We start from the raw sequence: 121896 nt of genomic DNA, 5'->3' as shown, positions 1-121896 counted from the left end.
GTGAGCTCACTGAGATTTTTAACGAGTTAGTATCAGAATGGGTGATTTTAATAATAAACTGGTCTTAAATACATTTTAAAACTAAAAGCATGGAGTTGGACATGAAGGATGTGACCGTTTGAGGAATGGATGGTCAAGTCACATTGGCAAAGTTGTGAAGACGGGGAAGGGGAATGTCTGATTTTTGACACAAATCAATTGTACTAGTTGTTCAGGCTCTGGTCTTGTCCCAACTTGATTACTGTCCGGTAATATGGTCAAGAGTAGCGAAGAAAGGCTTAAAACGGAGCAACATGCCTTGCCCTTAAATGCACGTAACTAACATAAACATGCATGCCAGTCTGTCCTGTGTGTGCGTAAATAAATATATATATAAATATATATATAAATAAATATATACATAAATATATATATAAATACATATATATATATATTTATATAAATATATATTTATATAAATATATAAATAACCCATAAGACATGCCACCAGAGGTCTCTTCAGTCTCCAAGTCTCTCAAATTCACGGCAACGCACAATTTTATACAGAGCCAAGATCGTATGGAACTCCCTTCCATCTCCAAATCCTCAAGCGAACAGACAAATGACCTTTAAGAAAATGATTATACAACTCATGGAATGGTGGGGACTGTGAGGACACGCACACAATTTTTGTTGTATTGTTTGTATGTTGAAGTGTGTGATGGTCCTTGTCCATTAGTTTATTAGTGTTTTGTTAATTGTTATTGTTTGTGTTTTGTGTGGCTACTTCTTCTGTAAAACGAGTAAATAAGCAAATAAACAAACACTCTCTCTACCTCTGTTCATCTCTCTCACTCTCACTCTGTGCTCTTACCTTGATGTCAGTGTACAGGCAATTCACACTGCAGTAAATAAACCCTTTACAACCACACCAATACTAACACAGACTTTTTCTAGGTTCCCGGTAATTAATTACAGTACTGTATCTAGCATCTTTCCATGGCTCTCATTACATTACCCTGGTCTCCTCCATCTGAAAGCAACTCGTCAAAAGTAGTGCACTATATAGGGAATATGGTGCCATTTGGGACAAACCCTGGAAGATGCTGCATTGCCTCATTTCATCTGCGGTTGTAATGGCGGGCAGGTCTGTTCATTAGGGCAAACTGTTGCAACACGTTTTAAACAGAACTAGAAACAACCATTCTTATTGGGCCAGTATAGATAGTACTTCCCCGTTTCACTCCATGTCTTAACGTCTTCCGTTTGTACCTACTGAACACAAGTCTGTTTGATTTGGAGGCAGCACTAGATAGAAGCAGGAGCATCAATGTGTCTGATGGTCGTAAAACGCAGAGTGAAGGCTGCCTTTGACTCTTCCTCTGTCTCTGCGTGGGCGGCAGACCTTGGAAATGCTCTGATAAGAAAGAGGCAGAGCGTGTTAACACCTCTCACTCCAAAACCGTGAAGTTGAACCTATGAGCGCAAGACATTGAACAGCTGTCTTTTTGGTTGAAAATATGTATTTTCAACATGTGTTCACTGGGATATTTGATAATAGTATGAACATCTACTGAATGACCTGATTTAATGGGTGTTTTATGCAGTTGGTTTTTACCCTTACGAAAAATATTGCAGTCAGAGTGCAGTAGAACTGCAGTATGCTGCAAATACTGTATCCAAAATACCACAGTCGACTGAAGTTACTGCATTTTTAAAACTGCAATCTTTTTTTGTAAGGGTAGTTCTCGTTAGGGCTGATGTGAGCTCAATTCTGATTGTGCCTGTGGAAAGATTTTGTTAGCGCTGTGGTACTGCGCACACAAGCACACAAAAAAAAAACAGAAGATTGACTATTCTCTCTCTTTCAGCAGGTATCTCAGTTTCCAGCTCCTCTGCAGCACAGCCCACTAAAGTAAAAGTAGACCATATTCCCTCTGAAACTATGCTATGCCTATGAGCAGAAGACCTTGAAAAGACATGAAAAAAAATACTTATTTTTGGTTGCATCCTGCAAATGAGTCCCCTGTCCCCTGCCTTGCCCGTGGCTCTCTCCCCCCCAATCCCCAGTCAGACCTCACGGTGATGTAATTGACCCTTCGCTAAGCCCCGCCCCCCTTGGGTACTGTTGCAAGCTTGGACAACATTTTCACGGGAAGCTTAATTCCCCCCATTCTAACCACTGGTGAAATCCCCTCACAATGATCTCAAACTGTTTTATTTTTTTATTTTTATACTAAATTAAATTAAGCACAGACCACCCCTTACTCATCAGGAGACTCTCGGGCATGTTGTGGTGTACTGTCATTACAGTTGCTTTAAGGGAACCTGGTCAAATGAAGGTTGTAGCCACTGGATGGCTCTGAATGCACTGTCATCATGCAGCCAAAGTTACTAACCACTTTAAGAGCCAACTAGTGTTCTCTCCAATTATAATTTGAAAAATACTCCCAAAACTCTGCATTTCAGGATTTGCAGTAGCAAGTTTTCTTGGTGCACATAAATTATTGAGCCATTAAAAAAAAAAAATAATAAGTGTTTCAAACGTGAGCTTGTCCCGAGATGTTGGACTCGACGACGGTTGCTATCCATTGGAACGCTGCGATTGGTTGCCCAAAATTCTGTGCAGGGGTCAATTCCCTTTATCCAGCAACTGACACATCACTCCCTCCCCCTAGCACAAACATAACATAGGCAGAGGAGATGAAACTAATCTGGGACAGAGGGTCTGTATACACACGGAGGGAGGGAGGAAAGGGTATATGGAGGGATGGTTATTTTCACAAGGGATTGAGGACAGGCTTTCTGTGTTTTAGTGGGGCGGAGGGAGGGAGGGAGGGGGAGAGATGATGTCTGAGATGGGAGAGAAACCCTGTAATACTGTAATGCATCCTGAACGATCGTATCAGGAGCCTTGTTTTGCGTGTGCGCGAGAGCGTGTGCCAGTCTTTCATGAGAGGACAGGGTTTGCATCACGTGTCCCTCTGGCTTACTTGGCTCACAAGTCACGGATGGACACAGTTGTTGTTAGCAGTGTGTCTGTGTGTGCGTGCTTTTGGCAACCTGTCTGTGGGTTATATGAGGAACCCTTCTTGGAACTATGTTGTGCGATCAAACAGTGGCAGCATCCCAAACACTAAACTAGCTACAGCACGTTGGGGTAAGGAAAGTTGCAGTTGACCCCAACCCTGCAGCATGCACACTGCAAAACCCCACCAATCTCTTGCACTCTCTCATATATACGTATAGTACCCGTCAAGTTTGTGGAAGCCAGGTAATCTGATACATCACTCTTCTTCTTGGTCAAATAGCTCTTACACAGCCTGGAGCTGTGTTGGGCCATTGTCCTCTTGAAAAACAAATGATAGTCCCACTAAGCGCAAACCAGATGGGATGGCATATTGCTGCAGAATGCTGTGGTGGTTAAGCGTGCCTTGAATTCTAAATAAATCACAGACAGTGTCACCAGCAAAGCACCCCCACACCATCACACCTCCTCCTCCATGCTTCACATTAGGAAACACGCATGCAGAGATCATCCATTCACCTACTCTGCGTCTCACAAAGACACAGCGGTTGGAACCAAAAATCTCAAATTTGTACTCATCAGACCAAAAGGCAGATTTCCAACGGTTAAATGTCCATTACTTGTTTTTCTTGGCCTAAGCAAGTTTCTTACCAAATAGAGCTATTTTCTGTATACTACCCCTACCTTGTCACAACAACTGATTGGCAAATTAACACAAATTAACTTAACAAGGCACACCTGTTAATTGAGATGCATTCCAGGTGACTACCTCATGAAGCTAGTTGAGAGAATGCTAAGAGTGTGCAAAGTTGTCAAGGCAAAGGGTTGGCTACTTAGAATCTCAAATGAAAAATATTTGTATAACACTTTTTAGGTTACATGATTCCATATGTGTTATTTCATAGTTGATGTCTTCACTAATTATTATACAATCTAGAAAATATTTTTGAAAAGGAAAACACTGGAATGAGAAGGTGTGTCCAAACATATATAAATGAGAGAGAGAGAGAAAATAGTTCAACCTTGGGTTAGAGCAGCTGGCTCGATCAGCTAGCTAGCAGGGGAATGAACCAAACAGATGGTACAAGGGTGTCTGATCATTCCAGGTGTGTGTGTGTGTGTGTGTGTGTGTGTGTGTGTGTGTGTGTGTGTGTGTGTGTGTGTGTGTGTGTGTGTGTGTGTGTGTGTGTGTGTGTGTGTGTGTGTGTGTGTAGGGGGGGACAAATTACCATTGGATAAGGGTCTGACATGCACTGAGTGAAGTTTCATCTTGGAAGAGCTAGTTCAAAAAGAAAAATTCAATTTCAGCGACAAGCGATGAAGGATAGGACGGGGGAGGAGGAATAGTGGGAAAGAGTGATGAATGAGTTCGGGAAGGAGAGGGTGAGGGAGAGAGAAACTAAAATGTGAACAACACCCCGCCCTTCTCCACTTGCCATCTGATGCTGAGACTGTGTTGCTATGGGCAACAAGCCGAGCGGTATAGAGGAGGATGAATAGAGCCCAGCTGGAGTGAGGGAGGGAGGGAGGGAGGGCAGTGAGGAGAGGAGAGAACGACTCATACAACACACACACACACACTAAGCCAACCACAGACAGGAGAGGAGCTAGGATAGAATCGCTGAATGTGTTATCCCTCTCTTAATTTTCCTGTTGAAGTCGGCGAAGAGCACCGGAGATGGCAACACAAAGGACATCGAGGGGGCAGAGCCAGCAGAGGGGCAAGCAGCCAATCGGCATTCAACATGAAGCAAGCAACCAATGAGGGGCGAGTGGACTCCTCCCCATGAAACGCTTTACTGAGCTCCGATCTCTTATTAATGAATGAAGCGGCTCTGAGGCAGCACGCCACTCACTGTGCTCCCACAGAATACTAGAAACAACAACAACAGCAGCACAGACTGACGCCCGCACCCAGCCTTGAAGAAAAACCTCAGACAAGCGCCTACCACGGACGACATGGATTCCCACCTTCACCCTGAGGCCTCAGCACCCCCTCTATCCGTCCCTTCCCTCCATTTCTCAGCCCTGTCCCCTTCCCCCCCCGGCACGCTGGCCCTCCCTCTTCCATCGCCCACCACACGACGCTCCATCTCCATGGGCGACTTCCGGCGGGTGACGATGGCCTTGTACGGCTCGGAGCCCCCCTCGACAGCCACCACGGCCCCCTCCTCCAAGATGGTGACCCCCAGCTCCAGCATGGAGTTCGAGGCAGCCCGCCGGCGCCTGCTGGAGATGGAGGAGCGCCAGCGTGTCATCCAGGAGATGGAGCGGCGCCTGGAGGAGCTCCGGGAGGTGTTCGTGCGCTCGGAGCAGGAGGCAGTGGAGCATGGCGAGGTGGTTACCCGCATCGCCTGCGCTGCCCAGCAGGGGGAGATGTACACGGCTGAAAACAGCAAGCGGTTCAAGAAGCACCGGCCCACTATCGTTTTCTCATCCATGCTAGGACTCCGCACGTGCCTGCCCTGGTCCGTCAAGCTCAAATGACCCCCATCAACTACAGAGCACCACCTCTTCAGACCATTACCCCTTATTGATGTACAATCCCAGCTTGAGCTCTTGTTTGTTCCTGGAGGCTGGCCCTCTATGGACTAAAGACCGCCTACTGAACATATTAGTTAGTTTGGCAGCCATTGGACTCACATGGTACGTCCGTAAACCCAAAGGGTTATTGTACAAATGCAAAGATGTCATTGCTTGATGTGGTTGGTAGATTCTTATTTTCTATGCTTTGTGTGTTGGAAGAAATGGGAAGAACATTCAAGGTGCAAGTCTCTGAAGAGGCTACGAGCAGTCATTGGACTGTGAGGTAACATGGAAACAATTCATTTTCTCTGTGCCTCTTATGATATGCAAAGAGAGAACAGGCTTATATAACAAAGCTGGGCTTATGGGATGGGGGAGAGCGTTGAACAATATCCCTTTCCAACCCACTGAATTGAGAAAAGGGGAGCGAAGGGCAGTTGAGGATCGACAGAGAAAGGGGGAGTCGGAAAGCGTGGGTGGTAAGAGGGCCATGCTCGCGAAGGGAAACGTGCCTTGGCATTCCCCTGCAAACTCTATCTCTCAGCCCAGTAATCTTTTGAGCTTTGAAAGCCAAGTCCCCAGTGGAGTTATCGTCGGCTCTCTCAGGGCGAGAGAGAAAGTAGTTCCTCCTCAGAAGCTTCCACCTGTGGCCTCTTCTTTGTCGCCTGGCAACCCCAGGCCAAGCTCTCTCTCTCCTTAAAACCTTCCAGAATGTATTCAACAAACATTGTGTCCTCGGAGACCGAGGATTCAAGAACAACTTGCTTTTTTGCTGCATTTATTTCAGTCGGACCTGAGCCATGGACAATGGCGCTGACGCAAAACTATGTTAATTTTGATAACGGTAGAGCTGGGCTCTCAATGCTTTAGAGGTTGACGGAATGTTTTAGGGTTGCAATAGCCATGCCATGGCCAGAGAGACGAGCAAAGGTAGGTTATACAGACTAGCTGAGCCAGGGGGTGGATGTTTGTGCTGACGTCTAATGTTTCTAGCTCTCTGTGTTGTTGTCATGGTAAAAGGATGGCCGAGTCCGTTCTGTGAAAGATGGAGGGTTGAAAGAGGCAGCCAACGAGGAGACAAATGAGCAAATATAGCAATTTAATGTTATTGACGTAAGCGCATTGGTACCCACTGCAATTAATGCCCCTTTTGATTGGAAAATAAACTGAGGATGGGTTTGTTGAGGATGGTTCAAGGATGGGTTTGTTGAGGATGGTTCAAGGATGGGTTTGTGTGACGGTGTCTTTGAAAGTACATGGTGTTCTCTTTTTGAAAGTGTTAGCCGTTTCTCGTTTCTCACTTTATCTGGGTCCCATGCAGGTGACCTGATTACACAGAGAGAGGCCTAGAACAGAACACACTCGCACGGATTATTTGTCCTATTTCTTCTCCTTCCTCTCCTCGTTCCATTCGTCTTGGGATACCGTTTCCCCCACCCCTTTGCTTTAGCGCCAGTGTGTGTGCGTCGAAAGAACAGCTAATTCACTAGGGGGGGGGGTCTATTTATGGCAATCGTAGGTTATGGCAGACAGACAATCTCTCTGCTACATAAATTGGAAGTGTGTGTGCACATGAGTGCAGTATCTACGACAGCTACTACTTTCCAGGTATTGTTGAAACTGATGATACAGAGCAAATATTACATCAAATTCAAGGGTAAGGTAAAGTTGTAGCTGATACTGTTTCAATGCTCAGTCATTTGGTGTGTGACATGTTGGCTGGAAACAGGAAATGGTGAGGACCCTTTTAGCTAATCATATTTCATAAGAACTAACCTGTCATAGGTGGGCAGAGGAAACACTTCAAGGTAATTGGCTTTTTCACAGCACGGTAATTGTTTCCCATTATCATTCTGTTCAAAAGCTCCATCAAGGTTCGTAGTAGACAAGAAGGCAAGTGTTTCTGGTACAATTCGATAGGCTAGTTTAAATTGTTTGGACATTTGGCAACAAACTCTTGCTCCTGTTGGAGCATCATTTGTTGATGTTTTAAATCACTCTCTTGCTTTGATGGTATTAGGATTTCTGCTGCTTCCAGGTTGCTGTTTAATGTTAGAATAGCTTGGGATTGCTTGAGCAGCCTGGTCTCCGTGCCAGGGGAAACATACTTTATGTATTTCTGAGCACCTCCAAGATGTACACTGCATGACCAAAGGTATGTGGACACCTGCTCATCAAACATCTCATTCCAAAATCATGGGCATTAATATGGAGTTGGTCCCATCTTTGCTGCTAAGGCTTTCCACTAGATGTTGGAACATTGCTGGGGGGACTTGCTTCCAATCAGTCACAAGAGCATTACTGAGGTTGGCCACTGATGTTGGGCGATTAGGCCAGGCTCGCAGTCGGCGATCCAATTCATCCCAAAGGCACTCAAGGGGGTTGAGGTCAGGGCTCTGTGCAGGTCAGTCAAGTTCTTCCACACCGCTCTCGACAAACCATTTCTATTTGGACCTCGCTTTGTGCACGGGGGCATTGTCATGCTGAAACAGGAAAGGGGCTTCCCCACATTGTTGTCACAAAGTTAAGATTTCCCTTCACTGGAACTAAGGGGCCTAATCCGAACCATGAAAAACAGCCCCAGGCCTTTATTCCCCCCTCCACCAAACTTTACAGTTGGCACTATGCATTAGGGCAGGTAGCGTTCTCCTTGATTCCGTCAAACCCAGATTTGTCTGTCAGACTGCCAGATGGTAAAGCGTCATTCATCAATTCAGAAAACGCGTTTCCACTGCTCCAGAGTCCAATGGCGGCAAGCTTTACACCACACCAGCCGAAGCTTGGCATTGCGCATGGTCATCTTAGGCTTGTGTGAGGCTGCTCGGCCATGGAAACTCATTTCATAAAGCTTCTGACAAACAGTTATTGTGCTGACGTTGCTTCCAGAGGCAGTTTTGAACTCGGTAGTGAGTGTTGCAACTGAGGACAGCCGATTTTTACACGCTACAGTAGTCCTGTTCTGTGGGCATATGGCCTACCACATCACAATAACAGCACAGTTGACTGGGGCAGCTCTAGCAGGGCAGATATTTGACAAACTGACTTGTTGGAAAGGTGGCATTCTATGACGATGAGTTTTTTAAGTACGGGCCATTCTACTGCCAATATTTGTCTATGGCGATTGCATAGCTGGGTGCTCGATTTTATACACCTGTCAGCAACGGGTGTGGCTGAAATAGCCAAATCCACTAATATCAAGGGGTGTCCACATATTTTTGCATAGACAGTGTATTGTACCTACTAATGGTTTAGTTACTTTATACAGAAAGGAGGTTGGTCAGGGAGGATGGGTAGGCGTAATCCGCGACCGTTTAAGAATCCAAAGGTTGATTGTTCGAGTCTGGTCGGTGACAACTGTAGCATTTTAGCTAAATCTAAACTTAACCCAATTCACCAAACCTGGTATGTAAATTCACCTAACCTTTGTCTTTATAGTTCCCCTAACCATTTACATAAATGATTCACCAACATTAGTTCTCCCAGTAATTCTCCTTTCTTGTTATGGTGACCCAAAAAGCAATCTGGTCTCAGAACAATATGTATAATAAGTTACGTCACCCAATTCGTATGCGAATGTACAACTGGGTAATGCGTATGAAACTATATGTCTCTCAATTCTTATATTGTACGACCATTCTTCCATTCATAATGTAACCTAAAAGGACATAAATGGAGTGTTGGGGACATCTCGCAGAGGCACATTTTCTATCATGTTTTCAGATGAGTCGACCTAGTGCACGAAATATGATCAAATGTACACCTCGACATTGTAGTTTACAGAACACAATACCTCACTTTCAGGTGATATAGGTTGAATTGACATATGATACTTGCTTAGCCTATTGGTCCTTTCTGTCCTCCTCACAGCGTTGGTGGTATATGTGACTGAATGGGTCTAGCAACCCAAAGATTGTGTTTGAATCTCATCACGGACAACTTTAGCATTTTAGCTAACCTCAACCCTTTAACCTAAATCCTAAGCCTAACCTAGCTAACATTGACCACAACAAATTGGAATTCGTCAAATATAAGTTTGGCAAATTCCTAATAATAATACAAATTGTAACTCGTAACATCATACAAAATGGAGGATGGACGTTACATTTCGCATTGGTATATAATTCAGTTCTGGATTTACATTTGCTATGTTACGTCTACCCCTGAGTCCAGGTCGAGGCAAAGGTGGCAAGGTGCACAGGTGATGGTGATTGGAAAGTATTTATCGCTTTATTTACAAATATTTCTTAGTCTGTCGATTACAAGGGCTATTTAGCTACTTTTTTTTTAAAGCTAGGGTGTTGAACTACAACAGACAATGATCGATGGAGCCGTCTACATGCATTCTTTACTTCTGAGGATCGCCCTACGCATAGGACACATTTGCTTAGTTCGTGAATCACAGGCCATAGCATAGGCATAGCATAGCATTGACACAGGGTCAGCTACTGCCTACGTATCTATCATGGCCCGAGACGAGCAAAATACCTGCATATATTGCATATATTGTGTTTTATGTACAAATTAGGCTATTACATTATACTGAATATACTGGAAGCCTAAAAAGGGTTCTTCACAAATGCCTTATGCAATGTATGCGTGTATATAACAGTGTGCTGATGAATTCATGACCCTTGTTCTATCGATGACGACCTCAAGCAGATCGGATCCAGGTTGGATCACTTTAAACCTAAATGTCCTCTTTTTGGCATAGCACCTTGTTGTTGTTGTTCTGCTATGAAAAACAAAGTTTCCCAAAGAGCTCTTGGGCCCACTTGCAGAATGAATGTAATGTTAAAATGTCCCCCCCCTCCCCTCACTAAATATTGTTCCCTTAACCTGTTTAATGCCTGTGGTTGAAAATAACCTTCTCTGTCTATCTTCTCAATAGACTTTTTCAAACAGTCTTCCTTCAGGATTATCAAAATGTTCTTCCCTCGTCTTGCTTCACAAGTGAGTTGCAGGGACAAACAACTTAATGACAAAAGATTTGGAGAACTGAAGACTTGTACAAGCTTCCGAGCATATGACTAATCTTCAGCTCAGTGGATTATTTGGCACGGCCAGCGCTCCAACCCCGGTCCTTCTAAGCCAACCAACATTGTCCTAACTTGTTAAAGATAATTAACAAGTACTGAATCAACCACAGGTCCAAAACAAGCTTCCAACAATGTTAGCTACTTTACTACATGAATGTACTTCTCTATTGTGTTTAATAATTCATTTGTGATGTTAGTGTTTTGTTAGTGTAAAATAAGCTACGTTTTTTTCAAAATGTATTTTTTTTCCGAACAGTGTTTAATCTGTTTATTTACAATTATATAGATCGATATCCTTTACTATTAAATTACCAAATGTTGACCTTGAAAATAAGTTTATATATATTTGAAGTTCTACTGATAAAATGTGTTCTTGCATTGATTTGAAATAATGCAAACTGCTCATCGCTTTGTATAAGGGTTTTGCATTACATAACGGGATTAATGAATTTTGCGTAGTGTGAGTGGAGAATTGCTTGCATTCACATCAAATTTGACAAATTCCCTAGTGCAGAGCTAACATTGTTCAGGATGTTTTGCATGTACTCTGTACTGACAGAGAGAATGGGACTTGCAAACAGCTGGTTTGGAGAGAAAAAAACATCAATTGAGGCCGAGTCTGAAATGTGGTAGAATATAGTACATTTTCCTGGAGAAAGTGGGAGAATGCTTATTGCTTACCCATGCACACATTACACATGTTCTCTTCTGCTGGGAATAACCACAGTAACGGTTGATTAAAAAATATAAAAAAATAAGAGAGAAACTATAAAGTTTAAGTCAGCTTTTACATCTGTTGGTTAATGTGTCGAACGCCAGGGCACATTTCTCTAGCTCATTCTCTCTGGAGAAGTGACGCGGTTGTCCTGTCATGACTGGGAAAGAGAGTGGGTAGTCATGCGAGTCACCCACGCCTGCTCAGCGTAATTGTAATGGCTCTTGATGTAATGAGACACTGCAACTAGCAGTGAGGAAGGGTAACTGATAACATGAGACACCACAACCGCCAGAACACCCGCTGGGACCGTCAGCAGAATGTGAGGTGTAATAAGCAAACGTAACGTGATATAACATGTGCGCCATATTGGACATGAGTAGTGAGTTGAGTGACCACATTGAACAATTGGATGTAAGATCTTCACTTGTGTATTCAATAGATAGGCTTCTCCTTGGAATGTCTGATATCTTGTGTCCTGGTTCTTAAATCTGTCCTAAAGGGAAGGTTTCTAGTTCTTTGGTACGCCTCACTTTGCCTGTACTGTTCACGCTGAAGAATGTTTCTATTGGTTATGAGCTGAATGAGTGATCCGTACCTTCTCTAATTGGTCTGAATGTACAGAGAGCCTATGATGTACTGTACAATAAACTTTGACATTAAATGATGTCATCACTGTGTTGGGCCCTCATTGCCCACCAATGACAGTCAGACACTAATACATGGTGTAGAATTATAGTGATTTAGTATTTATTAGGATTCCCGTTGGCTAGTGCCAAGACTCTTTCTTGGGTTCAAAGAGGAATAAAACACTTGCATCACAACAAAACAGCCTCCGTCATAAATAAAACAATTACATCCCTCACACTCAACTCTGGACCTTGAAGCCAGGCAGCGCGCAGTGCACGCTGACACCGTTGTGGCTCTCGACCTTCGCCTCTCCCGAGTCCGTACGGGAGTTGCACCGATGAGACAAGACTAACTACCAATTGGATACCATGAAAATGGGGTAAAGGAATAAAAATAAGACCGACTTTACTCAAGGCGAGTGGAATATAATAATATATAAATACTTTGAAGTATGCCTAACTCTACCTGGTTTACTTTACTAAAAGAACACCCTCTGTGTAACTCTCGATCCACGATAAGACAGAGGATGTAAAGCAATAACACGTTTAAACTGCAGATTATGATCGATAATGTCTAAAGATGCATTGAAGTCTAACAAAACGGCTTCCACAATCTTCAATTTATTTCTGCCTCTTATCGTTAATTTGTGTCAATGTTGAGTGCCCTTTCAGCTTGCTGAACGTTAGTTAATTGAATGAACACTCCAAGGGAAAATATTGGCCAGCAAGTGGGAAGGTTTTCAGCATTTGAATGAAATGTATTCAGAGCGCGCAAGGTAGCCAGATCTGTAGAGCATGTTGGCGACTGAATAAGTTAAGTCTGAATACCAAATACTGAGAAGCGGGTAGGAAAAGCATACATTCCTAAGATGGAATCCAACTAAAAGGTACTCAAAGCCTGTACACAGTAGGGGGGATCTCAACTCGTCCACCACCCACCTGGCTGATGCACGGGAGCCATGTTGTGCCAGAACACCCACCAGCTCGAGAGGTACATGCCAATTAGGAATGAGGTTGATGATTTGGTGGGCATGATGGAGTTTGGCCAGTTTGGGAATTTAGCCATGACACCAGGGTTATACACACAGTATATGTATATTTACTTATTTTTAATGAAAAACTAGACTTACCTGTTCTAATACTGATCTGAGTAATATAAGAGCCTGTGCTGGATTTTATTATGAGCTGGTACTGTATATATTACATCATGTTTAATGTCCTATATGATTTTATGATACAGGATACCATTTATGAATGTACAATATTACATACAGTATATCAGGTTAGCGGCTTAACTGTCATTCTGTATCTAATAACACTGTACAGCACATCCAAGGCTAAGCCATGTGGCTAATGTCTGTTGCTGTCATGGGTCCTGTGTGTGGTTCACCCAGTTAAACGCACACACTTACTGGTCCAGGATCAGTTTAGCCTTCTAGAGCATAATTAAAAAGAGTACATGGACAGGGAGGGACCGGATCCTAGATCAGCACCATAATGGGCACTGGCCTAATTCCTGACTCAACACAACCCGGACCCTATTTTCCTGTCTGTCCCCTGAGCCAGTAGTGATCTAATACCTGGCCTAGATTCAGACCTTTAGGTCTACTTTCCTGGAGCCGCTTGTGGATTTGAAAGTTCTTGCACAGTTCCAGCTCCGATTACGCCAAAATAACCGCTATGTGGATGTTGGCTAAAGCGGATCTGATTGAATAGAGCCCTTAGACAAATCCCAAAAAATCTCATCGGTGCAACTCCCGTACGGACTCAGGAGAGGCGAAGGTCGAGAGCCATAATGGTGTCAGCGTGCACTGTGCCCTGCCTGTCATAGGAGTCACTTGTGTGCGATGGGACAAGGACATCCCTGCCAGCCAAACCCGGATGACGCTGGACCAATTGTGAGCTGTCCCATGGGCCTGGACTCAAACTCTATAGTGGCACAGCGCCTTAGACCACTATGCCACTCGGGAGGCCAAAGCCAGTGTGTCTATGTACACTGATGTCTCAACATTATACACAGCAGCTACCACTAAGGGAAATCATTGAGAATTTTATTTTACCTTTATTTAACTAGGCAAGGCAAATTCTTATGTACAATGACAGCCTAGGTTCACTGCCTTGTTCAGGGGCAGATCGACAGATTTTTATATTTTCGGCCCAAAGCTTTAAATCACTAGGCTACCTGCTGCCCCGGGAGCCACTTGTGGATTTTAAAGCTCTTACACAGTCCCAGCTTCGCTGCCACAAAAACGGCTGAAGCGGATCTGATGTGAATAGAGCCCTTAGACAAATCAAATTGTATTGGTCACATACACATGGTTAGCAGATGTTAATGCTAGTTCTGACTATGCAGTTCAATCTAACAAATTCACAACAACTACCTTATACACAACAAATGTAAAGGGATGAATAAGAATATGTACATATAAATATATGGATGAGCGATTGAGTGCGGCATAGGTAAGATGCAGGAGATGGTGTAGAATACAGTATATACACATGAGATGAGTCATGTAGGATATGTAAACATAAAGTGGCTTTATTTAAAGTGACTAGTGATGGCTTTATTAAGTCTGTTTATTTAAGTGGGCAGAGATTTGAGTCTGTTGGCAGCAGCCACTCTATATTAGGGATGGCTGTTTAATAGTATGACAGCCTTGAGATAAACAGCTTTTTACAGCCTCTCGGGCTCCCAGCTTTGATGCACCTGTACTGACCTCGCCTTCTGGATGATAGCAGGGTGAACAGGCAGTGGCTTGGGTGGTTATTGTCCTTGATCTTTTTTTGCCTTCCTGTGACATCGGGTGTTGTAGGTGTCCTGGAGGGCAGGTAGTTTGCCACCGGTGATGCGTTGTGCAGACCGCACTACTCTCTGGAGTGCCTTGCGGTTGAGGGCGGTGCAATTGCCGTACCAGGTGGGGATACAACCCAACAGGATGCTCTCGATTGTGCAGCTGTGAAAAAGGTTGCGAGTGTTTTAGATGACAAGCCAAATTTCTTCAAACTCCTGAGGTTGAAGAGGTGCTGTTGCGCCTTCTTCACGACGCTGTCTGTGTGGGTGGACCAATTGTTTGTCCGTGATGTGTACCCCGAGGAACTTAACTTTCCACCTTCTCCACTACTGTCCCATCGATGTGGATAGGGGGGGAGCTCCCTCTGCTGTTTCCTGAAGTCCACGATCATCTCCTTTGTTTTGTTGACGTTGAGTGAGAGGTTATTTTCATGACACTCCGAGGGCCCTCACCTCCTCCCTGTATGCAGTCTCGTCGTTGTTGGTAACCAGGCCTACCACTGTAGTGTCATCTGCAAACTTGATGATTGAATTGGAGGCATGCATGGCCACGCAGTCATGGGTGAACAGGGAGTACAGGAGAGGGCTGAGAATGCACCCTTGTGGGGGGCCCCAGTGTTGAGGATTTTTATTTGATTTAACAAGGCAAGTTAGTTAAAAGAACAAATTTGTATTTACAATGACGGCCTAGGAACAGTGGGTGAACTGCCTTGTTCATGGGCAGAACGACAGATTTTTACCTTGTCAGCTCAGAGATTTGATCTAGCTGGGTGGATCAGTAGAGTGGACATGTTTCGCCACCCAGGTTGCGGCCCGGTCCGTCAGGCAGGGCGGGGTAGAGACCCAGGGTCTCAAGTTTAATGACGAGTTTGGAGGGTACTATGTTGTTAAATGCTGAGCTGTAGTCGATGAAGAGGATTCTTACATTAGGTTTTCCTCTTGTCCAGATGGGATAGGGAAGTGTGCAGTGTGACAGCGATTGCATTGTCAGTGGACCTATGGGGGAGGGTAAACAAATTGGAGTGGGTCTAGGGTATCAGGTAGGGTGGAGGTGATGTGGTCCTAGTCTCAAAGCACTTCATGATGACAGTGAGTGCGTCGGGCGATAGTTTTTTTTAGGTCAGTTACCTTAGATTTCTTGGGAACAGAAACCATGGTGGCCATCTTGAAGGATGTGGGGACAACAAACTGGGATAGAGATTGGTTGAAAATGTCCATAAACACACCAGCCAGTTGGTCTGCGCATGCGCTGAGGACGTGGCTAGGGATGCCGCCTGGCCGGGCAGCATTGAGATGGTTAACACGTTTAACGCACCTTGGCCACGGAGAAGGAGAGCCCACAGGCTTTGGTAGCGGGCCGTGTCAGTGGCACTGTGCCACTGAGCAAAGAAGTTGTTTAATTTGTCTGGGAGCAAGACTGTGTCTGCGACAGGGCTCGTTGTCGTTTTGTAATCCGTGATAGACCCTGCCACATATGTCGTGTCGGAGCCGTTGAATTGCGACTACTTTGTCTCTATACCGACGCTTAGCTTGTTCGTTTGCCTTGCGGAGGGAATAGCTGCACTCTTTTTATTCAGTTGTGTTTCCGGTCGCCTTGCCATGATTAAAAGCGGTGGTTTGCGCTTTCAGTTTCACGTGAATGCTTCCATCAATCCACGGTGTCTGGTTAGGGAAGGTTTTTAATGGTCAGAGGGTACGACATCGCCGATGCACTTGCTAATAAAAACTTGCTCACAGAGTCAGCGTATACATCAATGTTGTTGTCTGAGGCTATCCGGAACATATCCCAGTCCACGTGATCGAAGCAATCTTGAAGCGTGGAATCAGATTTGTCAGACCAGCGTTGTATTGACCTGAGCACGGGCGTTTCCTGTTTAGGTTTCTGTCTATAGGCTGGGAGCAAACAAATGGAGTCGTGGTCAGATCTTCCAAAGGCAGGGCGGGGGAGGGCTTTGTATGCGTCGTGGAAGTTCGAGCAGCAACGATCCAGAAAGCTACCAGCTCGTCGCACATTGCTGATGGAATTTAGGAAGTATGGCTCTTCAGTTAGCTTTGTTAAAATCCCCAGCTACAATAAATGCAGCCTCAGGATGTATGGTTCCCAGTTTACATAGAGTTCAGTGAAGTTATATCAGGGCCGAAGAGGGATCTGCTTGGCTGTGACTATAAGATAATGCGGTGGGCATTCGATTGTAAGGAATTCTAGGTCGCGTGAACAAAAATACTTGAGTTCCTGTATGTTGTTATGATTAACAACTCATGGTGTAATCACAAGGTATACAGCCCCGCCCTTCTTCTTACCAGAGATGCTTGTTTCTGCCGGCACGATGCATGAAGAAACCGGGTGGCTGTACCGACTGACAACACATCCGGAGTGAGCCATGTCTCCGTGAAACAGAGAATGTTACCATCTCTGATTTCTCTCTGGAAGGCAACTCGTGCCCTAATTACATCCACCTTGTCATCTAGGGATTGGACATTGGCGAGTAATATGCTCGGAAGCGGTGGATGGTGTGCTCGCCTTCCGAGTCTGACCAGTAGGCCGCTCCGTCTGCCTCTCCTGCGGCGACCGCATTGTCTTGGGACAGCCTTTGGGATAAGATCGCATGTCCAGGGTGGAGGTCCGAACAAAGGATCCACTTCGGGAAAGACGTATTTCTGGTCATAATGAAGGTAAGTTGACATCGCTTTTATATCCAATAGTTCTTCTCAGCTGTATGTAAGAACAGTTTAGATTTTATAGGCTAACAATGTAAGAAACAATACATCTAAAAAAAATAACTGCATAGTTTAAGGACCTGAAGCGAGGCGACCATCTGTCGGTGCCATCTTGCAACCAGCCGCCTCACTGACGCCCACCCGGGCTAATGATCCAAACAGTTCTGCTACTGCCCACTCGGAGGACCAGTCCATCCCATATGCCTGCTCTTTGGTCCCATTACGCCTGTGTGTTTGTGTGCACATACGAACCCATGCACATGCAGTTAGAGCACTCAATAAAAGGTTGTATCCCTCACACAGGCTGTGTATAATGGTAATCCCTGTACTAGGTGACCGGAGATGTACTCTATTAATCCTAGGGGTTTTGGCTGATGTTTGAGGTGGATGACAGAGTGGGTGGCGGACATTTGTTTTTGTTAGGGGTAGGTTGAGGAATGTTATACAAATGTGTTCCGTTTAAATTCCATTTGTAATAAGCTCCCATTTCACAAATGTAACAAGAGTAGTTATTTTTGGTGAGTAACCAAACATCAGATTAACTGGCATGAATATTTATAGATTTTAAATACATTTTTAGTGATTGTAATGGTCAACATGTTTCAGTGGGAGCTTTACGAATACATGCAATCTATTATTAGCTTGTTACTCTCATCTAACGTCTAGTTTACAAAACTGTCTTATTGGATGTTTTCCATAAAATTAGTCTTATACCGTCAGTATTTCGATCTATACGAGTGTGTGTCATGAGGATGAGATTTCTAAGCTAAATCAGAAAAATAATTTAACTAGTTTTAGTTCCAGTATCTATCACATGCAATCCATCTCAGGCATTCTGCTCTACACCACCTTTTTGGATACTGAAGGCCATTAATATTTTACATAATTACATCATTCTTGTTATTTATGACAAAAGTTTCATGTATATAATGTAAATCCATTCTGAAAGTGACCAAACTCTCCATAATACAAAGATGGAATACAGCATAAAAATATCAGATGTTAACAGTCTTCTTTAATGATCGCTAGTGGAGCGTAAAAATCACATGTGGAAAAGGACAAAGAGTGCAAACCATACTATATTACAAATAGCTGCTAATCAATGAAATGACAGAAATATTCCAGTATATTGTTAATGTAAGAGAACTTCACAGAAACCACGTGATAATGTCTCAACCGTCGAGATCGATTCAGGATCTGTGTATGGTCAACGATACGAAGACGTGGAAGAACAACAAGTGCCTTCACTTAGCTCGCCATAAGTCCAGTAATGTCAAAGATCTTTCTTCCCGTGCTTCCTCTCCCTCACGACCCTTGATCCGATAGTACCTATAAAAAGAAAAATGAGTATTGAGACGCAGCTCTACTCAAGCTCACGGTCCAAATTAAAGTGAAGTGTATGTAGGGCCCCGGGGGGGGGCAGAACACCTCTCATTCCTCTGTCTCAGTCGGGTTGAGTCAATAGAGTGTACTGTGGACTGACTGAGCCCTTAGGGCCACCGTCTAGTCCAAACCCCATGCCTCGTTGCTCCACTGGCACAGATAAGAGTTTCGAATTGATGTTCACAACTAACAAGTATCATTCACATGAGAGCGCGTGAGTAGCGGAAGATGAGAAAGTTTGGTACAGTTATGTAAAGAGAGTGCAATCGAACCTGATGCTCGGCAATTTTACAACACTGGGTGATATAAATGTTGTATATAAAATGTTTCCAACAACAAGCAACAGATGTGGTTTAAAAAACAACAACATTTGTACAACAGAGTGCAACATGCACTCAATGGTTTGCCCTCATTTTACAGTCCGTCCCTGGATCCATGCACATTGAAGCGATCATGCAGTTCTCTGCTTGTATATTTATTGGCGGCGACTCGAGCTATAGAACGCCAAACAAACCTTCAATAACCCCCTGTCGAACGACAGGAATGCAAACAGGCGTAGAAACACCTGCACAGCCAAAAAGCTACAGATCCTTGTCTCTAAAAAGGGTTGTATTGTGGTCTGTCCTACGAGAGCCCATCATGCCCATAGCAGGCATAGTTTCACTTGTGGACAGATAAACCAGTTGTACAAGACACTTAACAGTTTGCTCCCTATTAGTGGCATTAAAAGCGCTTATGAAATTGTATCGAGAAGGTATTCTGCTGGATTCCTGGTGCATTAGAGTAAGTAACAGACAACATTTTGCAACGCATACGAACATGAACAGTTCTCCTTCGATCAGTTCATTTTTTTCTTCTCCTGTTTCTATCCATTTGGTACCTACTGAATATCCAGCTTTGTGTATTTCACTGCAGCGACAGTCTCTTCCTGTCCCCTGCCAAACCATATATAGTGTGTAGACACTCCACTGCATCTGGAGACTGGAGGAAACTGAATCACACAGGCTCTAGCCAGACCTCCAGCTGGTGATGGAGTCTGGCCCAAAACCAGCTTAGGGGCTGGGGTTCCATTTCAGAGCGGCAGCCTGAGAGCCCCAGAGGCTCAGGGAGACAGGCTGGCAGCCACAAAGGCACTTTGTCTGGCTTTCAGTTCCAGGTCGTTCCAGCCCCAGACGTCAACGCCACCAGTCACTGAGCAGGTATTCATTGCATCTGGCTCCGAGTCCCGACAACTGTGAATGACATGGCATGAATCTCCTAGTCTCTTTAGGTTTCCAGGAAAGCAGTGGACAACGTAGGCTATTCATCCTCTCTTACAGAGCACATGTTCTCTCTCCTCCAGACTCCAGTATAGTACAGTATACGTATGCCATTGACAGGTAATCCAACAGTTGCGCGCACACGCATAGGCTGACGCACGAACACATGCAGAAACACTCGCTCCTCCAACTTTTCCAACAGTTTTGTGGCTGGGACTATAGTCATGTTCCCCGAGCAGCGAGTTGTGGTAAATACCATTTAACTCTTGTATGTTTTACAACTGGAGCGGTCGAAGGTGGAGGGAGTCTTTTCTCATCCCGCTTTTCTTTTAGGGTGGCATTCCTCCACGTGCTTTGATCAGTTAAAGCCTAGATTACACTCTTTCATTCTATAGTGACTTCCTTCAGTGCACGGTCTGTATATACAGTCGAGTGTATGCAGATTATATAGCCCTTGGATCACAACACAACACAAAGTTCAGAATATCGTCAGAGCCTTTTGGGTTTCCCAGGTAAGTGGCGTGGTAAGCGTTAGGGTATGGCGTAGGGACTTAGGTTGTAGGCCATGGCTATGACTAGTCAGTCCCCTAGTTTATGGACATAGTTCACAGGGAATGTCCCACTTCTGGATGGATAGCCCTCGATGTGGCCGACCTGTAGGTATAGAAACAATCGAGATCAATGACCAGATAGACTGAGAACACGGAGGGACATATTTAAGATATTAATGTAAGGGCTTTCTCTATGCCTGTGTATTTTTTGTCTTTATGCAGAACGTGATACAAAAGAAAAAAAACATTTTTGTGATAAGATAAATCTTTTGCTATATCTCAATGAGACTAAGTAAAAAAATTATTTCAAAAAGAGCTCGGTTGGAAGACAATTAACCAGCTGCTTGAACTTTGTGTTAAACCCTCTTATTAAAAATGAATAAAAAAAAAAAGAAAACAAATACATAAAAGGTAAATAAGAGGTTTATTTCTACTCACCCACCAGTGGGGGTCCTCGGTGGCTGTGACTACGATGACCTCATCCTTGAAGAAGGCCAGCTGGTCCGAGCTGACAGCTCTGCAGTCCACCAGCGCCTTTACCTTCTTCTGTGTCGGCCGGCTCTTAGATACCTCACACACACACACACACAGATGCACTTTACAGACACAATCTTATACAGGCATACAGTATGTACCAAACAAAATGCCTACTTGCTGAATGTGGAGTATAAGCAGCCAATGAGATCCATGCCAGTCTTTTTCAGTTATATTCTATTGCTCATATTTTCACATTGTGTTATAGTGATGCGCGGGTCAGCGGTTTGTTTACTCGCACCCACCCACCCACCCACCCACCCACTCGCAATTGCTAATAAGCCGTCCTCAACAGCCTGGTAATATGTGATAGAAATCTGAGGGCAGCACCCAACCTTAAACCGCAAATGTAGAAAATGCACTGTACAGTTCCCCTTTAACCTCTTGAAGATTTGCTGAATGACGTTTTCTTCCAACATTTATTTGAAGCGCGTGCATTTAGGCCCCGATGGCCTAAGAAATACCTTTATGTAACCTATAGATCTGAACTTGACCAGAATGATACATTTATGGATTTTTTTTTTTTGGGGGGTTCTCTTTATCCAACCTGCTCACCACCCACCCACCCTTCATCCACACAATATTTAGTGACCATAATAAAGCCGCCCGCCCCGCAGATATAACGGCGGGGACTGCGGGTCATGAGTCAACCCGCGCGTCACTGTATAAGCACTTTATGACATCTGCTGATGTAAAAAGCTTTACAAAAATCAATTAATTTGATTGATTACCATTTTCTTATACAAAAATACTGCACAGTAGTTATACGATGTTAGAACACATACTTATACGAACCGTATTAGATACACACAGATTAGACAGTAATGTCAAAGGGATAGTGTGAGATTCTGGAAGTTAAGCAGTTTTTCTACATATCCAGGGGACGCAAAAAAAAAAGCATATTATATGTACCATGGCATTTCTGCGAGGGCGCGGGGCGGGTACAGTGATGGGCGAGGTGGTGGGTGTGGCGCCGGGGGCGGAGTCATTAGTCACGAAGCTGCAGTACAGCTCCTCCTGACTGCCAAGTGCCACACAGCTGGGAGAGGTCACGGCTGTAGAACCCTTCCCTTGTCCTCCACTATTGGTCCTCCTGTACGACGTCGTCTTCTCTGAGCTAGGTGTGGAAGAGCGGACGCGTTGGTAAAACACTCACAAGGACTTCACCCACTCACAGATTCATCCCTATGAGCAAAAATACGTCGGTTGAAAATAAGTATTTGTGGTTGACTGCTTTTCAACGTCTTGTGCTCACTGGGATAGGACATACGGTATACATGAAATGTCAAGTGTACTGCACATATATGCATGTTACGCAAAATGCTATGTTATTTTTTTTATCATCAATCACATTCCTTAGCATTTGACATTGGGAAAGCAGGGGTTCATTGGGGACATTACTGTTAGAGAGTAGGCTGAATTTGAATCGTTTACTGACTACCTCGAGGAAATTCACTTAGGTGCCAATAGAGGGCGCTGTAAGATAAAAGTAACTGTGCCCTGTGGCGTGCTGTCCAAAAGCACACAGCAAAACAAAAGCTGTGTTCCCCAAAACAGTTCTTAGGATGGGAATTAACTTTCTTAAATGGGTGTTGTGAAAAAACAAATGTTTGATGCTTCTATCAGGAAAAGAGCTTTTGAAGTAAAAAAATAAAACGTCTGGCTATTTATTACCTGACGGGTCCTATGTGGTTCTGAGGGGAGCTGGACTTGGTGCTGCTGTCTAAGGCCCCAGACCATGAGCCACTATTAGCCTGACCCTCCCATGCTGCGGTCGGTCTCTGTCCCCTCACCTGACCCCCCAGGCCGTGGGGTGATCTGGGTGGCCGCCCCCCCTGGGTCTGACCCTCCAACATGGGGGAGGGAGGGCTGGACTGGGGGGCAGGGTTAGAGCAGCAGCGCCGGGGGGATTTGCGGCCCCCCTCCTGGGTGGACACGGATATCTGGGGGTCCGAGCGGCCTGGAGGTGGGGGGAGACGGTAGCAGGTGAGCAAGACAGGCACAGGAACCGACTGTTTTGTATGGCAGTTTCTCAATTAGTTCTTCCTTGATTCCTCGCATCCTTGCCTACTTTTCAAAAGGTGAGGAAGATACGAAGGAAGCTCCTCAAATACAGTTGAGAAGTAGATGCGAGGAATCATGGAAAGTAGAAATTGCAATCGAGCCCTCATTTCAGTGTTTGGAAATGGAAACAGATTAGGTGTGTGTGTGTGTGTGTGTGTGTGTGTGTGTTTGAGGCTCACCTCTCATGATGGCTTTAGCGGGCAGCGGCGGTGGGGGCTTGAGGACGCCAGATGGGGCACTGTTGGCGGGGGGGTTACGGTACAAGAAGTCCACATTTTCGTAGGTCTTACACGCCACAGGGGCGTTGGCGAAGCTCCAGCGGGAGGGCGAGGCGCCCACGCCCCCGTTATAGGGCAGAGACAAGCGCAGGTTCCTGGGTAAGAGGCTCACCTTGGGGGAAGAGGGGGAGACATTCAATGTTTAATGACCATAGAAGCCTAGTGCCCAGCCCTTACCCCTAGACACTTGGATCTGAAAGAATTGGAAAGGTGTAAGCAATATGGTGAAAAATCCACGTAGCCTACCTGAGGCTTCCTTTATGGCAAAGTATCTGGCCCTGTTCAAATACTTAAAAGACACAACCTTCCGTTAGTGTTTCCTTGAGGTAAGAACAGATCTATACGTGATTGGATAGGTGAAAGCAAAGTGACCACCAATCCAACCACTTTAGATGAATAATTACTTCAGGGAAACTATGACGGAAGGATGCATTTCTAAAGTAACCCAACAGGGCATCTGGCTATTACTCACCTGCTCTTGCATTTCCCCATGACTAAGTCCAACGTAATAGTGAGCGATACGAGCAGAGTGACTCAGAGGGAAATGCTAAACCCTAGTGCGGGGGGGTAGGCAACACTGTTTCCTGGAATGCTGCAGGTACTGCAGGGTTTTGGTCCAACTAGGCACCACACCTGACCAACTGAGCTCATAAATCAGTTCAGTAACTGCCTAAAATTCAACACACCTGGTCCTCCAGGTCAGTAATCCAGGACCAGGGTTTCCTACCCCAGTGTATTGGTTGTAGTGGTTAGTGGTACAGTGTGTGTACCCACTCGTCCAGGTGTGGGTGTGTGTTCACGTGTGTGTGTGTGTGTGTGTGTGTGTGTGTGTGTACCCTCTCATCCAGTTCATCTTCGCTGTCGTACAGGTCCTGGCTCTGCGTCTCCCACATGTACTCCACATGGATCTGACTGTTGAACTTCCCACTCTGGGCCAGCTCCAGCTAAAATACACACGCACAGACACACGTCAATCACGCAGCTACAAATCCATATTTCACCCAGAGTACAAACATACAAATCATTGTATGCTCCTATCAGTAGTGATTAATTGCATTAAATACTTGAATATCATCCAGAAATTGAATTAACATATTCAAGCTTTGGGGCAACTGTTAAAACCACTGAAACTGTAGTCTCAGAACCAATCTCACGTGTGCTGGCCACCTACTTAAATCTGTCACAAAAGAGGGTCAAGTTCAATAAATTCCAACTATATAAATTCCAACTCTTTTCACTTTGGAAAATGTGTATTTGGAATTGTAACTTGGCTGCAACTTCAGTATCAGGTAACTTGGCTTATCCCTTTTTCAACAGGAAATTATGGATACAGTTGTCCAGATACACACCCAAGGATAAGAGGACAGGAACTGAAAACGGACAACACACACTGTCCATTTTGTTCATTATGGACTTTACTACGAGGATTAAGCAACGAGCAAATAATCTGAGCATGTTATTTATTGTTCCATAATGATAGAAAGGTAGACAGGAAATTGAACCGGGTCTGAGCAGGTTTAGCAGGGCGAGATGGGAGCTAGTAGGAAAATAAAGCCTGTATTAGCACTGGGAGTTGACTGTAAACTAAGGGTCAGTGTATGCGTCCCAAATTACACCCATTTCCCGATGTCATGCACTAATTTTGATACATTTTGGTACAGGACTTTTGACCTGCGTCCTATGTAGAATAGGGTGCCATTTCAGTCACGTCTTACCAGTTCTACACACTGGGAGTGCTGCAGTCTCCTGGCGATGTCCAGGGCCGTCTCTCCTGATGAGTTCACTGGGTAACGAGAGAGAGAGAGAGAGCAGATAGACTAAACAAGCTGTGGTATCTCACACACACACACACAAATATAAATAGCAAGCTGAAACGAAAGATCCCAAAAACGTTCCAGACGCGCACACACACAGCTTATTTCTCTCAAATTTGGTGAACAAATTTGTCTACATCCCTGTTAGTGAGCATTTCTCCTTTGCCAAGATAATCCATCCACCGGACAGGTGTGACATTCCAAGAAGCTGATTAAACAGCATGATAATTACAGAGGTGCACCTTGTGCTGGGGACAAAAGGCCATTAAAATGTGCAGTTTTGTCACAGCACAATGCCACAGACGTCTCAAGTTGAGGGATCGTGTAATTGGCATGCTGACTGCAGGAATGTCTACCAGAGCGGTTGCCAGAGAACGTCATGTTTATTTATCTGCCACATGCTGCCTCCGTCGTTTTCGACATACTGGCAAATTCTCTAACCGACCTACACATCCGGCTTATTCACAAGCGGGATTGTCCGAGACCAGCTACCTGGACAGCTGATAAAACTGTGGGATTGCACAACTGAAGAATTTCAGTACAAACTAAGACACCGTCTCAGGGAAGTTAATCTGCGTGCTCTTCACGGATTCATCTGTTTCAACTGTACCGGCATGTATGACGTTGTGTGGGCAAGTGGTTTGCTGATATCCAGGAACTTTGCACAGCCATTGGGGAGGAGTGGAACAACATTCCACAGGCCACAATCAACAGCCTGATCAACTCTATGAAGGAGATGTCACCCTGCATGAGGCAAATGGTCACACCAGAAACAGACTGATTTTCTGATTCACGATAGCAGATTCATAAATCATGATATTTTTTGTCCACAAATGGTAGTAACAATCTTATCTCATCGTTGCAACTCCCGTACGGACTCGGGAGCAGTGAAGGCCGAGAGCTTGTGTCCAAAACACGACCCTGCCAAGCCACACTGATTCTTGACACTATGATTGCTTAACCCAGAAGCCAGCCGTACCAATGTGTCAGAGGAAACACAGTATACCTGGCGACCATGTCAGCATTCATGAGCCACAGGAGTCGCTAGAGCGCGATGGGACAAGGACATCCCCGGGCCGGCCAAACCCTCCCCTAAACCCGTATGACGCTGGGCCAATTGTGCACCGCCTCATGGGTCTCCCGGTCGACTGCGACACAGCCCGGTATCGAACCAGGATCTGTGGTGACAGAGCTAGCATTGGATTGCAATGCCTTAGACCGCTGCATCACTCAAGAGGATTAATTTATATATTTCAATTGACTGATTTCCTCATATGAACTGTAAGTCAGTAAAAAGGCAAAGGTTACTACATGATTCCATGTGTTATTTCATAGTTTTGTTGTCTTCCCTATGATTCTACAATGTAAAAAGTAGTAAAAATATATATATTAAAAAATCCCTGCGCTGTCAAGTGAGGGACTTTATATATACACACACACACACACACACACACAGGTGTGTGCCTTTCTAAATGATGTCCAAATCAACTGAATATACCACAGGTGAACTTCAATCAAGGATGATAAATGGAAACAGGATGCAGGAGCTCAATTTTGAGTCTCATACAAATGGTCTGCTGAATACTTATGTAAATGAAGGTACATTTTTGTTTGTTTTACTTTTAAAACATTTGCAAACAAACATTAAAAAACAGTTTGTTTCGTCATTATGTGTGTAGATTGACGTGATTTTAGAATAAGGCTGTAACAAAATGTGGAAAAAGTCAAGGGGTCTGAATACTTTCTGAATACACTGTTTATATGAGCTAATATAAAACGCAACATCCAACCATTTCACAGTGTTATGTGACTTGTTAAGCAAATTCTTACTCCTGAACTTATTTAGGTTTGCATACTTGACGCGAGACATTTCAGCTTTTCGTTTAGAATTCATTTGTAAACAAAAAAAAACAAAAATCCACTTTGACAATGGGGTATTTTGTGTAGGCCAGTGACAAATACATACAGTTGAAGTCACACGTTTACATACACCTTAGCCAAATACATTTAAACTCAAGTTTCAAAATTCCTGACATTTAATCCTAGTAAAATTCCCCATCTTAGGTCAGTTAGGATCACCACTTTATTTTAAGAAATGTGAAATGTCAGAATAATAGCAGAGAAAATGATTTCAGCTTTTATTTATTTCAGCACAATCCCAGTGGGTCAGAAACTTACTTAGTATTTGGTAGCATAGCCTTTAAATTGTTTAACTTGGGTCAAACGTTTCGGGATCCCACAATAAGTTGGGTGAATTTTGGCCCATTCCTCCTGACAGAGCTGGTGTAACTGAGTCAGGTTTGTAGGCCTCTTTGCTCGCACACGCTTTTTCAGTTCTGCCCACAAAACTTTCTATAGGATTGAGGTCAGGACTTTGTGATGGCCACTCCAATACCTTGACATTGTTGTCCTTAAGCCATTTTTCCACCCTCATGATGCTATCTATTTTGTGAAGTGCACCAGTCCCTCCTGCAGCAAAGCACCTCCACAACATGATACTGCCACCCCAGTGTTTCACAGTTGGGATGGTGTTCTTCGGTTTGCAAGCCTCCCCCTTTTTCATCCCAAAAAAACAATGGTTATTATGGCCAAACAGTTCTATATTTGTTTCATCAGACCACAGGACATTTCTCCAAAAAACATTATCTTTGTCCCCATGTGCAGTTGCAAACCATAGTCAGGGTTTTTTATGGCGGTTTTGGAGCAGTGGCTTCTTCCTTGCTGAGCGGCGTTTCAGGTTATGTCGATATTGGACTCATTTTACTGTGGATATAGATACTTTTGTACCCGTTTCCTCCAACATCTTCACAGGGGCCTTTGCTGTTGTTCTGGGATTGATTTGCACTTTTCGCACAAAAGTACATTCATCTCTAGGAGACCGAACGCATCTCCTTCTTGAGCGGTATAAAGGCTGCGTGGTCCCATGGTGTTTATACTTGCGTACTATTATTTGTACAGATGAACATGCTATCTTCAGGCATTTGGAAATTTCTCCCAAGGATGAACCAGACTTGTAGAAGTCTACAGTTTTTTTTTTCTCAGGTTTTGGCTTATTTCTTTTGATTTTCCCATGATGTCAAGCAAAGAGGCACTGAGTTTGAAGCTACACCTCCAATTGACTCAAATGTCATCAATTAGCCTATCAGAAGCTTCTAAAGCCATGAAATCATATTCTGGAATTTTCCAAGCTGTTTAAAGGCACAGTCAACGTAGTGTACGTAAACTTCTGACCCACTGGAATTGTGATACAGTGAATGATAAGTGAAATAATCTGTCTAAACAATTGTTGGAACGATTACTTAGGATGTCTACTTTGTGCACGACACCCTAACAGCCTTGCCAAAACTATAGTTTGTTGACAAGAAATGTGTGGTTGAAAATCAGGTTTTAATGACTCCAACCTAAGTGTATGTAAACTTCTGACTTCAACTGTGTGTGTGTGTGTGTGTAATATATATATTTGCAAGTTGCATGGACTTGATTTTTTAATGACTACCTTTTCTGTATCCCACACATACTATTATCTGTAAGGTCCCTCAGTCGAGCAGTGAACTTCAAACACAGATTTCAACAAAGACCAGGGAGGTTTTCCAATGCCTGACAAAGAAGGGCACCTATTGGTAGATGGGTAAAAATTCTAAAAGCAGACATTGAATGTCCTTTTGAGCATGGTGAAGTTATTAACAACACTTTGGATGTATCAATACACCCAGTCACTAGAAAAGATGCAGGCGTCCTTCCTAACTCAGTTGCCGGAGAGGAAGGAAACCGCTCAGGGATTTCACCATGAGGCCAATGGTGACTTTAAAACAGTTAGAGTTTAATGGCTGTGACAGGAGAAAACCAATGGATCAAAAACAATGTAGTTACTCCACAATACTAACCTAATTGACAGGGTGAAAAGGAAGCATGTACAGAATAAAAATATTATAAAACATGGATCCTAAAGTAATACTGAACAAGCCACTAAAGTAATACTAAAAATATGGCAAAGCAATTCACTTTTTGACCTGAATACAGAATGTTGTGTGTTTGGGGCAAATCCAATACATTACTGAATACCACTCTCCATGATTTCAAGCATATTGGTGGCTGCATCATGTTATGGGTCTGCTTGTAATCATTAAGGACTGGGGAGTTCTTCAGGATAAAAAAATATCTACAGTATGGCAAAAATCCTTGAGGAAAACCTGGTTCAGTCTGCTTTCCACCAGACACCGGGAGATTAATTCACCTTTCAGCAGGACAATAACCTAAAATACAAGGCCAAATTTACTCTGGAGTTGCGTAGTGAGAAGACATTGAATCTTCCTGAGAGGCAGAGTTACAGTTTTGACTGAAATCTGCTTGAAAATCTATGGAAAGACCTGAAAATGGTTGTCTGGCAATGAGCAACAACCAATTTGAAATTTTTGAAATTAACAACAAAAAAATGGGCAAATGTTGCACCATACAGGTGTGGAAAGCTCGTCGAGGCCTTACCCAGAAAGACTCACAGCTGTAATCACTGCCAAAGGTGCCTACAAAGTATTGCCTCAGGGATGTGAATACTTATGTAAATGAGAGATTTATGCATTTCATTTTCAATAAAATGTGCAAAAATTTATTTAAACACGTTTTCACTGTCATTATGGGGTATTGTTGGGGGTAGTTGAGTGAGAAAAAAATTATATTGAATCAATTTTGAATTTAGGCTATAACACAACAAAATGCGGAATAAGTCAAGGGGTATGAATACTTTGAAGGAACTGACAGAGTGTGTGTGTGTGTACCAGGTACCTGTGTGGAGGACAGCCTTTCCTTTGAGCAGCAGTTTGAGGCACTCTGTTTTGTGGTGCTGGGCGCTGTAGTGTAGAGCAGTGTTCCCCTCTCGAGTCCTCTTCTCTAGACAGCCACTGTTGTGCGGGGATAGTTGGGAGTCAATGACATGCAGGTTGGCCTATGGCTTTGGTGGCTAGTGTAGGTAAGACACTACTAATGGTCAGTGCTGGTGACTAGGGGTTGCAACATTTTTCAAGACATTCCCAGGTTTTCTAGAAATCCTGGTTGTAAAAATCTCAGTAATCAGGCGGGAATAAGCAGGAAATCCAGAATCCGCCAACCAGGTTCTGTTCAGGAGGGTGCAATGTTACAGAATATTCAGGTAGAAATGTGACCAGATCTGCTCTATATCTGAATTTCTATCTGCAACGTTCTAAACATTTCACCGTACTGAACACAACCCTGGGTTGTTTCTGAGCATGTTATTAGCCGTCAAAATACTTGCTTCCCCCTTCCTTGTTCCCCAAACTCCTTTAAAAGCTGTTGGAGGTCTGAAGGAGTGACCTTGGATCCTCTCCTCCAAACCAATGCACTTTGAGAGGAGAAAACGGACGAAGCACAGATTTGACGGCAGGTAACGTTTTCCGATACAGCCCTTGTGCTACTATGGCGCTTTCGAATTGGATCCTTTTCTATAGCTCAATTGGTTTGTGCGTTGTCAAGTGGGCAATCACGCGTGTTAACAAGGCAGAGCCCCCCCCCGGGTTGGAGCTGTGGTGCGGACAGGTTCCCTTGAGGGGGAGGAAACTGAGACTGCTACGCTTAGCACACTGACATCAGTTCCATATGTATTGAGAGCCCTGGGAGCTCACCTGTTCTGAATGAGGAAGTCCACCAGGGCTAGAGAACTCCTGTCCTCCAGCCTGACAGCCAAGTGAAGAGCGGTCTCTCTCAGATCCTAGAAGAGACAAACTCATTAGGCACCGTACACCCACTGTGCTCCGCTCAGCACTCTGAACCAAAAAAAAAAGCAGAAATAATAAATTAGACCCTGCCAACACACACACAATGTGTGGATGTCAGTGCAACTTGCAGACCTTTTCCTGAGTGGGAAACAGCAGACGGGCATATTTGATTAAAGAAAGGAGAGGGAACGTAACATTTTAACAAGAGAAGAGAGGAGATGACAGGAGGAAGGGGTGAAAAAGAATCCGAGAGCGATAGATTGATTGCAGAGAGCGAGAGAGAAGGGAGCGGGAGACCAACTATCCACTCAAGATGCTTCATACAAAAACATAGGGACTTTAATGTCATTACGTGTAGAATAATTGGGAGTCTATTTTGGGACATTGCATCCACAGCAGTCTTCTGAGAAAACCAGCCAGCCATAGAATACCGGAAGAGTCAACTGGATGAATCAAGCCCATAGAGGAATGTTGTTAAATGGAGCCTTCCAGCGTAAGCCAGTCGTTTAAATCATAGGGGGGGGGGGGACCAGCTGCCTTTTGAATTATTTCACAGCTCTTTACATTAGAAACAGCATCTGAACGATGCCCGCAGGACACACACTTCAAAGCATCCACTGGGAAGTCATCTTCAGAACTTCGTACTTGATCCTACATGTTACATGCAGTGTTTATGTTTATACTCTGCGTGTCTACCCGTCTATCCAACTTCCTATCCTCCTACCGGTCTGCGTCTCCTATAACAGTACCTGTCCTTCAGGCTGTGCTAGCGGTTTGGCCAGGTCCTCTCCCTGGGCGTATAACTGCAGCAGGGCGGTGAGGTCCCGGCTCCTCACGGCATCATACACACGCCACGGCTCACCCTCCTCCCTGTCCCTGCGCAGCACGTAGCGCCGCTCGGCATACTTAGCCACAATGTACTCCTTCCTGGCATTCCTAGTTTCACCACGGGACACACACACACACAGAACCATAGGTATTGAGAAACCGGCAAACTCTCCAATGAGAACATGACTGCAGCACAAGGCCTTATAATGAACTCACATGTCACTCTGGGGTAGAGGTTTGATGGAATCATTGGGAAGACTGGCCTCCATGATGTCATTGAACCGTGTGTTGCCTATACTGACCGCCAGCTGTGGACAGAGACAGAAGCAGACAGACCCAAGAAGGGAGGAGTTAGAGGTATGCATACGTGTCATTTATACACATGACAGGTTCAGAACGTCAACGGACCAGCTAACGAACCTGGGTTGTCATCACAACTTAAGACGGTGTTAGCCGGCTGAGCTTAGATGATCTCTCTAGAGGTCACAGAACTACCTCCACGACAGAAGCGCTCGTAGAAGTCTAGAACTTGTGTGTGTGTGTGTGTGTGTGTGTGTGTGTGTGTGTGTGTGTGTGTGTGTTTGTGTTACCAGTAGTTCTGAGGTGCTTAGCATGTCCAGTGTGAGGGACTGGATCCTGGAGTAATGGACTCCCAACTCCCTGTGGATCCCAGAACACTCTATGCACGTCAGGATGCCCAGGTTAGTGGAGAGCCAGGTAGGATCTGTGAACACGAGGAATGGAGTCTGTGCATTAAAATACTGGGATTGTCATGTTACTCAATACACACAGAAACTGTGATGCTACGAGCAAAACTGTGTTTCAAATGGCCCCCACATTTAGTAAAGCTTCACATTTTTGTCAGGGACGGCATAGGCATTAGCGTGCACAAATTTGTCTCTGTATTAAAAGTAGGAGAAGATAAAATACAGTGGACTGTATACTATTTAGGGCCAGGAGGTTTTCCTGATCATGAGACCTGACCAGAAAATAACTCTTGGCCCTTGGTATAGTCTCTATTTGGACCCAAAACCTCTGGCACTACACACTCTTTTTAAGTCTCTCTCTGGCCATGGCCTCTACCCTGGCCTTTCTTCCCCTCCAGTCTCACCGTGGGCTCCACAGTCGGCGCAGGCCTCATTGCCGGGCATGCGTCTGAGTTCGGTGATGACGGCCCTGGCCAGCTCTTGCAGCCCGGAGTCCGGGAACTGCAGCTGGTCGCCGCCCAACGCCGTGTTCAGGGCTTCCTCCTTACTGTTCTGCAACACTGACACCCAACTGTAGGGGGCGAGGGGAAGACCAAACACACACAGATGCACAGAGACACACACACAGATGCACAGAGACACACACACAGATGCACAGAGACACACACACAGATGCACAGAGACACACACACACAGATGCACAGAGACACACACGCACAGATGCACAGAGACACACACACAGATGCACAGAGACACACACACAGATGCACAGAGACACACACACAGATGCACAGAGACACACACAGATGCACAGAGACACACACAGACAGAGGGAGACACACACAGACAGAGGGAGACACACACAGACAGAGGGAGACAGACGGAAGGGCTTAAACAATGCAATGTAGATTTATACAATATGTATTGTCGTACAAGTTGTTATTTTTGGATACATCTTTTTCATTTTTAATGGAACTACATCTACATTTGAAATGTTTATTTTATAGAAGTACTTTAATGTAACCAAATGCACTTCAAAAACACCCACCTGCCCACATCAGCTGTGTGTCTAACCACAAGTATAGAATTATACTGTGCCACCGCTATAAGCTTGGCACGTTTACACCGCAGTAAACCTAATTCGGGGCTCTTCTTTCTCATCCCCCCCTCCTTTTTGTTGCTTTCGTTTTAGCCAACCCCCCTCCCTCCAGATGAAAGGCAGAATCTGAAGCCCACACAGAGGAGTGGAGAGAAACCCCCCTACTCGGCTCTGCGGGCTCCAGAGAGGTCCCCACCCCAAACCAGCTGGGCTCCCTCTTTTTTCATCCTTCTCTTTTTAAATCGCTCTCCGACAGCCCTATTCTCTCAATACATTGCCCCTCCCTCTCACTTGGAGTCTCTGTGTCTCAAATTACACTCGCACTGTCTGAAGGTTTCGGTCATCCGCTTTCTGTAACTTCACTATGCGTTTCTTTGCCCCTCTCAATTTAACTCTTTCAACTCTCTGAAAGAAACATTATATCCGTTTCTCTCAATGTCCCTTTAATGTAACTGTTGTATCTGTCTCTCTCTGAAATAAATGATAGAGATCGAGAGATAGAGATAAATACATATATATATTTAACTCTTTATTCGTTTGTTGAATGGCTCAATCATGGAACAAGTCCTGACTGGCACCTCAGTGTATTTGGAACAATGCCCGTCTAGAATATGAGGGACTCCAGTGCTGTGCTTACATCATGCATTCCTGCTCGTCCTCGGCTTGGAAATGGTAGGTCCGATTGTCTGGAGAGGAGAGGCAGAAGAAAGATGGGTGTGAATGTAGAGGGAGAGGAGAGATGAAAGGAGAAGGAAAGGAGAGCTAGAGAGAGAGAGCAGGAGGCTACATACCAAGGGATATATTACAGTGGGAAAACCTGAACCACACACACACAGCGCGAGAGAAACCGTGGAGGGAGACCCGCCTCTCTGCACCTGCTTTCCATTACATACACACCGGTTAAGACAAAGAAACGCATGCATATGGACATCTATATGCGAACACACACAGGCATATATGCACACGCACAAACTGCAACATTACAGATTAATCCCATTAGGCATTACTGCAATTCGTTCCAAGGTATAAAACATAACTGGTGATAAACATTGGTTTAATGTCCATCCAGTTGCATGGACTTTGAAAAAATACAAATAAAAAAGAGCAACTTCAGCAAAAAAAAATTAATGTTTTACATGTGTACAGCTCAGCCCATACGTATGTGGACAGAGGTGAGGGGTCAGGGGTGAAAGGTCAGGGAGGGGTGAACCTACGTGTGACCAGGTCAAAGGTCCTCCTCTCCTCGGGGTTGGGGCGCACCAGACAGGTCAGAAGGTTGAGCTTAGCCGGTGGTCGGTTTATCTGCGGAACCAACGACACTGGGGTCAATTTCTCACTCTGGGGTCAAACAGAACCGCACCAGCCCAGATATGGCATTTTCCACGTGATCTTTTCCAGCATGCTTCCAACACATACGGTACATGCAGGGAAGCCCACATACAGCTTGGCTTAACTCAGCTTGGACCTCCACTTAAAAATGCCATCGAGATAGAATTCCTGAGAGAAATCCACAAGAAAGGGGATGTGAAAAAGTCCAGAGAAGAGTCCTACTTGATATCAGACTGAAAAGCTATTGAGGGGTACATTTCGAGGGCATCAGAAATCTGTTGACGGATTTAGAAAGTTACATGTAGTCCGGTATACACTAGTTGGAGAATTCATTTTGGCAGTGAGCTTTACTGTTTGGTTTATGGGGCACAGGAAATGAGACGGTGAGAGATGTTGGTACCCTGGTCAAATGGTACCCTGGTCAAAAAGTAGTGCATCATATAGGGATTATGGTGCCATTTGAGACGTAGCCATTGTCGAGTCTCACCGTGCTGTGGGAGATGGTCAGACAGCCGTACTTGACTCCGCACTTCCTCTTCTGCCACACCTTCCTAATCCTGGAGGAGACGCAGAGAAGGAGAGCAAGGAGGAGGGAGAGAGCGAGAGACACAGACCACAGTCTTAGTCAGGCATAACTTACTGTATATCTGCCATCAAGCTCACTAGTCATTTGTTTGAATACAAGTTTGTTTCCCAACTGACTCACCCCCCATGTTATCACACTAATCTAATGCTCTGAGAACAGGGGAGAGAGGGGCTAGAATAGAGACATAGGCCTGCTTTTGGACTTCCAGACTTCCTTGCTCTCTCCCTCCTCTATCGCCCCCCCCCCCTTTTCTCTCTCTGCATGACATGGCTTAGCTAGAGGAGCTGGATCCACTCATCCAGCCAGGCCTCTCAGCCTAGATCCAAACCCCAGAATAATGGAAACCAGCTGAGGCTGACATGGCGGTTCCCAGCCTCTCCATCTCAATGTCGCTCCACCAAGCTACATACCCCTTATTAATGACAGCTTAGCACACTCTTGGCATCCTCTCAACCAGCTTCATCAGGTAGTCACCTGGAATGCATCTCAATTAACAACTGTGCCTAAAAGTTAATTTGTGGAATGTCTTTCCTTCTTAATGCCAATCAGAAGACAGCCCTTTTTGGTAAAAGACCAAGTAAGAGAGCAAAAATAAGCAAAGAGAAAGGACAGTCCATTTCTTTAAGACATGGTATGTGGACTTGGAGCCTCGTGTTGTCAGTGTATTTATCAGTAACTTGACCAGACTCACCCGTCACTCCTCTTCTGTAGGAAGCCTGACTTCTCCGTGCCGTACTTCTTGTTGCCTTGAGGTTGGTGTATGCTGTATCCGTTACCAGAGTTCTTTCTGTTCAAGTATTCCTATCACAAAACAGAGTGACTTAGTCCGAGAAAATAGTTTTTAGAACAACATTAAAAGAAAGCTAGATTACTGTTTATTGAATGACACTGGAACAAATAGGTAGCACATTCCTATTGAACAAGCAGAGGTAGTCCCTCTCCGTTTCATTCCATTTTCTTCCGTTTGGTGCCTAATGAACATGACCCAGCACAGAATGTGTAGATGTGTTTCAGTTCTGTAGAAGTGTAAAACCATACTTCTTTTCCCTCCACCTGTAGCAGCAGCCTAAGGGAATCTCGTAGCTGAGAGAGCTGTCTCACTTCCTCATCCTGGTCCTGTCGCACCTACAGCACACAGAGGACAGATCAGAGTGTTAGCTAAATACAATCTACTGTATCGAATACAAATACATTGATTTGGGTTTAGAGGAAGATTCTGCCGTTGATTGCAGCTTTGGACACAAAACCAACTTTTTCCCAGAAAATAGTGGCTGTGGGATGGGATGCTTTGTTGATATGGCCTCAAGCAATGGGTATGGACAGCTATAAAACCAAGTTTTGCATAACGTTGCAAAATAAAGTGTAACGGAGCTAGAACACTCTTTGGTTTCTGGTACACCAGCTTAGTCTGATCCCAGATGTATTTGTGCCGTCTTCCCAACTTCTAGACCGCACAAACCACCAGTCTAGCTTAGTACCACCCCTATCTGCCTGCCGCATTAATGAATCATGAAAAAGGCCGAACCAGTATATTTCCCTAATACTTCCTGGAACATGAGAAATAGCAAACCGGAGCTTGGCCCCTTTCAGACCAAGCAGAACAAGAATAATCGCCGACATTCATTAAAGTCAAGTGTCCGTTACTAATACTGTGCCTGATTCCAGAGCAGGATTTTATGGAATCACAAATATATCTAGTGGCCCTTTTGAGTACTTCAGATTATCACAGGTGTCTGTAATCTGGCCCTCTGTGTGAGTTTATCGCGTGTAAAATATATGACAATAAAATAAGAGATTTTAGTGAATACAATGTGTTTAATATGAGTGTTTCAGCAAGAAATATCCTTAATATTTACATACCAATGTATTTTACTATGTCAATATGTATTAGTTGTCAATGTTTTGGCATCAATGGTCAATGGTGGCAGTTGTGAAAAAAGCCAAAAGTTGGAAGAGTTGCAGAGCTGCAATATGTAACTTTTTGGGCGCCTTGACCAAATTCACTTAGAAATGTGTGTTATAGATCTGTCATTATCATTGAAAGCAAGTCTAAGAAGCGTCAGATCTGTTCTACGTGCGCCATTTCTATGATTCCCGTTCTTAAGTTTAAGTGTCGGTTTTGAACACCAGCTGAAAATACAATATTTCTGGTTATGGAAAATAGATTTCACAGCGATTTGACGGTACAATGATTATCTACAATATATTTGCTTGTCTTGTCAAACTGAAATTTGGCAAACTATTATCATTTTAGCAACCAGGAAATGGCGGCGCGATTTCTGCATAGTGCATATTTAATTGAAAATAATGTAATTGTTAAATAGATGTTTTTTCATTAATTAGGCCATTTTCTCTTGAACCATATGGTCTATCTACTAGACATGGAAATAAGAACACAGATGAATGAATACTATATGAAAACCCTTTTAAAACGTTATTACTATATGAACACATTTTTTAAAAAGTTATTCAAGTATAAATTACCAGAGTTATGATAGATTTACTGTTAATTATTAAAATAATTGAGGATTCCGGTAACTAGCAGCCTGTAGGTTGGGAAAGTCTTGGAGGAGAGAGGAGATCGAGGGTTAAGAGGGTTGGTTGTTAAAAGAGGAATTTGACTGTAGCTTACTCAACTGTTGTCCGACTATGAGATTTACAGTTGCCTGCTAGCGATGTGTTCGGTTATTGTGTCTGGGCTTCCATAGGCAGTTGGAAGTCTGTGGGGGGTTGTTTGTGAATGTGCTTGCGTGAGCGACAGACAGCCTGCTAGACACACACTGAGATTATCACTAAAACCTACCTTCCACTAATCAGTGGTTAGATGCAGTTCCATGGCTAGGACTAAGTTTAAAATATTTCAAACTTCCGACAGCATAACTGCCAAAACAACCGCCTGTACAAGCAGTAGTATAATGGCAGTCACCATAGAAATGTAATCTAGATTATATTTCTAAGGTAGTCACATGGTAGAGAAGACATGGTTCTCGTATCATAGTTCCAGAACACTATTTACTAAACTTAGCTTCAGAAAGCAGGGCAGCAGTTAGAATAGAATCTGACCTTTGACCCAGACAGTAAATCTGTGGTGACTGACTTACATTCGAGATAAGATGGCACATTCAAAACAAAAGGTGAGGGGAAACGCATAGAAACAGAATTACTAGTCAACATACTGGGAAATGTGTCAGTAGTCATTTTTTTAATGACTGGCCCTCGATAGGCTTGTGGACATTCCAGTTAAATCCTCTCTTGTGGATGGAGAGACTGACTGAAGTAGACAAAAAGGTAGTAACATTCCACTTAAATCCTCTCATACAGGAAGGCGAAACTGACTGACAAACAGATCGACAGACAAGTAGACAAAACACAAATTACCGTGTGGACAGATGACGCCAGCTTCTCCACAAAAGGACTAAGGTTCTCTGCAGCTTTCAAGCCGTCCTGGAAGAAACTGAGACAACACCTTAACACTCAGGTACATGATCCCAAACACGCAGGTTATAAAGAGCTCCCTAGCATACCCGAGTCGAGCAAACACTACATTTGCAACAAATAGTTAAGTACCGTGGCAACAGCTCGTAAAAGGAAGACAAAAACTGAACAGCCACAACATTTTACACCAGAAGCTACAGTAACATTCCTGGCGTAAACCCTTTGCGGTGGTGCTACTCTGTGTAGAAGCTGAGATACTCAACAGTAGGATGCATATAAAAGCCATATGCTTTACCATAAGTCCCTTTGATACTTCCATGCCAAACTGGCTCTGATATTTTCATTTACACATTTTATCCTCTCAAGCACAGTTCCACGAACTAACTAATACTTATTTTCCACCATAATTTGCAAATTAATTCATTAAAAAAATCCTACAATGTGATTTTCTGGATTTTTTTCCTCTCATTTTGTCTGTCATAGTTGAAGTGTAACTATGATGAAACTTACAGGCCTCTCTCATCTTTTTAAGTGGGAGAACTTACACAATTGGTGGATGACTAAATACTTTTTTGCCCCACTGTATAATCGACTATAACCGGGCCAAAATGCAGTCCAGATCAACTTGGTTTGGCTCAAAAGTGTGAAAAGGGCATGAATGCAGCATAGAAGGAGAACTTACTTGAGCTGGGCCTGGAAGTACTTGATGAGACTCTGGAGCAGGTCTGGACCCTGGCGCACCTTCAGTTCCTGGATCTTTAGCAAGTACTGGACAAACCAGAGGATGTAGCGTTGGTAACCATGGTTACAGAGCTTAGGTTTCGGTTCCGAAACCGTCAGTGGTTATAGACCACAATTAAGTTGTGCGTCATTTCACAGATTCAAATCAGTCATTCTTTAATCCTGGTTTAGTGTATATTTGAATAGGGCCTGGAGTTTTTCCTGACCCGTTGTGACCTGACTAGGAAAAAGTCCAGGCCTTCATTGTCACGTCATGGTCAGCAAAAATGCTGGACCTTAATATAAATAAGTATTTTGTCGAAGACTGTATGGTTTTCAGGACTTAGCCCAAACATGAAATAACAGAACCATTTCAGGGTGTGTTTTTTCCCCTGATCCATTTTAACTGTTTGAAGTCTGTTGCTTTAAAAAATTAAAAAAAGGTCGGAAAAAGCCTTTGGAGCCAGTTGTAGGAACTCGCTGCTGCTTGTGGAAGGAATGACTTCAGTCTGCTTCGTCTCTGCTCCATAAAGACTTGTTTAAAGCCATCTGTCTGCGGCTGTGCTGGATCATGTTCATTAAGCAACAAACAAGAAAAAAAAGGGGGGGGAAAGGACTGAAACAGCGACGTACAACCTCGATTTATCCTATAAGAAATATTTTTCTGTTGCGTGCCCTGATGAATAGGACCCAGGCGAGAGCCTTGGAGGAAGGGGAATAATTTCCCTCTTCTTCTCCTCCATCCATCTCAGCAGCTGACCTGACAGAGAGTGTGCAACAAATTCCCCTACGCTCGTAAAGTGTAACTGTGAGCTACAACCTTAACTGAGCTTAGCTTTGGAGTCCGATTCCAATGGTACTGATTCCAATCTGTGCTCCCTATTTTACATGGTTTTGCCACCCCCACCTTGATCGAAGCTGTGCTGTTCGGGGGAGAATTTGTCCTTATGCACAGATCTAGGGCCCTAATCAACTAAAAATAAGTCCTTTTCTCCATGATAAAACTGATTCTGATACAAATGCAAAAAAGTTCTGGTGAGTGTTTTGCATTGGTCTGTGTCAGGTATTGTGAAAGTCCGTTAGGTGCGCGCCTGTAATTGGTATTTGAAGTGGACAAAATTTAAGTATTTCAAAAGCCATGGTTTATCCTTGTAGGTAACTTTTTTAAATGGTCAAAATAGGCCTACAAAAAAAATGCGCACACAAACACACAAGTGATTGAGTACTAAGGTCCGTTCGGCTATCTGATTAGCCGTGCCCATCCCTAGTGTGTGTGTGTGTGTGTGTGTGTGTGTGTGTGTGTGTTTCCCGTCTAGTCTCAGCTCCAAGCCCCCACCTCACACATCTGCAGCTGGAAGGTCCTCCTCTCTCGCTCCATGTCCTCCGTCACGTTGTGTCCCTCAGTCTTGACCAGGCCCAGCTGCCGACTCTTCTCCCTCCTCTCCTTCTCCAGTTTCCCACTGAGAGAGAGAGAGAGTTTGAGAGACATGTATGGATAGCCTTAATGAAAACAAAATAGCGTTAGAAAATGCAGCAGGGCAGACAACACAGCTGCTGAGGAGACCAGAGACAGCGCATGAGAAAGTGTGTGCGTGTTTGTGAGAGAATGAAAGAAATATGGGGTGGATTTACATGATACAGTCAGCAGGTATTTATGGTCCTAATCTTTGCCCTTTTACACATCCTATTTCTGTAACACACTCCCTTTTTTTGTGGAGGTGAAGCCCCCTTCACATATTTTTAGCCAACATGCAATTTTAGACCAATGCTGTAATGTCTGAGCTCAAAATGTAGATTGGAAAGTGCCATGCCTCAGCAATTGAACATTATTGGATGTGTATAAATACCACTCACACAAGTTTGGACACACCTACTCATTCCAGGGTTTCTTTATTTTTACTATTTTCCACATTGTAGAATAATAGTGAAGACATCAACTATGAAGTAACACATGGAATCATATAGAAACAAAAATGTTTAAAAAATCCAAATATATTTTATATTCTTCAAAGTAGCCATCCTTTGCCTTAGCTTTGCACACTCTTGGTGTGCCTTGTTAAAAGTTACTTTGTGGAATTTCTTTCTTTCTTGTGACAAGGTAGGGGTGGTAGACAGAAGATTATTTGGTAAAAGACCATGTCCAAATTATGTCAAGAACAGCTCAAATGAGCAAAGAGAAACAGTCCATCATTACTTTAGGACATGATAGTCAGTCAATATGGAAAATTTAAAGAACTTTAAAAAAGTTTCTTCAAGTGAAGTCGCAAAAACCGTCAAGTGCTATGATGAAACTGGCTCTCATGAGGACCGCCACAGGAAAGGAAGACCCGGAGTTACCTCTGCTGCAGAGGATAAGTTCATTAGAGTTACCAGGCTCAGAAATTACAGCCCAAATAAATGCTTCAGAGGTCAAGTAACAGACACATCTCAACATCAACTGTTCAGAGGAGACTGTGTGAGTCAGGCCTTCATGGCCAAATTGCTGCAAAGAAACCACTACTAAAAAGGACACCAAGACGAAGAGACTTGCTTGGGCCAAGAAACACGAGCAATGGACATTAGACTAGTGGAAATCTGTCCTTTGGTCTGATGAGTGCAAATTTGAGATTTTTGTTTCCAACCGCCATGTCTTTGTGAGACGCAGAGTAGGTGTGGTCCTTCTGTGGCTCAGTTGGTAGAGCATGGCGCTTGTAACGCCAGGGTAGTGGGTTCGATTCCCGGGACCACCCATACGTAGAATGTATGCACACATGACTGTAAGTCGCTTTGGATAAAAGCGTCAGCTAAATGGCATATATTATTATTATTATTATTAGGTGAACGGATGATCTCCGCATGTGTGGTTCCCACTGTGAAAAATAGAAGTGGTGTTACTGTGTGGGGGTGCTTTGCTGGCGACCCTGATTTATTTAGAATTCAGGGCACACCTAACCAGCATGGCTACCACAGCATTCCGCAGCGATACACCATCTGGTTTGCGCTTAGTGGGACTATCATTTGTTTTTCAACAGGACAATGACCCAAAACACACCTTCAGGCTGTGTTAGGGCTATTTGACCAAGAAGGAGCGTGATGGAGTGCTGCATCAGACGACCTGGCCTCCACAATCATCCAACCTCAACCCAATTGAGATGGTTTGGGATGAGTTGGACCGCAGCGTGAAGGAAAAGCAGCCAACAAGTGTGCAGCGCCTCCCGGGTGGCGCAGTGGTCTAAGGCACTGCATCGTGCCACCAGAGATTCTGGGTTTGAGCCCAGGCTTTGTCGCAGCCGGCCGCGACCCGGGATGCCCATGGGGCTGCGCACAATTGGCCCAGCGTCGTCCGGGTTAGGGAGTGTTTGGCCGGCAGGGATATCCTTGTCTCATCGCGTACTAGCGACTCCTGTGTCGGGCCGGGCGCAGTACACACTGACCAGGTCGGCAGGTGTACGGTGTTTCCTCTGACACATTGGTGCGGCTGGCTTCCGGGTTGGATGTGCATTGTGTCAAGAAGCTGTTGGGTCGTGTTGTGTTTCGGAGGACTCTCCTGAGTCTATGCGGGAGTTGCAGTGATGAGACAAGACTGTAACTACTACCAATTGGATACCACGAAAATGGGGAGAAAAAAGGGTTTAAAATAAAATTTAAAAGTGCTCAGCATATGCGGGAACTCCTTCAAGACTGTTGAGAAAGCATTCCTCATGAAGCTTGGTTGAGAGAATGCCAAGATTGTGCAAAGCTGGCATCTAGCAATGGGTGGCTACTGAAGAATCTAAAATATATGTTGATTTGTTTAACACTTTTTGGTTACTACATGATTCCATGTTTTATTTCAGTTGATGTCGTCACTATTATTCTACAATAACACAAATAAAGGAAAACCCTTGAATGAGTAGGTGTGTCCAAACCTCTGACTGGTACTGCATATAACCTTCTGAGAGATGAACCATAAAAATAATAGGCTAAAATCCTTATAATCACCATCAACTTACACTTTGATGTCATAGTCCTTCCAGCTCTTCTCCAACTGTTTCTTCAGCTCCTAACGAAGACGAAAAAGATGGTTATGACCAGCTTGCCATCCGCTCCAGACATATCAAATAAACATGGCCTCTAGTCTACTGTATATCATCTAAACTGTGGACATTCACAGGACACTGCACAGGAGGCCCCAGTCACTCCCTTTATAACTCTTCAACAAAGGGGTTTTACAATAATATCTCCTGCCGGTGAAGGATTCAATATGTAGGGCCAGGGGTTTTCCTGACCAAGTGACCTGACCAGGTAAATCTCCAGGTCCTATTTGTAATAGTCTAAGCCTATATAAAACAGTGGCCCAGTTTCTTCCGGTGGAGTCACATGGTCAGGAAAAACTCCCGACCATATCTATGAATGTGTTTTTTATTTTATTTTTTAATGGTACAGATCAGACTGACATATTGAATGAAGAATTGCTCATCCGATGGGATGCAACAGTTTTAAAAAGCTGTCACTAATTTGTGACACCCAACACAATATGGGTGTTGGTCATAAAATAGCACAAGGCAGTAGTAAGTATGTTTTGCAGGGTTGTGGTTTACTCTTAGGCGAGGTGCATCTCTCGCTGACTTTACAGACACAGACTGTGGGGAGGCAGGAGAGTTAGTGCACAGTAGGTTACACAGAAGTCTTACAGTTTGTGCACGACAGTAGAGCTACCGTAATTTCCAGACTATAAACCGCTACTTTATTCCCACACTTTGAACCTCGCGGTTTATACAATGACGCGGCTAATTTATGGATTTTTCCCGCTTTCACAAGATTCATGCCGCCAAAAAACTGAGCACCGTCACATGATGTGACGTAAATCGAGCGCGCTCAAACTTCCCATCATTCTGATTACGGTATTAATTTTGTCACCCTCATCATGGCAAAGACACGGATATATGCATATGATGCAGCTTTCAAGTTGAAGGCGATAAATCTGGCTGTTGGAAAAGGAAATAGAGCTGCTGCATGGGAGCTTGGCCTTAATGAGTCGATGATAAGACGTTGGAAACAGCAGCGTGAGGAACTGACTCAGTGCAGAAAGACAACAAAAGCTTTCAGAGGGAAGAAAAGCAGATGGCCCAAAGTATTTGCAGCCACTCGACATCAGTGTAAATCGTGCATTTAAGGTGGTGCTCCTTGTTCAGTGGGAGGCTTGGATGACAAGTGGGGAGAAATCCTTCACTAAAACGGGCCGCAGGCGAAGAGCATCTTATGGTCAAGTCTGCCAGTGGGTCCTGACAGCGTGGAGCATTGTCAAAAAATCCACTATCATCAACAGGTTTCGAAAGGCTGGACTGCTGCGTGTTGAAGGGGCAGCATGAGCTCAGCGGGGTAGTTGCCTCCAGATGAAAGTGACGAGAGCGACAATGAAAACGATCCAACATCGGATGAAGCAATTCTGAGGCTATTCAACTCCGACACCGAAGGAGATGACTTCAGTGGTTTCAGTGCACAGGAGGAGGAAGATAGTGACCAATGACTTTCTTGGTAGGCTACTGTTTTAATTTTTGTTACAAGCCGTGTTTCGTTAAAGCCTATTTATTTTTGTTACACAAGCCGTGTTTCGTTTAAAGGCTGTGTAAAGTTAATTTGTTTCAATGTACCGGTAGGCATCTGCGGCTTATAGACATGTGCGGCTTATTTATGTACAAAATACATATTTTTTAATAATTCAGTGGGTGCGGTTTATATTCAGGTGCGCTTAATAGTCCAGCAATTACGGTAAATCGCAGGGTGGCAAAATTCCAGAAACTTTCCCAAAATTCCCAATTGGAAGATTCCTGGAATAAGGAGGGGATATGCAGGAAATTCGGGGACCCTACCAACCGGGCTTTCTGGAAACCAAAGGCAATATTGGGAAAGTTACTGGAATCTTACAACCCTAGATACTCACCAGTCTGCTGTCTCTGAGCTCACTCTTCAGGATGTTCTCCAGGGGGAAGGAGATGATGTTGTTCAGGTTCTGGACCTGGAAGACAGAAACAAATGAGTCACATAGCTACACAGACACCCATTTTTGATTTACAATGATGAAATAACAAAAACCTGTATTGGTTCATATGTTGTTCCAGTTTTTTTTTTATTGAGTCACATTTTCAAGGGATGGGATGGCTCCGGGTGCACCACAACAACCAAATCAAATGAGACTCAGACGGAATAAGTGTATTGCATACTGTGTTCTGGTTACTTGTGCCGAGATCCTTCCCGTCGTGCATCGAATTGGACTACAGATTAACGGTGCACATGTTAGGACATCCACAACAGATGAATGTCCGAAAACATACACCGTACAGATAAAAGTTGTCGTAAAGTCAGTCAGTCCGGTCCTCCTCCACCTCTGCTCTTTTACAGGCCGATACATGCTACACCGCCACCTGAACCCTAACCCAGGAACAAGGACGTGTCCTAAAATGTACACCATACACATGAAAGCTCTGCTCTTTAAGGGGTTGAAACATAATATAAAACACCACCACCCAGGAAGGACATGGCGCCCTGCAATCCCCTCCCTCACTCTTATCATGGTGCAGACTTGGCTTGGGACCAACGCAGGGTCTATTCCTGTTCGCACACACAACTTCCTACCCCATCCACTTCTGGCATCACAGTACATACAGTACCTCTATAGAGTAGAGAGTATTACTTTATTAATTCCAATTTGGGAAATTGTTTTATCCACAGTATGCATCAATGACTTACAAGGGCAGGACACACAACGATGACCAACACGCGATAAAAAAAATGTAAAACGATGCATATTAATAAGACAAGGGCAACTGCACCATAGTGTCCCTAAAATAGAGCGATTCAAAACGCCGTTTTCTACTCTGCCGGAAAACAAGCAACATTGTTTTAATAGGAAGACCTCAAAACAGTTTAGCAATGTAGAGGTCTGTATCCATTTAAGCTCTTCTTGCAAATCTATATTGAACAAAATAGAAAGGCGACATGTAAAGTGTTGGTCCCATGTTTCATGAGCTGAAACAAGAGATCAATGTTGTGCACAAATACATTTACATCCATGTTAGTGAGCATTTCTCCTTTGCCAAGGTAATCCATCCACCACGTGTGGCATATCAAGAAGCCGATTAAACAGCGTGATCATAAAAACAGGTGCACCTTGTGCTGGGGACAAAATGGCACAAAAAGAAATTGCTGTTTTGTCACAACACAATGCCACAGATGTCTCAAGTTGAGGGATCGTGCAATTGGCTTGCTTAACTACAGGAATGTCCACCAGAGCTGTTGCCAGAGAATCTAATGTTAATTTCTCTTGAATGTTAATTCCGTCCAACTGGCCTGGCAACCACATGTAACGACCCCCCACAAGCCCAGGACCACATCCGGCTTCTTCACCTGCGGGATTGTCTGAGATACGCCACCCAGACAGCTGATGAAACTGTGGGTTTGCACAACCATAGAATTTCTGTCACAAACCGTCTCAGGGAAGCTTATCTGCGTGCTTGTTGTCCTCACCAGGGTCTTGACCTGACTGCAGTTCGGCATCGTAACTGACTTCAGTGGGCAAATGCTCAACTTCTATGGCCACTGGCACGCCGAAGTGTGCTCTTAACGGATCAATACCGGTTTCAACTAGCAGACAGTGTTTATGACATTGTGTGGGCAAGCGGTTTGCTGATGTCAATGCATGCCCCATGGTGGCGGGGTTATGGTATGGGCAGGCATACGCTGCGGACAATGAACACAATTTTATTTGATCCAATTGCAATTTGAATACACAGAAATACTGTGACAAGATCCTGAGGCCCATGGGACGTGAATTAAACAGGTGTCCTGACTCTGTGGTCACTAAAGATCCCATGGCATCGTAATCGTAGGAGTGTTAACCACGATGTCCGGGCTAAATTCCCATTCTGGCCTTCATATCATCCCCAGCTTACAATTGGCTCATTCATCCCCTGTAACTATTCCCAAGGTTGTTTCTGTAAATGAGAAGGTTCTCAGTCAACGTACCTGGTAAAACACGGGACAAATAAAATACAAATATGACCGTAACTCGTTGCAGTTATATTCCTGTTCAGTGTAATACATGCTGATGACACGCAAATGGAGAACCAAAACATCTGACCCATTTTGTAGATCCTACTGTACTGAAGCAGCTCTGTAGGTAAATAAAAAAGACAACCATTTCCCCCTTCTGAGTTCACACTTTGGTTCACCTTGAAAAATTGATGCAAACTTGAACTTTTTAAAAAGTTGTCTTTGTTTTGATTTCCTTCCGAGAATTGAAGAAATGGAAAGAAGGCCCTGTGTTCTGTGTAACAGTGAAACAACCCTCGCCCTCAGACACACAGCCAGCCCCCCACACACAGTTTTCTGTTAAAGCCCCTAAATCAAGCAGTGGTCGTGTTTTAGATTAGTTTCCTCAGTTTCCTCTAGCACTTCATCAAGGTCCTGAGGGGGACTTTGACAGCTGGGAGGGGGGAGAAAGGAGGAGTTGCCTTGTCCACTCCCAACACACAAAGGTCTGGGATGAATTAACACGACTATCAGTAGGGGTGGGGTTCCAGTTCTTGGAGGGGGGAAGAGGTGCTCTCCTGCAGCTGTTGTATCCCACCCAACACAATGCATGCACACACAACTCACTCCTTCAAGCACACTGCTGCGACAAGAACGGGGTCTTTCCTCATCCCTCTCCCTCAACAGGGGCCCTTTGACCCTCCAGCTGTAACCACACTGCAACTCATTCATAAATAACCCCTCGGACCACGTACGAGAGCGGGCACACGATTAATGAGCTCATGGCTTGGTTAAGTCACAGCTTAGTGATGGCGCTAGGACCACTCAGCACCATTCATGTGTAGAGCTGCAGACATGAAGTCCTATCGGTTGTGTGATGGAGAAGATTTACGCCAGAAATAGATTGAGTTCACAATGACAGATTAGGATTATTCTACACAAGAGTGTACAAAACACCTCTTCTTTCCATGACAGACTGACCAGGTGAATCCAGTTGAGAGCTAAGATCCCTTATTGATGTCACCTGTTAAATCCACTTCAAAATCAGTGTTGATGAAGGGGAGGAGACAGGTTAAAAAGAAGGAGTTTTAAGCCGTGAGACATTGATTGTGTATGAATTGCCATTCAGAGGGTGAATGGGCAAGACAAAATGTTTAAGTGCCTTTGAACAGGGTATGGTAGCGGATGCCAGACGCGCCAGTTTGGCTGTGTCAAGAACTACAACGCTGATGGGCTTTTGACGCTCAACAGTCCGTGTGTATCAAGAACAGTCCACACACACAAAGGAGTCAACATGGGACAGCATCCGTGTGGAATGCTTTTGTACACTGCCTTAGATCATTGATGGCGCTCGACTCCAAACGTTTACGGAATCACTGGCCACTTTATTAAAGTGACAAGTGTTCGATTATTCATGTTTACATACTGCTTTACTGATCTCATATCTATATACTGTATTCTACTATACTTTATTTTAGTCAATACCACTCCGACATTGTTCGTCCAAATATTTCCTAATTACATTCTTTTACTTTTAGATGAGTGTGTTGTTAGATCCTACTACACTGTTGGAGCTAGGAACACAAGCATTTCGCTACACCCGCAATAACATCTGCTAAATATGTGTATTGTGACCAATAAAATTGTGATTTGACTCCTTGTAGAGCGCCCCATGCCCTGGTGAATTGAGGCTGTTCTGAGGGCAAAAGGGGGTACAACTCAATATTAGGAAGGTGTTCCTAATGTTTTGTACACTCAGTGAATATTTGTACATCTACCTTAGGTCATTGGCGCTAAACTTCAAATGTTTATGATCTGACTGAATACTGCAATGGAGTTAGCAACACCCTATTGTCACCTCTAGAACGTCACCCAGGGGTGTACTCACTAGGAACCAAACCGTAGAAACGGTGAGGTACATACCTGAATTTGTCCAATAGAAACTCCCGTTTTCGTTGTAACATGTTTTCCGTTTGGAATAATAGTTTTGCAACAGTGGCCAACTAATGACTACAGCCCAACTTTACCACATCTGTTCTGTCAACACCCACATCCAATAAAATAAAATCAATAAAATCTGTCTCTTCTCAAAAGCATCGTTTCCTCTTTTAACTATACACTCCTCTTCCCCCTCTCAACACCATTAACACCCATCACTCCAAACTCTGCAGCCATTGCCCCTCCCCCAGATACAAAAAAGGTTATTTCCGCATCCTCTCCCTACCCATTTCCTACCCCTTCCCAAAGTTTCTCTCATCCGTTTCCAAAGTGCCTTACCTCTCCCAGACTCTTAGCCCCATCCCCTAAAAATGTTTCCCCTCCATCACTCAAAACTCTTGATGTTTTGCACCCATTTCTTCTCTCCTCCACCTCCCAAAAGTCTTCCCTCAAACGTGCACCCTATCCCTCCCCCCTACTCTCACCAGGTTCTTGAAGAGTGCGGTGACCTCCCTGGTGAAGACAGCCAGGTTCAGGAACCCAGTAGACACCTCGTTGTTGTCCTGGGTCAGGTGACTGTTCCCCAGGTTCTCCAGCACGTCGATGTACTGCTCCTTGTTCTCTGCGTGACCTAGAACCACAAACACACTTAATTGTTGTTTCCATCCTATGCTGCCTTTGGAGTCATTCCATGTCATTTTAGCAAGCCATGACACCCACCATCTCAGATTGTTCTGAAATCTTTTCGGTAGTTAGAAACTGACACGATTAGCATTCCTGTAACTGATTTATTCATATTTTTTTTAATAAATAAAAAATACATACATACATATGTATATGTATGTATGTATGCATGCATGTCCATCATAGCTAAATTGGTAGTTACAGTCTCGTTCCATCGCTGCAACTCCCGTACAGACTCGGGAGAGGTGAAGGTCAAGAGCCATACTTCCTCCGAAACACAACCCTGCCAAGCCACACTGCTTCTTCACACAATGCACGCTTAACCCGGAAGCCAGCCGCACCAGTGTGTCAGAGGAAACACCGTAAACCTGCCGGCCGTGTCAGCGTGCATGCGCCCAGCCCGCCAAAGTTGCTAGCGTGCGATGGGATAAGGACATCCCGGCCGGCCAAACCCTTCCCGAGTGGCACAGTGGTCTAAGGCACTGCTGCTCAGTGCTAGAGGTGTCACTACAGACCCTGGTTCGATTCCAGGCTGCATCACAACCGGCCGTGATTGGGAGTCCCATAGGACGGTGCACAATTGGCCCACGGCCAACCGGGTTAGGGTTTGGCCGGTGTCGGCAGTCATTGTAAATAAGAATTTGTTCTTAACTGACTCGCCTAGTTAAATAAATGGTTCAATAAATAATACAATCTGGACAACGCTGGGCAATTGTGCGTTGCCTCATGGTTCTCCCGGTCGCGACACAGCCCGGTATCGCACCAGGATCTTTGGTAACATGGGCCAGCTGCGCCACTCGGGAGGCCCTGAAACTTTATTTTGTTGAAATGTAATTAGAGCTGAGAAATTAAGCTAATTGATTGCACCCAAATTGACCCTGTTAATTACCCAGAATCCAAATTGGACTAAATTTCTTCCTACGATTGAGTAAGACATGAGGATTCCCCCCCGTTCAGAGAAATTAGACATTTTTCTACAAGCCCAAAACTTTGATGGAGAAATGGGCCAGACAATTCTAATAAAATACAATTATGAACCATTGCAATCCAGTTGTATGTTTCACAATACATTTTTTTTTTTTATTGTTAAGTTAGTCTAGTCAGCTATCAAGGCCCGAATTCCAACCAGGCATGCAGGGCACCTCCAGGGCACCCCCATTGATTGATTAGAAGCTCTCACTCGGATATATTAACATTTCTCTACTAGTCGAACTAAAATTGGAGAAAAATGCCCCCCCCGGCAAAATAAGTAGAATTCCAGGAAATGTACATTTCTCTACACCGTCAAAAGGTTTAAGAAACCCTGATCTAACTAATCCATACCCTTTAAGGGAATATAAACCACAGAGGGGCCATTTCCTGGACACTAATTAAAAGCCTTTGCAGACTATGATATTAGCCGTCATATGCCACGATATTACTGCCCAGGACAAAATTTCCACGTCGTAGGCAAAATCCTAGGTCGGAAATGATTGTCAGACGTCTTGGCTCTTCCAATGTGACAGGGTCTAGGTCTGCTGCTACGTATGGTCATAGGCTCTGACGAAAATCTGTCAGTGTCAGATTTTCTTTGCCTTTATCGTATAGCGTGGCTGGTGTTACAAGCCGACCCGGTAACTGACCAATAGGAACGCGGCTGGCACGGAGTAATGCACACAATTATATGATTATTGTGACTAGCCAGATTAATACAATAGGTTAGATTTAAACATTTACATGCTGTGTAAGAACAATTTCCTTAAATCGTGTTTAGGCTACATACACCAAATCAGGCTGATGGGATTATGATAAATGCACAAAAATCGGCAATTAAAATTTAACGTTCTACCTAAGCCAACATGTTATTTTGGGGAAGCCTATTTAATTGTAAGTTCAGGCATATAAAAAAAAGATGTGGAAAAAATTTGAGCTCACTTCACTCACACATAAGCATCTGTGCTGGCACATGCACAGATCGAATACACCGCTGCACAGACGTAGCCTGTGTCAGTTGACGTAGCCCGAGTCAGTTGACGTAGCCCGAGTCAGTTGACGTAGCCCGAGTCAGTTGACGTAGCCCGAGTCAGTTGACGTAGCCCGAGTCAGTTGACGTAGCCCGAGTCAGTTGACGTAGCCCGAGTCAGTTGACGTAGCCCGAGTCAGTTGACGTAGCCCGAGTCAGTTGACGTAGCCCGAGTCAGTTGACGTAGCCCGAGTCAGTTGACGTAGCCTCTTAAGCCAAACGCAGAATGTCACTACAGAACTGAAGTAAATCCTACAATCTGGCCAGGTTGATATCAAGACTAAAAAAAATTGGTAACACTGTGACAATCATAAAAAAGACAATGTGACATACAATCTGCAAAGGCCTCAAGCCTAAGAGAAGGACAAACTGAATGTATTTAAAAATGGAGGACTGGTTTGAATTGTAAGGATGACCACATGCAAAATATTTTCTTCAGGAGCAAAAGACCAGCAAAATAGATAAAAGGGTGAGGTGGCAGTAGCAGCAACAGACCCGGACGACGTTGGGCCAAATGTGCGCCGCCTTACGGGACTCCCAATCACGGCCGGATGTGATGGAGCCTGGATTTGAATCAGGTACTGCAGTGACGCCTCTTGCACCGAGATGGCGTCTTAGACCACTGTGCCACTCGGGAGCCAAGGGTGGCTACTTTGAAGAACCTAAAATATATATGTTGATTTGTTTAACACTTTTTTACGACATGATACAATGTGTTATTTCATAGTTGATGTCTTCACCATTATTCTACAATGTAGAAAATAGTCTAAATAAATAAAAACCCTTGAATGAGTAGGTGTCCAAACCTTTTACTGGTACTGTATATTATTTAGTATGTGTGAGAAATTTGTTTTGATTTAGAATGGGCCATTATCATGCACCTGTTGGACCAGGGACGGGGGCAGGATACGTAATCTGTATGCCCTTGAATAGCGAATGGAGGACATTTTTCCCACAGTTAATTTTCATATCAGCCAGGTAGGCTACTATGGTTGTAAAGTGAAGCAATGTGCTTAATATTTTGGAAAGTTGAAAAATAAATAGTAGGCCTAGCCTATAAAAAGCTGATGAGACCCTTTTTAATAGAGGCCATTTAAAAAAATTAAAAAAACTTTCTTACGCAATAACATAGCATATAGAAATGTTGCGCAACATGGGCTTATAGGAACACTTACTTCATTCCATGCATCAACAAGCTATGTATGAGGAGCAGTCTCTCGCTGTGCAATAGGGGATCTTCTTTCGAAAAAACTCTGAATACCAGGGCTCTCGTGAAGTGTTTGATTTGATTTTCAATTTGATTTGCATTGATGTCAGAGTGATTAGAGGGCTGAAAAAAATGTGCCGACAGAGGGCTGCCTCACTTCTAGCTCTTAAGAAACTATTTTTTTATGTATTATATCTTATCTTGTTCGCCCACAAAATGTTGTGTGTTATTACATGCGGCCCGGGGAGAACGATTGGATATCAGAGCGGCGGTAACGCACCAGCACTATGACTTTCCTGAAGCGAATCCTTTGTTTGCACCCCCCAGAGTGATTGAACTGATTCCAGAAGCCGTCCAAAAACAACTCCGGAGGAGGACAGGTACTCAGAGTGGTCTTGTAGTCCGACTTAGGAGGCGCGCAAACCACCCACCGCTTCAGGGTATAGTACTCGCAAATGTTCAGTCTCTGGAAAACAAAGTTGACGAGCTCAGGGCGAGGGCCTCTTTCCAGCAATACATCAGGGATTATTATAACATACTGTTTCTCGTAAACATGGCTCTCTCGTGATATACTGTCTGAGTCGGTCCAGCCAATAACGTTCTCAGTTCATCGCGCAGACAGGAATAAATATCTCTCCGGGAAGGGTGGGGGTGTATGTTTCATGATTAATGACTCATGGTGTAATTGTAACAACATACAGGAATTCAAGTCCTTTTGTTCACCTGACCTAGAATTTGAAGTTGTACCCACTACGACTATTAAAACCTAACTTAACCAGAAACCGTGGATAGATGGCAGCACTCGCGCAAAACTGAAAGTGCGAACCACCGCATTTAACCATGGCAAGGTGACTGGGAATATTGCAGAAAACAAACAATGTAGTCGTTCCCTCCGCAAGGCAATCAAACAGGCAAAATGTCAGTAGAAACAAAGTGGAGTCGCAATTCAATGGCTCAGACACGAGGCGTTTGTAGCTGGGTCTACAGACAACCACAGACTACAAAAGGAAAACCAGCCAGATCGTGAACACCGACATCTAGCTTCCGGATAAGCTAAACACCTTAACCCGCTTTGAGGATAACAAAGTGCCACCGACACAGCCCACGACCAAGGGAATGCGGGCTCTCCTTCGCCGTGGCTTGCGTGAGTAAGCCATTTAAGCGCGTTAACCCTCGCAAGGCTGCCAACTCTGACAGAATCCTTAGACACATCCTTAGAGCATTGCCTAGTTAAATAAAGGTTAAATCAAATTTTAAAAAGTAAAATGCACAGACCAGCTAGCTGGTGTGTTTACGGACATATTCAATCTCTCCCCATCCCAGTCCGCTGTCCCCACATGCTTCAAGATGGCCCCCACTGTTCCTGTACCCAAGAAAGCAAAGGTAACTGAACTAAATTACTATCGACCCGTAACACTCACTTCATGAAGTGCTTGGAGAGACTAGTCAAGGATTATGTCACCTTACCGGTCACCCTAGACTCACCTAAATTTGCTTACCGTCCCAATGGATCCACAGATGATGCAATCGCCATCACACTGTCCTATCCCATCTGGACAAGAGGAATTCCTATGTAAGAATTATGTTAATTGACAACAGCTCAGCATTCAACACCATAGTACCCTGCAAGTTCATTATTAAGCTCGAGGCCCTAGGTCTGAACACCGCCCTGCGCAACTGGGTCGTGGACTTCCAGACAGTCCTCCAAGTGGTGAAGGTAGGAATCATCACCTCCACTTTGCAGATCCTCAACACTGGAGCCCCACAAGGGTGCGTGCTCAGCCCCCTCCTGTACTCCCTGTTCACCCATGGCCGAGCACACCTCCAACTCAATCACCAAGTTTGCAGACGACAACAGTAGTGGGCTTGATTACCAACAATGACGAGACAGCCTACAAGGAGGAGGGGATGGCTCTGAGAGTGTGGTGCCAGGAAAATAACCTCGATCTCAAAGGTGATCGTGGACTTCAGAAAACAGCAGAGGGACCACCCCCCTAGCCACGTCAACGGGACCGCAGTGGAGAAGAGGAAAGCTTCAAGTTCCTCACCTGATGTCACAGGAAGGCCAAAAAGATCAAAAGGACAACAACCACCCAAGCCACTGCCTGTTCACCCACTATCATCCAGAAGGCTAGGTCAGTACAGGTTCATCAAAGCTGGGACGGAGAGACTGAAAAACAGCTTCTATCTCAAGGCCATCTGACCGTTAAATAGCCATCACTATCACATTAGAGGCTGCTGCATATATACAGACTTGAAATCACCAGCCACTAATTAATGGAACACTAGTCACGTTAATAATGTTTACATATCTTGCATTCCTCGTCTCATCTGTTTATACCGTATTCTATGCCTGACATTGCTCATCCATACATTTATATATTCGTAATTAAATTCCTGTACTTAGATTTGTGTGTATTGGGTACATGTTGTGCAATTGTTAGATATTACTGCACTGTCGGAGCTAGAAAGACAAGCATTTTGCCACACCCACAATAACATCTGCTGAACATGCATATGTGACCACTAAAATGTTACTAGAGCACTGAGTACCAGGCCATTATCGATTAGCCGTTAGCAAGTTTGGTAGGCTACTAACCATCAACAGCATCAGAGCACAGTTTTGGAGGAGCCTAGTTACCGTGACTCAATGGTCACATGGAATATGACTGCGATCAAGACTCATTACTGCCGGTGTGGCGGTAAGGTCACCGTAACAGCCCTAGTCAGGACACTAATTCTACACTAAGCAAAAGGACCAAAGTGAGAGAACGGAGTGGAAAAGCTTGGAGTTGGAAAGTCTGATTATTTATAACTGCGTCTGTTTAGTCTTCAGGGTCACTTCGTCCAGTGTAGGGTCTAGCCTAACCCAGTGGTGCCAGGGCTCATAAAGAGATGTTATTAGGTCATGACCCAAAAGAAAGTGACCCCATATGCCCTTTCATACTACGGAGCCAAGCACAGCTATACTAGCTGCTGGAACAGTATTGATCAAAGCCAGCATAGTGTAGTTTGACAGCACAATAGTCTGAAATGGGTAATAGAAAACGTGTGCATGGGAGTTTGTGTCCCTGTGTGTGTGTGAGCCAATAACAAACATCTAACAAGCAACAGAATGCTGACTAATGTCCCTGGGGAAGATAATTAATGAGCTTTAAAACTCCAGCAACCCCATCTCTTCCCAACATACACAAACCACTGCATCCTGGCAAGAGCTGAGAGGAATAGGCCATTCTTGGTGGATGGGGTAAAGGGGGGGTGAGAGAGAGGAAAAATAGATAGGAGAGAAAAAAAAGGAATGGAAAGAGGATGGAGAGTCCGCCTAACCAACCACAAACTCAGCAAAAAAAGAAAACGTCCCTTTTTCAGAACCCTGTCTTTCAAAGAATTCGTAAAAATCCAAATAACTTCACAGATCCTCATTGTCAAGGGTTTAAACACCATTTCCCATGCTTGTTCAATGAACCATAAACAATTAATGAACATGCACCTGTGGAACAGTTGTTAAACTTCTTTGGGGTACTTCTTCTCAATTTCCACCTAAAGACATACCCTAATCTAACTGCCTGTAGCTCAGGCCCAGAAGCAAGAATATGCATATTCTTGGTATCATTTGAAAGGAAACACTCTGAATTTTGTGGAAATGTGAATTGAATGTAGGAGAATATAACAATAGATCTGGTAGAAGAAAATACAAGGAAATAAACATACATTTTCTGTTTTGTATTGTTGCTGCATCATATTTCAAATGACCAAGAACGGCCAAACATTCAGATAGGATGCTGTGGATGATTTGAATGAAGAACATAAGATGGAAACAATAGCTGAGCAAGGTTTTGGACAGATAACTTCAAAAATGAGCACGCTACATGACATTGAGCATGAAGTCACCCAGGGTCCCACACAAATGTAACCAAATGTACCCGTGGCCGAATTGGTAGTGATACATTTTGAAGAACTATATACAAAATACATAAATGCTATTCTAACGCACACCAAAAAATATATAACAAACAAAAACAAAAAAACAAGGGGTTACTATTTACTCGGTCTCGCTTTATCAATTTCCTCTATAATTTGGGTTAAATCTGTATACCTAGACTGTTTTTAGCTTTTCCTGATTTATTCGCCATAATTTAAAATATATAAACTTGCTGAAAATGCTATTGACTATGTACTGCTATGCGTAACATGGCTCCGTCAAGTAGGATTTGCAATGGCGAATGAACCTCTCTTACGCCAGAGTTCACGACAAAGGCTGGTCTTCGAACGTATAACCATTACATATTGCCATTTACCTCAGCTCATTGGCTATCTTACAAACTAGATTTCAAGATGACCCATGGTCATTGGGCCAAAATACAGTCAATCAATGATACACCGGTCCGGTCTCTTCAAATCGGTTTGTTTCGGTCAATACGTCCCGGGAAAAGAACCATCACGTATGGTTGTGTTAGTAACAACCAGAGGATTGTAATGTTTATCCAGTCATGGTTGTTTTCGTTTGTTTAGTGTGTGTAATTACCACGAACGCGTTGTCCAAAGTTAAATGAGACAGAAATCACAACACAAGCAGTTTACAAATGTTTCGTGTTAGGCTATAAAAATAGATGTTATCAAACAAAATGAACATTCACTGTGTAGTTAGGACAGTTGGCATTGCCACCAGAGGAAGATCTTCAATGGTAAGCAATTTATTTTATTGTTATTTCTGACTTTTGTGACACTAATGCTTGGTTGGAAAATGCTAGTAATACTTGTGTGTGCGGGGAGCTGTCCTCAGAAAATCGCATTGTTTGCTTTCGCAGTAAAGCCTTTTTGAAATCTGACATAGAGGCTGGATTAATAAGATGTTCATCTTTTAAATGATGTAAGATATATGTATTTACAAGAATGTTTACTATAACAAATGGTGTATTTAGAATGTTAGCGCTCTGCAGTTTCACCGGATGTTTGTGCTGGTGGGACGTTGGCGTCTCACCTACGCTAGAGGTTAAGGCACTAACAGCTTACAGACGGTAGGCAATTAAAGTCACAGTTGTAGAAAACTTAGGATACGAAGAGAGGCCTTCGACTGACTGGGAAAAAAACACCAAAAGAAAAATGCCCAGGGTCCCTGCTCATCTGCGTGAACGTGCCTTAGGCATGCTGCAAGGAGGCATGAGGACTGCAGATGTGGCCAGGGCAATAAATTGCAATGTCCGTACTGCGAGGCGCCTAAGACAGCGCTACAGGGAGACAGGACGGACAGGTGATCGTCCTCGTAGTGGCAGACCACGTATAACAACACCTGCACAGGATTGGCACATCCGAACATCACACCTGCGGGATGGCAACAACAGCTGCCCGAGTTACATCAGGAACACACCAGGAACGCACAATCCCTCCATCAGTGCTCAGACTGTCCGCAATAATCCGAGAGAGGCTGGACTGAGGGCTTGTAGGCCTGTTGTAAGGCAGGTCCTCACCAGACATCACCAGCAACAACGTCACCTACGGGCACAAACCCACCGTCGCTGGACCAGACAGAACTGGCAAGAAGTGCTCTTCGCTGACGAGTCACGGTTTTGTCTCACCAGGGGTGATGGTCGGATTCACATTTATCGTTGAAGGAATGAGCGTTACACCGAGGCCTGTACTCTGGAGCGGGATCAATTTGGAGGTGGAGGGTCCGTTATGGTCTGGGGGGCGGTGTGTCACAGCATCATCAGACTGAGCTTGTTGTCATTGCAGGCAATCTCAACGCTGTGCCTTACAGGGAAGACATCCTCCTCCCTCATGTGGTACCCTTCCTGCAGGCTCATCCTGACATGACCCTCCAGCATGACCACCAGACATCCTGTCTTGCAGGAAATCACGCACAGAACGAGCAGTAATGTCAGTGTTCTGCCATGTCCAGCGAAGAGCCCGGATCTCATTCCTATTGAGCACGTCTGGGACCTGTTGGATCGGAGGGTGAGGGCTAGGGTCATTCCCCCCCAGAAATGTCTGGGAACTTGCAGGTGCTTGGTGGAAGAATGGGGTAACATCTCACAGCAAGAACTGGCAAATCTGGTGCAGTCCATGAGGAGGAGATGCACAGCATTACTTAATGCAGCTGGTGGCCACACCAAATACTGAGTGTTACTTTTGATTTTGATTCCCCCACTTTGTTCAGGGACACATTATTCCATTTGTTAGTCACATGTCTGTGGAACTTGTTCAGTTTGTGTCTCAGTTGATGAATCTTGTTATGTTCATACAAATATTTACAAATGTTAAGTTTGCGGAAAATAAACACAGTTGACAGCGAGAGGACGTTTCTTTTTTTGCTGAGTTAATCAACACATCACACGTGAACATCATGGCTGATTGAGCAGTTCTGAATCAGCCAGCCACTAACAACGAAAAGGAAGAGGGGGACCTCCCTTAGCCTTAGTGGTATGGAACATCCCCATAAGTATCCAGTTAATGAAGTCCTCCACCGATGTTTGAACTTTTACTGTTGAAAAGAGATATCCCAAGTATAAATATATTAAAGTACACACACTGAAGCTGTGGCATTCCAAGTCGGAAACTCTGGCATCTTTCTAGAGCTCAGACATTCAGACCTGAAGATCAAGTCATGACTTGACCAGGCGCGCGAGGTTGAGCAAAATTTCACACATTCAAAGAGTAAGGCCTTCACGGAGTTGGTCTGATTGGAAGTTGTGATGTCGTCAGCCTCCACCTTTGCTTGAGGAACAATAGAAGAGCCAGAGAAAAAGAGGAAAGTCCCCCCCACTTGTGCCATGTCATGACATACCTAGACCACCTATTGAGATGAGCCTTTGATTGAGTAAATTAGGTGAAAATGAGACTGGAGTGCCACATTAAAGAGGGGGAGAGAAAGTGGGTGTTGAGATGGGGTGGGGGAGAAAAGTGGAGTTGGGGGTCTCAACTGCTGAACTGACAAACATCTCCCAACTTTGGCTCACTGACTCACATCTGTCAGTTAAACCCCCAAAATGGAAACCAGAATATTTCAGAGTTTAGAAAAGTTGAAAAACAAGTAATTTTTTAGATTGGCATCCAAGACTCATTTTGAAATCGAAACTCCATCCAAGTTTACTGATTCTGCTGTTCAACTTCATGTTAGCATTGCGAAACTGGTGAGTAATTGTTTGGTCACATCAAAGTATGAGGCAAAGTTTCTTCAAAAAGGTGCCAGAATCGGACATAGAAGCTTCTACAGTATTCTTCATAGCTGGACTTAGACAATATCAGCATGCCAAACTGGTGGGCGACTTGATCATTATAACCATCCTGCCAACAAAGCAACTATATTATAAGCCAAAGTGTGTGGTAGGTGGACAGTGGGGCACACACACTTGTGTGCACACAAACACACACACGGGGGCGCCCTACTTGACCTCTGGAGTCTGGTGTCTGAACTAAACGGTGTCAGTCAAACAGCTAACATTGAGCCCATTGTCAAACACACACTGTCATTAGTCTCAGACCACAGGAGGCTGCTGATAATAATGGCTGGAATGGCATCAAACACTTGGAAACCAAGCGTTGGACGTAATCGTTACCATTCCATAAATTCCGCTCCAGTTATAAGCACAAGCCCGTTCGCCCCAATTAAGGTGCCACCAACCTCCTGTGTCTCAGACAGACAGGAGTGGCTCAGCTAACACGTCCCATACAATGTCAGCCTCGGGTTTCATCAACAAACATGTGAACCATAATGAGACCTCATCCCACACCCAAGTCTCTTATTAAAGCCTGCAGTTATGTTTTAATATGCATTGGGTGTTTGTAATACAGTGTGTGTGTGTGTGTGTGTGTGTGTGTGTGGCGAGGAGCCACTTACTGATTCCAGAGCTGTGAATAGCCTTGACCATCTTCTTCATCCTCTGTAAGGTGTTCTGGTCCATCTCCATTGACTGCAACACAGAGAGAGAAGAAGAGAGTTAATGAAACACACTTTCCATGACAGACTGACCAGGTGAAAGATATGATCCCTTAATGTCACTTGCTAAATCCACTTCAATCAGCGTAGATGACAGGTTAAAGAAGGATTTTTAAATCCTCTAGACAATTGAGACATGGATTGTGTATGTATTGCCATTCAGAGCGTGAATGGGAAGACTAAATATTTAAGTGCATTTGAACGGGATATGGTAGGTGCCAGGTGCACCGGTTTGTATCAAGAACTGCAACGCTCCTGGGTTTTTCCACACTCAACGGTTTCCTGTGTGTATCAAGAATAGTCCACAATAGAGGTCGACCGATTATGATTTTTCAACGCCGATACCGATTATTGGAGGATCAAAAAAAAGAGCCGATACCGATTAATCGGCCGATTTGTATTTATTTATTTGTGATAATGACAATTACAACAATACTGAATGAACACTTTTTAACTTAATATAATACATCAATAAATATCAATTTAGCCTCAAATAAATAATGAAACATGTTCAATTTGGTTTAAATAATGCAAAAACAAAGTGTTGGAGAAGTAAAAGTACAATATGTGTCATGTAAAAAAGCTAATGTTTGAGTTCCTTGCTCAGAACATGAGAACATATGAAAGTTGGTGGTTCCTTTTAACATGAGACTTCAATATTCCAAGGTAAGAGGTTTTAGGTTGTAGTTAATATAGTATTTTTAGGACTATTTCTCTCTACCATTTGTAATTAATATACCTTTGACTATTGGATGTTCATATAGGCACTATAGTATTGCCAGTGTAACAGTATTTCTTCCATCCCTCTCCTCTCTCCTACCTGGGCTCGAACCAGGAACACATCGACAACAGCCACACTCGAAGCAGTGTTACCCATGCAGAGCAAGGGGAACAACTACTCCAAGTCTGAGAGTGAGTGACGTTTGAAACGCTATTAGCGAGCACCCCGCTAATTAGCTAGCAATTTCACATCAGGTACACCAGCCATTAGGCTTGAAGTCATAAACAGCCCTGTGCTGCGAAGAGCTGCTGGCAAAACGCACGAAAGTGCTGTTTCAATGAATGCTTACGAGCCTGCTGCTGCCTACCATCGCTCAGTCAGACTGCTCTATCAAAACATAGACTTAATTATGTTATGTCATAATTACGTAAAATTCTGGCAAATTAGTTTGCAATGAGCCAGGCTGCCTAAACTATACCCCGACTCTGCATGGAAAATAATTTACAATTTAACCTGGTTAATATTGCCTGCTAACCTGGATTTATTTTAGCTAAATATGCAGGTTTAAAAATATATACTTCTGTGTATTGATTTTAAGAAAGGCATTGGTGGTTATGGTTAGGTACAGTCGTCCAATGATAACAAATGTGCTTTTTTCAAAAATGCGCTAAATCATCCCCCTGCGTTGCATCGATTATATGCAACGCAGGACACGCTAGATATAAACTAGTAATATCAACCATGTGTAGTTAGAACTAGTGATTATGATTGATTGATTGATTTTTAAAAGATAAGTTTAATGCTAGCTTGCAACTTACCTTGGCTTACTGCATTCGCATAACAGGCAGTCTCCTCGTGGAGTGCAACGAGAGGCAGGTGGTTATAGCGTTGGACTAGTTAACCTGTTAAGTCGACCCTCTACTTTTTCGAACATTCTGTTAAAAATCGCGCAACATTTCAGCGCCCTGCTACTCAGGCCAGGAATATAGTATATGCATATGATTAGTATGTGTGGATAGAAAACACTCAGACGTTTATAAAACTGGTTAAATCACAGCTGTGACTATAACAGAATGTGCGTTTCATCAAAAAGTGCAGGAAAATCTGATCACTGAAAATGGAAATAAATATCCTTGCGCTATTTCCAGGAATTATTCAAAGTGAACCGAATTAAATGAGGCCGAGGTTGCAGTGCCTACAGCTTCCACACGTTGTCTAGAGTCTTGTCATTTGATTCAGCTTTGATTCTTGGTCAAACCGAATCAAGGGAACCGATTCCCTCCGGTCTCTGACCGGATGTTTTGGTCGAGCTCTCTCCAGACATTTTTTCGAGACGGACACCTATAGAATTGACATCGCCTCCTGATGAATTTTATCGCTTACTAACGTGTACTAATACCTAAAGTTGCATTACAAAAGTATTTCGAAGTGTTTTGTGAAAGTTTATCGTCGACTTTTTGAATTTTAAAAAATGACGTTACGTTATGAAACGCTATTTTTTTCCCGTTTATCACACAGTCTTCATAGATCGATATCTAGGCTATATATGGACCGATTTAATCGAAAAAAAGACCCAATAGTGATTATGGGACATCTAGGAGTGCCAACAAAGAAGATGGTCAAAGGTAATGAATGTTTTATTTGTGTGGTTTGTGTAGCGACAACTATGCTAATTATTTTGTTTACGTCCCCTGCGGGTCTTTTGGGGTGTTACATGCTATCAGATAATAGCTTCTCATGCTTTCGCCGAAAAGCATTTTAAAAATCTGACTTGTTGACTGGATTCACAACGAGTGTAGCTTTAATTCAATACCCTGCATGTGTATTTTAATGAACGTTTGAGTTTTAACTAATACTATTAGCATTTAGCGTAGCGCATTTGCATTTCCAGAGCTCTAGATGGGACACCTGCGTGCCAGGTAGGAGCAAGAGGTTAACTGTAAGGTTGCAAGATTGGATCCCCCGAGCTGACAAGGTGAAAATCTGTCATTCTGCCCCTGAACAAGGCAGTTAACCCACCGTTCCTAGGCCGTCAATGAAAATAAGAATGTGTTCTTAACTGACTTGCCTAGTTAAATAAGGTATAAATAAATCAACTTGAAATCGGCCATTCCGATTAATCGGTCGACCTCTAGTCCAAAACTCAAAGGACATCCAGCCAACTTGACACAACTGTGGGAAGCATTGGAGTTAACATGGGCCAGCATCCCTGTGGAACACTTTCCACACCCATATGAATGGAGGCTGCGCTGAGGGCAAAAGGGGGTGCAAAGTCAATGTTTTGCACAGTGTATAGTGTCATATTGACTCCCGTCCATTAGTAGCAGAAGGTTTTAGGAAGACAAAGGCAGATCCTTCCCTATGGGGTAAATCCTAACTTGAGATCTGCCTATGCATGCCAATCTGGCTTTGACATAGTTACATGGGCAGACAGATGCATTGATGTCAATGGGAGATCGGAGCAAAAATGTCAACATTACGCCACAGACTTCAAGTTGGAATTTCACCTAGTAGAACTGACAAAGGGTAACAGTGAAAGAAATGTAACCTGTTGGACCGTCTATAGAAAAACCACAATTCTTTGACTGTCTAGCAGCGGTCATGGTGACCCAGAAGTTCCCACGCCGTGACTAACTTTGCATTAACAGGTGAATCAGTGGTTAATCCGTCTAGCACCACCACGCTTGTCATCATTGGGCTGATGATGTCTCTCAGGCACCAACCACACCTGTCGTTTTTCAGGTTCACCACCCCGACGTGCGTCAACATGTAGCTTCACTCTACTCTGTTTGCTTAAGAACAGGGGGTATTCAAATCTTACCCTACGAGGTCTGGAGTACTGCTGATGACCGGTTCTACCTGATCGTTGATTATACCCACCTGGTGGCCCAGGTCTAAATCAGTCCCTGAGGGGGAAGAGTGGGGGGGGCAGTTGAACTGGCTTTGACTTACAGACGTGAATTTTGAAGAACCTAGCTAGCTACATGACACTCCTTTGACACCAAAATAGTTTATATATTACAGCTGACTGGACCAGTCGTGGTTAGTGTTTATATAGCCTAACAACAGCCCTTCTCTTGTCTTATTTGTCTAATGAAAAAAGTGCATGGGACTGTAAACATGTATGGAAATGCATGGAGAGGCTTAGAAAATGGAGTGACTCCTCCCGTACTTTCCAACGTTTCACAGTCAACTTCCGAGCAAGTGGGCGGGGCCAAGCTGGAGTCAGGGCAAGACTGTGGTCAAAGTGAAAAATTAATGTCAACCTATTACACGTCGATGTCAAATCTGTTGACTTAAATGTAAAAGGGTTAAGGTGATGGCTCCATTCCAATGAGGTCATGTCACCATCTAACAAAAGGAATAACCTTATTGAAACCTCTCCTTGTACACAGTGTCCATGTCCAGGTCAGACCACCGCGGTGCAGTTCCAGCACACCCTGTTTAGGCTCAATCAAAGGCTTGTTACGCTGCCTAACCCCCAGTGCAGTGTTTTCCGACCCTGGTCCTAGAGTACCCCCCCCCCCAACAACAGTACACATTTTAATTGTAGCCCTAGACAAAAGCACACCTGATTCAACTTTGTTCTATTAATCTTCAAGTCCTCAATGAGTTGAATGAGGTGTGTTTGTCCAGGGCTACAACGTGTACTGTTGGGGTTACTCGAGGACCAGGGTTGGGAAACACTGCCCTAGTGTGCATATAGCATAAAACCTGAGATCCTGAAGATCAGACCCTGTCATTCACCCCTGCTGTGGCCTGTCTGCAGCATTGAATACACACACACACACATTCACAACATTTCCCTATACTCTTTGAGAAGAGCAAAACGGTTACACCCATAAATAAAACGGTTACCATTGACACTGACTGGGTGTATGCTCAGCAAACAATGCCATCTTTCCTCTATTCTATTGTATGTTTCGCAAACCTTGGACACGTCACGATCATTATAGCAGTTCCCGGCTTTGGTGTGTGTGTGTGCACTAAGTGCCTTTATGGGTGTGTGACTGTGTGCATCCGTACTCCATGTCTGTATGCGCGTGTGTGTGTGTGTGTGTGTCAGCCTAGCAACATTTTAGAGAGGCCCCAATCTTGGCGGTGTAGAGGAAATCGAAGCCTATGCAGCCTGAATGTATAAAGTTTTAGGTACGAACCGTTTAACGAGGCATGCAAATGTATTGCCAGCTGCATATAATTCATTTGGACGGGAAATGATGAGTCAATTTCGCCATCTGCTGGCCTTTGGGCTAAGGTTATACCCAATGGTTTTGAATGAATTTGTGTTACTTAACCTTCAACTACGCAAGTCAGTCAGTTAAGAACAAATTCTTATTTACAATGACGACCTACACCGACCAAACCTCGGACGACGCTGGGCCAATTGTGCGCCGCCCTATGGGACTCCAAATTACGGCCGGTTGCGATACAGCCTGGATTCGAACCAGGGTGTCTGTAGCGAACGCCTCTAGCACTGAGATGCAGTGCCTTAGATGGCTGCGCCACTCGGGAGCTTAGTTCAGGGTTCCCAAACGTTGGTCCTGCCCCCGATTCAAATAATACAAGTTAAAGTGAGTTGGTTATTTGAATCAGCGGTGTTGCGTACGGGTAAAATATATTTATACAGTCTACTTTTATAAATGACAAAGTGAACTTGGCAAAACTGTTTCGCTTGGCTAGTTTACTCACTGGAGGTTCGTCTACCTATCGGTTCACCTCCCACCACTAACTGTCAACAACAAGTTACCTGTGGACAGGTAAACAATAGTGCGCACTGAAACCCCCAGCTCACCTCTTCGACTGCCGAAACAGTGTTCCGACATTCACTCATTTTGGACTGAAAAATCGAGGTAGTCGGTGATACCAAGTCCTCGTTTGTCAGAGCAACAAAGTCCGAAATGCTGATATGCTCCGGCATGTTGCTCTCCAAGTAAAAAGGTCCAACTGAAGACATTTAAAAGGTCGTTAAAGTTTCAAACACGCATGTTTCCGCGGGAAATGCACTGGTTCTCCTTTGTGGAAAAGGTCAAATTTACCCTCGACAGCATTCCCACGCTCACAACTATATGAGTGAAAGTTGATGGTTGTCCGATTTTTCTCACACTGCGGTGCAATTCGAGTGAGGTCCACTGCTGACTACAGTATGATAGCAGCACTAAAGATGACGTCACTTTCAAATGGCTTTAAGAAAAACCTTCCAAATAAAAAGCCCGCATTTCAAAACATTGCAAAGTGGATAACTGTTTCAAAAGATATTACATTTTTATCAATGTCGATTTAGTTGTGAATGCAAAAAATGTACATAATTTAAAAAAATACAATGTCGAGACTGGTATTGACAATATTGGGTTTATAGCGAAAAAAACGTTTATTTGTGCAGATGTAAATGCGGGGTTGGGAGCAGTCGGTAGGGTCTGTAGAATCTACATATGGTGTCATGTCATGGGGACGCTGAAGAATACGCAGTGTTGCTAGTCTACACCCATTCCATAGGCCACAACGCAAATCACTTTTAATATGAAATACATATTGGCTTATAATGAAAAATATATTATTTCTGTCGATGTAAAAGTGGGGTTGGGAGTTCAGAATACAGTGATCTGCATCATGGCCTATGGAATGGGTGTCGTAAAAGGCCAGCAACACTCCGTATTATTCAGAGCCCCATGAAACGACACCATATATACATTCTACAGACCTACTGAGTAATCCAAACCCCACTTTTACATCGGCACATAGTCGTTTTTTTCTCTCTCTATAAACCAATATGTAATTCATATGCAGTGTATTGCATTGCAGTGAATGAAGTGGGTGGAGTAAGGACTCACCAGCACTCTGTATTAAACCCATTGCCCAACAGAATAGACCAATTACATTTTTGTATACTTTGAGTAATTCCAATTACATATATTTGTATTTTATTAAAAGTGCATTTCTTTACATAGCCTTAGCTTTCAACATTGGTGTAAACTTTCAAAATAAATGCTGGTGTATGTAATACAATATTAAATATAACAGTACGTTAAATTATATATATAGCAATGCTGTGAAAAATTGTTGTACTGCACTGAAGTGAGAAAAAATGTAGCATGTCTGTCGGGCGACTCTTGTTTTGAAGGAGAAACAAATCTGCGTTTTGTGCTGCCAGCATAATATCCTGCTGCCAGAAGAACGGTAATCCACTGCTGGCTCTGTGCGTGCTATTAGGGAGGGAGTAATTCCATCATCACGTGGAAATGTTTGTGCTTTCTGGCATTCTGAATGAGACTCGTAAAGAATGGACCTGCAGTCTTCTGCCATCTCATTTCCTCTCAACTCCATGCAAACGCTAGTGTGCAGTGAAAACAGTGGACGACACAGATTAATAGGGCGTCACACTCAATAAATTCCAATGAAAGCGTGCTGGGTGTTATGCTAAAAGTGAATGGGGCAGGGTCAGGATTTAATAAGAAAGTTGATGCTCATTTACTGCATTTCATTACAATTTAAAAACTCTAAAATGCTATTTGGAGAGCAAGAAAATACAAGCAAAAATGACCCAGTTGTTGTAGCGTCATTCACCTCAATCAATCTACAAACACATAGCCTATTAGCTATACAATTAGCCGCTACACATTAGCTCAAATTAACTCAGCTCCGAGATCAAACTATAATTTAATACGTACAGAGTGATCTATTAACAGAACAAGTATTTTATTAACAAAAGGTAAACAAATACCTTTACATTTGTTTACCTTTACATAACTTTTTTGTTGCAGTTTTACAGTTAATTTCCTGCAATTCTACAAATTATGCCATGTTAAAGGAACATTTAAAAAAAAATGTCAACTTCATATTCATCATCTCCAGCACTACCTCAACATCAACATATGTGAAAAATAGCACGTTTCTATGTTCTGTAGTAAATAAGATAGAGGAAGATAAGTGTTTCCACTGTCATCAACCAATTAGTAGACAGTAGGTAATTCCTACACATAATTGGTTAAAATCCCACCGATGCACACCAATTTCATTGGAAACACTTTATCTTCCTCTATTTTTTCCCCACAAAACATAGAAATGTGCCATTTTTACATATGTTGATGTTGGGGTGGTGCTGGAGATGATGAATATGAAGTAAAACAAATATATATTTACCTTTAATATGATATCTGAGTGAGAGTGACTACCAAAATCAATGGGAGCCCCCTGGAGGTCAGGGCCCCTGATCACATGCCCCGAGTGTGCCCAGTCAGTAATTTGTTCAAGATTACTACAAATTTCGATAGCTTGCTAGACTAACTAGAATAATTTTCCAATCTATTTTTTAAAACTATTTGAGTGACTGTCAGTGAGAGACACATAACAAAAGAACTGCTGATGTACAACCAAGTTTCGAAAATGCACTTTGTTCATTCTACTATTCTAACTCAACAGTAAATTGAAACTCAGAGTTCTCCCACAAAAAAAAATGTTTTGTTTTGTTTTTTGCTTTTTAAAAGTGAAAAAATGACAGCGGTGTCCTCATATGTCGCTATGGCCCTGTGTGAAAGCAAAGCAACATTTTACTTTTAAAGGTCAAACTAACTTTTAGCCTATATACCTATTAAGCACCTATTTCAATGCTTTCATTGGTGTATTTCACCAAATAAGTCTAATTATAGCTGTCATATTATATGGTAAACCTTGTCTCTTCACTGGAAAACCCTTTATCTCTGCCCCTCCAATTCCCTGCCGGGTATAGTTATAGTATAACTATGTTGGGCCCCAGTGCAGGTTATACACTAGTAGTAAACCCCTATATAGCTGCCCTTGACATGAATGTTTCATCTTACATGTGTGTTTTGGAATATCCGACTCCTAGTTCCAGCCATTATACAATCTGCCAACATTTGAAAGGAATGATATCAAAGCACTTTTCCAGAAGGAAGCTACGTTTCAGATGGAAAACCTTTGGGTGCAATATACTCCAGGTTTGCCTGTTTCCCAAGCCCATTGCAACCATATTGAGTATGGTTTGACCTCAAAATCACATATGTTCATGTCCCCCCCCCATCCCCAGTGAATGTTGCACCCCTGCCTAACATCCAATTTGGACCTAACTTTTATTTAGCTATGAGTAAGACAAAGAAATGGGCAAAAGCCACCCACAACACCCCACATCAATCCCACCCCAACAACAAGTATACAGTATCAGTTCTCTATGTCTGACAAGTAATATGGAACTGCGGCTCGAAGTATTGTTTCTTCACCCTATATAATCTCTTCTCAGTGAATTTGGTGATGTTTTTTGTTTGTTTGGTTTATGTCCCAGTATACATCCTGATATTTCCAGGTTCTGACCACTAGATGGTGCTGGGGTGTGGAGGGGGTTCATGGGGGGCTTTTAACCATTTCTTTTGGATTCCTCATGTCTTACTCATTGTTAGAAAAAGTTTGGTCCAAATTATTTGAATATTAGATGAATCCTATAAATTCAAAATGACCAATTTGGGTGCAATCAATTATCTTAATATCTCAGGGATCAACTTATATTTAAACAAAATAATGTTGCAGGAATGCTAATCTTATCGGTTTCTGACCATAGAAACAATATGTGATGGCGGGTGTCGAAAACCTCTTTCTTGTGCTTTTTGAGGTGGAACGGCTCTTTTGAAGTTGGCATCTAATCTCTCTCTCTCTCTCCTTCAGGCGCCCTTTGGTGTCTGCTGTCGCTGCGCTCCACTTTCTGTAGTGTTATTCATCATCTTTGACTTTCTCCACAGAAATCTAGTCACCTGTTCTCTCACTTTGGTCCACTAGCTTTCACCAAGGCTTTGTCCTTAGCAAACTCAGTCAGGACAATAGGTCTCCACTAAGCAAAGTGAGAGAATGGAATAGGAAGGCTCGGAGTTGGAAAGTCTGTGATTATTTATAACTGTGTCTGTTTAGTCTTCAAAGTGAAGGCAATTCCCTTGCAGACAAAGTTCTGCAATCAGGAGTTAAATTAACACCGTAAAAATTAACAACCAGTAACGTAAAATAACCAACTTTTGGTGTAAATAACCAGAGGTGAACCAAAACCATGCCCATTAATATCATATTTTCCCAATCTGTTATGGCATATGCAGTGCCTTCAGAAAGCATTCGTACTTTTATTCCACATTTTGTTGTGTTTCAGCCTGAATTCAAAAGGGATTGAATACATTTTTTTCTCACCCATCTACACACAATACCTCATAATGAAAAAGTGAAAACATGTTTTAAGAAATGTTAGCAAATTTATTGAAAATTAAATACAGAATTATCTGATTTACATAAGTATTCACATCTCTGAGTCAGTACATTGTAGAAGCAACTTTTGCAGCGATTACAGCTGTTAGAATTTATGGGTAAGTCTAAAAGATTTCCACACCTGGATTGTGCAACATTTGGCAGTTATTCTTATAAAAATTATTCAAGCTCTGTCAAATTCGTTGTTGAAAAAAATGCTAGAGCCATTTTCAGGTCTTGCCATGGATGTTCAAGTACAGTTGAAGTCGGAAGTTTCCACACACTTAGTTTGGAGTCATTAAAACCTGTTTTTCCAACCACTCCACAAATGTCTTGTTAACAAACTATAGTTCTGGCAAGTCGGTTAGGAAATCTACTTTGTGCACGACACAAGTAATCTTTCCAACAATTGTTCACAGACAGATTATTTCAATTATAATTCACTGTATCACAATTCCAGTGGGTCAGAAATGTACATACACTTAGTTGACGGTGCCTTTAAACAGCTTGGAAAATTCCAGAAAATTATGTCATGGCTTTAGAAACTTCTGATATGCTAATTGACATCATTTGAGTTCATTGGAGGTGTACCTCTGGATGTATTTCAAGGCCTACCTTCAAACTCACTGCCTCTTTGCTTGACATCATGGGGGGAGAGAAAGAAAAAAAAAAATCAACCAAGACCTCAGAAGAAAAAAATTCTGGTTCATCCTTGGGAGCAATTTCCAAACGTCTGAAGGTACCACGTTCATCTGTACAAACAATAGTACGCAAGTATAAACACCATGGGACCACGCAGCCGTCATACCGCTCAGGAAGGAGATGCGTACTGTCTCCTAGAGATTAACGTACTTTGGTTTGAAAAGTGCAAATCAATCCCAGAACAACAGCAAAGGACCTTGTGAAGATGCTGAAGGAAACAGGTACAAAAGTATCTATATCCACAGTAAAAGGAGTCCTATATCGACATAACCTGAAACGCCGCTCAGCAAGGAAGAAGCCACTGCTCCAAAACCGCCATAAAAAAGCCTGACTACGGTTTGCAACTGCACATGGGGACAAAGATCGTACTTTTTGGAGAAATGTCCTGTGGTCTGACGAAACAAAAATATAACTGTTTGGCCATAATGACCATTGTTATGTTTGGAGGAAAAAAGGGAGGCTTGCAAGCCAAAGAACACCATCCCAACCGTGAAGCACAGGGTTGGCAGCATCATGTTGTGGGGGTGCTTTGCTGCAGGAGGGACTGGTGCACTTCAGAAAATAGATAGCATCATGAGGAGGGGAAATTATGTGGATATATTGAAGCAACATCTCAAGACATCAGTCAGGAAGTTAAAGCTTGTTCACAAATGGGTCTTCCATTCCAATGACCCTAAGCATACTTCCAAAGTTGTGGCAAAATGACAAAGTCAAGGTATTGGAGTGGCCATCACAAAGCCCTGACCTCCATCCTATAGAACATTTGTGGGCATAACTGAGAAAGTGTGTGCAAGCAAGGAGGCCTACAAACTAGACTCAGTTACACCAGCTCTGCCAGGAGAAATGGGACAAAATTGGTCCTTCTGTAGCTCAGTTGGTAGAGCATGGCGCTTGTAACGCCAGGGTAGTGGGTTCGATCCCCGGGACCACCCATACGTAGAATGTATGCACACATGACTGTAAGTCGCTTTGGATAAAAGCGTCTGCTAAATGGCATATATTATTATTATTATAAAATTCACCCAACTTATTGTGGGAAGCTTGTGGAAGGCTACCCAAAACATTTGACCCAAGTTAAACAATTTAAAGGCAATGCTACCAAATACTAATTGAGTGTATGTCAACTTCTAACCCACTGAGAATGTGATGAAAGAAATGAAAGCTGAAATAAATCACTCTACTATTATTCTGACATTTCACATTCTTACAATAAAGGTGTGATCCTAACTGACCCAAAACAGGGAATTTTTACTTGGATTAAATGTCAGGAATTGTGAAACTTGAGTTTAAATGGATTTGGCTAAGGTGTATGGAAAATTTCCAACTTCAACTTTACACAGTACCAGTCAAACAACATTTTGGACACACTAACTAATTTAAGGGTTTTTCTTTATTCTTACTATTTTCTGCATTGTAAAATAATAGTGAAGCTGTGAAATACCACATATGGAGTAATGTAGTAACCAAAAAAGTGTTAAAATCAAAATATATTTTATATTGGGGTTCTTCAAAGTAGCCTTTGCCTTGATGACAGCTTTGCACACTCTTGTCATTCTCTCAACCAGCTTCACCTGGAATGTTTTTCCAACAGTCTTGAATGAGTTCCCACATATGCTGAGCACTCGTCTGCTTTTCCTTCACTCTGCGGTCCAACTCATCCCGAACCACACAATTGGGTTGAGGTAAAGTGATTGTGGAGGCCAGGTCATCTGATGCAGTACTCTGTCACTCACCTTCTTGGTCAAATAGCCTTTACACAGCCTTGTGTTGTGTTGGGTTATTGTCCTGTTGAAAAACAAATGATAGTCCCATTAAGCGCATGGGGCGGCAGGTAGCCTAGTGGTTAGAGCCCTGGGCCAGTAACCGAAAGGTTGCTAGATTGAATCCCCGAGCTGACAAGGTAAACATCTGTCGTTCTTCCCCTGAACATGGTAGTTAACCCAATGTTCCTAGGCTGTCATTGTAAATATTAATTTGTTCTTAACTGGCTTGCCTAGTTAAAAATAAAAAATGTAAAAAGGTGCAAACCAGATGGTTGCATATTGCTGTGGTAGCCATGCTGCTTTAGTGTGCATTGAATTCTAAATAAATCACAGACAGTGTCACCGGCAAAGCATCATCACATCTCCTCCTCCATGCATCACGGTGGTTAACACACGTGGAGGTCATCCGTTCACCTACTCTGCGTCTCTGAAATATATATATACAGTGGGGCAAAAAAGTATTTAGTCAGCCACCAATTGTGCAAGTTCTCCCACTTAAAAAGATGAGAGGCCTGTAATTGTCATCATAGGTACACTTCAACTATGACAGACAAAATGCATGGCTCTAAATCACATTGTAGGATTTGTAATGAATTTATTTTCAAATTATGGTGGAAAATAAGTATTTGGTCAATAACAAAAGTTTCTCAATAGTTTGTTATATACCCTTTGTTGGCAATGACAGAGGTCAAATGTTTTCTGTAAGTCTTCACAAGGTTTTCACACACTGTTGCTGGTATTTTGGCCCATTCCTCCATGCAGATCTCCTCTAGAGCAGTGATGTTTTGGGGCTGCTGCTGGGCAACACAGACTTTCAACTCCCTCCAAAGATTTTCTATGGGGTTGAGATCTGGAGACTGGCTAGGCCACTCCAGGACCTTGAAATTCTTCTTACAAAGCCACTCCTTCGTTGGCCCAGGCAGTGTGTTTGGGATCATTGTCATGCTGAAAGACCCAGCCACGTTTCATCTTCAAAGCCCTTGCTGATGGAAGGAGGTTTTCACTCAAAATCTCACGATACATGGCCCCATTCATTCATTCCTTTACACGGATCAGTCCTGGCCCCTTTGCAGAAAAACAGCCCCAAAGCATGATGTTTCCACCCCCATGCTTCACAGTAGGTATGGTGTTCTTTGGATGCAACTCAGCATTCTTTGTCCTCAACACGACGAGTTGAGTTTTTAACAAAAAGTTATATTTTGGTTTCATCTGACCATATGCCATTCTCCCAATCTTGTTCTGGATCATCCAAATGCTCTCTAGCAAACTTCAGACGGGCCTGGACATGTACTGGCTTAAGCAGGGGGACACGTCTGGCACTGCAGGATTTGAGTCCCTGGCGGCGTAGTGTGTTACTGATGGTAGGCTTTGTTACTTTGGTCCCAGCTCTCTGCAGGTCATTCACTAGGTCCCCCCGTGTGGTTCTGGGATTTTTTCTCACCGTTCTTGTGAAAATTTTGACCCCACGGAGTGAGATCTTGCGTGGAGATCCACATCGATATAATATCAGTGGTCTTGTATGTCTTCCATTTCCTAATAATTGCTCCCACAGTTGATTTCTTCAAACCAAGCTGCTTACCTATTGCAGATTCAGTCTTCCCAGCCTGGTGCAGGTCTACAATTATGTTTCTGGTGTCCTTTGACAGCTCTTTGGTCTTGGCCATAGTGGAGTGGAGTGTGACTGTTTGAGGTTGTGGACAGGTGTCTTTTATACTGATAACAAATTCAAACAGGTGCCATTAACACAGGTAACGAGTGGAGGACAGAGGAGCCTCTTAAAGAAGAAGTTACAGGTCTGCGAGAGACAGAAATCTTGCTTGTTTGTAGGTGACCAACTACTTATTTTCCACCATAATTTGCAAATAAATTAATTTAAAAATCCTACAATGTGATTTTCTGGATTTTTTTCTCTCATTTTGTCTGTCATAGTTGAAGTGTACCTATGATGAAAATTACAGGCCTCTCATCTTTTTAAGTGGGAGAACTTGCACAATTGTTGGCTGACTAAATATTTTTTGCCCCACTGTATATAATGTCGTCTTTGAATCTCAAAATCATTGTAATGTGGTTAACCTTTAAAATTAGGAAATACAAATGATTATAATCTAAAAGATAAAATGGAACCAGAGAGTGCCCTTGGATATGGGGAAAGGCCACACTTGCACTTGAATCATTCCCATGGTGAACGGCTAGGCCTGCTATGCTCTGAAACACCACACTATTGCAGAGACTTTGATATTACCGGCCGCAATTGATATGGTGAAAACAATGTGTGGGGAGGCAGAGGCACAGCAACACACATCAATACCTTTGTCAGATAACACTTTTAAACAAAGAATGTATGCTATTGCTAGCAATCAAGAGGAAACTCTGACTGAATGACTCAATAACTCCCCAGTTTATGCTCTCCAAATGGATGTTAGCTGTGAGGGCCAAGATGCCCATGCATTGACTTTTGTTCGCTATACATGTTTGGGGATGCTATTCACGAGTACACATTGTTCTGTTTCACGATTCCCGAGCATGAAACGGCACAGAGGATTTTCCGTGGGATCGAATGGTGGGCTTTTGCATAGATGGGGCTCCATCTACGGTGGGAAGGCGGGCAGGCCTCTGCACTCTCGTTATGAATGGGCAAAAGAGCTGAGCACAGAACTCCGATATACTGCAGCAGGTAACTTCGATTGTAAACTACACCAATCCACATCCACTGTGCGCGTGCCTTTTTCGCAAAACTATGTGGACATCATGAGATCAGAGCGTGACCATGTTCTATTTCACACTGAGGCTTGGTGGTTGAGGGGAGTGTTGATTTTTTTTTTTTTTTTTGCATTGAGAGGAGACTTGGTTGACTTTCTGTGTAATTAAAAGTAAATGTAAACAGACATATTTGGGAAACTGAATGAACTCAAGCATGCAAGGGAAATACAAAAACATTATACAGCTGAGTGACTGATTCAGAGGAAAGAATTCTTATTGGAGTCTTTCAAAAGCGAACCGTGCCCCCTTCCCTAGGCTGACAGAAAACAGCATCTAACAGAAAAAAATAGCATCAGTAAGTGTCCCACACGAGTGATGACTGCTCACCTCCAATGCTTGGAAGAGGACTTTGGGGCCTTACTTCCCAATCCGTTTGACTGTGATCCTGGCTCAGTTGACACGCCGGTGAGTAAAATTGAACAGCTGATCGAGCTGTCATGTGACCAAATGCATCAACAGCTCAATACGGATGAGTTTTGGTTCCTGATTCAAAGGGAATAAGTACCTTGCCGTGTCCCTGTGAGCATTAATGCCGCATTCAAAACAACTGAGGACTCGGGAACTCGGGAATCTCCATCTTCCGAATTCATTGCGTTCAAGACAACTGGGAACTCTGAAAAAAAACTGGCTCCGGGAAAACTTGTTTTGAACGGTCATCCATCTTGGAATTCCAACTAGGGAACTCTGGCCTCTTTCTAGAGCGCTAACTTGCCGACCTGAAGATGATTTGTACGAGTTTCCAGTTGTCTTGAAAGCACCATAAAACTTTGCCAGATCTTACCTGTGTGAAGCTGGATTCAGTGCTCTTGTCTGCATTAAAACCAAATACCGATACAGGTTGGATGTGTTAGCAGATTGTCGACCACGCCCCCTGACTTTGAGAAGCTCTGACGCGACATGCACCAAGCACACCCACCTCATTAGCGGTGGTGAGATAAAATACATGAAGTCAGACTAAATTGAAATGGACTGTCATAGCCCCACTTTAAAAGTATGTGATGGTGAGTTGTATTCGTTTTGAATTGTTACATTTATATGCATTTTGTTTATATACGTTAAAAAGTTACACTTTAAATGCAAATGTTTAATAGCATTCTTTTTCATAACAAACCAATGCGGACCGCTCACAGAAGGGGAGCGCCAAGTGCTGGAGCACGTAGCACGGCCAAAAATCGTCTGTCCTCGGTTGCAGCACTCACTACCGAGTTCCAGACTGCCTCTGGAAGCAATGTCAGCACAATAAATGTTCGTCTGGAGCTTCGTGAAATGGGTTTCCATGGCAGAGAAGCCGCACACAAGCCTAAAATCACCATGGAGCAGTGGAAACTGGAGTTCTCTGGAGTGATGAATCACACTTAACCGTCTGGTAGTCTGACGGACTAATCTGGTTTTGGCTGATGCCAGAAGAACGCTACCTGCCCGAATGCACAGTGCCAACTGTAAAGTTTGGTCGAGAAGGAATAATGGTCTGGGGCTGTTTTTCATGGTTCGGGCCAGGCCCCTTAGTTCCAGTGAAGGGAAATCGTAGCGCTACTGCATACAATGACATTGAAGACTATTCTGTGCTTCCAACTTTGTGGCAACAGTTTGGCGAAGGCCCTTTCCTGTTTCAGCATGACAATGCCCCTGTGCACAAAGCGAGGTCCATGCAGAATCAGTTTGTCGAGATTGTTGTGGAAGAACTTGACTGGCCTGCATAGAACCATGACTTCAACCCCATCGAACACCTTTGGGAGGAATTGGAACATCGACTGCGAGCCAGGCCTAATCGCCCAACATCAGTGCCTGACCTCACTCATGCTCTTGTGACTGAATGGAAGCAAGTTCCCCGCGGCAATATTACAACATCTAGAGGAAAGCCTTCCCAGAAAAGTGGAGGCTGTTATGGCAGCAAACGGGGGACCAACTCCATATTGATGTCCATAATTTTGAAATGAGAAGTTTGACGAGCAGGTGTCCACATACTTTTGGTCATTTAGTGTGTGTTCTTACACCTGGACAACATGGGCCTGGTAGGCTCACAGGGATATTGTTATCCACAGTGCTCTACCAATAATCCATTTTTTTCAACTCCATACTTCTTGTCATTTCAACTTTAAAACTGCAACGTTTTCTCTGCTGCAACAATAACAAAAATCTCTCTGCACCATGACGAAATGTGTAGAATTGCAGGACATTAGATTGAAAACTGCAAAATGATCTCTCCGATGCCAAGAGATGGGCCTTTTAAAATGTTCCTTCCCAAGGTGCCAGACTTGGTTCGTCCCGATGGCATATGTTTTATCTATTTCGAGTTGTGTCCTGATTTTGAGGCGGTCCCTGATTAATTCTTTTATCATAAAAAAAAGGGGCCCCGACCTCAAGAAATCTAAGAACCCCTGGCCTAAATAACATGCCCCATGTACTGGTGAGCATAACAAATTGGTTCGGTGACCCAATTAGCTACACTCTTGTTTTCCAAAATTGTTTTCTGTGGCCTGTGTTGGCTCTGTGCGTTAGGGTTGATGTAATGCAGACATTTCAGAGACTCCCTGCCTGCCTATAACAATACCCTCCTTCAGTTACCAAGCAGGGCTACTGGATGAAGCAGGGCCTTTGTGTGCCTGCTGCTATGTTTGTTGGGGTCCTTTTTTTGAGACTAGGACTGAGCAAGCTGGTCTGTTCAGCCACACACACACACACACACACACACACACACACACACACACACACACACACACACACACACACAACAGCCATATAGGACTATAGGAGAGAGAGAACACAGAGAGAGAGGGGGAGGGATTGGGTGAGAAAGGAGAGAGAAAAGTTTGTGTGCATGAGATAGAGAGAGTAAGTGAGTGTGTGTGAGAGTGATCGAGTTAGAGACTAGAAGAGAGAAAGGAGACCATTTAGAAAACACTTACAGAAGTTCATAGTCTTCTTTTGTGTTCATATCCAAACTGCCTCTATCTTTACCCTTTCTCTTTCTCCCTCTCCTCCTTATTAAGGTTACTTCCAAGACAGAACCCCCCCCCCCATATTCCCAGGTTTACCATATACGAGAGCGAGAGACGAGAGAGATAGAGAGAGGAGAGGAGAGGGTGCAGCAATATTTAAGACACTGTTACTTCAGGGAAAATTTCATGTGGACTCATTTCATGTGGACTCTTTTCTTGAGAGAACAAAAAAAAATGGCTGAGAATCAACTGAACTGGTGTCCATTTCAAGTATTTGTTTTAAAGCACTTACTGAGAATAGCTTCTAATATGGCACGGTACCAATAATAAGGTCTTAGTTTGATGTGAGTGTCTACCACTGTTTTGGTCTTAACGTGTAAACCGTCTATGAGTATGACTCACTGTGTGCAGCATTCCTCTCCTGTTGGTGGTGTCACACTCAAACTTTTTTTTGTTGTCTCCCCACCCTCCCAAATACTGTGACAGACATGACATCACGTGACTTGTCTTTCGCTCATGTTAGCATGGCAACACCTGCATGTTATGAATGGCGCTTAGAAGTTAAACTTATTAATGGACGTAGTAATAATCCGATTAAGTCGTGTCACTGTCAGTCACTGTCAGTCACTGTCTCAAGGAAATCAACACCCAACCTGAGTGAGTCTCGATCCTCACACACCTGACACTTTCAACGATGGCTGCCAATGTCATTTTAAACCAGACAATGTTGATGTTTATAAATTAAATTACGTCTAGATATGCCCTAGTAGCAGTCTGAAAGAAAGTCCCTTTTGGGTTGCGGCTAAAGTCTGGCTTGTGACAAAAAAAACATGTTTTGTTTTTTAAAATCACATTTTATTGGTCACATCCACATATTTCACATGAAAATTCAAGGCTTTCGTTTAGGTTCAGAATTCAAAAAAAGTATGTCCATATTTGAGGACCCATCTTTCCGAGCATGTAGCAGAATTAAAGGCACATTCCTCAATTTACGGCTGTGAGTATCACATCTGGCCGGGATTGGGAGTCCCATAGGGCGGAGTACAATTGGCCCAGCATCGTCTGGGTTCGGCCGGGGTAGGCCGTCATTGCAAATAAGAACTTGTTCTTAACTGACTTGCCTAGTTAAATAAAGGTTAAATTAAAAACACAAAAAAATCAGACTCAGCCTTTAAAGTGTGACCTGTGACAGGCCTGCGGGAAACCCTGTTTATTTTAACGGCTTACAGAGCAGGTTACCAGGGGCATAGGGAGAACAGAGGCATGTTGTATGTCAGACGAGCCTGTGGGTTTTGCGGTGTCTTGACAACCTGTTAAACACGTAGAGTTACACTCAGTATTCACCAGCCACAACCTAATCATAGACACCAAGGCTGCGGGCGAATACTTGTCTGGTTGGGATTCAACTATTAATAATGATACATACAGTACTTGTGGGAAACTGTGTGATATTCCCATTCTTCCAGTTACTCTGATCCGTCTTCATGTCAAAATAGAGCCGTTGAATCCAAGATTCTATCTACACACGCTTGAAGGGCACTTTCCCCCGAGTTATCTGGCCTCCGATGCCAGCCTAGCTTTCTAGCCTCTCCTACTAATCCTCTCATACTCACAAAGGCCCAGAAGACACGACTGGTGAATGAAACCACCAGAAATAAGTTTCCTTCCAGAATCACTGTTTATTTCTGGGGGCTTTTCCTTCTCCCTTCATCCTCTTCATTGCACACCAATGGGACAGACACGCCAGGACTTGTTTCGTTAGCTGGCCGACTAGCTGCCAGCCATGCAATTGGGCAGGTGGCTCAGGCTAGATTGTGCTTCCCTTTCAAGAGAAACAAAGCATTTAAGTTGAACTTCTATCCTTTGACGCTTTTCATCATCTTCGGAGAGAGAACGACAGCGGTTAGGTCTCTGCCCACTTAGAACGACACCAATCAAATACACACGACGTCTTAGCGCTTTCTTTTGCCGTGAAAGAAAGGTTTATTGGCCTGAGGTTTACTTGGCTACCGTGGCTGGAGAATTCCATTGTGTCCAGTTCCATCGTGACCCCTAACCCCTGACCTTTAGCTTCATCCACTACCTATTGTCTGCAGGTCGCCCCTGACAACCGTCAAAGTCCAAAGAAGGACCGTGGCTTTTTGTGTTTGTTTTTTTGTCCACCTGTCGGGGTGGTGTAAGTTTATAGCTGCAGTCGGTGTGATTGTCATTGCTCACGTTGCTTTGTTCAGTCAAGCCATGGGAATGTCACAATTCATTGCATCAATGTGCCTCGACATGTCCCCAGTCCTTGTGCCAGATTCTAAACACAGGTCGGATTGGATAGGGATTCCCAACTAGAATCTAGCTAAGAAAGCTATACTGTATATGTTGCAGAATTATTGTGGTACATTTGTATTCAAGTCTGACACAGAGGTTTGTGTTTGAATCTGTTACCATATTAGCCAGAATTCTCTGCTTTGAGGATTAATTTGAAGCAAGTCTGAACAGGATTATTTGTTCATAAACCCGAATTGTTTTTTTAAATTTTTATAAGTGGTTCTAATAAATTCACTCTTAAGAAAACAGTTTGGTTTACGATCGGACTTGACCAAGCACACCCTGGCACGGGGTTTGCCGATTTCCAGACAGAAGAGAACAATGGAGGTATCTACCATTGACCTACATTGGAGAACTGCTGCTTGCCATGAGGAATCAACGAATGATGTCATAGGAAATGGACAGAATTGCAAGTTTAAACCATGGCTTTAATACTTTACTCTTTTCAAACCAACCACAATAATACAAAATATTAAGTGCCGCATGTCAAACAGAGACGTTTGCTCTTTTACAATGGTCAGTATTAAAAACAAATTATTTCAGGAATTATAAATACAAATTCAATTCTGTACAGTTACAAAAAAATTATGCACAATAAAACATTAAAAAAATAAAAAAATTGTCTACAAATCTACAACTTTTAAAAAAAACACCCATTTCGCAACCTTCCACACACACACAAACAAATAAAACCACACCCACACAAAATATTCAAGTTTGTTAGGACAGGACAATTGACTTAACCCGCATTGGGGAAGAGGCAGAAAATGCACCAACACGGAATTCATGCTCAAAAAACATCTTGAGATGTGTTTTGTTCAGTTCGGTGCGAACACAGCCCAGTCTAAAAGACAGAGAAATTTGACCTTGGCGTGTAATTTCAGCTCTTTCTCCCAGGTTTAAAGTACCACACACACGTGGGGCCGAGCCTTCATTTAAAAATATATATATAAAAACAGGAAAAGACACAAAGTGCTCTTTGTTCCCTATTATGGGTGCATGGCGAGCGTTTCAACACACAATCCACCATTTAAATCAAAGACTTCATCTAGTTCATTTTTATTACTGCCTAAGTCAAAACACCCAGATGTTGTGGCGTATTATCATCATCATCATCATCCTTACTAGATTATTATTTCCTTGGAAATATAAGGTCATTTGTTACTACGAATTCTAGATACTACAGAAACACTATCAAATGCATCTTGATATAGAGAAGCTTCCCGATGTGAAACCTAGCTGCCGATTCACAAGAGCAAAGCGTGATACTCTAGCCAGTCACATATAGACTAGGGATCAATATGTCGATCGATAATCAGGTCACCAAAAAAAAAGACACTTGACTACGTCCCAAAAATTGCACACTATCCCCTATGACCTCTGGTCAAAAGCAGTGCGCTGTATAGGGCACAATTTGGGATGTAACTTCTGTGTCTTTTGGCTATGGGTCCAGAACTGCTTCTAACTAACCTCTATGACAGGGGTGTCAAACTCGTTTCATGGAGGCCCCGAGTGTCTGTTGGTTTCAGTTGTTGCCTTTCAATTTGTGTCCAATTAAGACCTAGACAACCAGGTGAGGGGAGTTCCTAACTAATGACCTTAACTCATCAATCAAGTACAAGGGAGGAGCAAAAACCTGCAGATTTGCCAGGGAATGAGTTTGACACCTGTGCTCTATGATTATATGTGGACACATTCTGGCATGGGAGACAGAATACTTCACCACCTGACCTTCCATAAAGCTTGAGGCTAGATGTAGTGACCAGGTCAGGTCGCCAATGTAAAACAGATGTCTTGGGAATACCCGGACAAACTACACTCTAACCATACTTCCTAACACCTCGTTGAAACGGCACGTTACGTTAGCGCCACAGACTCCATGTTTGGTACCTGGGTCGTGATCAGTAAGGGCATAATATTTGAATACGTTTTGCAGCGGACAAATGAAATCTGTGTTCTTTATTGGCGACATTCAGTAGTACCTCCCCGTTTCACTTCGGTTTTTAAAACGTACAGTGAGTGATTCAACCTTCTAAAGCTGGCACGTTTACAGCTGACATAATACAATGCTGCCCCCTAATGGCCAAAGATGCGCACTATAAACATTTTGACTGTTGGAAGTCACAAAGAAATCCTGAGAGTTATTAATAATAACACCCCCAACCCAAAATGCCCGAGTCGATTTTTTTGCTGGTCATCAGATATGCATTTTTAAAAAAAGTGCTGTGTCTATATTTTCAAACAGCACATAGCATTTTTCACACAGCACACGGAATAGAAACGAGACGGACAACAAACTGTCCACTATACCAATAAAACAAACCGCAACGCTGAGAGCTTCATAAGCTGGACACACACAGCGCACACAAAACACACAGACCAGTGTCAATCCAGGCACTAACCTAAATCCAAACTCAAAAACTATACACATGTATATACAAATAAACAGACACAAAAGGGCCCGTTTTTTTTTAGACAAATCATTAACGCCGAACAGACATGGCTAAAGCAAAGTTGATGGCTTCATAGTGTAGCATTTCCCCTTCACCCCATCCCTCTACAGAGGACACTACTCCTTCATGAATAGGGACAGGAGTTTTCCCCTCGACCAGTTATAGCCTATATTATATATATATTCTGAGCCCTAGCTATTATAACTAGGGCTCAGAGTTGCTTAAGGTCAAGCAACGTGGTCGTAACTAGGCTATAATCCCATCAGCTCTCTCCCTCCCTCAGCTCTGGAGCAGGTCTCCCAGGTCGTAGGTGTCGAAGAAGTCGGATACGCCCTCGCCATCCTCCAGCCCCCAGAGGTAGTCGTCGTGGTCGAGGTGCGGCGAGAAGCTGACGAAGGGGGTGTTGGGGTCGGGGGTGAACCCGGGGCCCGGGAGCTGGTCCTCGGTCATCTGGAGCAAGCTGGGGTGCAGGCCCAGGAGGCCCTCTACGTCCAGGAGGGTGGTGGGGTTGGTGGTGTTGGGGAGGGATACTGGTGCAGGTCTGGAGAGTTCAGCTGTAGGGAGGGCGGAGAGGGAGAGAGGGTGTGTTAGTGACTGGACACCCCTTACAACACACAGGACTGTTTAGAGGAGGCTGCAACGGTACAGGACGCTCAGATAGAAAGGTATTGTGCAGAACAGCTACGACTGTCTGTCATGTAGAATTGGAAATCGTATCAGGTCTATTCAATTCTGTTGCTATCTGCAACATTCAGAACTTTTCACATCATTGAATAGACCTCAGCTGTATCAGACAAGACAGTCCCCCCCCAGTTCAGATTACCTTCCATGGGCTCCTGCTTGACGTCAGTGTATTGGGGCTCCTGTTTGATAGTGGTGTACTGTGGTGGTGCCATGGCGAGGGAGGGGGAGACAATGTGACCCAGGGGGTGATGAGGGTCGTCTTTCCTGGGGGTGGTGGTGTTCTTGATGGGGCTGGCATCCTCCAGGCCCTCCTCGGAACAGAGGTACACCTCAATGGGCCCGTTCTTACTTTTCAGGTAGATCTGTTGGGAGCCCTGTGGGTACAGGACAACAGGGAGCTGTAACAATGACGCACTACAGGGAAGCGAGGGATAGTGGGCAGGATTGGTAAATGAATGGGCTCGGTTTCAAAATGTCAGAAGGGTAAAGAGTCTGTCTTTTGTTATACAAGAGGATTGGCTGAAAGGCTCTCGCCCATTGGGCAGGTCAGGAGTTTTTTGGGTTATGATGACCTGCCCAGAAATGTAAAGACTACTGGAATTCTTTGTAATTTTGGTGGTTATCACCAATGGAATATCACTTGTCCACAGAGCAGGCACAACGTGCACACCCATGTCACTTGCTCCAAGTAATAGGGGTGGCGGGTAGCCTAGTGGTCAGAGCGTCGGGCCACTGTTCCCCGGTAGGCAGTCAACCACAAAGGTCGCTGGATCGAATCCCCGAGCTGACAAGGTAAAATAATCTGTCGTTCTGCCCCTGAACAACGCAGTTAACCCGCTGTTCCCCGGTAGGCCGTCAGACTAAGTAAGAATTTGATCTCCTCTGACTTGCCTAGTTAAATAAAGGTTACACATAAGGCAATCCTTGGAACGGTCACTGTGTCCTTTTTCCATGTCTGTTTAAGCTGTACTTCAGCTGTATAGTTTTTTTCCCAAACGGTCAGGTACTAACTGAACTTGTCCAGTACGGTGTGCCCAAATGAACACTACCCAGCTCTCCATCTATGACGACTAGATGACCACTCACCTCCGAGGACTCGGGCACCTCCAGCTTGGTTTCTGACGGGGCCTTGACGGCGATGACCGTCTGGTCCTGCAGGCTGGCTATAGACCTGATGTCCTGGTAGGTGACGTAACCTAGTTGTCCCTGGTTGTCCCCGTGCTCGGTCAACTCCTTGAGCTGGGTGCTGCTGGACGTGATCAGGTCTTCCAGGGCCTTCTCTGCACTCTCCAGCTCTCCCAGCTCCTTCCTCAGGGCGCGAGACTTCTCCCCGCTGCTGGCCGAGCCCTCGAACACGCCACCCACCCTAATAAAATGGTTTTGATTTTTATGATGAGCCACCACAGAGTACATACATTGTACATCATGGTATAGATAGATAGATCATGGTCAGGTGAAGTTGGAACTATCAACACGTAAAAAATATTTTAAAAAAACTTTAAAAAACGATTGTCTTTAGATTACAGAGCAAGGTGGACCTATCAATATTGCGCTAAGGAGTTGACAATGGAATTGGGCCCACCTCCTACGGCCGAAGAATGAGAAGTTACTTGTCCTAAGTGTGGACTTGTCCTTAAATGTACTTGTCCTAAGTGTCCTACTCACATCCACTGGATGTTGTTCTTGGACTTCTTGCGGATCAGCTGCACGCCCTCCAGCACGTTAGTGATGTCATAGATGCGTCTCTTCTGCACCTCGAGGACCTCGGTGGCCCAGTTGAGGTCCAGCACGCCGTCAGGTGACTCGCTCAGCAGGCCAACAAACTTCTTGGTCAGCAGACCCAGGGAGGTGTCGTAGCGCGTCCGCTCACCGGGGGACTTGGGCGCTGAGGGTCAAGGGTCATACAAGGGATGGGGTAAGAGAGTGGATTTGTGCACGGTCTACGTATTCAATAATATGTGGAATAGACATATGTGAACTCAATATTATGGATTGGAAAAGATCTACATGTAGCTTGTGTGTTTTAAGTATAAAGGATGGATGATTATGTTGTCTGGCTTTATGCACTAATTTGGTAATGGAGACAGGGGGGGGTCTTTTTTCCCACTGATGCAGACACTCACTTTTGGGACTAGGGATTCTGGCTGTGGGGGTCCTGAAGTCTGGGAGGTAGAGAGGGTCCTCCAGGTCCAGCTTCCTCTTGGCCTGGGGGGAGGCACAAAGAAGAGGGGGAAAAAGGGGTTAAAGACACTCCTTCTCAAGCTACGTGTCCCAATAATATCTTCTTTCTCCTGAAGTTTGCACTCGTTCACTACTCCCCACACATTTCAAATCACTGGATTCGACAACGTAGGCATGGGCTAGAGAGTCTTGCACTATACATCTCCAACCCCCCCCCCCCCTCACCCCTCCTCCCTTCCCCCCCATGACCCCCTCACTCCTCCCTTTTCCCCCCCCCACCCCTCACATGACCCCCTCACTCCTCCCTTTCCCCCCACCCCCCCTCACATGACCCCCTTCCCCCTCCCTTTCCCCCCATGACCCCCTCACTCCTCCCTTCCCCCCCATGACCCCTCACTCCTCCCTTTTCCCCCTCACCCCCCCCATGACCCCCTCACCCTCCCTTCCCCCCACATGACCCCCTCCCTCCTCCCCCCACATGACCCCCTCACTCCTCCCTTTTCCCCCTCACCCCATGACCCCCTCACTCCTCCCTTTTCCCCCTCACCCCCCCCCCATGACCCCCTCACTCCTCCTTCCCCCCATGACCCCTAACTCCCCCCCCATGACCCCTCACTCCTCCCTTTCCTCCCCTTACTCCCCCCTTTCCTCCCTCCCTTTCCTCCCCCTCCCTCCCCCTTTCCCTCACTCCTCCTTTGCCCCCCTTATAATCAGCTCAGTGGCAGTGGGGGAAACCAAGCAGAACATTTAACATCTGCCCTGGGGTACCGCATGTACTGCTGGTTGAAGACAGAGAGGGAAGTGGTGTTACCCCCCCCACAGATGTGTGTACGCACACATACACACCTCCATATCCCCATAATCTCTTGTTTTACAAATCACACACACGCCAGATCACAGTTGGAGAGAGGGCCTGTCAAATCAGACTCTGCTCTGCTTCAGTGTGGCTACAGACACAACCCAGCATGTGCCGCGAAGGCCACATGTCCACAAGCTTCAAATCAAACCACGGCATAACCTGTGACGCATGTCATGATCTGACGCTGCAATGGACCTGATGTACTAAGTAAAGTCATTACAGTACAACTCGACACACAGACTACAGGGTAGAATTAAACAAATGTGTAGTTTTAACTACTGTCGTTTTAACTATCACCTATGGTTTTAATTGCACTGGTTCTCTTTTTTTCTAAGGGGGGGGGTACACAATTGGCCCAGCGTCGTCCGGGTTTGTTCTTAACGGACTTGCCTGGTTAAATAAATAAAAATTAAACTCCTATCCCTTAGTAAAACATACTTTACTAGAGTAGATTTGAGAGAGAGAGAGTAGATTTGAGAGAGAGAGAGTAGATTTGAGAGAGAGAGAGAGAGCGAGAGAGAGCGAGAGAGAGAGAGAGAGCGAGAGAGAGAGAGAGAGCGAGAGAGAGCGAGAGAGAGAGAGAGAGAGAGAGAGAATGACATTGTCCCTCTGTCCTCCACCACATGTCCACCTGTCTGTCAGTGACATATGGCACAGCCACACACAGCAGGTGGCAGGGAATGACAACAAGAGAACCTGTCTAACCCGTCACACACACACACACGCGCGCACACGTTCATTTCAGGGGCTACTATATATTGCTATTACTAGGCCTAGGCTAGATTATAGTCTAATTACTGTACTTGTCTTTCACACACAATCGCATCGGTTAAGATTTTCGTTACGCCAACTTGGAGGTAAAGCAGACAGTAGTTTACTAGTAAGCCTACTACCTATGGTAAATACAAAACAATACATTTGTAATAAAAATATAAAATGTTTACCTCTAACGTGTTCAACCTGCATTAAGGCATGACTTCTCCTTTTGACCAATAAAGAGGAAGGAAATGCCTCAGTGGCAAACCAGAGGAGCGATTGAGGAAAAGATAGCACCGATCACACCCTTAAAATCTCCCCCCACCACCACCACCTCAGGGATTAAAATGTAACCCGTGTCATCTTCTGGAGACGAGTCTAAATGCAAGCTGTCATGTGGTGGTTAAAATGGCCGCCTTGCATTGTATCTGACTCAAATGGGCCTCCCCTTGAACATTTTACCACAGTTTTGCAGGGGCTCGGCTTAGGCCTGTGAATTTGTGTTTGTAGTGAGGTTTTGACCGGGGAGTCAGTGCTTTGCCTTTTGGCGTGTGAAAATACAAGGCCTATGTCAGCTAGCATACCACAGGCGAGAGAAAAAGGAAGGGAAAAAAAACATTCACTCAACCACCAAATTCCAACGCAAAGTTATGTACAGAGAGATACAGAACATAACGTCACACACACACACACACACACACACGCAATACATCAAGCTAAAACAATGTCACGCTCAAACATAGTGAGTGAACATCTAACTACAGCAATTTTCAAAACATTAGCATTGCTGGCGCTCTACTTAAGTACATTTACATGGTCCCCCGTGTGGCTCAGTTGGTAGAGCATGGCGTTTGCACGGGTGGCGGGTTTGATTCCCACAGGGGACCGGTACGAGAAATATGTATGAAAATGTATGCACTTACATTGACAAGAGTGTCTGCCAAATTACATAAACATATTTAAAATACACAGTTCCTCCTTCACAACCCTGTTCTTTATCTCCATGACACATTGCGTCACAATGTCGCAACCCACAGCCGTTATTGCCTCATTCTAAGACGGCGACTAAGCGTCCTCACCCTAGACGTGCATGCAAGTTCGGCTGTCCTTCCACCCCTCTAACTCACGCCATTTCAACAGATATGACTGGATTTTCCCCTCCAGAGGCATTTCACAAATCTGTGTCACATGAACCAAATGCTTTCAACAGACTCACTTCTAGCTACTGGTGTGTGTGCTGGCGTTGGCGTGTGTATGTGTGTGTGTGTGTGTGTAAACCTTCTCGCTCTTCAAACACCGGTTCAGTTAAGTAGAACCTACCTTCCAAGACAGGGAAGAGTTTCAATATGTGTGACAAAAAGACCCATTCAACACAAAGCTAGCCTATGTCCCTCACACATAAAAAAAAAAAGACAGTCCCATTCCCCATGCTACTGGGGAAGGGAGCAGACCGAAAAGAGAAGAGGGAACTCAAGATAACAGAGAAAGAGAGCTTTTGGCCTGAGTGTAAACAAGGGGCAAAGTGGGCAATCTCACAGCCCAGCACCCTGAGCCCTAGCCTGAATAGAAGCTCACCATGGGAGTCCCAGAGAGAGGTGAGGGCATAGGCAATGATGACATGAGGTAGTGATGTGTGGGGGTGAGAGAGATCAGGGGGTAAATAGCACGTCACCGAAACCTACAGTACTTTATTTTTTACTATTTTCTACATTGTAGAATAATAGTGAAGACATCAAAACTATGAAATAACAAATATGGAATCATGTAGTAACCAAAAAAAGTGCTAAACAAATCTAAATAGATTTTATATTTGTGAATCTACAGAGATTGTTCAACCTCTCTTTCATATCGTCTGAGATCCCCAAGGATTGGAAAGCTGCCCCAGTCATCCCCCTCTTCAAAGGGGGAGAAACCCTGGACCCAAACTGTTACAGACCTATATCCATCCTGCCCTGCCTATCTAAGGTCTTCGAAAGCCAAGTCAACAAACAGGTCACTGACCATCTCGAATACCACCGTACCTTCTCCGCTGTGCAATCTGGTTTCCGAGCCGGTCACGGGTGCACCTCAGCCACACTCAAGGTACTAAACGATATCATAACCGCCATCGATAAAATACAGTACTGTGCAGCAGTCTTCATCGACCTTGCCAAGGCCTTCGACTCTGTCAATCACCATATTCTTATCGGCAGACTCAACAGCCTCGGTTTTTCGGATGACTGCCTTGCCTGGTTCACCAATTACTTTGCAGACAGGTCCTCTGGCAGTCTCTATGGGGGTGCCACAGGGTTCAATTCTCAGGCCGACTCTTTTCTCTGTATATATCAATGATGTTGCTCTTGCTGCGGGCGATTCCCTGATCCACCTCTACGCAGACGACACCATTCTATATACTTTCGGCCCGTCATTGGACACTGTGCTATCTAACCTCCAAACGAGCTTCAATGCCATACAACACTCCTTCCGTGGCCTCCAACCGCATGCCCGACTAGCATCACCACCCTGGATGGTTCCGACCTTGAATATGTGGACATCTATAAGTACCTAGGTGTCTGGCTAGACTGCAAACTCTCCTTCCAGACTCATATCAAACATCTCCAATCGAAAATCAAATCAAGAGTCGGCTTTCTATTCCGCAACAAAGCCTCCTTCACTCACGCCGCCAAGCTTACCCTAGTAAAACTGACTATCCTACCGATCCTCGACTTCGGCGATGTCATCTACAAAATGGCTTCCAACACTCTACTCAGCAAACTGGATGCAGTTTATCACAGTGCCATCCGTTTTGTCACTAAAGCACCTTATACCACCCACCACTGCGACCTGTATGCTCTAGTCGGCTGGCCCTCGCTACATATTCGTCGCCAGACCCACTGGCTCCAGGTCATCTACAAGTCCATGCTAGGTAAAGCTCCGGCTTATCTCAGTTCACTGGTCACGATGGCAAGACCCATCCGTAGCACGCGCTCCAGCAGGTGTATCTCACTGATCATCCCTAAAGCAAACACCTCATTTGGCCGCCTTTCATTCCAGTACTCTGCTGCGTGTGACTGGAACGAACTGCAAAAATCACTGAAGTTGGAGACTTTTATCTCCCTCACCAACTTCAAACATCAGCTATCTGAGCAGATAACCGATCGCTGCAGCTGTACATAGTCTATTGGTAAATAGCCCACCCATTTTCACCTACCTCATTCACATACTGTATTTATTTACTTTTCTGCTCTTTTGCACACCAATATCTCTACCTGTACATGACCATCTGATCATTTATCACTCCAGTGCTAATCTGCAAAATTGTAATTATTCGCCTACCTCATGCCTTTTGCACACATTGTATATAGACTCCCCCTTTTTTCTACTGTGTTATTGACTTGTTAATTGTTTACTCCATGTGTAACTCTGTGTTGTCTGTTCACACTGCTATGCTTTATCTTGGCCAGGTCGCAGTTGCAAATGAGACCTTGTTCTCAACTAGCCTACCTGGTTAAATAATGGTGAAATAAAAAAATAAAAAAATAAAAAATGTTGTGGGGGTGCTTTGTTGCAGGAGGGACTGGTGCTCTTCACAAAATAGATGGCATAAGAAGAATGGAAATTGTGGATATATTGAAGCAACATCTCAAGACATCAGTCAGGAAGTTAAAGCTTGTTTGCAAATGGGTCTTCCAAATGGAAAATGACCCCCAAGCATCTTCCAAAGTTGTGGCAAAATGGCTTAACCTCTTGCTCCTACCTGACACGCAGGCGTCCCATCTAGACATCTGCAAATGCAAATGCGCTACGCTAAATGCTAATAGCACTCGTTAAAACTCAAACGTTCATTAAAATACACATGCAGGGTATTGAATTAAAGCTACACTCGTTGTGAATCCAGGCAACAAGTCAGATTTTTAAAATGCTTTTCGGCGAAAGCATGAGAAGCTATTATCTGATAGCATGTAACACCCCAAAAGACCCGCAGGGGACGTAAACAAAATAATTAGCATAGACGGCGTTACACAAAACGCAAAATAAAATATAAAACATTCATTACCTTTGACCATCTTCTTTGTTGGCACTCCTAGATGTCCCATAAACACTATTGGGTCTTTTTTTTTATTAAATCGGTCCATATATAGCCTAGATATCGATCTATGAAGACTGTGTGATCAACAAAAAAAATTGCGTTTTATAACGTAACGTCATTTTTTTTTATTAAAAAAGTTGACGATAAACTTTCACAAGACACTTCGAAATACTTTTGTAATGCAACTTTAGGTATTAGTAAACGTTAATAAGCGATCAAATTGATCACGAGGCGATGTATATTCTATAGCTGTACGTCTGGAAATAATGCCCGGGTAAATCTCAACCAAAATATCCGGTCGGAGACCTGAAGAAATGGGCTGTCTCTTGTTCGTTTGACCAAGAAACAAAGCCTAGGCAAATGACAAGACTGTTGACATTGTGTGGAAGCTGTAGGTATTGCAACCTCGGCCCCATTTAATGTGGTTCACCTTTATCAATCGGTTGAAGTGGTGCATGGATATATTTGTCCATTTTCAGTCATCAGATTTTCCTGCACTTTTCGATGAAACGCACGTTCTGTTATAGTCACAGCCGTGATTTAACCAGTTTTATAAACGTCTGAGTGTTTTCTATCCACACATACTAATCACATGCATATACTATATTCCTGGCATGAGTAGCAGGGTGCTGAAATGTTGCGCGATTTTTAACAGAATGTTTGAAAAGGTAGGGGGTAGGAGTAACAGGTTAAGGAGAACAAAGTCAAGGTATTGGAGTGGCCATCAAAAAGCCCTGACCTCAATCCTATAGAACATTTTTGGGCAGAACTGAAAAAGCTGGTGCAAGCAAGGAGGCCTACAAACCTGACTCAGTTACACCAGCTCTGTCAGGAAGAATGGGACAATTCACGCAACTTATTGTAGGAAGCTTGTGGAAGGCTACCCGAAACATTTGACCCAAGTTAAACAATTAAAGGCAATGCTACCAAATACTAATTGAGTGTATTTAAACTTCTGACCCACTGGAAATGTGATGAAAGAAATAAAAGCTGAAATATATCACTCTACTATTATTCTGACATTTCACATTCTTACAATAAAAGTGGTGATCCTGACTGAGTTGCTGCGTGGGGTGCAGAGCGGTTGGTAGGGGTAGCTAGGTGGAAAGCATGGCCAGCAGTAGAAAAATGCTTATTGAAATTCTCGATTATCGTAGATTTATCGGTGCTGACAGTATTTCCGAGCCTCAGTGTAGTGGGCAGCTGGGAGGAGGTGCTCTTATTCTCCATAGACTTTACAGTGTCTCAACTTTTTGGAATTAGTGCTACTGGATGCAAATTTGTTTGAAAAAGCTAGCCTTTGCTTTCCTAACTGACTGTGTATATTGGTTCCTGACTTCCCTGAAAAGTTGCATATTGCGTGGGCTATTCAATGCTAATGCTGTACGCCACAGGATGTTTTTGTGCTGGTCAAGGGCAGTGAAGTCTGGAGTGAACCAAGGGCTATATCTGTTCTTAGTTCTAAAATATTTTGAATGGGGCATGCTTATTTAAGATGGTGAGGAAAGCACTTTTAAAGAACAACCAGGCATTCTCTACTGACGGGATGAGGTCAATATCCTTCTAGGATACACGGGCCAGGTCGATTAGAAAGGCCTGCTCGCTGAAGTGTTTTAGGGAGCGTTTAACAGTAATGAGGGGCGGTCATTTGACTGCGGGCCCCTTACGGATGCAGGCAATGAGGCAGTAAGCGCTGAGATCCTGGTTGAAGACAGCAGAGGTGCATATAGAGGGCAATTTGGTCAGGATGATATCGATGAGGGTGCCCATGTTTACAGATTTAGGGTTGTACCTGGTAGGTTCCTTGATAATTTGTGTGAGATTGAGGGCATCTAGTTTAGTTTGTTGTACGGCCGGGGTGCTAAACATATGCCAGTTTAGGTCACCTAACAGTACGAACTCTGAAGATAGATGCGTTTCAGCCAATCAGTTGTGTTGTTTTAATTTTTTTATTTGACCTTTATTTTACTAGGCAAGTCAGTTAAGAACAAATTCTTATTTTCAATGACAGCCTAAGAACAGTGGGTTAACTGCCTGTTCAGGGGCAGAACGACAAATTTGTACCTTGTCAGCTCAGGGATTCGAACTTGCAACCTTTCGTTTACTAGTCCAACGCTCTAACCACTAGGCCAGAAGATGGTCTTTTACCAAATAGGGCTAAGTCCTTATTATGGCAAGAACAGCTCAAATAAGCAAAGAGGAACAACAGTCCATCATTACTTTAAGACATAAAGGTCAGTCAATCTGGAAAATTTCAAGAACTTTGAAAGTTTCTTCAATTGCAGTCACAAAAACCATCAAGCGCTATGATGAAACTGGCTCTAATGAGGACCGCCAAAGGAAAGGAAGAACCAGAGTTACCTCTGCTGCAGAGGATAAGTTCATTAGAGTTACCAGCCTCAGAAATTACAGCCCAAATAAATGATTTACAGTGTCAACTGTTCAGAAGAGACTGCATGAATCTGGCCTTCATGGTCGTATTGCTGCAAAGAAACCACTACTAAAGGACACCAATAAGAAGAAGAGACTTGCTTGGGCCAAGAAACACAAGCAATAGACAGACTGGTGGAAATCTGTCCTTTGGTCTGATGAGTCCAAATTTCAGATTTTTGGTTCCAACCGCCATGACGCAGAGTACATGAACGGATGATCTCCGCATGTGTAGTTCCCACCGTGAAGCATGGAGGAGGAGGTGTGATGCTGTTTTACTGGTGATACTGTCAGTGATTTATTTAGAATTCAAGGGACACTTAACCAGCATGGCTACCACAGCATTCTGCAACGATATGCCATCTCATCTGGTTTGCGCTTAGTCCGACTATAATTTGTTTTTCCAACAGGACAATGACCCAACACACCTCCAGGCTGTGTAAGAGCTATGTGACCAAGAGGGAGAGTGACAGAGTGCTGCATCGGATGACCTGGCCTCCACAAAAAAATCTATATGTTTTTGTTTTAATTATTTCACCTTTATTTAACCAGGTAGGCCAGTTGAGAACAAGTTCTCATTTACAACTGCGACCTGGTCAAGATAAAGCAAAGCAGTGATACAAAAACAACACAGAGTTACACAAGGGAGAAACAGAAGTACAAACAAAAGTACAGTACAATTACCCGACCTTAACCCAATTGGGATGGTTTGGGATGAGTTGGACCGCAGAGTGATGGAAAAGCAGCCAACAAGTGCTCAGCATATGTGGGAACTCCTTCAAGACTGTTAGAAAATCATTACAGCTGAAGCTGGTTGAGAGAATGCCAAGAGTGTGCAAAGCTGTCATCAAGGCAAAGGGTGGCTACTTTGAAGATTTGTTTAACACTTTTTTGGTTACTACATGATTCCATGTGTAATTTCACAACTTTGATGTCTTCACTATATTCTACAATGCAGAAAATAGTGAAAATAAAGAAAAACCCTTGAATGAGTAAGTGTGTCCAAACTTTTGACTGGTACTGTATGTGTCAAACTGAAACCAGAGAGCACACCTTGACCTTCTGTCTTGTTTTTCCAAATCGGGAGTAAAACTCTGTCAAACATTTACGAGTTAGTTGTAGCATCATCCTCACAGAAAACACAGTATTTCACAGCTCGCCAATCATTCAAACATCATAGCAGCAACCACTATAAATATGACACAGTGGGGATATATCATCTCAGGTTATCTATAATGAACTATTAATTAACTCTAGATTTTTCTTCCACTTGAGTGCCCTAATACAATAGGAGTAGGAGTGCCCTAATACAATATCAAGGTGAATATGACTAGTATGCCATTTGACCAGTTGTTAGTCTCTGCCAAGTTGTAAGTATCCATGACAATCTGTGAAGTGGTCCTGTATGGCACAGTTGATCGAGCATGCTGCTTGTACTGCCAGGGTTGTGGGTTCAATTCCCGGGGCCACCCATATATAAAGTGTATGCAAGCATGACTGTAAGTTGCTTTAGATAAAAGTGTCTGCTAAATGACATATATTATATAAGTATCTGTGCGTGACCCAAATTTGAGATTAATTCTACTCCCATTTTCTCAATGGGAATGACTTCAGCAGGGAGAAGAATAATGGCTCATTCAGTGTAACTCAAAGTGTTTACAAGTAACAGGGCATGGCAAGAGGATGTCCTGCTCTACCACTTCTTCTGACACAATTATCATTACCATGTCTCCAGGGCAAGTATAGCCTCTCTGCCCACTGTGCTTTACGGACAATATAAGGAAAGTATTGCCTGCTGAGGCTGACATTCTGTTGTTAATCATAACTAGTGTCAGGATAGTTATTGTTTACCATAACCCCGTGACCCTAGTTCTGACCACTAATTGACCCAACAAGGAAAAACTCTGGGCCCCAGTTATAGGCTATAACTAGTTGTAATCTAGCAGTAACTCGTTTTATAACAAAATGTTCCTGGTCATTAAAAGCTCATGGTCCTAATCCTAACAGTAGGATAGAGAGGGCGATGAATACCCTGATCGCCTGACCTAGCATCTTGGTCAGACTTGGCCTAGAATGGGAAGTAGACATTAGGACAATGGCGAGTAATACACAATGGAAATTGCAGTAGCTCAGACATGTGACGAGCCAAGTTAATGCCATTGTATTAACGCAAAGCACAGGAGTAGTGCTCCCCTCAATATTTAGTCCTGAAGACAATATCAGCCTGGACACACACACTGAACCCTGTCTGTGTGTGTGTGTGTGTGTGTGTGTGTGTGTGTGTGTGTGTGTGTGTGTGTGTGTGTGTGTGTGTGTGTGTGTGTGTGTGTGTGTGTGTGTGTGTGTGTGTATGTGTGAACATACAAATTATGTCAACTCCCAAGAAAAGTGAGTGGTTGTCCAGCTGTGACCTGTGACCTTTGTGGATGGACACAAACAGGTTGAACCGGGTGTGTATATGACCTGGCTTGGTTGGTTAGTGACAGCTGGGGGCTATGGCTAAACAATGTGTTAAGCTAAATCGCATTTTTCAGCAAATGACTTGCATTGGCTGATTGGGCATTATGAAACAAGTTCCCTGTCCAGATGGTGCATCTCCCCATTCATGTAAGGTTTAACAAACATGGTCCAAGTACACCAAGACAGTCGTGAAGAGGGCCCGACAAAACCTATTCCCCCTCAGGAGACCGAAAAGATTTGGCATGGGTCCTCAGATCCTCAAATCTGACCGCAAGGTGCTACAGAGGGTAGGGTGTACGGCCCAGTACATCACCGGGGCCAAGCTTCCTGCCATCCAGGCGGTGTCAGAGGAAGGCCCTAAAAATGGTCAAAGACTCCTGCCATCCTAGTCATGGAATGTTCTCTCTGCTACCACACTGGAAGCGGTACCGGAGCATCAAGTCTAGGTCCAAGAGGCTCCTAAAAAGCTTTTACCCCCCTACACTGCTGCTACTCTCTTAACTAATAACTCTACCTACATGTACATAATTACCTGGACACAAGCTCCCCTGCACATTGACTCTGTACCGGTACCTCCTCCTCCTCCTCCTCCCCGCTATTGTTATTTACTGCTGCATTTAATTATTTGTTATTCTTCTCTTACTTTTTGAACCATAAATTGACATTTAGAATAAGAAATCACCCTGTGCTTGACAGTTTTTAAATGTTAAGCACAACTCCGACAAAAATATATTCATACCGGTGGAATTTAAGAATATTTTGCCCATAACTTGAGGTATTGTATAGTCAGTAACGTCAATTATCAAGTAGATAACAGTAATATCGATTGTTGGTACGTTTCTTAACTTTTTAAAAGTCTTACCGGGAGTCTGCCGGAGGATGATCTGATGGGTTTAGCTTCAGGTCCATGGGGAGTTGCATAGAGGCAGTTCACCCTTTGTTCGGCCGCTGTCGTGTTGCAGATTTGGGTGAAGTATCCTGCCGGTACCGAGTTCATCGGTGAACTGCATAACCCGGTGCTGAAGAATTCTGTTTTCACTCCAGACAAAACTTTATTCTGTGAACACGACAGTCCTCCTCCTACAGCACCTCGGCCAGACGCAGGAGAAACGCCTTTGGGCAGCCGCATCATTTTAGTAAATTTAAATAACGACTGTGTTCAAATTAAAATACGTTTAGCTACTAGCAAAACTCAAATATTCCAGAAAACTGTATTCACGACAGTGAATGAAAGGAGTTGGAGTTTCCGATACGACGTGGAAGCGATGTCTCACAATTCGTAGCTAGTTTGACAAATGTCCGAAGAATTTCATAAAAATACTATTTAGTTAATGATGTGCAAAATGCTTAAGTTGAAATAGGTAATCACCAGAGATATCCTTTGCTTGAGTAGTTTCTGAAATTAAACGACTTGCATTGCAACCGATATTATCCGTGATGTGTCCAGTTGAGAGAAAACGTAGACTTTGCCGAGCTAGCTAATGATTTAATAGCTAAATAAATAAACAACAAGTATATTTGCAAGTCCAGAATGGGCAAACTTCGACGTTTACGTCTTGAGAAGCAGAATCCTTCAGAAATACAAGGTTAAGGAGTATTCTTCAGATGTTCCGTAGAGAGGTTACTGCCACGGTCGGGTTCTCTGTCCAGCTCAAAAGCTTAGCTCTTGACACAAGGGAATTGGAGTTCGGAAGAACAGCTTTTTAGCGCCAAATTTCGTCCCGCGAAATTTGGATCTCCCGCGGTTAGAGCGCATCTTTGATTGGTCCACAGCGAATTCAATTGTTACATTACGTAGATATTTGCATAAAACAGTTGGCGCGGGGCGTACCCAGCCTTAAAGGAATAGTAAGTATGTCTATGTGAGGTCATTTTAGGGACAAATTTAGCCATTTCGAATCAAAAATGTTAAATAATAACTTTTTTGCTTTTATAACCTGATAAGCAGTACGACATGAGGAGCAAATGCATCTAAATATTATTTTATTTCTTCTCTATAGAGTACAATTATGTAGGCCTAGTCAACCCTGATGTTATTATAGACCCCTCTCATAATATCTCATTGTAAGAAAAACTCATCTGAATCAAATCAGCCTTCCTTTTAGTAAACAGTGTATAAATCAATAAAACAATCAAGTGAAGTTCTATGTGAGCAATTTGAGGATAAAGATGTTAATTTCAAATGACATCTGCTGCTCACTAGTTCACAAAGAGAAAAGGAATCATTCCTTGAAGACATGCCCACCCCCCACTCCCGATTGACCCCCTCAAGCCTCCAGATATGACACAGGAATACCCCTCTTCATTATACTGCAAATTTCACATGAAGTCCTATTGCTAGTCTAGTCTGATCCCAGATCTTTGTTCTGTCCTGACATCTCCTATACTCATTGTCATGATGAACATGGCAAAGTCCATAGGAGTTGGCTTTACAGCGCTCAATAAATACAGTGAGACAAATGTGTTGAGAAATGGGCAACTCACATCAACGAGTTGATAATGGCCTTGGCGATGTGTTTGTATAATTAGCTAATTGTGCATACATCTAGCCTGCTGTAGTTGGCAGACACACTGCAGTGATTTTCCCATGCATGTGGTGAAACTCCTCCAGTGCATTTGGAAAGTACTCAGACCGATTTACTTTTTCTACATTTTGTTACATTACAGCTCATCAATTTACACGCAATACCACACCATAATGAAAAAGCAAAAACAGGTTTTTCTACATTTTTATAAAACTGAAATATTACATTTGCATAAGTATTCAGACCCTTTACTCAGTACTTTGTTGAAGCACCTCTGGCAGCGATTACAGCCTTGAGTCTTCTTGGGTATGACGCTACAAGTTTGCCACACCTGTGTTTGGAGAGTTTCTCCCATTCTTCTCTGCAAATTCTCTCAAGCTCTGTCAGGTTGGATGGGGAGCATTGCTGCACAGATATTTTCAGGTTTCTCCGGGGTCTAGTTGGGCCACTCAAGGACATTCAGAGTCTTTTCCCGAAGCCACGCCTGCGTTGTCTTGGCGGTGTGCTTAGTGTCGTTGTCCTGTTGGAAGGAAAACCTTCACCTCAGTCTGAGGCCCTGAGCGCTCTGGAGCAGGTTTTCATCAAGGTTCGCTCTGTACTTTGCTCCATTCATCTTTCCCTCGATCCTGACTAGTCTCCCATTCCCTGCTGCTGAAAAACATCCCCACAGCATGATGCTGCCACCACCATGCGTCACTGTATGGATGGTGCCAGGTTTCCTGGTTTAATCAGACCAGAGATTCTTGTTTCTCATCGTCTGATAGTCCTTAAGGTGGCTTTTGGCAAACTCCAAGCGGCCTTTCGTGAGCCTTTTACTGAGGAGTGGCTTCCGCCTGGCCACTCTACCATAAAGGCCTAATTTGTGGCGTACTGCAGAGATGGGAGAACCTTCCAGAAGGACAACCATCTCCACAGAGGAACTCTGGAGCTCTGTCAGAGTAACCATCAGGATCTTGGTTAACTCCCTGACCAAGGCCCTTCTCCCCCGATTGCTCAGTTTGGCTCTAGGAGTAGTCTTGGTGGTTCCAAACTTCTTCCATTTAAGAATGATGGAGACCACTGTGTTCTTGGGGACCTTCAATGCTGCAGACATTTTTTGGTACCCTTCTCCATATCTTATATAAGAAGGTGTGTGCCTTTCCAAATTATGTCCAATCAATTGAATGTACCACAGGTGGACTCCAATCAAGTTGTAGAAACATCTCAAGAATGATCAATGGAAACAGGATGCACCTGAACTCAATTTCGAGTGTCATAGCAATGGGTCTGAGTACTTATATAAATAAGGTATTTCTGTTTTTTAATTTTTAATACATTTGCAAACGTTTCTAAAAACCTATTTTCGCTTTGTCATTATGGGGTATTGTGTCTAGATTGAGGAGGGAAAAAAATGTATTTCATACATTTTAGAATAAGGTTGTAATGTAACAAAATGTGTAAAAAAAGAATCAAGGGGTCTGAATACCTTCCGAATGCTCTGTATATAGGCTGTTGTAAACAGGAGCAAAACTACAGCCAAATGGTTCAAGAGGAAACTACTACATTATAAACAGCGGCAGGTTCTGTATTGAAACTGTGTGTGTGTGTGTGTGTGTGTGTGTGTGTGTGTGTGTCTGAGTGTCTCTGTGTGCATGCATGCATGTGTTTGTGTGTGTGCCTGTGATCCAGTCAGCATGCTGGGTTGCTTGCTCCCTGCAAAGTGAGGGTCTGGTAATCTGCTTCTGTGTTTGTTCCCATTTGCTTTTGGCCCTATAATGATAGTGTGAAATACCTCACAATATGGGGTCCAAATTAATAGACACAAACAGGTGCTGTCAAGCTATATTATATGCAGTTGGCCTGATGAATTCCATAATAAAAAATAATTGATTTTTTTTTATTTTTTAAATCACCTTTATTTAACCAGGTAGGCAAGTTGAGATCAAGTTCTCATTTAGAAGTCTTCAAAAGAGAGCACCTGGGGAATAGGAGTGGAGCTTGGCACTGCAGGATTTGAATCCACCTCTACATCACCAGAGGAACAGAGGAGGAGTAGGATAAGGGTACGGCTAAAAGCAATAAGAATTGGTCGTCTAGAACGTCTGGAACAGAGAGTAAAAGGAGGTTTCTGGGGGCGAAAAAAATAGCTTCCAAGGTATAATGTACAGACAAAAGGTATGGTAGGATGTGAATAAAGTGGAGGTAAACCTAGGTATTGAGTGATGATGAGAGAGATATTGTCTCTAGAAACATAATTGAAACCAGGTTATGTCATCGCATGTGTGGGTGGTGGAACTGAAAGGTTGGATAAGGTTTTGTGAGCAGGGCTAGAGGCTCTACAGTGAAATAAGCCAATAAACAATAACCAGAACAGCAATGGACAAGGCATATTGACATTAATTAAGGAGAGGCATGCTTAGTCGAGTGATCATAAGGGTCCAGTGAGTAGTGAGGTTGGTTGGGGTCACGGCGATTCTGAAATGTGTTACAAAGCCAACAAAGCAGCAGGTCTCTCATGTCTCTCAGGCTTACATCAATTCATGCTCAATTATATTACAAAAATGTATGTATAGCACCTGGCGTTACACCCCCCGCTCTGTTTATCTAGCTAAAGCTAGTCGCATTCACTATTAGTATTTATGTCTCGTTCATTCACTAGCAGTGTGTATATCTGAGAACACTTTTAGTTATCAGATCATCTACAAGTCTACAGCATACACCGAAATGCCATGGAAATACAGTACCACCACCTGGTGGTTCAGTGAGGCATTTCATATACACATAACGCATAAAGAGTGATACTATCTACAGAACTGTTTCAACACGTTTAAGCTAGTTCAATTGTGTCTCATTTACTGAGCGTTACACTTCTTCTCTTGTCGTTCTTCTGCATTCAAGTTCATGACTGAGTGTGGGCAGGGGAAGGGAGGGGATGACAGATGGTTAGTGTGACTCATTATTGTCTTTCTGTACTCCTCTGTCAATGGAAATTAAATCAAATTGTGATCACAAAAAAATGTAAAAGATTGTCTAGGTTTGGCTGTTAAGTTAATAAATCAACTAATTGTATGTTTTTTATTACTAGATCCCCATGCTGGCCATAAACTGCTGGATGTAAGTGCTCCTGGGGGCTGGAGAGCTAAGTGACAAGAGACTATAATCTGGACACATCATTTGGCCTACCATTCCACCTGCTGGCCAAATATGGCATCTAGCACAGCCATTAGCACCATCATAGGCAGCAACACACACAATGGCTGTGTTACACAGGCAGCGACATTCTGATCTTTTTCCACTAATTGGTATTTTAACCAATCAGATCATCATTTGCCAATAATTGGGAAAAAGATCAGAACTGGGCTACCTGTGTAAATGCAAGCTAATGGGCCTGAGACAATAGTGTCCATAGGGATCTACTTCAAAGCAAGATCAATGACTTATCCTGAAATAACATAATTTTTTTTAGAAAGATATGCATGAAATGGACATGGTCTACTTGACTCAAACCAAAAACACATATAAGTTTAGGTTTCTTAATGAACCAGAAAAATCAAGTTATTTGAACCTTTATTTAACTAGACAAGCCAGTTAATAATACATTCTTATTTACAATACCGGGCTACCAGGGAACAGTGGGTTGTTCAGGGGCAGAACAGATATTTTTACATTGTCAGGTTGGGGATTCGATCCAGCAACCTTTCGGTTACTGAACCAACGCTCAAACCACCGGGGTGGGAAAAATTATATATATATATATATATATATATATATACATATACATCTATACTGGGCCTCATGCAGTGGTTCAGCGTACTACTGTGTAAGGGGTCGAAAAGGACCAGATACGATATAATATAACAGCAAGTGCCAGCTTAACTGACCTGTTCTCTTAAAACAAAAATAAATACATTTCATGTTACTTTTTTTTTAACCAATGTGTCATTCTCAATCGATCTATTGGGGTGCTCGTCAAACTGTATTCAATTACTTTGCATATGCCGTTTGCCCTGCAAGAAATACTATGTTCATGAGATATCATCAGGCATTAGATAAAGAGTTCCTAAAACACTTAATTAAGTTGTGGGAGCATTGTGGGGATATGACAAGAAACAGGTTCTCGAAACAATTAAAGCTGTCCAGTTGTGCTTGACAGTCAGATAAGGTTTGTATCAGCGTGCACAAAACATTCCTTTGATGTTGCAAGAATGTTGACTGAACAGCCTTTCTGAGCTCTTTAAAAAAGGTTCCCAGGACATTTAATTAGGTTGTGGGAATAGTGTGGGTACATTACAAACGATAGGTTCTCAAAACATTCTCAATTGTGATGACATTCATACATTGTTTAATAAGTTAGGTTGCACAGGATTCCCTTAATGTTGTAAGAAAGAAATAAGTGTTATTACATTCATAGCATATTTGTTTTAGGTTTAACATCAGTCAATTTATGTTCCAATATACAGTTTACCTCATCTTGGAGTTCCTAAGAACATTAAAAAAAAATTAAAAAAAAAAGGTATATTTAAGCTTTACCTAACAGTACAACATTCTCAGCATGCAAATGTGTAGCTCCTTAAAACATGAGTATATTGGAACACATCCCCATGAAGTTTCCCACAGATTTAATGGCCAGCATTGTAGGTGATAGAGACAAGGCATTTTAACTTTGTTCATAGGACAGCTTTTAACAACCTGCAAATGTTGGGTTTGAACACACAATGTTTGGTTTCATAGCCAGCTCTTTTAACCCTCTGTGCCACCAGGGGTTCTGTGGTTTCCTCTTTCCTTTTCAATCAGAACACAATTTCTAAATTATTGAAACGCTCCCATCTTCATATGCTGTTTACTTGTGACACTATTTAGATTTCTTTTGTCATCACTTTCGTTGAAAGTCTTATGAAATGTGGTTTTGAAAATAAGAAAAGGTTATTTAGTTTGAAGGTTCTATGTATTTAAGAAGCATATGAATACAGGTTATAATCTTTTACTGCAAGTGGGCTAAATCAGGGTCACAGAGCGGTAGTCTTAAATCTACTTTGTAGTCTTAAACCAATTTACTTTGAAACAAAAGTGTACACCTCACACACATTGTCATGGGCTTTAAAAGACACCTGTACCATGTCAGATATGTATTACATTTTCAGTTTGCATCCCAATATTACTTTATATCCATCACAGAAGACTGAAATATAATGAAACCACTTGACATAGAAAGACCGGATTTTCTCTGTAATGTTTAAACATTTTTTTAAATTGTGAAAAATATGAATAACATTCCACCCATGAGGCCACTAGTTCATTTGACTACCGGAAAGAGGTACAGGAATCACTATCCAACTAAAATCACATTACATAAGACTTTCAACACGTGATTGTTACGCACGCCTCTAAGAAGAGGGAACGCAACACCCTGCTACAACTCAACTCTCCGTGAAGCGAAAGAGTTATGGACTGTAGGTGTGAGTAAGGATGACAAAAGGCAGAGAATTTACTGTTTACTAGGAATTTATTCCTTCACACGGTAATATGGGGTAAAGGGGCTGGACGTAACCAAAGCAAAGAAAGTAAATATCAACGCCCCTTCTCCTATCTTACCTGCCTAACCACTACTTAACTAATTTAGCACCACCTAGTGCACTAACCAAAATACAGGGGGTGGTCCGTCCAGGTCTTACCTAGTGTGCCTAGACAGTGAATATACTACAGGTATATATATATGTATGCCCGCAGGCCTCTTCCCTAAGCACTCCCTAGGTGCCTTCCCCCCTGGGAACAAATTAAACAGAATAATATTAACAATTTCACAAACACACTGAGAAACACAGGATATCAAATAGGATCTGACTGAGCAACAAACTCACAGAACAACCAAGCTGCTCCCATCTACAACTAGCATAGTACATACCAACTGCCTAAGAAAGTCTCTCTCTCTCTCGAAATTGAGCCCAGGCGCACCCTGTTTCCACTCATCATCATTGCCATTATGGGGTGTTGTGTGTAGATTGAAAAAAAAAGAACAACAATTTAATCAATTTTAGAATAAGCCTGTAAGGTAACGAAATACTTTCAGAATGCATTGTATAAAGAGGATGGGTTAATTGATGGTGAATAACTCAGTTACCAGTATTTCCCTGGCTTAGTTATGTCTAAGAGGAATAAAAAGCAAGCATGGAAGTTGTGATAAACCTACAGCCATGGATATATACTGAAAAAATAAGACAAAAAGTAGCTAGCACTGCGGTGCATAAAATGTGGAGAGTAGTTAAGGAGAAGCAAGAGAGCTAGTCACATTTGATTGTGCGTAGATTGTATGTAAAACTATGAGCAAAGTGATAATTAGTGTGACTGCTATGAAAGTGAAGTGTGCTTGCTTGTGATCAGGGGTGTATTCATTCCACCAATTGATAAAATGTTTCTTAAACTGAAGCAAATGGAAAGAAACTGGGATAAACATACCTGAATTGGTCCAATAGAAACTCTCATTTGCAACTGTTAAACAAATGATTACCCCTAGATTAACTAGATGCAAGGCAGTATTGAATGGGTCACAGTCTGTCACCTTGATTACTCAGCATTCTCTCAACCTACATTGTAAACTTGCATTCATAGGCAAGGTTGTAGCAATCTCATAATGGGTACAGGGAAAATTTGAGTATCATTTAGTAGCCTAAACCTATCGATGATACATTGAGTCAGAGAGTGGATTGAAAGAATGGTGCCAGAGGGGATGGCTGTCATTTCACAGACTCCAAACCAACTGTGCTATTTTTGTGTTTTTTCGCATCATTTGTAACTTATTTTGAACATAATGTTGATGCTACCATCTCTTGAGTAATCAAGGTGACAGTATTATTGACTGTATGTTTTGTTTATTCCATGTGTAACTGTGTTGTTGTATGTGTCAAACTGCTTTGCTTTATCTTGGCCAGGTCGCAGTTGCAAATGAGAACTTGTTCTCAACTAACCTACCGGTTTAAATAAAGGTGGGAAAAAAAACACAAAAAAAAGACGGTGACACATTCAATACCGCCTTGCATCTAGTTAATCTAAGGTGTAATCATTAGTCCAACAGTTGCAAATGAGAAAAGAGCTTCTGGATATCAGAACAGGGATTACTCACCTCGAACTGGACAATGAGTTTTTCCTTCAATGAGTCTGAAGCGAAGGATATAATGTTGCTCCCAGACAAGGCCCAAATCCCCATCATTCGCATGAAGAAAATAAAGGAAATACAGGGGTGCCTATGTAACAGGGTTGAAATAGACAATCTATGAGTTGTCACAATTATGCAGTCAGGTTATGCATGTACAATTCAAATGATATCTTATACATGTTAGGCAGAAACCATATAGTTTTATAATCATTAGATGTTGACACGTTGTGTGATCGTGTTAGAGAACTGTGTTATGCATTTATCATTTTAGAGACATTTACAAAATGTACACATTGTGTGATGCTAAAGGCAAGCTAACGTTTGCCTTGTACTTTCTTTCCTAAAGAGACGAGTCACCTCGTGAAGTGTACATTTATTTTAATTCTATATTTTACGTCACTCAGATTGCATGGTGGGTTTGTGGTTGTGTTGAACAGTGCTGTGTAAGTATTTGCAGGTACAGTTGAAGTCGGAAGTTTACATACACCTTAGCCAAATACATTTAAACTCAGTTTTTCACAATTCCTGACATTTAATCCTAGTAAAAATTCCCTGCTTTAGATCAGTTAGGATCACCACTTTATTTTAAGACTGTGAAATTATTTATTTCAGCTTTTATTTCTTTCATCACATTCCCAGTGGGTCAGAAGTTTACATACACAAATAATATTTGGTAGCATTGCCTTTACATTCTTTAACTTTGGTCAAACGTTTCGGGTAGCCTTCCACAAGCTTCCCATAATAAGTTGGGTGAATTTTGGCACATTCCTCCTGACAGAGCTGGTGTAACTGAGTCAGGTTTGTAGGCCTCCTTGTTCACACACTCTTTTTCAGTTCTGCCCACAAATGTTCTAGAGGATTGAGGTCAGAGCTTTGTGATGGCCACTCCAATACCTTGACATTGTTGTCCTTAAGCCATTTTGCCACAACTTTGGAAGATGCTTGGGGGTCATTGTCCATTTGGAAGACCCATTTGCGACCAAGCTTTAACTGATGTCTTGAGATGTTGCTTCAATATATAGTGCACCAGTCCCTTCTGCAGCAAAGCACCCCCACAACATGATGCTGCCACCCCTGTGCTTCACGGTTTAGATGGTGTTCTTCGGCTTGCAAGCCTCCCCCTTTCTCCTCCAAACATAACAATGGTCATTATGGCCAAACAGTTCTATTTTTGTTTCTCCAAAAAGTATGATCTTTGTCCCCATGTGCAGATGAGTCTCCGAATAATGTGCCTATGATGGTATGGTGATAATGATTGAGATGGTGATTATAATAATGCCAAAAATAATTTGGTTTACTGACCTGCCCTACATCATAGAAGGCCCTTCATGGAACTAGGAAATTCTGACTCGTTAACTCATTATGGAATGATGATTTAAAGTTTCCCACTTGTGGAGTATCAGAATCAACCAGTAGGAAGCTCTACGCTAATAACTTACATTCATTTTAACTCAGAGGTTCCAATTTTCCGATGGCATGTGAATGCGTCAATAATTGCCATGGTCATTTTGAATGTTCAGTCAGTGAGCATTATGGGTAATTATCCTACATACTTACATCAAATGCTGTAGTAACAGTGCTATTCCAAACACAATAAATGTGAAAATGAACAAAGATACAAAATATTGCTAAAGTGAAGAAAATCAGTTTAACATTGTGGTAGGAAATGCCCCTGCAGCAGGGAGGTTTTATGGTATTATAATATATTGTAGATAACATTAATATAATTTGTGTATTTGCAGTGTCAGTACACATACAAATGAAAGTATATGCTAGGGATTGATCTACACTGAGTGACCAAAACATTAAGAACACCTTCCTATTGAGTTGATTTTTTAGGGAATGACAATATGCTCTATATTATACCTTCAGATCATCACACCAGCCGAAGTTGCTGTGCAGAGGGAGGAGATCGTCCGAGCATTAAGCCTCATCCCGTCACAGAGGAAGGGTATCCTACAAACAGCCAGTGTCCCTTCACAGAGGGAGGGGATTCTCTCAGCCTCCAGCATCAATGCACAGAGGGAGGAGATCCTCAGAGTATCAGGCCTCATCCCTGCACATAGGGAGGGGATCCTCCGAGCACCAGTCCCCATCCCTACAAAGAGGGAGGGGATTCTTCCAGCAGCTTCTATCACTGCACAGAAGAATAATATCCTCAGAGCATCACAACTCACCCCTGCACAAAGGGAGTTGATCCTCCTGATGACCAGTGTCACTGCGCAGAGAAAGGGAATCTTCCCAAAGGCCAGCGTCCCTGCGCACAGGGAGTGGATCATCCCAAAGGCAAGTGTCCCTGCAGAGAGGGAGGAGATCCTCCTCACAGCTAGTGTCCCTGTGAAGAATGAAAACAATCACCCACAACCACCTCCCATCATCCCCATGGTGGCACCACTGTGGAAATGGGATGGTGGAGCGTGTATTCCACCTGTGGATTTCTATTCCAAGAGAAGAGGTCACTTAACCTTACCTAATTTGTAAAGAAATGACCATTGTGATAGCGTAAGAATAAGTTGTGATAGGTTAAATGTACGGCTCATGTGAGTGTATATCTGTAATACTTTCATGCATTTTCTACATAAAACAGGTTTAGCTACATTTTACTTTGACATTTTAGTCATTTAGCAGAAGCTCTTATCCAGAGCGACTTACAGTAGTGAGTATACATTTTCATACTTCATTTTTTGATATTGGCAGATAAATATGCTAGATTTTGCAGCAACAATTATGACATTTTGCATTGCAATGTGCAATTGTTTTGTCCATTTGTTGCAAAAATGCACTGACAAAGGAAAAAACTGTGTTGAGGTGTGGCTTGATTAAACCATATTATGCAGTAAATGTGCGGTGATTGGTTGAAATTGCGAGCCCTCTTTTTGTACTGTGGTAATGGGTCAGTTCTATGCGATGATAATATTGTGATGATGTGACTATTTTATGCAGAAATAGTTTGGTGATTGGTCAAATTTGTAAGCCCTCACATAATATGCAGGGAATTGTTGATTTTTGCAATCAAAACAATGCGATCGCAGATTCCTGGAGTAACCTCCCAGTAATCCCTGTGACTGCGTGTAGGTTAAGATTGGGTTGTAACAGAGTATCAGAGCGAGACGTTCCTATCTGTCTGCTAATAATAGTTCTGTATGGTGACATGAGCAGAGTGGCCTGACTTCTCCCACTTATTACAGATGTCCGACTTAGATATGTTGAGCATCCTGCTATGATGTCCATCACCAAGCCGGAACACTCCGATGCCAACCCTCAGTTCCAGACTGGTACCTGGCCGGTGGCTGAGCCCGAGACCCCTGCTGTTCACAATAACAGTGGAGGCTGGCACAGCTGGTTCTTTGGGAGTGGAAGAGCTAATAAGAAGGAGGTTCATCTACCTGAGGACAAAGACAGATCTGTTAGGAACTGGTTCTTATCACTATATTCTATGTAGAGACAATTGAGTGGATTTTGTTTAAAGAAAATTGTGGCTTGCTTCACATTGCTAATATCTTCTTCCTCAGATTGTCTGGGATCCAACTCTGCACAGATGGGTTAACAAAACTGAGCCCAAGGCTGAGGTACACACTTAAATTCAATTAAATTAAAAACAGTGAACATCCATTGTATTTCAACTGTGATAATATTACTAACAATTTGGAAAAATTGTTGATGTGTTTTACACAACAAGTGTGTACCACCACCTCCACCGATGGGGACATATGGATATCAGGGGAACACTGGCAGTGTCCCCAAAGGAGTGAATCCCTACTCTATGAAAGCAGGTGAATATTGCTTTAGAATACATGGGGTTTAACCAAAACTGTGTCAGCCAATCATAGATGTCCCTCCCTGGTGATCTCCTGCTAACACCTTTCCCACTACCAGCAGGTCTATGGGGCTGCACATACCCTACAATGCATTTCAATGATGGGACCAACTCAAAGCCTCCAAGCCATGGGCCTGGACTGCTTACTAGACAGCTCTCTGGCTTGCTCCCTCCTTCACACTTTGACCTCATGGCACCAATGGTTGTGCCACCTGACATTCTACCCTACTGAGGTATGACTCTGGAAAATACTTCCAAATTGTATCCATTCATCATTAACTGAGATTTTACTTGAACATAGCAAATGGCTGAGATAGAAAGAATGTTAACTATTTTTTGTTTTGTCCAACAGGCCAATTAACCAGAGTGGATTTGCCAAACATATATTTTTTCAGTGTTAAAAAACTTCAGCATTAAAAAATATTAAAATATTATTTTTTAATTAAATCTCTCCTTTGTGTCCTCATGTAATTTGATGTGTTCTATCATCGTTTACAATGCTTATTGCTTCTGCATTGCTTTACGTTACAGACAACTGTATATTATACACATATATTTTATTTTAGAAATGCATTTTGGATTTCCTACCTTTACTCACTGTACAGACAAATATATTTTAACACATATATATATTTTTTAAACATTTTTTTAAATGTATTCCATAGACACATCTAAATATATTTAGATGCATTTTGAATTTCTAAATGTCAATATTTTTACTATCTGTGTCACGTTTTTATGCCCATTTATGTACATCCTGTTAACACCTCACACAGATGGTCAGTGGCTTAAAAAAGAAGACAAGAGTAACATGTCAGATATAGTTTAAATGTATTCATTGTTGAGTTTGCACCCCAATATGACAATTGAAATATTTCACAGAAGACTGAAATGTAACAAAACACCTATTGTGTATACTGAGATGTACACGGAGATGCTCAGTTGGTCAATATTCCCCTCCAGTGATTCCCCAACATCTTGTCAACATGGGCCTCAAAAATTATCTCCAATATATTGTCCATGTAAAAAGCCTGTCTGATTAGAATTAATAATGTCCGACAATACATTTTTAATTCTATGCGCTATACATTTTGCTAGCATTTTTGCATCACAACACTGAAGTGTAAGGGGCCTCCAATTTTTTTAGGGACTGGATCTTTATATTTACCACTTTGAATCGTGTTTCAGTAATAATGAAGGAGTGGTTAAAACATGCTAATAACGGTCCTCTGAGGATATCAAAAAAGATTTATCAGAGTTATTGACCTCACAAGAAGTCAGATTCGAGTAACTTACATTGTGGTGCTGAAACTTTAAGCAGCAGCCACGGCACAAGCAATCGGAAATGGACAGCTCATGGTGCTGAAAGTATGCCAATTGGAGTAAACATTATTCATTTTAAACGTCTTCATTTTAATTAGGGATATGTGTTGGAGCCTATATCTTCCTATTTAAGAAATGAGAGGTAGGCCTACCTGTTTGACAGATGAAATTAGGCTATAAGCTGCTATATCCATAGGTATGTTAGTCAATTCCTCCACCCGCCATGCACTCTTTAAATAGCCCACCTCTGTGTCTGTTAAGACTTGAAGTTAAGTTCGTATGAGAGGGTATGCCATAGGCCTACCTTTTCTTAAAGAAAAGGGCAAAAAGTACACTGTTAGTTTAAGATTTTTGAAGAAAATCAAACAGATGTGATTATATACAGTTATCTATAACAACGCTTTGGTCCGCGATACTTAATGCTAGAAACAAGCTGTAAAATAGGAATAACTGGGAAAGACGTGACTCTGATGCATATGGGGATATTGTTGTTTCATTTGGAAATAATCGAATTCTGTCACTATCAATTGATTAAGCTATTCACATTCTGTACAATAAAATACATTTAAACCCAGACAGCTTTTAGGGAAACACTTGTGACCTCTCATTGGGTTAAGCCAAGGAAGAAGATTAGCCAGCAGTTGAAGCTTACATTTTTCTGCGTCAGTAGGCCTACTCGGTCTGGGGTGGAAAGGTAGGCCTAACTTGAAAATACCATGCTCAGATCCCTACGGACGTCTCAGACATAATTATTTACAAACAGGGACAGTTTCGTTGCAAATAATACACACTGTTTTGGCATTGTAGAAATATAATAAGATGAACACATAGGACTATCTCTCTGTCTGTACTGTAATTTCAGTCATTTGTGATTCATTTAAAACTTTTCTACGAAGACTGTATGGTAACTCTATTGTATTGGTAACTCTATCTATACTCTATAAGTCCACTCTTGTACAGCACACTAAATGTGTATCTCTTTCTCTACAATTTAGGAGATTTTAAGATATTTTGTTGTTTGTGATGGTACTCTAGGTGCGAGGGCCATCCTGTGCCACCAGTCAATTGATGGTGGATGACCTTCTGACCCCGTGCTCGCCAGGTGACCCGGGTGCCATATAATTGACCTGGATGGATGTGCCTAGCGACAAGCTGCTGGAGCCCATCATCTGCATGGTGAGAAACACACATTCACAGCACAGACATACTCACATTCACTGCTCACAAACATACTGGAACATGCTGTTTCAACATACACATCCAGGCATTGCAAACTGACTCTCACATTTGTGTCATTTCTGAACCATGCTCATGATTTTGTGTCTTCTGCGTGTGTCCCTCTGCCCTCCAGTCTGACATGCTGTGCTCACTATCCACCACGCAACCCACAGTCAACATGGAGGTCTTGTTCAAGGTCAGGAAGTTCACAGAGGACTTAGAGCTGGAGGGTTGAGAGGCCCTGGTTGGCAGGGGCTTTACTACTCCTTACTCAGTCTCTCCTATCAAGACCCAACTCCAGTCAAATAGTAGCTACAGTATTACAACAGTATTACAACACTACGAACCTGCATTGGCAAGAATGATGGAACACTTACATTTACACACAATTGTGCAATGGAAACATTTTTTTTGCATACCCCAACCCCCTCTGAGACACCCACAAGTGCCTTGCTCAAGGGCACAGCAACATCATTATTTATTTTCCCACGTTGACGGCTCCGGTATTTGAGCCAGCAACCTTTCGGTAACTGGCCCAATGATCTAATCTTGAGGCTAGATTGCCCCTTAGATTGTAGGGTGATTCCCCTAGTGGGTCCTGAACCCAGGTCAGCAGCACTACATTGCTGTGTTTCTGTATAGTTGAGGGTATATTGGTATAGTAATACTCAATTCAGTTCTGGTACCAGAGGGGACCTCAATGCTGTTACACGTAGCCATGATCACCAAGCTACCCTGACTTAATAAAACCTGAATTCAAAAAGAACAAGATGCGTTTGTCATTATTTTATTTTAACTTGTATTGTAGTATGCCCACATTTCTGTCCACAACTTTTGAATCAGGTAGCAATTAAATGTAAGGGGCTTAATACAGTTCCAGCCACTAGGGGGTACTCTGGTGAAGCCCATGGGAAATAAAGAAATGTAGTTTAAGTGAATTGGGAGGAGTAAGAATGAAAAACTAAAGAAAGACTGTAAATGGCTGTGACCTGTGCTGACATGATAAAAAGTACTGTAATGAAACAGCAGGGAGCAGGTCTCAAACCCTCGACCTTCGAGCCCGAGGTCCGGCACGCTATCGACTGTGCCGCGACTGTGCAGAGTCGATTTCCGCGCTTATAAACACAGGGTCGTTACAGTACTCTTCGCTTTGTAGTTTATATGATAAGCTCATTGGAAGGGTAACAAATTTGGAGGCTCCGCTGAGATTTATTTTCATGTGAGCACCGGCCCATATTCCTGGAACGGACAACGAGTGAGAGACATTGGGAGAGTAGCTAGCTAGCTAACGTTAGCAGGCTAACCACCTAACGGAGTGTAGTTATCTTGCTATTGCCTGCATTGTCGTTGTTGCCACGTGAGAAGGACAATATGAGTCGAGAGAGAGAAACGTTGTTGGATGAAATCGAAAAGAGTTTATGGACTTTAACTGAGGACAATTTACAGCACTTGTGTGTAGCTGTGGAATAGGAGGTGTAGATGGCTGAAGTAAAAGGAAAGATTGATAGAAGATTACTGTGAGAAGGAGTATTTAATGGAATCAGAGGATGAGGGAATGTCTTGGCTGCTTCAACTGAAAGACGAAATCAAACTAATATCGGACTCTGAGGATACTGTGAAAAGTCTGTCTACAAGTCTCAGCCAGTCGGCGCCAACGAGGCAAGTGGACAGCGAACCCAGCGGTGGGACGGGAGCTGCGGCAGAACGACAAGAAGAGGGAGGGGCTCCTCAGCCCAGCAGAGAAGTGGTCTCAGCTCCAGAAAGGCACCCGCCACAGAGAGAGAATGGAGTGAGTATGTCCAGTTATAAAGACTTTAAAATTCATGGACAGATCGGAGATCAGAATCAAAAAGATAAGCTCAGCTTCAGCAGCCTAGAACATCAGATTGAAAATGGACGGAGAAAAGGGTACCATGAATTAGAAATCCTCGAAGCAGTAATCGGAGCTGTGAGCCCAGGGCTTAAGATGAGGAGTTATCTGGAGGGAAAAACAGACATGACACTCTACACACTAAGGCAAATCTTGAGGACACATTATGCAGAGAGGGAACTGTATCACAAGTTGACTAAAACAACACAGGAGCCGGGAGAGTCAGTCTTGGGCTTCCTAGTCCGAGTTTTTGACCTGAGACAGAAAGTGTTATCAGCCACAGCTCGTGCCCAATCAGGACTGAAATATGGCACAGTTAGTCAAGAGTCAATGCCTGCAGGCCATTGTTACAGGATTAATAAATGATCATGTCAGGGCAGGGATGAGAGTACATCTCCAGAATATTAACACCAGTGATGAACTGTTACTTGAGAAAATGCAAATTGCCCAGGGCAATTGAAAGCGAACGCATGCAAAAGGCCAGGATTTCCCGTAAGTTCACACCCACACGAGTGAACGCAGTACAGAAGAGTGAGGATAACGGGGATAGCAGAGAGGAATGTGCACAAGGTAGAGCCCTCACAGACCACAGTCCGAAAACAAAATAAACATATTCCTCTCCTGAGTAAAGCAGTCAAAGAACTGACCCGTCAGGTTGCCTCATTAGTACAGTCAGTGCAGGGCCTGGGTGACCGTTCAGTTAGGAATCACTCCAACAGAAAACAGAAGTCCAACCAACAGGGAGAAAAGAAAATCTAAAAGTTGTTATGAGACTGGTCAACAGACTTGCCATCATTGCTACAAATGTGGCAGTGATAGCCATTGGGCAGTAGGATGTAGGATCAGGGGCAACGCACATCCACCGGGAAACGCCTGGGGGGTCACAACCATGGAACCGGGAGTGACCTCCGATACATCTAGATCCATCCAGTGTTGCAGTGGCTGCAGTTCAAAGGTAGAGAGAATGTCAGAGTTGAAGTTGTGTTCATTGTGTCATAAAGCTGCCTATTGTTCCAAAGTGTGCCAACAGGATCATTGGAAACACCACCAACCTACATGTAAGATTGCCCACAAGACTGACCACAACTCCCCTTGTCCCATGACACAGAGAGAGTGGGGGCCAACTACCCCAGCTACCACAGGACATTATAATATAGCACAGCTCGTTGGTAAAAAAAAAAAAGAAGTCAAGTGTGGTGTTATATGGAGGGTGTAAAGACACAGGGGCTCAGGTGTCCATCGTAAGTGAGGAATGGAGAAAACGTAATTTGCCACGCACACAAATTAGACCTCTGGCAGAAATCATGGGCAATACAGAGAAACTGGATCGGAGGGCAGCCAATTGCACCGAAATTCACCTTTCTGGGTTATATGGACATTTGCTTTTAGTTTGCTTGATTCCAAAGCTGAGTTCATTGCAGGGAAACAGTTGAGGGTTATGATATTAGTCACAAATGAAAGACTGGAGAAACCAATCATTGGGTTTAATGTAATTGAAGAGATAGTTAAAACAAAAAGTAACAAGGAGCCCTCAGAGCTGACGTGTACAGTAAAGATGCTTAGAAGTGCACTTAAGCTAGGACAAGGAAAGGCAAAGACTCTACACAAGGAAATGGTGTTATTTGAACCGGACGTGAGAGTGATCTGGGGCCTGGACCTACAAAGTTAGGTCGTGAAAACATCAAAACGGCCATCTCGAAAAGTTGACATTACAGCAGTGAATACTACCAACATATGACATCACCTTACCAAGACAAACAGTGATAGGGTCTTTACAGAGATTAGTAGCGTGTCACCTGGTTCCTGTGCCCAGTGGAGAAAAGGTTACTGTAGCACAGGTTCAGGACAGATCCCCACTGGAGCATAGCCATGACAACTGTCAAATAGAGTGATGGGACCTGCCGGTAGAGGTTCAGCACTTGAGCCAAGAGCAACAAGAAATAGTCAAACGGATGCTCAGAGAGGAATCAGCTGCAGTTCCAAACTTGGTTTTGGATCAGTGGCTTCTTCCTGCCTGAGGGGCCTTTCAGGTTATGTCGATATAGGACTCGTTTTACTGTGGATATAGATATTTTGTACCTGTTTCCTCCAGCATCTTCACAAGGTCCTTTGCTGTTGTTCTGGGGATGATTTGCACTTTTCGCACCAAAGTACGTTCATCTCCAGGAGACAGAATGCGTTTCCTCCCTGAGCGGTATGATGGCTGCGTGGTCCCATCGTGTTTTTACTTGTGTACTATTGTTTGCACATCATTTCTGGAATTTTCCAAGCTGTTTACAGGCACAGTCAATGTACAGTGTATGTAAACTTCTGACCCACTGGAATTGTGATACAGTGAATCTTAAGTGAAATAAACTTTCTTTTAGCAATTGGTGGGAAAATCACTTGTGTCATGCACAAAGTAGACTTTCCGAAACTATAGTTTTGCATACTGACTTGCAGCATGCAATTTTAAGTTTAACCACTACATGTCAGCACATATTCACAAATTAGGTCAAGTAGGGCAAGAGAGGCCAGTGCTTTTATTTCATTGGCACAGGTAGTCTCAGAGGTCAGAGTACTTGTTATAAACTGCCTTCATTTTGCTGGACCCCCTAATGGGGATCCATAATAACTAAAAATACTAATACTTGTGACACTCTTATGTCTTCTAAAAGCATTTACAAACCAAATAGGTACAGGTATCAATAGCATGTTTATTCTCATCATATAGTTCAACGGAGCAATTGCACACATTTGGCACACAACACATGTGTAGAAATAGCAATTTCATGATATTATTTCCTAATGTTTTGTGTAATAATGAGAACTACCTATTGCAACATAAAGGTGGGCTACCTAAATCCCCAACCTCTAGGCATAAAAAGGTTCAAAGGTGAAGCAGGCTTGAATTTTCTTCAAAGTTCTATTGCTGTAAAGAATGGCGTCGGAGGAGATGGCTGCCATTTTACAGGCTCCTAAACAATTGTGCTTTTTTTGTGTGTTTTGTCGCATTGTTTGTAACTTGTTTTGTACATAATGTTTATGCTACCGTCTCTTATGCCCAAAATGAGATTCTGGATATCAGAACAGTGATTTCTCACCTTGACCCCTGGATGAAGATTTTTCTTTAATGAGTCTGACGCGAAGGATATAATGTTGCTCCCAGACAAGGCCCAAATCCCCGTCATTCACATGAAGAAAATAAGGAAAAACAGGGGGGCGGAGATCAGGATACCTTGTGAGAATTCGTTGGCGAGTGGGTAACCCGCCTCTACCATCCGTTCTATTAGCCAACGTGCAATCACTGGAGAATAAACTGGATGAGCTCCGTTCAAGACTATCCTGCCAACTGGACATTAAAAACTGTGATATTGTATGCTTCACCGAGTCGTTGCTGAATGACGACATGGATAATATACAGCTGACTGGGTATTCCGTGCATCGGCAGAACAGCTTCGTCCATTAAAATGAGGCGTGGGGTTGTGTGTCTATTTGTCAATAACAGCTGTAATGTCTAAAATTAAGATAGTCTCGAGGTATTGCTCGCCTGACGTAGACTACCTCATGATAAGCTGTAGACCACACTATCTATCAAGAGAGTTTATATCTCTATTTTTCGTAGACGTCTATTTACCACCACAAACCGACGCTGGCACTAAAACCTCACTCAGCGAGCTCTATAAGGCCATAAGTGAACAAGAAAATGCTCATCCAGAAGAGGCGCTCTTAATGGCCAGTGGCATTAACGCAGCCAAACTTAAATCCAGGGGCCCCTCAGGGGTGCGTGCTTTGTCCCCTCCTATACTCCCTGTTCACCCACGACTGCGTGGTCAAGCACGGCTCCAACACCATCATTAAGTTTGCTGACGACACAACAGTGGTAGGCCTGATCAACGACGAGACAGTCTATAGGGAGGAGGTCAGAGACCTGGCAGTGTGGTGCCAGAACAACAACCTCTCAAAGTAAGCAAGACAAAGCAGATGATCGTGGACGACAGGAAAAGTAGGGCCGGACACGCCCCCATTCACATTGACGGGGCTGTAGTTGAGCAGGTCGAGAGTTTCAAGTTCCTTGGTGTCCACATCACCAACAAAAGATCATGGTCCAAACACACCAAGAAAGTCGTGAAGAGGGTACGACAATGCCTTTTCCCCCTCAGGAGACTGAAAAGATTTGGCATGGGACCTCAGATACTCAAAAGGGTCTACAGCTGCACCATCGAGAGCATCCTGAATGGTTGCATCACCGCCTGGTATTTCAAATGTTTGGCATCCAACTGTAAGACGCTACATCGGGTAGTGCGTACGGCCAAGTACATCACGGGGGCCAAGCTTCCTGCCATCCAGGATCTACACTACTGTTCAAAAGTTTGGGGTCACTTAGAAATCTCCTTGTTTTTGAAAGAAAAGCACATTTTTCATCCATGAAAATAACATCAAATTGATCAGAAATACAGTGTAGACATTGTTAATGTTGTAAATGACTATTGTAGCTGGAAACTGAGGAAGATCTTGTGCACCGCTGTGAACTACTCCCTTCACAGAATAGCGCAAACTGGCTCTAAGCAGAATAGAAAGAGGAGTGGGAGGCCCCGGTGCACACCTGAGCAAGAGGACAAGTACATTAGAGTGTCTAGTTTGAGAAACGTACGCATCACAAGTCCTCAACTGGCAGCTTCATTAAACAGTACCCGCAATACACCAGTCTCAACATCAACAGTGAAGAGGCGACTCCGGGATGTTGGCCTTCTAGGCAGAGTTACAAAGATAAAGCCATATCTCAGACTGGCCAATAAAAATATAAGATTAATATGGGCAAAAGAACATAGACACTGGACAGAGAAACATTGCTTAGAAGGCCAGCATCTAGCCTCTTCACTGCTGACGTTGAGACTAGTGTTTCCAGCCGTTTCCAGCTACAATAGTTTCCAGCTAAAACTTCAAAAGGGTTTTCTAATGATCAATTAGCCTTTTAAAATGATCAACTTGGATTAGCTAACACAATGTGCCATTGGAACACAGGAGCGATGGTTGCTGATAATGGGCCTCTGCACGCCTATGTAGATATTCCATTAAAAATCTGCCGTTTCCAGCTACAATAGTCATTTACAACATTAACAATGTCTACACTGTATTTCTGATCAATTTGATGTTCATTTAATGGTCCAAAAAGTTGCTTTTCTTTCAAAAACAAGGACATTTCTAAGTGACTAGAAACCTTTGAACGGTAGTATATATAATAGGTGGTGTCAGAGGAAGGCCCAAAACATTGTCAAAGCAGTCACCCAAGTCATGTTGTCTCTGCTTCCGCACGGCAAGCGGTACTGGAGTGCCAAGTCTAGGTCCAAAAGGCTCTTTAACACCTACCCTCATGCCATAAGACTGCTGAACAATTAATAAAATGGCCACCCGGTCTATTTGCATTGACACCAACCCCCCTTTGTTTTTACACTGCTGCTACCCGCAGTTTATTATCTATGCATAGTCACTTTATCCCTACCTACATGTACAAATTACCTCGACTAACCAGTACATTGACTTGGTACTAGTACTCCCTGTATATAGCCTCATTATTGTTATTTTATTGTGTTTCTTCTTTTCTTACTTTAGTTTATTTAGTAAATATTTTCTTAACTCTATTTTCTTAAAACTGCCTTGTTGGTTATGGACTTGTAAGTAAGCATTTCACGGTAAGGTCTATCTATAACTGTTGTATTCAGCGCTTAGTGACAAATACAATTTGATATGATTTGAATATTGATCTCTGTACCGTCTCTGGACCAGCTGGTCAACTAGACCTTGAAAGCCAGCTTGACTACTTAGAAGTAATCATTTACCTACATCACAAAATAAACAAATCATAGATATATGGCAATAGTCTCCAAAAATGCTTAGGTCTGACGTTGAGATCCATTGTGACAACCCACTGGGCAAAAACTGGTTGAATCAATGTTGTTTGCACGTAATTGCAACCCAAAAATGCAATGTGATGACGTTGAATCAATGTCAAAAACTGATTGGATTTGCAAAAAGTCATCAACGTGAGGGAAATGTCTTTTTTTTCACCTGACTTTTACACTAAATCCAATGACATGGGGATTTGTTTTGTTGATTTGACTTTGAATTCACGTTAGTTGACAACTCAACGAAATGTAAATCAAAATGAAACGTCTGTGCCCAGTGGGAAAGCTGTTGACTTCTGTTAGGGTAGGTG

At 43.3% G+C, this 121896-nt stretch overlaps 2 protein-coding genes across 11 annotated transcripts; both read right to left on the bottom strand.

Annotated features, from left to right (window-relative positions):
* Window positions 1-18417: 18417 nt before the first annotated feature.
* Window positions 18418-77541, bottom strand: LOC118368534 (arf-GAP with SH3 domain, ANK repeat and PH domain-containing protein 3). 10 transcript variants are annotated; one of them, XR_008093186.1, is made up of 28 exons: window positions 77450-77529; window positions 73879-73930; window positions 61393-61465; window positions 50148-50293; window positions 45638-45712; window positions 43707-43756; window positions 41072-41195; window positions 39698-39783; window positions 38959-39034; window positions 36619-36705; window positions 36272-36381; window positions 35482-35551; window positions 34880-34967; window positions 34303-34351; window positions 32971-33137; window positions 32450-32583; window positions 32076-32167; window positions 31781-31967; window positions 30939-31024; window positions 30085-30200; window positions 25207-25274; window positions 24328-24435; window positions 23393-23603; window positions 22824-23109; window positions 22062-22266; window positions 21054-21185; window positions 19690-20718; window positions 18418-18751 (listed from the first exon to the last, which is right to left on the bottom strand). XR_008093186.1 is itself a non-coding variant. In XM_052497070.1 (27 exons), the coding sequence occupies exons 1-27, from the start codon at window positions 77482-77484 to the stop codon at window positions 18667-18669; spliced, it is 2979 nt and encodes a 992-aa protein (XP_052353030.1). In that variant the 5' UTR covers window positions 77485-77536; the 3' UTR covers window positions 18418-18666. The 10 variants fall into 10 exon arrangements, 9 of the variants coding, with proteins under 9 accessions (XP_052353030.1, XP_035608597.1, XP_052353028.1 ...); XM_052497070.1 differs by lacking the exon at window positions 19690-20718 and having other exon boundaries at window positions 21058-21185; window positions 36634-36705; window positions 77450-77536; XM_035752704.2 differs by lacking the exon at window positions 19690-20718 and having other exon boundaries at window positions 21058-21185; window positions 77450-77533.
* Window positions 77542-82319: 4778 nt separating this feature from the next.
* LOC118368533 (transcription factor E2F2) lies at window positions 82320-99493 on the bottom strand. Its single transcript, XM_035752698.2, has 6 exons — window positions 98681-99493; window positions 87187-87268; window positions 86729-86948; window positions 86150-86429; window positions 85203-85437; window positions 82320-84933 (listed from the first exon to the last, which is right to left on the bottom strand). Exons 1-6 carry the CDS (start codon window positions 98948-98950, stop codon window positions 84659-84661), a joined length of 1362 nt encoding a protein of 453 aa, XP_035608591.1. The 5' UTR covers window positions 98951-99493; the 3' UTR covers window positions 82320-84658.
* Window positions 99494-121896: the final 22403 nt, after the last annotated feature.

This window comes from Oncorhynchus keta, chromosome 35 (assembly GCF_023373465.1).
Source record: "Oncorhynchus keta strain PuntledgeMale-10-30-2019 chromosome 35, Oket_V2, whole genome shotgun sequence".
In the NCBI taxonomy this organism is placed as follows: Eukaryota; Metazoa; Chordata; class Actinopteri; order Salmoniformes; family Salmonidae; genus Oncorhynchus; species Oncorhynchus keta.
This window is presented reverse-complemented; position numbering and strand designations above follow the sequence as displayed.

What these genes read in the sequence shown, in the direction of transcription:
- LOC118368534 (XM_035752700.2), bottom strand. Translation starts at nt 67,166, where the DNA reads ATGTCTTCAGTTGGACCTTTTTACTTGGAGAGCAACATGCCGGAGCAT. An exon ending in AGCTCAGAGACAGCAGACTG is followed by an intron (nt 43,757 to 45,637) that starts GTGAGTATCTAG and finishes CGTCTTCGTTAG; the next exon opens with GAGCTGAAGAAACAGTTGGA. An exon ending in GACCTTTGACCTGGTCACAC is followed by an intron (nt 34,352 to 34,879) that starts GTAGGTTCACCC and finishes TCTCCTCTCCAG; the next exon opens with ACAATCGGACCTACCATTTC.
- LOC118368533 (XM_035752698.2), bottom strand. Translation starts at nt 98,950, where the DNA reads ATGATGCGGCTGCCCAAAGGCGTTTCTCCTGCGTCTGGCCGAGGTGCT. An exon ending in CAGAATCCCTAGTCCCAAAA is followed by an intron (nt 86,949 to 87,186) that starts GTGAGTGTCTGC and finishes CTTGACCCTCAG; the next exon opens with CGCCCAAGTCCCCCGGTGAG. An exon ending in AGGTGCCCGAGTCCTCGGAG is followed by an intron (nt 85,438 to 86,149) that starts GTGAGTGGTCAT and finishes CTGTACCCACAG; the next exon opens with GGCTCCCAACAGATCTACCT.